The sequence below is a fragment of the Thalassophryne amazonica genome, chromosome 10 (genome assembly GCF_902500255.1).
Source record: "Thalassophryne amazonica chromosome 10, fThaAma1.1, whole genome shotgun sequence".
Lineage (NCBI taxonomy): Eukaryota > Metazoa > Chordata > Actinopteri > Batrachoidiformes > Batrachoididae > Thalassophryne > Thalassophryne amazonica.
The window spans coordinates 19,416,773-19,560,951 of NC_047112.1; the positions used below are offsets into that span (position 1 = coordinate 19,416,773).

The following is a 144,179-nucleotide window of genomic DNA, read 5'->3' on the forward strand; positions in this document are numbered from 1 at the left end:
GGGATGGATTATCTCAGCAAAGGAGAAGTGCTCACTGTCACAGATTTAGACTGGTTTGTGAACAATATTTGAGGGAAATGGTGATATTGTGTATGTGGAAAAAGTTTTAGATCTTTGAGTTCATCTCATACAAAATGGGAGCAAAACCAAAAGTGTTGCGTTTATATTTTTGTTGAGTGTTAAGTTTTTAACCACCCGTTATAATTACCATTTTTGAGGGAGTCCAATTCTTAATTAACAAAGTCAGAGCCTACTGTTCCTCCTATAGTTCGAACCATTGTTTTAATGCTTACTAATCCAGAAATCGTGGCACTTTTGCTGCAGGCTGATTCTTGTTCAAAAAGTTTTTTTAAACTGAAAATAAATGAATTCAATAAATTGTTCCAACTCTCTTGAAAAACAAGACACCTTTGATTTCGCATGTTTAATTATACCACTGGAAGGCCTGTTACTCAAACTACTAGCCAACACTGAGTGCTTCATCAAGTAGCAAGAAAATATTTGGCCAAATGTGTGTAAAATAATATACTTTATTTATGACTATACACTTCTCAGAATACAATTTTCTGTTTGACACGTTTCAGGTGGCATTTTCTCTCCAAAGGACAGAAAGGGCAAAACAAGAAACGTATGTTGTTTTTAATGACAAACAGGAAATAAAATAGAATGAGGGGGGAAATGAACTTGGATGCTGTATGTGTACTCAGATCCAGACACATTTCTTCATATTGACTGTTGAAATTGATTAACGTGCACATCTGAGATCAAAAGAAAAAAAAAAAAACATGAAAACTGATTTCGAGCTAAAACCACGTGTTATGATTTTGCACTTTGCTCTTTAAACCATCGACGTGTTCCTTGATCAAAAGCAAACTAAAAAGGTTTGCATCACTGAAGCACCTGGTGGTTTTTGTGTTTCCTGTAAACAGATGGTTGGACAAAAACCCTGCTGAAAGTCTCACAGCATGGTGTGACATGCAGAGGGGTGGGGTTTGGCACAAGCACCAAATAAATAAAGAAATATTTAATTTGAACATTTGAAAACATAAAACAGAATTAACTAGCTGGGCACTCAGCACCGTGCAGACCGACGCGAGGTCATCAAACCCAAGACATTTGTTCCACTCCTTCGGTTTCCATCAGACTTGCTGTGTGCATGTACTGTAAACTGACCCCAGAATTGGACTTAAAGGGTTTGTTTTTGCAACAGTCAAGGTCACTGGAGACAAAATTATGATTTTCACTCCAAGTCAAGTCTGGATATATACACTGGTGCCACACTTCGCCGCATCCTTGGCACAGCGGGCGTCCCCATGGGCTTCTCCAGCTAATGTCCATGAAATGACCAAAATTTACATTTTTCTTTTTGATTTGCACCAAACTTGGCCCATGTACATAGGTGGGTTCTTCAATTGCCCAGCAAGGTCAAATTTACCAAGAGTTAATTACTGTGGTCAAGGCTATGCCTTTCTGTTGGTTTTCTCCTCCCAGGTCCTCTGATTTCTACCAAACTACCCTAAAACTGGTATTAAGGAATGTATTTTGGCAGAAATTTTATAATTAAGCTGATGTGGACTTAATGTGGCACACACTTAGGTGGATTCCAACTGCAGGTCAATCATTTAGGTGAAGGTCAAGGTCAATGGGGTCAAATGACAAACTGGCATCACCTTTACTGCCTTCATGCCCACTGGTACTATTACCAAGCTCTAATAATAATCTGACTGCTGTGAAATCTATTAAAAATGGAAGAGATTTATGTATCGCTTTAATGATGATGAAAGAGAACTGATTTTTAAAATCTGTACTGGGGGAAAAGGTCATATGACCGATTGTGGGAACAGAAAACCTTCGCGAAAAGACGCACAACATATAAACTGTTGGTAGAGTTGTGCTGCTGTGTTGATTCTACAAAACAAATCAAAAAACATGAATGTGAACGCTCCCCCTTTTCGTCCTTTGGAGAAACACTGGAACGATGCAGCCATCCATCTTGGGGGGGACATTTACATAAATACCAAACAGAACAAACAGCCAGTTTAAGTAAGTAAAGCTTTTTGACCATGCAACGTTCAGTACCATAAAAAAAAAAAAAACACACAGCTGAGTCCACCACACAAAACAATGTCAACTACACACACACACACACACACACACACACACAATACATATATATCGTCACGTTTTCTGCACGACTTTATATTTTACAGCCAACGTTAGACCATTAGTCCAGCACATTACCATACGTACAGGTAGCATGAAAAGAAGGACGTGACTATCGCTACAACACTATGAGGTCAACACAAGTATTTAAATACACCATCAAAATGTAAGCTGCAAAAATAATATACTCCGAATACATTATTATGTACAAATAGGTTAAATACTGATCATTTGGAATCCCTGGATTGCGGAAAACGTTCTCTTGTCGATTTAGGCAGCCCCACCCCCCCCCACCCCTCGTTAAGGCGTTCCACTGCAAATTGTGCTTCACATTTTGGCTCTGTCTAATTCCCGGACAAATGCTTTACCAGAGGGTGTACAGCTGGGAGGTGCAGGCAGGTGACAGGTGGGTTTTAAGCCCCTGGTGCCACATGAAACAAATTTTTGTCACCTGCTTTAGGATCAGATGCATCTCTATTGTTCACCTTTCTGTGCGCACAGATAAGCATGTAATTAGGCTGTAACCACACATCCAGTTCAGGCAGGTGTTTCACAAGGTGGAAGATCGCCGAGCTGTTCAACTCAGATCCACCCGTGGTTCTCGGTAACAGGATCTTTCGGTGGGCTCGGTGACTCCCGTTAGTTCAGCACAGCGCCATGCTGTTGTGGCGTTCAAGGCGTTGACGATCTGCACCACTACACACCTCCTAAGTGCATTATTGTTGTACAACATTTAGTGTTTCATACCTCAGTAAAGAAAAGCTCTCTGCTGCCTTAAAGAGGAAACGCCCACCCTCAGACAGAACGCACACTCGCTCCCCGTGTTCATGTTCTGTGTAGGACCCAGAAACTGGTTCTTGCAACAACGCAGTTCAATAAGGATCTGCTGCCAGACCACAATGTGGTTCTGCCATTTCAAGACCTACAGCTTTATGACATCACAAAGACCTTAGTAATGTGAAGTGGCAGTGACATACACAAACACTGACACCCCCATTTTTTGGTTGGTGGAGGAAACGCAACACTATACAAATCATTTTTTTTTTAAATCTCTTATTTCAGAAGTTCAAGAACCAGCTTTTTGTCATGACAAAGCTCATAGACAGGCAACACGTTCCAAGCGCACGCAAAGTTTTTAAAAAGATTTTTTTTGTTGTTTTGGTCTTGGCACAGGGCCGAGGTGCGGGTCATGAAGGTGCTGCAGTTTGTTCGTGAAACTGCCACTGAAAATGTCTGATTTGAAATTTTGTAGTAAACTTTAAAATGACCCACAAATATTTCTGATTATTTTTAAAACAATCACAAGCAATAAGACAAAGTAGCACAATTTAGATCACCACCTTTTTGATCATTTTTCACTTTAAACAAATCACATTTTCTCTGATGAGCAAATAGATATTAAGACATGTTTCAAAGCTACCTGAAGGTGCAACATATATAAAATTTAATTAAATATGAATGAGCCGCCGACTGAAAACATCCAGTTTATTTCATTTTTTTTATGCAACTCCACTGGTGGCACAAAATAAGTCACCAGGTCTGATGGCAGCAGTGAGACAAAGATGCCCGCCGCTAAAGTTAATTTAGAAATGGAAAAATTAAAAAATGAATAAAAATGCTGCCGACAATGACCTAACTGTAGATATCTGTAGGTAAAACTGGAAATCTTTTGTTGTAGAAAGCAGCCTGTTACTCCAGCAGGAGCAGGAAGAAAATAAGGAGAAACTTTGATCCATGCCGGCTGGCTCACGTCATGTGACCGCTGAGGGAGGAGTTGTGTTGATGCTGTGAATTACCACATTCACCACCTCACAGAACCACTTTGGGTCTCAACCGGCATCTTACGAGGAACATCTAAGCAGCATCTTGATCTCCTGAATGTAGCCATTTATCTGCTGCATCCAAGGTGTCCTGTGGACGTCGAACTGTGGAACAACCTGTCAAATCAATGTGTGTCTCCTGCACAAAGCACCCGACAAAACTTTAATCGCTGGGTCTTGATCTCCTTGTGATGTCTGTTTGACTTGAAATTTTTGCTGCTTTTGAAGCATACCGCCGTCTTTATAGTATCTCTTTGATGAGCGAGTGGTAATTTTACACATGACATAGCATCTTTGTTCTGCACGATCAGCACCACAACATGAAGGTCCCAGGCCCGGTTTCAGAAAACGGTCTAATCTTGTTTAGTTGACTAAACGTTTGCTTTATGAAACCGGGTCCTGGTGCTTCCTGTCTTGATTGTGTGGTTCCTCTGACCTGGATGACCTGATGTTAACTAGCGATCTGTGTTGATGACTAGATGTCTTTGATACTAGGTCTCTTTGGAGGATCCTTGGGTATTGCTGGAATGAGTTTGTGTGAAAATGAAGGGCTATTACAGGCTACTTCACTTGCGCCATAAGGAAACATCAGCTACGACATGACGAACATGTTTGTCTCTGAATGATTCATCACACAGGAGCCTCAGTGTTTAAAACAGCAGTAGCTGGAGAAGGTCAAAGGGATGATCACGTTTCACCTGGCTGTAGCACAGATGGTTCCTTTCTAGAGATGAGGATGGACTGGTTGTGTGTTTGGGTGGATGCTATCTAGGACCCGAACCAGTTCTGTGGTGAGGTGGATGCGGGAATGTGTGGCACCAGTGTATGCTCCCAGACTTGACCTGACCTGGCTTTGCTCATACCTGCTAAAAACAACACATAATGAAGCTTATTTTGATACCAACACCAGCTTTGGATCATGAGTTTTGTGCCATCAGACACGTTTTGCCGTCTGTGAGCTGACGCAGGGTTAAGATCGTAGGAGGAGACGCGTTATGTTTCAGGGTTGACTTTCCTCTTGCAGTACCACCTTCACACAAGTAAGGCACCTCTTAAACCCCGGAGGGGTCAATGGGTTCTTCTAATAAGAAGAGAAACAACAACAACAACAACATGGAATCGAACCAAAATAAACGCACGTACAGTAAGGCAGTTGATTAAAAATAAACTTTGAGGAATGTCTGCGGGTAAGTTTCAAAATAACACAAACTCCAGAAGTGCCCTGTTACGTTTCTTCTCATCACATCCTTTACAGGTTTTTTTGTTTGTTTTTTTAACAACAGTACCGTGCACCGTACTGCTGCAGTGATGTCACAGGATCTCTGTGGAAACACCGCGGCTGTATCCTGAAGCATTCTGCGCTGGCGAGCTTCGATAGCATTCAGTATCCGACGTTGAGCTTGTTCTTGTTGAGCTCCCTCTCCAGGTTTCCGATCAGCGTGTCGATGCTCTCCTGGAGGTCCTTCAGGTTGACCCGGTTACTGAGCACGGGGCTGATGTCCTGGATCTTTACAAAGGCCTGATACGTGTGCTCCTTGGGGAGACGCGGTGGCAGAATGTGCTCACACACCCGCTGCTGCTCCTCCTCCTCCTCAAATGGCTGACTGTTCCCCGAACTGTCGCTCTCCTCATGCCGTTCCTCCCGCTCTTGCTCCTCATCCTCCTCGTCCTCCACCTCCTCTCTCTCAGGTTGTTCCTGCTCTGCCGCATCAGATGAACGGCTTGTGACCACCCGCCTGTTTGCTTTCTCTGTATCTTCAATCTTCTCCGTCTCCTCCTCCTCGTCCTCAGAGGGCACATCGTCGTAGTCGGCTTCCTCTTTCGTGGGCGGCGGCAGCAGCAGCATATCAGAAAGGAAGTAGCTCTCACCACAAACGCTCCAGTCGCCAGCGTAGCGGTTGCTCGGGCTGTCAAGGCGTCCAGCTTTTGACCGTAAAACGCCTGCAATCTCTGAATCAGTTAAGTTCAGCACCTGGGGGCGCTCTTTTCTCCTTCGTAGAGGAGGTGCTGATAGCGGGTCAGATGAGCCCAGGGGGAGGTGGGAGGAGGTGTGGCTGTGTTTGTCAACAACTACAGAGATAAAAACCACAAAAATATGCACAAAGATAATCAGATTCTGTCGGTCACTTACTTTAATTAGTTCATGCTTTAATTAAAGCTGCACATGTGCGGGACCACGGCTTGTTGGGTGGCCAGTTACTTTCTGCACCGCCTTATACCTTCCCTAATTATTAGACAGGTACTGGTTCCAGCTTGGGCTCAAACCAGCATCCTTCTGCACAGAAGACGCGCTGCTTTAACCACTGAGCCTTTACAACCCCTTCAATCCGTTCAAGCACAAACAAGCACTCTAAGCTACATTTTAAACAATCTAGTTTTGAAATCATTGACATAAAAAAATGTCAAATTTTATTTTCCTTTATATAGCGTCAAATCACAACAGAGTTACCTCAAGGCGCTTCACACAGGTAAGGTCTAACCTTACTAACCCCCAGAGCAACAGTGGTAAGGAAAAACTCCCTCTGAGGAAGAAACCTCAAGCAGACCAGACAAAGGGGTGACCCTCTGCACAGAACAATTCACGGACGAATATACAAGAATTGCTGTTGGTGCACAGGACAGGAGGATCGCCAGCACAAATACAACTCCCATCTCTGAATGGAGCTGCACCTTAGAGAGAAAAAACAATCAGGCATCAGAAAGACAAAAAATACTGTATCATTTGCCAACATTAAACAACAAGAAAAACAGAGAAATACTATGGTGATCGCCGGCCGCTAGCCCTAAACTTCACTAAAAGACCCAGAATTTAGGTCAAGTTGAGGCCGCAGCCCGCTCCAATTAGTTATAACATGAATTAAAAGAGTAAAAAGCGTAAAACAAAACTATACCAGTATGCTAGCCATATAAAAGGGAAAATAAGTGCATCTTAAGTCTGGACTTGAAAGTCTCCACAGAATCTGACTGTTTTATTGACGCAGGGAGATCATTCCACAGAACAGGGGCACGATAAGAGAAAGCTCTGTGACCCGCAGACTTCTTATTCACCCTAGGGACACAAAGTAGTCCTGCACCCTGAGAACGTAAAGCCCGGGCCGGTACGCAAGGTCGCAACTGAGCGTATTGATCTGTCTTGATGAGTATTGATATGAGTAACTTACAAGAAACGTGTGTCAACAATCACCTAACTTACCTACATCTTATGTCCCGCATATGTGGGACGTACCAGTCATACACTGGCATGCATCGAAAATATTCTTCATGCCATATTACGACGTATATCAGAGCGGTTCAACATGCTCTTAACTTACACAAAACGTACCCATAACATATTGGACATACGCTAGTGTATGCCAGCATTTTTAATACCGTCAGTGTACGTTGGCTAAATCGTTAAGGTGTGGCAGGCGTGTAAACAAGACCAGAGCAGCAAATCCAGCATGGGGTTTATCAACATGAAAAAACTCAAAGTTTTATAAAGCTACTGTGCTACACTGCCTGAATGTAAATAAATCCATGAACCTCTGAAGGCAGAAGTGAGTCTTTCCTGGGACAGTGCAAAACCACATGTGCAGATGGAATCACAGTGTCTTTAACCAAGACATCACACATTACAAAACTTGAGTCAAGCTACACTAAAAAATTAACTGGATCTCACTGCAGTGTCAAAACATCCAGTCATGTAATTTGAACAGGTTTGTCTCTCTGCTGGCGAGAAATCTTAAAAAAAAAAAAAAAAAATTGTAGGTCAAATCAATGCTTGTTTGCAGAAAGAAAAATGTTACTGGATATTCTTTAACATGGATTAGCATGTGTCAAGATAGCTGTAAAATATTCCAACTGTGAAGACGACACACAATAAATCCGTCAGTGCTAAAGTCAAACTGCTACGCTCTGTGCGTTCCTCTTTTGTTGTGGTTTTCTTTTTAACCACATGCTCTCTCAACCAGGCTTAAAAATTAAACTTGGCTGTCCGGCAGTTACCCGACGCTGGCGCTATGTACGTTTACAAAACAATAACAGAAACGTGTTAACAGACCCAGAAGTCATTTATGTGGAGAAAAATGTAGACAACAATAAACAAGGCATCCAGATGATTGCAGTGCAGGTCTATATGCTGACGAGGACCACCGGTGCCAGCTCCTATCCCCACATTCTACAGCATGAAGCAATTCAATTCAATTTCAATTCAATCAGCTTATAAAGCATCAAATCACAACAAAAGCCATCTCAAGGGGCCTCACACAGGACAGTTCAATATAAAATTTTAAATAAGTATAATAAATAAATAAAATAAAAATTCAAATACATAATTAAAAACAGAAGTAAAAGAATAAAACAGATAAAAAAATAAAAACTATTCATAAGAAAGAGAATAAATACCGGTTTTAAGTCTTGACTCTGCAACAATATGATTTCTGTTCCGAAAATTTTAAATTTGCAGTCAGCTGTATCAAGTTAGCCCAAAATATCACAGAGTGCTGCACTGGAAGTTCTTAGATTAGACAGAACTTTATTGAACCGTTGAGAAGACTCCCTCAGGGAAACTGAAGTTCCAGCAGCATTGTACAGCAGCACACAGGGTAAGAAGCACACAGAGTATGAAAAGTAGATGTAAAAAACAATTTGCAAAATGTAAATAAATACCAGAAATACTGCTCGCTACTGGTTAACTGGCTACTATTGTTCCTCTCCTTCCCGTCCCCTGTCTTCCTGTTGAGTGAGGAGTTGTACTGCCTGATCAGTTTGTCCAGCCTGGATGTGTCCTTCTCAGTGCAGCAGAAGTTGCACTTTCTTGCAGGGACACTCCTGTTTGTCTTTGCAGAATATCTATGTGCCACTGCAAAAAATGGACAAAAAAATTCTAAACAGATGCATGTGGACATTACATGCCTTGCAACTATTCCGAGGCTGAAGACTCATCCAGTTAATCACCTAAAACAAACTGAAATAATTCTCCTTTGAGATGCACCACGTTATTTTATTTCAGACACGATTCACTGATGGTGCGATTAAAGGTATTTTCAGCTTTGTTACACAAAGTGGAAATGTGAGGCACAGAACAGACGAGCAAATTCTGCAACTTTTTAACTTTACTGGGACAAAAGGCAAAATGCACTTTTTGTACATTTCTGTGTGCAGGTTTGAAAACACTCTTGCTGAACACCAGCAAAATAGAAAATGCTAAATCATTATCCAGTACATCAATAAAGCTGAAGTTAAATGCCAACAAAATCCTGAGTACAGAATCTGCTTTTGCTGTTGGTGACCTCCAGCAAAGTCACGTACTGCCACCAGCTATGTTCATTTAACCGCTCCTGCATGCCACTTGGTTTACGTGGAGGGCATGTTCAACAGCTTTTCATGCACACATGCTGGACGCTCACACGTCCCCGTGTCAAACTTGTGCCCTCACCAGAACACTGCCACCTGTCCTGCATGGACACATGTGGCCTGAGTGAGAGTGTAACAGAGCTCTCTGTGTCAGGAGAGGCCTGAAAATATCTCATGATGACTGTGATATGTTCAGGTAAAGAGCACTAAGGTTAAGACTGGAGTGTTTTTAATTACATCCTGAGCTCTGTGCTGTGGAAGTGGGTAGAATCTAAATGTCACAGAGTGTAAACAAAGGACTGAAGGGCTTTGTAGATGTTCAAAGTTGCCACAAGATCAAGTCACAGCCACCTCTGGAGCTGAATCATTTCTCAAGCACCTCTCACACCTGGTTGAGTTATGTGCCGTTTCATACCGTAACAGAATTTAGCACACTTTGGCCGATTTCCCCGAGCAGCTCTTTGCCTGGTAGCATTTGGTGCCAAGTCCTTCTGATCAGGCACACCACTCAGCAGAAGTCAGGATTTTTTTTTTTTTTTTTTTTTTTTTTTTTTTTTAAATGGAGCTCACTGGATTCCCGGCTGCCCTGCCCATGGTTGGTCGGGGCAGCCCGAGGCAACTCTGTGCAACTCCGGGTGAACTTGGTGCACACTCTGTACTCGGCTCCTGGCATCTCCAGTTAACTCTTTCCATGCATGGTGAGAAATATGAATGGCAAGTTTCAGCAAACCTGCACCAGACTGTCTGGAGTTGAGGGTAAGGTAAGGTGGCAGAGATGCCAGCCAAGCTCCTGAACACTTTCATCATGCTCAAGACACACATTTAATCAGTTTAACCGATCTCTCCTGACTTGTATTGAAACACACCAAGCAGCATGCCTACCTCCCACTGGGACATATACAAATTGTGCTGAGGCGCTACTCAGGAAAACTCCAAAAATCAACAGATTACATCTCTCTCAAGCTGCACATAGGTGGAATGACTTTTATAGTTTCATGGATATTAAACATGCTACCATGAACAAGGTGAAAAAGTTGCAAACAAGGCTATACATGACCTGACTATACTTGTAAGTCAGGTTTTTTTTTTTTTTTACACTTATCTAGTTGATGGTTTTTTTTTTTTTTTACACTTATCTAGTTGATCCTACAACTTATCATCAGCATTATCATCTACAGCCACAGGATGGTACTATCGATGGACGTGACAAGCTGTTCCTGTATACTGATCTGAATGAGGTACTTTCTGATTTGCATTCTGGGGCAGAAGGTGGTGGTAGGGCACCATTAAGCTTGATGTCAACCACCATAGAACAAGAAGTAGAAGAAGATCGGAATTAGGTGAAACTTCTGATTCTTTGAGAATGAGCAAAATTAATAAATCATGCTCTCAAACTGGAAAACCGATGCTTTTGAATAAAGGGAGGGCATAACGTTCATACTACTGAGCACTCTACTTGTTTGCACTTCATGGGACAGACAGAAGCACAATAAGGAGGATGGCTAGGCTAAGGTAAGGTTAACTTAATGTTTTAAAAATGTATAATCAATTAAAAAGTTAATTTAGTGAGGTAAATGCACACATGACATTTGACTCTGCTATTCGGTGGTGACACAAAGCAGTTTACTCTCGAGTTCTTTGTGCTTCCTACAACAGCATTAATCAGCTGGTTAGTTTTTGCATGCTACTGCATTCTTTGTGTTATAAATAATCCACTGATTACATGAAGCACTAGTGCCACATTTCAGAAGTACGACTGAGACTGATGCGACATACAGGGTTTTTTTTCCTCTTCATGAAAATTTTAGGACAGATTTGACTGCTCCAGTGCAACATATTGTCCAGAAAAGATGATAGTTAAATTTACATTTTTGAGACCTGATGGAAGAAAGCACTGTTGTCGTGAGCAGTCTTCCAGAGTTTTCTGCAATTCCATTTGCACTCTACAAAGCTACCTGCAATTATGTGATTTAAAAATGCTGACTTGCTGATTTTCTGCAATGAAGCAATGACGGTGCTCGACCTCAGCGGTTTACACAGAACTGGTGCAGCGTGGGAGGCAGATGATGCCATTCAATTTGGAGGGCAGACCAGACAGAGTCAGATCTTCTTCAGGCATCTTCAGTCTTGCTTGCCTCTACTGGTGGTTGGCTCTCACTGCGGTATTGTATCACTTCCTGTTCCGGAGCACAGCGGTGTTTTTCTGTATCTGTTAGCTGTTTAATCTGCGCAGTTAGATTGATCTAGTTATCTAGATTACGATTTGTTTCCCATTGTAATCTTTACGTGCCTTAACTAAAGCACTCATTCTGCTGAATCACCTCTAAATTATTTACACATTATTCACTTTGCGTGTTTTTAGGAATCCGCTAGCTTAGCGTAGCTACTAGCTCTTAGCCGATTTAGCATGGCGGCTTCTCCTGTCTCTCCCGCACTTTTCTGCTCTGGGTGTGAAATGTTTAGTTATTCCTCGGCCTCCTTTAGCAGTAATGGTACTTGTAATAAGTGTAGCTTATTCGTAGCTTTGGAGGCCAGGCTGGGCGAATTGGAGACTCGGCTCCGCACCGTGGAAAATTCTACAGCTAGCCAGGCCCCTGTAGTCGGTGCGGACCAAGGTAGCTTAGCCGCCGTTAGTTCCCCTCTGGCAGATCCCGAGCAGCCGGGAAAGCAGGCTGACTGGGTGACTGTGAGGAGGAAGCGTAGCCCTAAACAGAAGCCCCGTGTACACCGCCAACCCGTTCACATTTCTAACCGTTTTTCCCCACTCGACGACACACCCGCCGAGGATCAAACTCTGGTTATTGGCGACTCTGTTTTGAGAAATGTGAAGTTAGCGACACCAGCAACCATAGTCAATTGTCTTCCGGGGGCCAGAGCAGGCGACATTGAAGGAAATTTGAAACTGCTGGTTAAGGCTAAGCGTAAATTTGGTAAGATTGTAATTCACGTCGGCAGTAATGACACCCGGTTACGCCAATCGGAGGTCACTAAAATTAACATTAAATCGGTGTGTAACTTTGCAAAAACAATGTCGGACTCTGTAGTTTTCTCTGGGCCCCTCCCCAATCAGACCGGGAGTGACATGTTTAGCCGCATGTTCTCCTTGAATTGCTGGCTGTCTGAGTGGTGTCCAAAAAATGAGGTGGGCTTCATAGATAATTGGCAAAGCTTCTGGGGAAAACCTGGTCTTGTTAGGAGAGACGGCATCCATCCCACTTTGGATGGAGCAGCTCTCATTTCTAGAAATCTGGCTAATTTTCTTAAATCCTCCAAACCGTGACTATCCAGGGTTGGGACCAGGAAGCAGAGTTGTAGTCTTACACACCTCTCTGCAGCTTCTCTCCCCCTGCCATCCCCTCATTACCCCATCCCCGTAGAGACGGTGCCTGCTCCCAGACTACCAATAACCAGCAAAAATCTATTTAAGCATAAAAATTCAAAAAGAAAAAATAATATAGCACCTTCTACTGCACCACAGACTAAAACAGTTAAATGTGGTCTATTAAACATTAGGTCTCTCTCTTCTAAGTCCCTGTTGGTAAATGATATAATAATTGATCAACATATTGATTTATTCTGCCTAACAGAAACCTGGTTACAGCAGGATGAATATGTTAGTTTAAATGAGTCAACACCCCCGAGTCACACTAACTGTCAGAATGCTCGTAGCACGGGCCGGGGCGGTGGATTAGCAGCAATCTTCCATTCCAGCTTATTAATTAATCAAAAACCCAGACAGAGCTTTAATTCATTTGAAAGCTTGTCTCTTAGTCTTGTCCATCCAAATTGGAAGTCCCAAAAAACAGTTTTATTTGTTATTATCTATCGTCCACCTGGTCGTTACTGTGAGTTTCTCTGTGAATTTTCAGACCTTTTGTCTGACTTAGTGCTTAGCTCAGATAAGATAATTATAGTGGGCGATTTTAACATCCACACAGATGCTGAGAATGACAGCCTCAACACTGCATTTAATCTATTATTAGACTCTATTGGCTTTGCTCAAAAAGTAAATGAGTCCACCCACCACTTTAATCATATCTTAGATCTTGTTCTGACTTATGGTATGGAAATAGAAGACTTAACAGTATTCCCTGAAAACTCCCTTCTGTCTGATCATTTTTTAATAACATTTACATTTACTCTGATGGACTACCCAGCAGTAGGGAATAAGTTTCATTACACTAGAAGTCTTTCAGAAAGCGCTGTAACTAGGTTTAAGGATATGATTCCTTCTTTATGTTCTCTAATGCCATATAACAACACAGTGCAGAGTAGCTACCTAAACTCTGTAAGGGAGATAGAGTATCTCGTCAATAGTTTTACATCCTCATTGAAGACAACTTTGGATGCTGTAGCTCCTCTGAAAAAGAGAGCTTTAAATCAGAAGTGTCTGACTCCATGGTATAACTCTCAAACTCGTAGCTTAAAGCAGATAACCCGTAAGTTGGAGAGGAAATGGCGTCTCACTAATTTAGAAGATCTTCACTTAGCCTGGAAAAAGAGTCTGTTGCTCTATAAAAAAGCCCTCCGTAAAGCTAGGACATCTTTCTACTCATCACTAATTGAAGAAAATAAGAACAACCCCAGGTTTCTTTTCAGCACTGTAGCCAGGCTGACAAAGAGTCAGAGCTCTATTGAGCTGAGTATTCCATTATCTTTAACTAGTAATGAGTTCATGACTTTCTTTGCTAACAAAATTTTAACTATTAGAGAAAAAATTACTCATAACCATCCCAAAGACGTATCGTTATCTTTGGCTGCTTTCAGTGATGCCGGTATTTGGTTAGACTCTTTCTCTCCGATTGTTCTGTCTGAGTTATTTTCATTAGTTACTTCATCCAAACCATCAACATGTTTATTAGACCCCATTCCTACCAGGCTGCTCAAGGAAGCCCTACCATTATTTAATGCTTCGATCTTAAATATGATCAATCTATCTTTGTTAGTTGGCTATGTACCACAGGCTTTTAAGGTGGCAGTAATTAAACCATTACTTAAAAAGCCATCACTTGACCCAGCTATCTTAGCTAATTATAGGCCAATCTCCAACCTTCCTTTTCTCTCAAAAATTCTTGAAAGGGTAGTTGTAAAACAGCTAACTGATCATCTGCAGAGGAATGGTCTATTTGAAGAGTTTCAGTCAGGTTTTAGAATTCATCATAGTACAGAAACAGCATTAGTGAAGGTTACAAATGATCTTCTTATGGCCTCGGACAGTGGACTCATCTCTGTGCTTGTTCTGTTAGACCTCAGTGCTGCTTTTGATACTGTTGACCATAAAATTTTATTACAGAGATTAGAGCATGCCATAGGTATTAAAGGCACTGCGCTGCGGTGGTTTGAATCATATTTGTCTAATAGATTACAATTTGTTCATGTAAATGGGGAATCTTCTTCACAGACTAAAGTTAATTATGGAGTTCCACAAGGTTCTGTGCTAGGACCAATTTTATTCACTTTATATATGCTTCCCTTAGGCAGTATTATTAGACGGTATTGCTTAAATTTTCATTGTTACGCAGATGATACCCAGCTTTATCTATCCATGAAGCCAGAGGACACACACCAATTAGCTAAACTGCAGGATTGTCTTACAGACATAAAGACATGGATGACCTCTAATTTCCTGCTTTTAAACTCAGATAAAACTGAAGTTATTGTTCTTGGCCCCACAAATCTTAGAAACATGGTGTCTAACCAGATCCTTACTCTGGATGGCATTACCCTGACCTCTAGTAATACTGTGAGAAATCTTGGAGTCATTTTTGATCAGGATATGTCATTCAAAGCGCATATTAAACAAATATGTAGGACTGCTTTTTTGCATTTACGCAATATCTCTAAAATCAGAAAGGTCTTGTCTCAGAGTGATGCTGAAAAACTAATTCATGCATTTATTTCCTCTAGGCTGGACTATTGTAATTCATTATTATCAGGTTGTCCTAAAAGTTCCCTAAAAAGCCTTCAGTTAATTCAAAATGCTGCAGCTAGAGTGCTGACGGGGACTAGAAGGAGAGAGCATATCTCACCCATATTGGCCTCTCTTCATTGGCTTCCTGTTAATTCTAGAATAGAATTTAAAATTCTTCTTCTTACTTATAAGGTTTTGAATAATCAGGTCCCATCTTATCTTAGGGACCTCATAGTACCATATCACCCCAATAGAGCGCTTCGCTCTCAGACTGCAGGCTTACTTGTAGTTCCTAGGGTTTGTAAGAGTAGAATGGGAGGCAGAGCCTTCAGCTTTCAGGCTCCTCTCCTGTGGAACCAGCTCCCAATTCAGATCAGGGAGACAGACACCCTCTCTACTTTTAAGATTAGGCTTAAAACTTTCCTTTTTGCTAAAGCTTATAGTTAGGGCTGGATCAGGTGACCCTGAACCATCCCTTAGTTATGCTGCTATAGACGTAGACTGCTGGGGGGTTCCCATGATGCACTGTTTCTTTCTCTTTTTGCTCTGTATGCACCACTCTGCATTTAATCATTAGTGATCGATCTCTGCTCCCCTCCACAGCATGTCTTTTTCCTGGTTCTCTCCCTCAGCCCCAACCAGTCCCAGCAGAAGACTGCCCCTCCCTGAGCCTGGTTCTGCTGGAGGTTTCTTCCTGTTAAAAGGGAGTTTTTCCTTCCCACTGTAGCCAAGTGCTTGCTCACAGGGGGTCGTTTTGACCGTTGGGGTTTTACATCATTATTGTATGGCCTTGCCTTACAATATAAAGCGCCTTGGGGCAACTGTTTGTTGTGATTTGGCGCTATATAAAAAAAAAATTGATTGATTGATTGATTGATCAATCAGCCTGATGTGGTTAAAGCAGCTGTAAATGCTGCATGCACACCATAAAAAACACATCCAGGTTTTTAAAAATGCTCATGACCTGCCGGAAAAAAAAACAAAAAAAAAAAACGCTCTTTTTAAACTGAGGAAATAACAGTGGGTTGCCAACTACTACAGTATTGACCTTGTACAACTACATTATTGAGCTTGCGCTGGTTTTCACACTGTGCTGAAATATACACAGACAAAGACGAGTGAAAACTAAAATTAAACGCTTCAGTTTTTCATACTGTATGCAGCCCTTCAAGCAAAAAAGAAAAATAACTAAATAAATCCCTGCTGAGTTCTTTCATACTGCAGTAGCAGCTGGTGGAGAGCAGTTGTGGATGGAGACAGATGACCAGTGCTGAGCGCGAGGCTGCTGCTGGGCGGCTGTCCTCTGTGAGCAATTTATCTTAAGGCGGGCCACGCTTCAAACGTTGGGTTTACACTGCGGTTTACTAGCCTGGCCCTGATTGGCTCGGCTCTCTGCTGCCTGTCCTGATGAAACATTTCATGTCATGTATTTGTGGGCCAGATGGTGGCTGATGTCTGTCTTCTCTACTTGTGGCGCTGGTTGATAACCACAAGGATCAAAACAGATCTTTGTAGTGCTGAGACTTATTTGGGAAGAGTTTGAGTCTGGTAAACTCGGAGATACTGTATTCATTTTTTTTTTTTTTAAAGCCAGAACACGTGACAGAAGCACATTTAACATAAAACATTTGCTAAAATACACACAGACTCACCTGGCCAGAGCTGCAGCAGGTAGTGCAGGACTTCGATGTGCTTTTTGAAGTGCAGCGCGCTGGCCAGCTCCTCAGAGTCGATGAAGACCCGGTTGGTGTGGCAAGAGGCGTCCTGGCGCTGACTGAGCAGCACTGGGCCGAAACACACCGCCAGGTTCTGACACGTCATCTTGTTGACGTCTTGGTAGGATGCAACCAACTTTAAGTGGTCAAGGAGCTTCCATAGTGTCATCTGATACATGAACAAACAAGAAAAACTTAATTTAAAATTTAAATCAGTGAGATATCAACAACTGAACTACAACTGCAAAAACCACCTTTTTGAAATTGAGATTCAGATTCAGAAAACTTTATTGATCCCAGAGGGCAATTCATTTACAGCATTCCAGAGCAGTTCTCGCATACACACAACATACTACCATCCATTTCAATTACAAGTGGAACTCTGGTGGAACAATAAAAATTATACGACATTTAAAAAACCCAGTCCCCTTAGAGTTCATCAATTTAATAGCAGAAGGCACAAAGGAATTTGAGAAATGATTAGTTTTCTGAGCTGGAACATAAAAACGACGCCCTGAAGGCATCAAGATGAATTCTGGAGTCAAAGGATGGAGCGGCTGAGCCAGGAGACACTTTGCTTTACTCAGCACCTGTTGCTCCCACAGCGACTGCAAGTCTCTCAATTTAACGCCTGTGATTTTAGAACAGGTTTTGACAATGCCCTGCAGTTTGTTTTTGTCCTTCACAGACAGGGACTGAAACCAGCAGATAAAAGAAAACGTCAGTAAACTTTCAAAAAAAGAACAATAAAAATTGGATAAAATAGTTTTACTGACATTAAAATAATAATAATAATAATAACAATAATACATTTTATTTGTAATGCACTTTACATTCCATGGAATCTCAAAGTGCTACAGAGCAGAGACTAAAAACAAACAATGTACAGGGTCAAAAACAATAAAATATATTCATAAAACATAACCACACAATAATATCAAACATTTTAAACATTTTAACATGTTTAACATTTTAAAAGGCCCTTTTAAATAAAAATGTCTTGAGGCCTTTTTTAAATGCCCCCACACTCTGTGGGGCCCTCAGGGTCTCTGGAAGGGCATTCCAGAGCTGTGGGGCCACTACCTGGAAGGCCCTGTCTCCCATGGTGGAGAGCTTGGATCTGGGCTGGTGCAAGCGGTAGGTGGACGTGATGGAGCGGAGGGTTCTCGGGGCGGTGTGTGGCGTGAGGAGTTCACTAAGGTAGGCAGGGGCAGTTCCATGTATGCATTGGTGTGTAAGGAGACAGAGTTTGTACTGAATTCTTTGTTGAATGGGCAGCCAATGAAGGGATCTGAGGACTGGAGTGATGTGGTCATATTTGCGCCTCCTCGTCAGGACCCGGGCAGCACAGTTCTGAATGTGCTGCAGCTTTTGTAGACTTTTGCCGGGGATCCCGATGAGGAGGGCGTTGCAGTAGTCCAATCTGGAGGAGACAAAGGCATGGATCAACTTCTCTGCATCGGATTGGGAGAGGGAGGGGCGGAGTTTTGCGATATTTTTAAGGTGGAGGAAAGAGACCTTGCAGAGGTGACGGATGTGAGAGTCGAATGTGAGATGTGAATCAAATCTGACACCAAGGTTTGTAACGGATGAGGACAGGGAAATGTTATGGACAAAGATTGAGATACTGTTTAAGTTTGAGAAGGGCTGGGTTTGGTGAGGGGTACCAATAAGGATGGCTTCTGTTTTGCTACTGTTCAGTTGAAGAAAGTTGTCAGCCATCCATGCCCTTATCTCCTCCAGGCAACAGTGAAGTGCAGATGGCAGAACTGTGGTGGGAGTGGGGTCCATTTTTATACACAGCTGTGTGTCGTCTGCGTAACAATGAAAAGAAACATTGTGTTTATTGATTATCTGACCGAGTGGGAGCATGTAGATAGTGAAAAGGGTCGGCCCAAGGACCGACCCTTGAGGCACTCCGCAGCTAACTGTATGAGGTGATGATTTGGACTGTCCTAGGGTCACAAACTCTGTCCTGCCCGTGAGGTATGACATGAACCAGTTGAGTGTGGTCCCAGTAAGTCCAACTATAGACTGGAGGTGATGAAGTAGGATGGTGTGGTCCACGGTGTCAAAAGCAGATAATAAATCCAGTAGTAAGAGGAGTGATGGTGAGCCCTGGTCCGCAGTCATAAGTAAGTCGTTCATGACGCGGACCAGGGCTGTCTCTGTACTGTGAGCTGATCGAAAACTGGACTGAAATTTTTCATACACGTTATGGATGTGAAGATGACTGTGGAGTTGGGCTGCTACAACTTTTTCCAGGACTTTGGAAAGAAACGACAGGTTTGAAATGGGTCTGTAGTGGGCCAGGATTTTGGGGTCGAGTGAGGGCTTTTGCAGATGGGGGCAAATGACAGCAGTTTTGAGAGCTGGAGGAACCTGACCGGCATGTAATGACTGGTTAATTATTGCTGTGATTAATGGACTGATGGCTGTAATGTGAGATTTTAATAATGCTGTGGGGAGAGGATCCAGCAAACAGGTGGATGGCCTCATGCTTTTTATGATCCTCTCCACCTCTGTCTGAGTGACGCCTGAAAAGACAGAAAAACTGTTGAGTGGAGTTGAGAGAGTGATGTCAGAGGGAGATGGGGCTGTAACAGGGAGGGCTGACTGGATTGATGCCACTTTATTTGTGAAGAATTCCATAAACCTATTGCACTGATCTGTACTGCTGTCGGCATGTGCATGTATGGGAGATTTGAGCAGAGAATTTATTGCTGAAAATAGCTGCTTGGAGTTTCCAGTGCTGTTTGAGATTTTTAGTGAGAAATATTGGGACCTGGCTATGGCGAGTGATCTGGTGTCTGATTTTTGATGATCGCGGTAGGCCTGTTTGAATACTTGTATGCCACTGGAGGTGTATTTCCGCTCCAGGGCACGGCCAGTGGTTTTCATTCTGCGGAGCTCAGTAGTGTACCAGGGGGCTGACTTGGAAAATGTAACTGTTCTTGTTTTGATTGGTGCATGAGACTCAAGGATACTGTAGAGGCTAGAATTGTAATAGTCAACAGATCCATTAACTGATGTGAACTGTGTGACTAGTGAGATGTCTTGTCTATCCTGGTTAAAAAGGTTGCTGTCTATTGCTTTTATGTTTCTAAAATGGATTTGGCATTTTGTTTTATTGTATGGGCCTGCAGTTCCATGGAGATGCACTTATGGTCTGACATGCCTAAGTCATTTACTTGCAGGTTGGTAATGGAAGCACTGTCTGTAATAACCAGATCCAAGGTGTAACCTTTAGTGTGAGTGGGTACTGTGACGTGTTGTGTGAGATGCAAACAATCCAGGAGTTCAAGGAATTCTGCAGCAGGGCGGTTTGTGGGGGGGTCTATGTGCAAATTGAAGTCTCCCAGTATAAGTGTGTTATAGGTTATTGCACAGTGATGTAAGAAAATCCTGCAATTCATTAATGAATCCAGGGTGTGGTTTTGGAAGGCGATAAATGAGAAGTATTGATATTGTTTCTGTATGTGGTTTGCATTTGAAATGAAGACATTCGAATGTTGTCAGCTCTGGCAGTGGGAGGGGAGTTACAGTTAGATCCTTGTGGTAGATGACAGCAAGACCTCCACCCCGGCCGGTGGTCCGAGCCCTCTCCAGGTAGGTGTATCCTGGAGGACAGGCTTCATTTAAAGCCAAATACAACCCTGGTTTGTGCCAAGTTTCTGTAAGGCACATAATATCAACTTTTTTGTCCAGTATATGATCAAAGATTAGACTGCTTTTATTTGTTAGAGATTGGGTGTTGAAGAGTTCTATATTTATTTTGGAGATTGACTTGGATTTTGGAAAAGTGCGGAGAAGGCGGAAATCCACCCCGCGTTTTCCAGACCTCCAGTGTTGTGGTTTATTGATCCTTGTGTTGGTCGTGCTCTGATGACGCAGCCGGTGACGTGTTGAGTGAGCGCCGCGGAGATGCAGCCGGTGGAGACGAGCTGGTGGACTAATCTCCGAATTTGTGGAATATGGGCGATCTGCGTGCGTGTGGGGGTTGATGGTGGTGCAGTCTGCATTCCCCATCGCTGCCTGGAGCCGCCAGGGGATGATGTGTCGGCCCGGGATGTAGCTGCAGCGAAGCTAGCGTGCGTGGTCTGTCCCAGATAGACACGCCGCTCCTGGGCTTCGATGGCTCCATCCCGCTGATTGCCTCACACGTCCGGGACGCCGTGAGCACCTCAGCGCTCGCAGGGAGGACACAAGGATGGAGGTGAGTTTGATGCAGTGGGGTGTAGGATGAACAAAGTGAGAATACCTGTAAGTTACGGATGTTGCTCCTGTTAGCGGTGGTGTTGACATGATGGCTCTCCTCTGCTGGGCAGCTCAGCGGGCCTGGACACTTGAAGTTGCTTGAGTTGACCCAGAAGCTGGCAATACCATCAACCATTTTGTGCAGAACCGTCGGATCCTGCTCAAGGTCATGGTATTTCTCCTTATCCAACATATAGTCAATAATTTCTTGCCCCACCTGCAGGCGTCGACCGACGTCCTTCTGCAGGACCTGAGCTAGACAGTTCTCCATATTGGCCTCCATTGCACTGGCCTCAGGGAAATCCTGAAAGAGTTCAGCTTCCTCAGAAGGTAAGTTCTTTGCTGCCCTTTTTTTAACAATGCTATCAGTGTTCAGGTCAAACTTCAATTTATCATCAATCTCAGTGCCCAGGTACTTGTAGCTACTGACAATCTCTACATTTTCCCTGCTAATGACACTAACACTGTGAGGTGAAGCACGAAAGATTTTTGAAATTAAAAATATCTCCCTAAAGAGAATATACCTAAAATGTTCTATTTGGTAAAAATAAATAAATAAAATAAAATAAATAAATATATGACAGATGGGATATTCTATATGGGATACAGTCCTTGGGCTTTAATGAGACACAGGGGCTACAATACATAGGATACGATACACAGGAAATGACAGACAATACACGGGCTACAGTGCAAGATATAGAATACAATAGACAGGATACGATAGGACAGAGTATGATGCATGGGGAACAACATGATACACAGGCTGTGACACAATACCTGGGCTACAATCAGATACATGGGCTATGACACACAAGATATGATGTGGTACACAGAAAACTATGGGCTACAATATGACACATAGGAGACAATAGACAGGACACAATACATGGGCTACATTGCAATACATGGCTGATGATCCAATATATAGGATATGAGAGGGTAGAACATGACGCACAGGATACATGGACTATGACATGATACGTAGGCTACAAAAAGATACAGTAAACAAGATATGATACATGGGCTACATCATACAGGATATGATGCGATACACAGGAACCTGTAGACGGAACACGATACACTGGCTATGATACACTGTCTACGATATGATAACTAGAGGAACAGAAAGACAAATTCTTCTTTCTCTCAGTCATTTTTCCACATTTATACGTGGTGCGCAACGTGGCCCTAAATTAAATAGTTTGGATGTTCAGGTTTTGCTCAAATGTTTCTTCAACACTCAGCAGCAAATAAGGATCAAATCCATGAGCCCTTCTGTTAATGTATGACCTTCTCTGTGTCAAGACAGTCAGCATTTACTGTGGAAGTTTTTTTTTTTTGCCTCCAACAATGGCCACACCTTCTCTGGTGCTTCACCCCTGCCTGTGGTGCTGACGCCTGCGCGGACTTCTCATCTTCTTTATATTATTATTGACTGATTTCCTGTTTTCTGTTTCTTCAACTTTGTAAAACCTTGTAATTGTTAGAATGATCCAAGTAGTGGGTCACCCCTTTGAGTCTGGTCTGCTTGAGGTTTCTTCCTCAATATCATCAGAAGGAGTTTTTCCTTACCACTGCCGCCTGTGTGTTTGCTCTAGGGGTTGATAAGGTTAGACCTTACTTGTGTGAAATGCACTGAGGCAGCTGCAGCTTTTGTTGTGATTTGGCGCTACATAAACTAAATCTATTAAATAAAATTTGTTACACCACCAAATACTCTGAAATATTCACACCAGATCCCAATAAAACATATTTTGGATATTAGATGTTAAATCACTAGTGTCATAAATATGATGATACAGACTGAGTCTGGACATTTTGATCATCCAACATATTTCCATCATTTGCCATACACCAAAAATGATGCATATGCGGAAGTGTGATGTCATAAAAGCAACTTGTTGAGCTCTGTGTTGCTAATAACTCCTGTGGCCTTCTACAAAAACCATTGCTGTGAAAATCAGCTGTGAGCAGGAGCGTCTGTCTTACCCGCTCTACATCCGGCAGGTTGTCAAGCAGGCTGATGGCGTGCTCTGAATCAGCCTGATCGTTCTCACAACCCCCTGCTCCAATCCTCAACGGCCTTGCAGCCATGGAGTCCAACACGGCCTCATACAGCTGCTTCGTGATCAGAGGGTACGGCAGCTCACGCAGGTAGTCCTTCAGTACCCCTATAGGAGAAAATAAAACAATAAGAATTAAAAACGTAAGAGGCAGTAACAAGATCCAGAGTTATTTCTTCTCAAAACAGAACAGAGAATTTCATTTCATTGATCAAAAGTAGTGTGAGGTGCCTGATTGTAGTGACACGACAGCAGAAATGGGTGGGGGTGGGTTGGTTTCTGTAAAGATGCTTTCACACCTGTGACTTCAGCCTCCAGTCGTTCAGACAAAAGCTTCAAGAAAACCCAAAAGCCTCGCTGTCTGTCTCCACTAAGCCTGCTGAAATATCACTGAAGTGCCTTTTCATCAACGGCAAATGGGGTGAAAAAAAAACTGAATAAATACTGGAATAAAAAAAGCTTTTGGCAGCGTGACAGGTCTTTGTGGTGAGCGTCTGCTGCCTTTGCTCTGTGCATTAGAGTGGATTTGTTTTCAGAGAAGTCTGCAGGCGCAGCAATCAGAAGTACTGGGGTTGCTCAAAAGGTAACAAAAACATTAATGTTTGGCTTCAAAGAACAACATCGTTATAATGGAAATAAAGCATTAGAAATAATGCACAGCCCACGTGCAAATTAAATGCTGAAAGGCTTAAAGGCAAACCTGACGTCGGCAAAGTTACAATATTGCTGAACTCTCTGCCGTAAGCGGTTCTGCTGTTCGTACAGTACTTACAGAATAATGATGTTTGCTCTGCGGTTTCAAACATCACACTTTATATCAGCCTGAAGTGTCATTTCAAGGCAGACAAGGACATTTCCTGTTCTTACTTTTGATACGTTAGGATCAGAAATCTTGTTTTCTAGGTCGGCAATGGCAATCAGTGTCTCCCAAAACCCAAAATAAAGTCCTTAAATGTCTTGTTTTGCCCACAACCTAATGATGTCAGCTTATTGTCCAACAGAAGTTCAGAAATGACTAAAGAAACCAGAAAATATTCACATTTAAGGAGATGAAATCAGAGAATTCCAATTTTTTCTTAAGTATTCAAAATGTTTAATCGAGGATGAGACAAGGAGATGTAACTGACTTAATAGTCAATCATTTATTCATCAATTATTTGTTGCAGCTATATTTTTTCCTCTGCATCAGTTTGCTGAACTACAGTGCATCCAGAAAGTATTCACAGCGCTTCACATTTTCCAAATTTTATGTTACAGCCTTATTCCAAAATGGATAAAATTAATTTTCCCTCAAAATTCTACATACAATACCACATAATGACAATGTGAAAAAAGTGTGCGATTTTAAGCAAATTTATTAAAAACAAAAAAACTAAGAAATGACATATACAAAAGTATTTTATGTACACGTGACATATGACTATGTTGTGTCTTCAGCATTCACCATGAAGCTCAAAACCAAGCTCAGGTGCATCCTGTTCCCACTGACCATCCTGGAGATGTTTCTACAACTTAACTGGAGTCCACCTGTGGCAAATTCAGTTGATTGGAAATGATTTGGAAAGACACACACCTGTCTACATATAAGGTCCTGCAGTACAGCCAATGCAGGTCAGAGCACAAACCAAGCATGAATTTCCTGTAGACCTCCGAGACAGGATTGTCTCAAGGCACAAATCTGGGGAAGGGTACAGAAGCGATTCTGCTGCTTTGAAGGTCCCAATGAACACAGTAGCCTCCATCATCCATACATGGAAGAAGTTTGGATTCACCACAACTCTTTCTTGAGCTGGCTGCCCATCTAAACTGAGTGATTGGGGGAGAAGGGTCTTAGGGAGGTGACCAAGAACCTGACTCTGTCAGAGCTCCAGCATTCCTCTGTAGACAGAGGAAAACCTCCCAGAAGGACAGCCATCTCTGCAGCAACCCACCAATCAGGCCTGTATGGTAGAGTGGCCAGACAGAAGCCACTCCTTAGTAAAACACACATGACAGTCCACCTGGAGTTTGCCAAAAGGCACCTGAAGGACTCTCAGACCATGAGAAACAAAATTATCTGGTCTGATGAGACAAAGATTGAACTCTTTGGCGTGAAACGCAGATGTCATGTTTGGAGGAAACCAGGCACCATCCCTACAGTGAAGCATGGTGGTGGCAGCATCATGCTGTGGAGATGTTTTTCAGTGGCAGGAACTGGGAGACTCGTCAGGATTGAAGGAAAGATGAATGCAGCAATATACAGAGACATCCTGGATGAAAACCTGCTCCAGAGCGTTCTTGACCTCAGACTGGGGCAACTGTTCGTCTTTCAGCAGGACAATAACCCTAAGCACACAGCAAAGATATCAAAGGAGTGGCTTCAGGACAACTCTGTGAATGTCCTTGAGTGGCCCAGCCAGAGCCCAGACCTGAATCTGACTGAACATCTCTGGAGAGATCTGAAAATGTCTGTGCACCGACACTCCCCGTCTTACCTGACGGAGATTGAGAGGTGTTGCAAAGAGGAATGGACAAAACTGCCCCAAGATAGGTGCACCAAGCTTGTGGCATCATATTCAAGAAGACTTGAGGCTGTAATTGCTGCCAAATGTACATCAACAAAGTATTCAGCAAAGGAGGTGAATAGTTATGTACATGTGATTTTTTAGTTTTTTATTTTTCATAAATTTGCAAAAAACAAAAAAACAAAAAAAAAAAAAAAACACTTTTTCATGTTGTCATTATGGGGTGTTGCGAAAAGAATTTTGAAAGAAAAAAATTAATTTACTCATTCTTGGAAAAAGGCTGCAAGATAAGAAAATGTAGAAAAAGTGAAGCGCTGTGAATACTTTCTAGACGTGCTGTATTATACAACTTTGTGAAAAAAAAGTGTCTGAATAAAAGCCATTACATTTCTTATAGAGGATCCAAGTCAAAATCAGGGTTTAAGAAATTTTAGAAATCACTTAAGAACACTGAAGATGTGTGGCAGTTCATGCTACCACACCACTTCCTGGATTTGCTCCACGTCACAATAAAAGCATTTCAAGGTGATGCAGATGAAACAACAATGCCTTTACTCTGAAATGATTACTGCTGGTGAGGCTATGAGAAATGAGCTAAACTGTGATAGACAATACGGGGCACCGCAATCTGATATCTGACCCTAAGCTTCACCCAAATGATTGACCTCTGGATGACCTTACCAGGGCAATTCTGGAATCCACTTAAGTGTTTACCACATTTTAGCCAAATCTGGTTCTAATTCAAATATCTCAAGCTTTGCCAAAATTATTGCTTTATCAATATCTTCAATACCTTGCAAAAATAAGTTAAGTTGAAAACAAGAAAAATCAGTCAACGTGGACTCAGTACAATATTTATGCCAATTCTATAAAATGTGCAAAAATATAGAAACTATATACATGGTCCTTTAAAAACACAACCCCCCCCCCCCCCCCCCCCCCCCCCCCCCCCCCCCAAAAAAAAAACTAATGCTATAAACTGACATTCCTTTTTCCAGCATCCTTCAGGAAGTGTGTATCTGATCCCTGGCTGGATTCACTTCTGCCCAGAGGAGGTATTTCCTCTTTGCTTCTTGCCTGCTATTTACAGCAAACTATAATAAGACGGCTTATAAATCCAAAGACGTCCCCTTAGAGAACACAGGGTACAACTTCACACGTTCACTTTTTAATCCCGATAAGTCCTCACTCTGCTCTTTAAGAGAGCTGAAGACTTTAAAGTTTCAGGTTCTTCCTAATTGGCATTGTGGGTCCATCACACATTCATCTACGAAGAAATGAACGGACAAACACAAGTTTGAAAATTAACCCAAAATGTCAGTGCCATTGGGTGTTGAAGTGCCCGGCTTTCCTAGACTTTCTCTGTAACATCTTGGCAGGCGTAAGAGTCTATCGATGTCGGATTGCAAGGCGAAAGCAGGAAATATATTTAGAAAGAAAACTCTTGTATAAAGTTGTACATATAATCAGATTTGCCCAAAGTCTTTCCTTTAAAGGGCCATAAATGAATCTGGAAGTAAGGCCACAGGCTAGAAATAAATACTGATGTTGTGTGAATTACACAGCAAATAAATGTATTTTATTCTTTTATTTTTTTAAAAATGTAACATTTTAAGTGTTATATAAAATTCCAAAATAACAAAACACTACTCGTTACTCTGATAAATGGTGATTTATGAATTTACAGAGTGCTTATCAACTGCAATGATGGGTCAAAATAAAGGGAGCGTGAGACAAATGTGGATCTCGAGCTCCAAATTGGGAACCTCTGCTTAAACTCCATCATAAACAAATATTTAAAACACAAACACATTGAAACTATGTGAATGGTTACTATGTGAGAATATTAACTCTACCAAGGTGGTTATGGTTTTTTCACCCAAGTTTTTTTTCCCATAAATACAAGAATATTTTTTATTTTTATTTTAAGTTGGTGATAACTACCTGTTTTAAGAAAGTGGACTTAAGGTTTAAAATGTAAACTGAAGAATCTTTCTGTTTAGTTGCCTCCATTTGGGGCGCTTCATGTTTTAATTTCACTTTTTTATGCATTTCCTAATTTATTTGTTTAATTACTGTGTTTTCAAGACTTGGCATCTCTTACTGTTTTTAACTTTACAAGAAGAGTGCACTCAAAAAGGAACTTTTCCCCTGACGTGAGAAAAGTTCAACTCCCTCATGAAAGCTTATTGCTGAAAAGTGTGTGTTTAAAGGTTTTAAAAGACTGAGCTATTACAATAAAGGCTTTTTAATTATTTAATAGCATGTGTCCTGGAGCTTCTTTTGGATTTGATGTCTAAATGCTTCCCATCCAAAGAGCACCTCAAACAAACTGATTCCAAACATTTTAGGACTTTGTATTTATTGTTTCAAAGCACCCTACAAGCAAATAAATAATTATTTATTTGTCCAGATGTGAAGATAAGGCAGTAACTCAAAAACTACTACATGCATCTTCTGAGTAATGGAGAAGAATAAAAAGTAATCCAGAACTTCTGCTATGTGCTACAAGTTTGCTTGTAGCACATACGTAGGGTCTTAGATGCAAAACTGTTGGACTTTTGAGACATTTAGTATAAAAACCTGAAGCATATTTAACTCTAAAAGATAGAGAACAGCCCATTTTGCACAAACCGACTCCTTTAATGCTGAAAAGTACAAACCGATTTTACATCTTACAACGTAACTAAACTCTCCATGTGCATAGCTGGATGTTAATCTGATGCTTTGATGCTTAATTTTGGGAAGGCACGTGTAATCTCCTATCAGGTATAGTATCATTTGCAAAGCTTTTGATGAAAATTGCTGATTTAAATGCCAGCAGAGTTTTGTTTAGTTTTTGAATTGCTGATCCTTAAAGGCATCTGTTATCGTTCATCAGATTTGGTATCAATCTGGCATGAGTGGAATGTGACAAGGACATGAAAACAAAAAACAAAACAAAACAAAAAAAACTCCCCACAAGACATTTTCTGTCCTGAACATGTCCGCAGTCACAGTGATTTCCTACATAGATTAAACACAGGTGCTCTGTGAACGTCCTCGGGCGCTCAGCTGTCACAGTGCTCGCTGATGTAATAACGACCTGCTTGTTTCGACACCTGGAAGCAAAACAAGACACGACTTTTCATCCTTATCTCTGCAGAGTAAAGTGTTTATCAGCAAGTGAGCAAATAAAATGCTCGAATGTACCACTTGACACTCCACCCCCCCCCCCCCCCCCCCCCCCCCAAAAAGCCTAAATGAAACTTAAGTGCGGAGAACCGTCTGACCTCTACTGCGGTGCCAGACACATCACCCAGACACAGCAGAAGTATCTTATCAAAAAAAGACAACCTAAATGCACCTCACCACATAGTACATGAGTGAACAGTCAAAGGCTTTATATACGTGGGTGTGTGTGTGTGTATGTACGTACGTGTGCTTGTGCACATGCATGGATTTCTTTGCAGTGAGGAGAATGCTGCATTGAGGTCAATTATTAGCCCGCCGTGAGTCAGTGCCCGTGTTTACTTTGTGTCTTATCCTCTGTTCTCTCTCTCACACACTTACACGCACACCTCTCTCACGGGGTATGGGAGGGAACTGGTGCACCTTCTCTCATTTTTCACAGCCAATCTGGTAACAGGAAGCCATGTCTGCTCGTTTACTCTGTTGTGTCTTCTTCTCGTGCAAATCCTCACTTCTCCAACTCCAAGTGCAGCCTTACACAGAACTGCGAGCAACAACGTGGAAATACATGGCACTGAAAAGTGCTTTGTAAATTCCGCTTTCACATCACTTGCGATAACACTGTTACAATTTATTTGTGTCACAAATGTTTTTGTCAAGACAGTTTACAAATATGTTTGTCCACAGCAATAACCTGCCCTAAGATGCTGGGTTATAATATGAATGGTATTATATTGTATATTGAACCTTGAACCCTGTATTGTGCTGAACCGTGAGCTTTATCTTGACTCTCATGCTAGTTTACAATAAAGGTACATCAGCTGACATTCATACTATTATAATATGTTATAATGCATTCATTTTCACTGATGCATTCATAAGAATAAACTAACAGTAATGACCTCATGTTAGCTATTAACTAAGTGAATTAAGCATGAACTAAAGTGTTTAGAAATCATTTATTCCAGGTGTCCATGTTAGTAACTGTATTAAAATATATTTTTATGCTTTATATAATAAGCATGTACATAATGTAGTATGTCCCAAATAATACACTAAACACACTATACACAGATAATTTGACAATTATATAAAATTTCAAATTTCCTGCCTTCCTGTTGAAGCAGCAAGGTGCATGAAAGCACAGACACCAGACCTCAGACTGATAAAAAAAAAAAAAAAAAGGCGTTGTTCGGCCTGGGAATACACTTCATAGGTATGTTGTGGCCGAGTACTCAAATAAGAGAGATGGCCGGCAGAATGACACTCTCCAAACGACCTAAAATGAACGCACACGACAGCTACAAATTGTATCTATATTTGGAGAGCGCATCTTTCTGATGGTTGCTTCAGGGGAGGACCCACGCTTTTCTATGAAATGGGAATAAGCCTGACCTGAAAACGTGTGTTAAAGCCAGTTTACAGGGACTCACTAGCGCCCCCCCCATGGTCCCTGGAAGCAGGTCGAAAACAGACTACTCCCTTTTTTTTGTGGAAACTGCTCCCTGAAAGCATAGGAAGGAGGTCCTATCAAACACACCATCCATCAAATACTTGAGGCACTGTGAAATATGTTTTTGACGCTTTCACCGTGGCGGCACTGTTGATGATCTGTGTGAATAAAAGAGCCTTGTTGCGTATTTAATGAGTGTTAAATTGCTTTTATAACGTGAACCACGGCTGTGCAGAGAAGCAGCAGCCATGAATGTTTGGTCCACGACCACCATAACAACGTGTGCGCACTTATTTGGTGACTCTGGTTTAATTTATCAGATACCAATCAATCAGAAAATGCCATGATTGGGCTGATTCTGATCAGAATGGGACACTGCTATAAATATAACCCAATAAATAATCCAATAGAACTTCCCAGAAGCCACAGAGACAACCTCAGATTGTTTGTGTTTAAATTAACCACACAAACAAAGTTATTCGATATGCTTGCCTCACAACAAGTAGGCCCTGCGTTCAAGCCCACCTGTTCCCTAGATCTGGAGTTGCGTAAAGAATGGCATCTGACATTAAATCTATACCAGATCTGCTGTGGCGAGCGCGAATGAATGTGAGCAGTTGAAAAACAGAAAAAGAGCAAATTCTCATGAAGCAGGTTACAGTCTCAAGATTCAACTGAATAAATCCACAAAGGACAAATTTCAAACACCAAAACACTTGGCAGATTTACAGCAAACAGTGACGTAAAAAACGAGCGAGGAAAAACAAAAACCCTGATTTACAGTTGTTGCAGAGAGTAATTTTACTGATAAAAGCAGCATGTGTGTTTTCTGAATATTTCAATATTCCAAATATACCACCAAACACTACAAGTCACACAATGCAATGGGGCATGGCTCTACCGTTGACCTCTTGTTCAAACAAAGTGAAAGGTCACTCCACTTGTCAGTGCTGCAGTCAACGCCTGGACTGAAGAACAAATGCGTGTTTGTTCTCTGTTCTGCCCCCTCCCGGCTGTTTTGCACTCCCCCACCACACTCTGTGTGTGTGTATGTGTGTGTGTGTGTATGTGTGTGTGTGTGTGTGTGTGTGTGTGGGGGGGGGGGGGGGGGGGTGCTCGTATCCGGTGGCCCGTTAAAGCTCCACACTGTGGTTTATTAAATTTTTCCACTTCTCCAACACCTAAAACGAGCTAAATGCGGCCCCACTGCAGTCTACTGCACTGGTTTCTTGCTGCGTGCAAGTTGATCAGAAACACGCCTGCAGCGAGTTATTGATTCCTGCAGCACAATTTAAGAAATGTTCAGACACCCACACAGGCCTCTGTGTGAGGCGGCTGCCTGCTTCCATACCCGGCCCAGAGTTCAGCTAATCCCCCATGCGTGAGCCAAATACCATCTGTGTTTGTTCAGCAACAAAGGGAGCACTTGTTAATGACTTTCTATGTCTTCACAGGAGTACTGCAGAGGCTTGGGAGGCGCGAAGACATGCATGTATTTTATATTATAATTATAATAATAATAATTTTAATACCCACATCCATTGTGAGAATCACCTCCTAGTCTACAAAAACATGCATTAAACAAACACCCAGTCACAATTAGCCTGTTAGCCTTAGCTTTGACCATTTCTTGGACACACTCCACTTTCCCCCCCATTCATTGGTTGGCCAGGGGTTACCTGCAGGCACATTAGCTGCAAGTGAAAGAGGCAAAGCAATGACTTGCCATTAATTTTCAATCAGAGTGGGCGTTTCACAGCAACAAGAGACGTTGCTATGCCGCCAGCTAGGTGGAGCCAAATCAGAGGAGAAGCCGATTTTATGCAAATACTAAACGACTGCCAATCAGAGTAAAACGGCAGCGTAACATCAACGGGTTGCGCAAACAAAATAAGTCAAGATGGCGGAAAATGCTATGCAACTGCTGTATTATATATTTTGTAAAAGTTAACGAGAAATAAACACTTGTAAATCTAAAAATGTTGCTTTTTTTAAATCAGGTAAATCCAAAGTGATTTACAAGACATGTTCTGGAGATGTTAGCATACTAACTAGCTACACAGGAACGTCACTGTGAAAGATGTTGTAATGAAACAAATCATGTAAACTTGCTAGCCACACTCTGGAAATACAGATCTAGTGAACGCCAGCTGCTTGTCACCCTCACTTGTAGCTAATGTGACTGTAGTGTTAGGCCAAGAACTCTGCGTCCAGAGTCGCCCCATTTAAGCTTCAAACTGCTCTTCAGAAACCGTATGGGTGACATCACAGTGGGTTTGTCCACGATACATACACAATCTGTGTGACATGATCAGCTGATGTGACGGTCTGACTGCACTCAGTAGGTGATTTTTAAACCTATGCTGCAATAGTTTCACAGAAGGCAACCAAAACACATCAGATCTGGTATTTAGTTGCATCTAGACTCATGATTATCACCACTCAAATGGATAAGTGGAAATTTCAAAGCTGAAGCATATTATGATTTTACCAAAATAAACACATAAAAATGTTTTGCTGACACCGTAAACTGTCTAAAGACCTGAAACTCGAGCTCAACTTCACCTGGATCTTACAGAGTCACTCAGGATGGGAATCACAAACTGGTTCCAGTTGAGTACCGGTGTCGCCGACCGAACGGTCCCCCCCAAAAAATCGGTCTGCCCTGCCTTAACTGCGCATGCGTCATCAGCCGTAGTTCACCGATTATCACCTCGTTTCTGCTTAAAACTGCACTCCAGTCATCATCTGTCTCAGTGACGGATATCTGAAGCTGCTGTACAACAATCATTTCCACATAAATTCAGCATTATTTCATCATAAAAGATGGAGGAAGCCATCAGAGTGCCACAGCTATACAAGCTGCTAGCTGTTGCATTCACTGCGTGTCCATCATTTAAGCATCGTTTCTGCTTAAAACTGAAAGATTTAAGAGGTTTTACTTTGTCATCTGATGGTTAATAATCGCATTAATCCATTTGATTGCTTTGGGTGAAGAGACACTTTCTCAGACGGGATGTTGATGCAGTGGAAGCAGGGTGGACCAATTTTTAGGGGGGACTATTCAGTCTGTGTCACTGGTAACAAATTTTTAATCCATCAGACCTCATCAATTCCACCTGTCCAGGGTTGCAACAGCTTAAGTAAAGATAGAATTATTGTCTTTTTTAAATGCCTGATGGAATTAAAGTCCAACATTGCAATAACCATCCATCCATCTTCTATATCCGCTTACTCCAATTAAGGGTCATGGGGGGGGGCTAGCTGGAACCTATCCCAGCAGTCATTACAAAACCAAAAATGAGAAATATATACATAAATAGAATTAGATACAATGAAAAATTATTTAGGGCAGCACGGTGGCTTAGTGGTTGGCACTGTTGCCTTACAGCAAGAAGGTCATGGGATTTGTAGAAGAATTTTTAGGTCCATATTTGAACTGTGATGAACTATCAAGTGTCCTGATCCGAACTGTATGTCCTCTGGTTGAACTAGCAGGTGTTCAACCCAAAAAAAGGGCTCTATTAGTCATTTAGTCTGTCAGGGGCTTTCCAAGGCCTTTTAGGTGCTTTCCCGCAGGCCGCGTGCAGGGGCCTCAGGCCAGCTGCACCTGTGGCTGAGGCCACGTGCGGAGGGGGCCTCAGGCCAGCTGCACCTGTGGCTGAAGGTCTTTTAAAAAAATCAGTTGTAAATCCTTCATGTTTTAATGGGAGCGTTTGTCACATTGAAATAATGGCCTAACACCTGCTTAGGGTTCACTAGAGGACGCTTCCAATAGAAAACCATGTCTTGGGAATGAAATAAATAAAAAAGTCGAAGGAGGAGCGATGCCCGCGGGTCTCCAATAAATAGACGAGCGCGGTTGTCATATTCAGTCTCTCTAGAGGACTCAGTTTGTCTAAGCTTTGTGTCGAAGGCTTAAATAAACTTAAAAACTCTGTGCATTTTATCTTGCTTAAGGCTGAATTATTCTAAAGTGTTGTGTCCTTTTTCTAGCATATCACTTGCAATTAGTTTGTGTTATCTAAAAGACGACATCCTGAGAAGACCAAAAAGACGAGCCGCGACAGAACTTGGCGAGCCAGCTTCAGGAGGGTCCAGGGGCATTCCAGCAGCCTGGGGCAGTCCAGCTCATCCCTCCAGACTGTAAATAACAGTGATCACGACTAAAAGGTAAGCAGAAACCTTTTATAATTTCTGCACGATCTGGAGGAGTGAGTCGGGATTTCCGCCCAAGTTGACAGGTGATATTTTTAATTGCCTCTTACCCAAAAAAACCTGGACTAAGAAAATTGATAAGAGACTAAAAAAGATAAGATTGAAAATTATCAGGCCTTGTAGATAAAATGCTCAGAAGGTGTGTGTGTTCCCGGGAAAAAGAATGTCTGTGTGAGTGAAAGGTCAGGAATGTTCATGAACTCTGGTGCGGAAAGAGTGCGTGGAGAACTAACCTGGATGCTTGGGGAATAATTGGTGTTGAAATTCGTTACTAACGTGCCGGCTGATAGCATGCGCTGTAGGGGTTAATTTAGGGGAGTATACTGACAAATAGATACAAGGTAATACAAGGTTATTTAAAGAATTTAACAGAGACTGAAGTGAAATAAGTGAGAAAAAAGAGTTTAACAGAGAATACGTGCAGAGGAGGCACAAGATAAAAGTGCAAAGTGGCACAGCTGACAGTAAGTAAAAGAGCTCAATAAAGGACGTCATTTTTTAAGAAAAGAGAAAAACTATAAAAAAAAAATAAATGAAGAGTTAGTGCAGAATACATGACAATTAATGAAGCAGAAAATAGTGCAGTAAGGCACCAGATACACGCTTGTGGGGCGTGGGAGAAGAATAAGTAATTAAGTACACAGTAATATGAGTTTTTTATAAGAAAAGAAAAAGAGAATATTTTCAGTGCAAAGGCACATTAAGCTCACGAGGAGCTCAGTAAGTGAAGAAAAAAAGGTAGAAGAAAGTGCAGAAAGGCACAGGATACGCACGCGAGGCGCGGTAAGGCGTAGAAATAAATGAAATATTGTATGCTCAGAAAGGAGCTTGTGAAAATAATATAGTAAGCACAGGATACGCACGCGAGGCGCGGTAAGGCGTAGAAATAAATGAAATATTGTATGCTCAGAAAGGAGCTTGTGAAAATAATATAGTAAGCACAGGATACGCACGCGAGGCGCGGTAAGGCGTAGAAGTAAATGAAATATTGTATGCTCAGAAAGGAGCTGGTGAAAAATAATATATTAAGCACAGGATACGCACGCGAGGCGCGGTAAGGCGTAGAAGTAAATGAAATATTGTACGCTCAAAGAGGGCTTGAAAAAAGTAATATATGAAGTTGCTGACAGCGCCGGAGAAGCTGTCTAATGTGAAGAAGAGATACATGCTTAAACAGAACACATTGGTGTTAAGTGAATAAAAAGGTTGTTTAAAGCCGCGGAGTGAAAAGTGGCAGAAGTCTAGATAGAGATATATAGAAAGTTGTTTTTAATAATTTTTGTGTATAAAGCTGTTGAAAATTGTGTGTGGGAGAGTGGAGAGTAAGCGGGGAGGTGCAAGCAAAGCTGTGAGGGCTTGCAAGCTGGCTGACATACAAGATTAATGTGAAAGAGTACGAGGGGGAGGTATTTAGACCCAACAGGAGGACTTGGGAGGTGCATGACAGGCAGAGAGGAAAGTGTGAAACAGAGACAGTGAAGAAAAAGACAGGAGAAGAGTGCTATGTAAATACAGAGAAGGTAGATATTATTTCAAAGAGAGAAAACTAATAAACAAATATAGCAGAAAAAGACTAGAAGCAGAAAGTTAAAAAAATTAGAAGGAAAATAGAAAGTCGGGAGCAAAGACATTAGGAAGTGTTAGGGTTGTAAGAGGATTAAATAAATAAAATTGGTTATAAATCAAAAGAGATAAAGCTTAGATTATAGTGAAAAAGCTGACAGACTGATCAATGCTTGGGACAGTCATTGATGGGAGACTTAAGTGATGATGAAATAATACTCCCAGAACATTACTTGACTGACGGAGACATCGAAACCCAGGGAATCAGGACACATTTTTGGCTGGAAAGGACCTATTTTGACAGGGTAGGAGCAGAACATTGGCAGGACGAACAAGAGATCAATCAGAAATTATGGCAGATTACTAAGGTAATCAATCTGAAGCAAAAGAAAGAACAATTCCCTCTAATTAATTGGGAGCTGCTGATAAGACGTCTGTGGCATCAGGGTTTAACCCCGTGGCTGGAGCTGCTTTGTGCTGACCCTAATAAAGAACTTAGCATACCATTAAATCATTTAGTAACACTACCAACCGATCCAGGTGAAGAACTGTTTCCTAGGTTGACTCTGACTGTGGTCCCAAGGAAGGTTCGGTGGGAAACAGGTAAATTTTCATATTTAGTTAAAGAAAAAGAAGACGGGCATAGCAGTTGGAAATTTAATCCTTTTAAGGGTTTAAAATACAAAACAGGTGTTACAGCCAGCAAGTTATTGGTCTGGATCAGGACAGCCCCTGAGGGACTACCAGAACACCATAGAAACACCTCACATAGCGTTTGTCAGGGTTACATGGGTAACTCTCAAGGTCAAGGTCGGGAAAGTACCCCGCTAGACTTAGTACTAAGAAAATATCCAGGAAAACGCACTAAGGCCAACCAATGTATGAGAAAGTGGCACAAAAGGTCACATGGGGGCAGGCAATGGCCTTTGGTGGGATCATTTGATCCGGTGATGTGTGAAGCAGTTGCGGTAGAAATACAGAAAAAAGAAATTAAAGATCAGCAGAAGAACGTAAAAAACAACAAAAAACGCACTGAAGAAAAAGAAGTTTTGGCCTTGTTCAAGCAGGAAGCACAGAGGCTACAGCAGAAAAGAGAAAAAATGACAGAGGAAAGATCCAAAGAGACTAAAGCCAGTGCACCGAGCTGGGAAGCAGAGCCACCCCCATATAAACGTCATGATATGGGGAAGACAGCTGGACAATTTGTATTAGGAACTCGTGAAGAGGACCAAGGCATGGATGTGGAGGGCAAATTCACACTGACACTAAAAGCTCGAGAGCCACAAGGAGACAGGTCCTCAGTCTGTCAAATGGATCATACAAGGTCTCCAAGTCCGAAAGTAAGTGGTCGCACACCACGACCAGCAGGGGGGGCCACAAATAACAGTGACACGGAGGCAGACGAGGATAAAGAGAGAGACCTGAAGGCTCCGCCTGCACATCGAGGTCCACTGAAAACCGTCCCCTCCCACCATAAGTCAGCCGACTGGACCTTTACAGGCTATAGAGGCTCCGAAGAGTGGCACAAGAGCTTCTGTGACACACTGGATCTGGCCAGAAGAGATAATGAAGAACTAGCTGAGCAGCTTCGGCTAGCGAAGGAAAGAATACAAAGACATAGGGACGCCAAGGAAAGAAGAATATTACAACAATCGACGCCCAATCAAGGGAATCACATTATAGAGCCACCCACCCGAAAAATTTCTGGTGAGATCATCATTGAGACTGCAAAAGAGGCCCGACTCAGGCAAAGACAACAATGTGTAGCCAAAGACATAGCGGCTTTAGAACAGAATATAACCGACTGGATGGACTGCCTGGAACCAGTCAGTCGCACTCGATCTGGAAGACAGTATGGAGTCCCCACAGAAGAAGAGGAGGACGAAGACCTAATATGCCCATTGGTGGTTAGAAATGGTCATCATGTGTATACCCCATGGAGCTGGACAGACATGGTGGGGCTGGCCAACAGACTGCCAGACATCACCCAAGGAGCTGGGAGATGGATAACTGCCTTAGAAGAAGGCACTGCAGGGGTAACCTTGTCTTTAGGTGACATAAAAGCCTTGCTAATGCATGTCATGGGAAAACATGACACTGAAGAATTAGCAGGAAAGGTTGGACTAACACAAATGATGGGCACTAATCAACATGATGAAGTCCCCTTTAATCGCTATAGAAACTCCATGTGGGAAGGACTGAGAAGAAAGTACCCTGAGGTCTTGGATCCCTCTAAATTGGATGATGAGGAGTGGACACCTGAAGAGTGCCCAAAGAAGTTCCTGCACCGATTCCAGAAGAGATGGGCGGAGGAAACAGGAAATGCATGGAACCATTCTCCAGCAACTGAAATCATGTTTAAAATAACTGTAAAAAAAGCTCTACCAGATGAGGTTCAGAAAGCCCTAGATGGAGTCGTGGGACTATCAAAAATGAATTGGGCTTTATACTCTGAGCATATTTGTCACCATCTTGAAATCTACAAGAAAGAAAAACAAAAAGAAGAAGATGCAGCAAAATCCCTGACGAAAAAATTGGTGCAGATGCAGTTGGGAGAGCTAACCAAAGTCAAGAAAGAAAAAACAAAGACCCAGGCACCAATGATGACCCCTGTTCCTTCTGAGTCGGCAAGCCTAGGCCCTACGGCAAACACTGCTGCCACCATAGCCACACAGAGCCCCCAAGGAGCAGCAGGAAGCACTCCTACAGGAGAAGTCTCAGCACCAGTGGAGCATCACTATCACTACCATAGCACTGGCACACCCGGAAATGGACCCACCTACAGTCATGGGTGGAGAGGAGAGTCACGGAACTTTCAAGGTCAAAGAGGAGGGTGGCGAAGAGGATCTCGCCAACCTTCATTTGGAAGCAGATTCCAAAACTCAGCTCCCAGGAACAGTCAAGCGGGACCGCCTATGGGACCAACACCCCCAATAGGGGATCAACCCTCTAATGAGTGTTGGAGCTGTGGACAACCTGGACATCGAATGAGAAATTGTCCGGCCCGACCTTGGGTTGGACCCTCTGCCTATTGGCAATAGGGAGGCCTAGAGAAGACAGAGGGGGAAACGGTGGCATTGGCTATTTCGATGATACCTAAGGAAGAGCCAACCGTCACTGTTAATATACAAAACAGAGATTTCCCTTTCATGGTGGATACAGGGGCAACATACTCTTGCATAGGGAAAATGGGCGCTCATCTCCCCCTCTCTGGGTCTGTAATTAAGACCATCGGCTTCTCTGGGAAGACTCAAATAATACCGTTTACACGCCCACTTCCTGTAACGATTGTAGGAAAAACAATTGAAGCACCCCTGTTATACTCACAAAATACACCTGTGAATTTGCTGGGAAGAGACATTTTATGTAAGCTACAAACCCAGATAGTGTGTACCCATCAAGGACTGCAAATACACTTTCCTGACGAAGCACTCGCCAACATTATGGTGCTTATGGACATGGAAAACAAGGGCCGACCTGTGCAACCCATGGTATACTGGCTGAAGTTACAACCAGAAAATTCAAATCTCCAACTGGAATGGGAAAAATGGAAGCCCTGGGCAGAACAACACTATGAAGCAGTATGTACACCTAGTTTACCTTTACATGTCACCCTGATGTTCGACACCAAACAAGAACAAACTGACTATGCATGCTGCTGGGATGCATTGATGAATCAACGGCTGTTTCACATAACCACCACAGAAATTTATTTAGGCCCCCAAGGGGCCGCAGCTTCTGTCAAGCTAACTTCAGCTGAACAACAATGGTATCAAGTGCCGAATGCCACACCTCATGTGACCCTTTTAGTCTCTGAAAAGTACGAATCCCATGACCTAGGTCCAATGGTAAAGACAGCCTCAGAAGTTGAAGAATGGCAAAACATGGAAAGTCCACAAGTACATCTGTCAAAAGACCAGCAGTTTGTACGAATTAATTTAAAAGTAAATGATGAGGCTATAGCTCAAAAAGTGGAGCTCAATCCTAGACCAGAGGGACAGATGGTGTTATCGGCCCAACAAGAGAAATTGTTAGAGCAAATACCACCAGTGGTGTGGTCCAAAAGCAAAACGGATGTAGGACTAGTAAAAACAGCCTTACCAGTAAAAATAAAAGTAAAACCGGGGGCAAAACTGCCTCACCAAAGGCAGTATCCATTAAAACCTCAGGCTATTGAAGGCATAAAACCAGTAATTAAGGGACTAATGGCAGCTGGAGTTCTAATAAAAACTGCAAGCCCATGCAATACTCCTATCTATCCTATCCCTAAAAACAATACCAAAGAGTATCGGCTGGTACATGATTTGCGTCCTATCAATGCAATAATAGAAATGGATGCACCTATAGTACCTGATCCGCATACTATACTATCAAGCATCCCTGCTGGAGCAAAATGGTACACAGTAATTGATCTGTGTTCAGCCTATTTCAGTGTGCCTGTGCACCCAGACTCACAACATTTGTTTGCATTCACATTTCTGGGACAACAGCTAACGTATACACGGCTACCTCAGGGACTGAACCTGTCCCCAGCCATCTTTAACAAAGTCCTGGCTGAAGATTTACAACACCTTGATATACCCAGTACATTGGTGCAATATATGGATGATCTCCTTATTGCATCAGAGACTCAAGAACAGTGTGAAAAAGATTAATTAATTGTATTGCATGCATTGGCAGATGGAGGTCATAAAGTAAGTAAGGACAAATTGCAGTTCTGCAAACAACAAGTAGAATACTTGGGAAGACAGTTGTGTGGGACCACGTGATGTATAGCCCCAAGCCAAGTGGAGGCTATAATCAAGGCTCCCAAACCCCAAACAGTGGGACAGATGCTTTCATTCCTTGGGATGGCAGGGTACAGTCGGCCGTGGATTTGTGATTATGCTATAAAAACTGCACCTTTGCGTGCCATGATTAGAGCAGTGGGGCAAACAAGCAATGCAGCTCTCCTCGTCTGAACAGATCAGGCAACGGGAGCTTTTGAGGCCCTAAAAACAGACATGCAATCTGCTCCCGCGTTAGGTAACCCAGATTATGGGAAACCTTTCCATTTGTATGTTACTGAAAAAGCTGGTTATGCTTGTGCTGTACTAATGCAGGAAACAAATGAAGGAAAACAACCATTGGCCTATTATAGTACAAAGCTTGACAACATTGAAACAGGATTGCCACCATGCTATCAGGGTCTAGCAGCAGCTGCCTTTGCATTTCAAAAAGCATCATCCATAATCATGGGACATGCAGTAACGTTGTACACGTCGCATCAGTTACATGCCCTGCTAACCAGTCAACGTTTTGTCTTAACACAAGCTAGACGCACTGGATATGAAGTTGTGTTGTCCGCTCCAGAAATAACAATACAACGTTGTCACACGGTGAATCCCGCCACCAAATTGACCACACCGTTAGATGGTACTCCACATAACTGTGTGGCAGAGACAGAGAAATTTTTGAGAGCCAGAGAACATTTGTATAATCACGCCATAGATGCAGATCTAACCCTGTTCGTGGATGGCTCATGCTTTCGGGATGCCGCGGGATTGCATGCGGGTATGGGGATTGTTAAACTAAACACGGATGGCGAAACCTTTGAATTACTGGAGTCCCAAGGAATTGATCAGCCTTGTTCAGCCCAACTGGCAGAAATCAAAGCCTTAACTATGGCTTGCCAGATAGCTAAAGATCAACGTGTTAATATCTACACAGACTCAGCCTACGCTTATGGCGTATGTCATGTACATGCAAACATTTGGAAACAAAGGGGATTCCTGAGAGCAGATGGCACCCCTGTCACTCATGGAGAAGCGATTTCCCAACTGTTACAAGCTCTCCAATTACCGTCTGAGGTAGCCATCATTAAATGTGCAGGTCATCAAAAGAATAATAACATCATAGCTCAAGGTAACAATCTAGCAGATGACGCAGCGCGCAAAGGAGCACAAGGAGAAAATATGTTTCCCCTGCTAACCATCCAAGATTGTGCCCCACTGGTTTCACTTGACGCACTGATAGTGGCTCAAAGTAGGGCCAGTGGAGAAGAAAAACGAATGTGGGTTAAACGAGGCGCTATTGAGACACGCAGTCAGGGGCCAGCGGACAAGCTGTGGCGCAGTAGTCATGGACATTTTGTGTTACCCACCAATTTATTACGACATGCAATCATTTGGGCCCACGGACCTGATCATTGTTCGCGAGTCCAAATTATGAACAAACTAAAAGCTGTCTGGTGGTCACCATATATGGCAGCAACAGTGGACCGTTTGTTGAATGAGTGTGAGGTATGTGCACAGTACAATGTCCGGAAATCATTCACAGCCCCTTTAGCCCACATTCCGGTCCCTGATGGGCCATTCAGACATCTTATGATGGATTTCATAGACATGGGAGCTGAAAATCGAGTTAAACAAATGAGATATGTTTTGGTAGTGATATGCAGATTCAGCCGATGGATTGAGGCAGTAGCCTCTGCAAATCAAGACCATAAAACGGTAGCCAAATTCTTGTGCCGAGATGTCTTTCCAAGATTTGGCATTCCAGATACTATCTCATCTGACAACGGTAGGGCTTTTGTAGCCAAGGTTACACAAGAAACATTCAAACAATTGGGTATCAAACAGAAGTTTGGGTGTGTTTATCACCCCCAATCAAATGGGGCGGTGGAACGGGCTAATGGCATTTTAAAGAACAAACTAGCAAAAATCATAGCAGACAGCAATGGCAAACTAACCTGGCTGGATGCGTTGCCGCTTGCTTTATTGTCAATGCGCTCACAAACTAACCGACTAACCCATTTGACACCATTTGAAGCTCTTACAGGTCGGCCGATGCCTATTCCATACCTGAGAGGACCCTACGAAGGACCATCGCTGGAGCAGCTACAAGACGAATGGCATAATTATCTGAGACAGTTAACCCAAATACACAAAACTATCTTTTTGCAGGTCAAAGGTGCTACAGAAGACAGAGAAGCAGAGATTCCACTCGAAAATCAGAGCATCCAGCCTGGTGATCTGGTTTACGTCAAGGTGTTCAAAAAGAAGTGGGACAGGCCCCGCCGAGAAGGTCCTTTCAAAGTTATTCTTGCCTCACGTACAGCAGTCAAAGTAGACGGTAAGGACACTTGGTTTCATTTAAACCACTGCTGTAGGGTTGGTGGCCCAGCGCCCCTGCGGCCTCGGCAAGCTCGTCTTGGCAGAGCCGCCGGGCCAAGGGGGGAAGCAGGAGAAGCCAGAGACCCTACAGCAGCACCGAGGGACGGCCACGCCTCCCTGCAGCCAGAAGAAGCACCGAGGGAAGGCCACGCCTCCCTGCAGCCAGAAGAAGCACCGAGGGAAGGCCACGCCTCCCTGCAGCCAGGCGAACACTGGCCAAGGCGCTCACAGAGACTGATTGAACAAAGACGACGCACAACTTCAGAGAGTAGTGGATCCCTGCCAGATAGAGCAGCGACAGACTCAGATGCAGACTCAGAAACAACTGGAGACGCAGGCCAACAGACAGACAGAAATACAGACCGACAGATAGACAGGCCACAGGAGACATCAGACTCGGACAGCAACTCAGTAGATTTACCGACAGAAGAACCGCAGGAAGTACAACCCAGACAAAGCACAGATACACCACACATCCCTAGTGACAGCTCATCTAGTGACGGCTCACTTAGTAGCACATCTAGTAGCACATCTCAACAGTCATCAGAGCAATGATTAAGGAATTATTCAAGGGATTGACAATACTACTGGTGGTCAGTATGGGAGAAAATAGACATCCAAAACATACAACGGACTGTGCCGTGGCCATGGCCGCAATAGCAGCTAAACAAGGCATTCTAAACACAGGAAAAACATATAATTTGGTATACATTAAATCAAAAGCCTACAAGAACATAGGAATACAGGGAAAGCTGGGGGATTACATATTAGGCGAAGCCATTAGCATCAAATGTGAAGAGGAGGGAACACTCCACATAGAGGTAATTTGTGATAAAAGAGGATGCAGGGAAACCAAGCAAGACGTAACTGTTACAGTACATGAAGCCACAAAATGGGTAAAAATCAAACCAAGGAAAAAGAGGACAATGAAACAGCGAGAAATGAAACTGACGATTCTGGATACATTGTAGGGAATGGAATGAATATTGGCCCACTATTTTCACTGTTTGGGACTCTAAGGAGAGGGTGGATATCATGGAAAGACTGGTTATACCAGATAGGTGTAATCTTGGCACTAACAGGGGTGGCGGTCTTGCTGGTAATATGTTGTGGTATTCCCTTGATAAAATTTCTGGTCAATAAATTGATTTCATCCACAGTAGGACAGCTCCCACTGCTAGCCATCCGAGCCCTAGAAGAAAGCACAAACGAAACAGACAGAGAACCAGAATATATGGAAATGGATGAAATACCAATTATCCTCCCCGACAGCCCCCAGCTCCCTAATATTGTGGCGTACACCCCAGATAGGGAGGACTGGGACGGACCGTGCTTGGTGATATTGTAGACGAGGAAGAAGACATGCACGCACATTTACATTCACACACATGCACCCACAAAAATGAGGGATAGGATAGACAATATCTGAAAGAATGACATGGAGCTGTAATAATGAACGTATATGTATATTACTAGGACACAGGAGTATGGCTGAGAGACCAGACTCCCCTGATCAGGGACCTATGCCTGATCTGCCTCTATCAAGTCTGATTGGACTCTCAGAACTGTTTGGAGAAGAGGATATGCAGGAGGGATGGTCGAGACATGATTGGTCGCCACAGCCGCCTTCCATCCAGCAGCTAAACCAGTTGGCAACAGAAGGATCTTCATCGTTCCAGCACCTGGCGATGACGGCTTCACAGAATCTGCCTGCAGCAAGAGTCGGCCCGAGGACTCCACCATCACCTGAAGGACCCTTTGGACTCAGGAACACACCCCTTCCGCAGATGCCATGGAGACAGTCACATGTGCCAGTGGCAACGATACCCTCCAGGGGAGGCAGCCAAGGTCGGCCATATGCAGCAACCGCCCGAGTGCATCCTAGACCCAATTCACTGCTAGGACCTGTCCCCAGCTTTCCACCCCCAAGGCAGGAGAGATATTCTGATCAGCCCAGTACCTCTGGAGGAGGATCAGCAGGGGTAGACCTTAGCCGAACTCACCCACCAGGACAGAGGGGAGCTTTGTACAGGCTGCTAAATGCCCAGAGTGTCCCACCCACTTGCCTGTGCGACATCAACAATACTCCCCCCACACACGAAATGCCTTCCCCCTTGTACTTCCTGTCCCCTGGACTGCACAACCTTAATCTGGTCATGGTCACCCCACAGGACATGGCAATCTTGGTTCGAGAGCTTCGTCTTCCACAAGAGTCTGTTCCAAAAACCTTGGAGCAGCTCCTGCCCCTCACAAATCACATTCCCCATGAGCTATTTGAGGAAATCATGCCACAACTAAGTCAGACAGCTGCATACCTGTTCAGGATACACCGTGACAATGCCAACATCTCTTGTGCTCAGGAGGGCCTCCATACTCAACTGTGTGGTCTTCAGTCTAGTATGGACATGCTAGCCTGCATGATGGAGCATATGGAAAGGGAACAGCTAGGGCTGGCCACCACCACCCTGAATGTGGGCAAGAATTCTCTGGGGGCCCTGTACAACCTGGCCAAGCAGCACAAGGAGCTGGAAAGATCCATCAGAGAACTGCACGACTGTCTGAAAGCCAGAATTCCTGATCCTCCCCCCACTACCCCTGAAAGGCCAACCTCCCCATGTTCCCCAACTTCTCCCAAAACTTCAGATGCTGAGTAAATGCTGAGGAGCGCGGACTGACGTAATGGCACTGAACACGGACTATGATCTTGGTTCTTGAGTTTGAATTGCGGACTGGTTTCAGAAATCTGAGTGTAAATAAAACAAAGAAGGATATATGTTAGTAATGAAGGTTGGGTAAATGTCTGTCCTTACCATCATCTGCGTAACACAGATAAAGCTAAATGCATACACATAGATATCACATTGCAAAGTTATAAAAAGGGGACCCTTACACGGCGTGTTTGTAGATTTAGTAGTAAAGATGCACCATAGGGACCCTTTTTTTTCTTAAATTATAGCATGCCTCAAGAGACATGCATTGCCTAAATTTGGTGTCTGGCCAAAACGGGCATTAGAAAACAAGCTGAAAAAGAAGAAAAACAAAGTGGAGAATGTTGAGAAATGGCCTATAATGAAAACCATTATACGATTGACTAAGGCAAATTACTTAAGGACGGACATGAAGGGAAACCATTTATTGTGTTTATCATTTAACTAGACATAGCTGCGCTAACCTTAGAATAGTTACTTGATTGGTTGACTAAATAGTGGTAACGTAGGGGTTATTTGATGCATTTAAATAATAAATGTGTGACGCTTTAACAAAATAATATGTAGAACCAAGTATAATGGGTTGGAGCCTCTGGTTGAGTGAGTCAATAGATGCCAGAAGATGATTGGTTGCACTGATGTCAATGTGAAGCCTTTACTTTGCCATGATTAAGAGGTTGATGTAACTTGTTTTATGTGGCCATTTTAAGTGCCTTGAATTACACCAAAACTCAATGTTTGAATGTCACCTTGTGTTGATATAATCCAGCTAATTGCTCACCTTGTGCCTTAGTATGTAGGTTCACCTGCACTGCAATATATTTACCGTGTGAAGTATCACTGATATTCATATCCGCACCAGAGTTATCAGTAAGTCGAGTGCTGTGTTTTTCTTTTTTATTGCGTTGCACAAATGAGGATGTCTTGTCAGTAAACAACCCAAGAGTATAGTTGATGTAATGGGACTCTTTCGAGTCCCAGAGGAGGGACTGTAGAAGAATTTTTAGGTCCATATTTGAACTGTGATGAACTATCAAGTGTCCTGATCCGAACTGTATGTCCTCTGGTTGAACTAGCAGGTGTTCAACCCAAAAAAAGGGCTCTATTAGTCATTTAGTCTGTCAGGGGCTTTCCAAGGCCTTTTAGGTGCTTTCCCGCAGGCCGTGTGCAGGGGCCTCAGGCCAGCTGCACCTGTGGCTGAGGCCACGTGCGGAGGGGGCCTCAGGCCAGCTGCACCTGTGGCTGAAGGTCTTTTAAAAAAATCAGTTGTAAATCCTTCATGTTTTAATGGGAGCGTTTGTCACATTGAAATAATGGCCTAACACCTGCTTAGGGTTCACTAGAGGACGCTTCCAATAGAAAACCATGTCTTGGGAATGAAATAAATAAAAAAGTCGAAGGAGGAGCGATGCCCGCGGGTCTCCAATAAATAGACGAGCGCGGTTGTCATATTCAGTCTCTCTAGAGGACTCAGTTTGTCTAAGCTTTGTGTCGAAGGCTTAAATAAACTTAAAAACTCTGTGCATTTTATCTTGCTTAAGGCTGAATTATTCTAAAGTGTTGTGTCCTTTTTCTAGCATATCACTTGCAATTAGTTTGTGTTATCTAAAAGACGACATCCTGAGAAGACCAAAAAGACGAGCCACGACAGATTGATTCCTGCCTGTGGCCTTTCTGTGTGGCATTTGTGTGTTCTCCACATGTCCGCGTGGGTTCCCTCTGGGTGCTCCAGCTTCCTCCCACATCCAAAGAATTGCAGGTTTGGAAACTTTAAATCGTCCGTAGGCGTGTGTGCGGGTGTGAATGTGTTTGTTTGTCTATATGTGGCACTGCGACAGGCTGGCATCCTGTCCAGGGTGTACCCTGCCACACGCCCTGTGACTGCTGGGATGGGCTCCAGGCCCCTGAAGCTTAATTGGAGTAAGCAGTTGAAGATGAGTCATTGAGTATTAATTGAGAACATTAGATTTACTGTAACATAAAACATGGTTTCTGGTTTAAGCCATGCTGCAAAATCTTCTCAGAAAAGCAAATTTTCATGAAATTTACACAACCGTTATGTATAGCTAGTTGAAAGGTTTTCTGCTCTGAGTGTTCCTGCAACAAACAAAAGAGATTTCTTGGTTCTGCTGTCTTACTGTAACAGCGTTACAAGATATTTTCACTGAATTACAAAAAAAGTAGTAGTAGAAATTGCCATTAATTTTAATTATAAACACAATAAAATCTTCCTGCCCAGGTGTTGGAATTTTGAAAGACTGATTTAAGACATTTTAATACCAATTAAGTACTTATTTTTAGATTAACAAATTCAACATCTTGTAAGATTTCTTAAGGATCTGTTATAACACTGTTATAAATGTTTTTCTATAGTTGGTGTTGCAAAAACTCGTGCGTCAAGTCATCAGGTCTGATGTCATGATGCCAAACTCTACATCAGTAACAAGGAAAACGGTGGCACCTGTGTAGATCTACAGTTCCTCACACAGAAAATTGATCAGGAATCAATAAAGGAATCGGTGAAAAGTTAGAGTAATAAAGCGGACGGAGCTGTGCTCAGTTCCTTGCAGAGGGTCATCAGGAGTGAAACAGACAAGAAACCAGCTGGTGTGCCTCCAGATCGCCCACTGCGTCCCAGCTGCTCGCCTTCTTCAGTGGGAGGAGACAGAACAGATTAAGAGAGGAGTAATTACTGAACACTGATGATAATAATGTTTGTTCCGAGTTCTCGCTGACAACACGTCTTTGGCTCCTTTAACTGAGCTGTGACTCGCGATTTGAAACAATGCAGGGCCGCGCACCCAGCATGTTTTGCAAGCTTTGGATTGAACTCTGACCCCTGGATAATCCCTTTCACTACCTCCGCTTTTAAATTAGATGTGTGATACGCCGGCACTCGTAGCTCATCCGCTTGATGCTTGCTTATTAGCCTCTTTGCCTCTGCACCGACTCCACACTGCAAAATGTCAGTTTTAAACCAACAGTTGAAACAAAAAAATTCAAGTGGTGTTCAGTCAGAGCGGTGCAGGTTTTTCCAAATGCACAGGAAGTTTAAAGAGTAAATGACCTCCAGCTCCAGTTCAGACTTTTTTTTTAATTTGGTTTGCAGACATCCAGGTAAGCAGAATCTAAATGGAGCAACTGGACTTCTTGTTGGTCTTCTCTGCGTTTCCCCACTGGAAGTCCAATTATTGCAGAGTAAGCCTTTAGATATTTTAAAAAATGTTTTACACTGTAAACATTGCATCTGTGCCCTCCCCCCCGTTTCCATCCACACACTCCGGCCCATTGACAACAACAACTCGCTTGGCAGAGCAAATTTAGACAGCGAACAAAAACCAACAACCCACACTGGTGCTGGCCTTTTCTTTCCAACCCGCTCAACTGTTAACTGTGTTTTTTTGCCCTCCAATGCAAATGCATGTGCATCTAAGCAGGCATGATAGATAAACGCCCATATGGGGCCTCCTCCCAAAACCAACAGCAGCTCCTACAACGTTCAGTGTGTTTGTGTTCTTCCTCTTTGTGGGAGACCAAAAACAAGCCCCTCACTTCTGTCACTTTCTTTAAAATTTATACACTTCATGCTGTCATAATGACAAAGTTGTTTTTGCAAATATGTGCTGTTAAACTAGGGATGGGTGTCAAGAACTTGTATTAATCTGGAACCAGTTTTTGATTGCTCAGAACCAAAAGGTCATCTTGACAAATGGTGCTGCTATCAATACTTTCTGAACCCTTTCTACTCACTAGGGATGTCCCAATCAGGCTTTACTTATTTATTTATTGTACATCTGATCCTGATCATTTAATACTGAGCATGTGTTGGAGAGTTTCAATCAGATACTCATATTTTCCTAGATACTGCATTGACACAGAGCACATTAAGTCAATGGTGTGTACATGCTTGACAGTTAACAGCTCTGACATGCATTAAGGAAAAAACACACCTTGAATCCAAGCTACTCCTTGATGTTTTATTTACTTTAGTTTTTAAAATTTAAGTAAACTGATTTTTTTTATGACTCTTCAGATCCACTCAGTGCAGAACTGTAGTAGTAAAACAGGGAATGCAAACCAAATTAGTGACTCAAGTTGAACTTTACAGATACCTATCAATAAAAACATGTCTTGATTTAACTAGATTGATTTCAACCACGTCAATCAGCTCTGAACATACTCATCATATACCAGTTTGGTATCACCTGGGTGCGATTCCTGGACACACTCCATTTGCATTATTTCAGTCCCCTTAGCTGTAAAAGGGTACTGGCCTTGGCTGGGGAAGTAAGAGTCTAACGGGGAGTCGTCAGCTCTCAACCACATCATGCTACGGAATTCAGGGATAAACAGTGCCTATCTAGGACTTATTTCTTCTTTTCGGCTGGACACCCAGCATCTTCAACTGCTTCGCACTCAGTGTGAGGCAGCACGGTGAAGGCTCAACAAAACTTGGCATCCAATTTTTATGGCGTGCATGGAAAGAATCACCTTGAGATATTCAAAGTTGAGAACAGAGTGTACACCAGCTTCACCTAGAGTTACATAGAGTGGCAGCAGTTCTACCTCCAGCTGCCCCGAGTCAAACATGTAGAGGATCAAGATGGCTGCGAGACCACAGAACTCTCGAAAAAAGTGTCTCTCTTGCAAAGAGGTGTCGAGAAGACAGCTGCATGGGAACACCAGTTGTGTTATGGAGAGTTGTAGTGCAGCCCGTTATGGCATGAAACCGAAAAACAAGGTCTGATAGCAGATTAAAACTTATTGAAAAGGCCAAGTCGTATCAACCTCCTAACAATACCCATCCCAATTAAAAACCACAGCATTTGTTGCACTTCACCTAGAAGAGAGAGTGTAGAGCATGTTTCGACCACAAACCAGATGAACAAAGAATGACCTGAACGTACCTGATGTCTCATTAGTGCGTGCGGGCCCTTTTCCCCAGACACCATCCCAAACTGCATTGGTAACTGCTGGAATGCTTTTTGCCATGAACAGCAGGTTGAAGACTGAATTATGCTTCTATGGTAACCCCTCGCACACATGCCCGGCACACACTTTACAAACTGCAACAACGGCAAAGTGTTTTCTCTTTGAACGTTCCATCAACCACATCACTTGAGTTGTCCACATTCCTCTTCAGTATTCACCCACCTTCTTGTTCATTTATGTTTACAAATTCATATAAAGCCATTTTTTTTGTTACATAACCCAAAAGCACAAGAACACTGCAATAAATTTTGCAACTAGCACAACATACGTAACTCTCCATCAGCCCGCTTATCAGACGAAAACAGATAAAAAACTGAAGACAGAAGGAAGATCCTTTCTCAAGGACGGGTAGAAATGTAATAATTGCCACAAGTACAAAGACAGAAAGACAACAAAGTACTTGTTCTAACTGCCTGTTTTCACCTACAGTTTATCTGGGATTATGCAAACAAGAAATACGGTAAGCATTTTCTTGAATTAAGTTTCTAAAGTCATACACACCTAACTGTATTTTGGTCAATCTATCAAGAAGATGCACTAAGGAAATGTCTCCTGAATGCACAAGACTATACACAATAGATAACTAACTAGCAACAATGGTTGACATACAGTATCCAAACATCAGACCACATAAAAGTACATATCAGCTTTTACTAGACTTGTACTCACTGTCATACACGAAACTCAAACGTATGTGATCATTAACTGATCATTTATGCTTCTAGATCTGGGTGGCTACACTTTGCTGATGAAGGATTTGGCCATTTGTCACTGAAAAGTTAAAGTGCCATTAGTGTTTTTCAAGTTGAAGATTGGAATTTTTCCACTGAAGCCCAATAAGTCAAGATACCCAATGGCTCAGAGGTAGACATGTTCTATTAGCTTGAACAGGCAGAAGACTCAGTCCCATTTTTCATTTTGCAAAGGAAAAGGTCTGGGAGCACATGTTGGTGCTGAAGATGCCACAGAGCCACCTTTACTCCTGGATGGCAACCACACAGGCAGACCGCTGGTCCATCTCCAAAGATAAAAATTAGCCAACTATCTCCTACAACCAGGTGCCTTGGATGCTGGTTTCCATAACATCAACGTTGCTAGGGACCATAATACCGAGGCACTTGTGTGCTGGAGTATGCCCAGAGAACCATGCTGTGTGACCAAAATGCCATTGATGATGTTCTCTCACAATTCAAGTGATCCGGTTTATCTCTGTTGTGTGGGCCGGCAGAAGAGGATGTACTGCTGGCCCACCACCAAAGGGCGCCCTGCCTGAAGTGCGGGCTTCAGGCACGAGAGGGCGCTGCCGCCACGGACACAGCCGGGAGTGACAGCTGTCACTCATTAATTCCTGACAGCTGTCACACATTCTTCATCATCGCACTCCATAAAGACCAGACGTCATCTCCACCTCATCGCCGAGATATCATACTTCATTGGAGGTAATATCCTCAGCCGTTTGTGTCTTTTGCAATATATCTGTATATTGTGAGTGTTTGCAGGAGTACCGGTTCCTTTTTCTGTGGAGGCTGAGTGAGTGCAGGACGGCACTCTTTTCCCCTGAGGAATCACTGCGGTACTCTGCAACATATTGAGTGAGAGGTGGAGGTGGCATTCCCACCGCTGTTGTTACTGGGTGTACACACACCCACACATGACTGTCTTTGTTCTTCGCCAGCAGTACCAGATCCGACAGTCGGGGACGGTGATCACCTGGGAATTCGGGACTTGGCGGCTCCAGTATTCACCAGGTTCTGTGGGGGCGGAAATCGTGTGGTTCCGGCTCTTCTCAGGACAGACGTCTTCTATCCTCGAGCCTGCCCACACGTCACCTTTGTAATTTGACTGTAATTATATTCTGAGATTGTCTGTATGTTCGTTGTGCACGTTTCACAACATTAAATTGTTACCTTTTGGCTCATCTATTGACCGTTCATTTGCGCCCCCTGTTGTGGGTCCGTGTCACTACACTTTCACAACATATCTCCATAAGTAACTGTTCGACATAAAGTAATTTCAACAGTACCCAAGAATTCTGAGGCAAGCGCTGAAGATATCTCATCACCACCAGAGACTTTGAATTTCATTCTTGTTCAAAGATATTGGCATTGCCAAACACCTATATCCAGTGACCTCATGACTCTGTGAGCTCTTCTTCAGGTACTTCTCGATCTCAAAGACCAATGACTCAGAGACACTAATGTCGCTGTAGATTTAAATGAACGTATCAACACAAGTTTAACACTTTCACTGCATGCAGAAACACTTCTGATGGCTGAGTCCATGAAGTCATTTAAACTCTGGATATTAGTCCTGATCCAGGATCCATTGGGATCCATTGATTCCACAATGATCACAGCACCGTCCCTACAACTCTCCCAAACACCGAGTCCATGCAATCATTGAACACTGTAGAAGCCAGAACACATCTCTGACAAACAGTTTTCACAAAATAAAGCCCGCTAATAAATACTTATGACGAGTGTGACTTTAGTTTGAGTTCTTTGAATTCTTCCCAGTTTACCTGTGATGACGTTGATGTCAGGATAGGTATTTTCGCACAGCTCCACAGTGTGGCTGTCTCTCTCAAACGCTTCTCGTAGCTCCTTCTTCACAGCTGCAGAACCACACAGACGGTACAGACCCACCACCTGGAAATACAAAAATAATACACACAAGAACGTCAAATAAATACAAACGACTAAAGAGCCAAACAGTTGCTAGCGAGAAAGACATTTTTACAACCACAATGATTAAGTTCTACATCTATAATGAAAGGCGAAACTCTCTCCATGATACACGGTCTCAAAACATCTGTTGAAGTTCTACAACTTGCTTAAAGGGGAACTGTGGTATTTTTCAACCTGGGCTTTATTTTTAGATCTTTCACTGTCATCTGTGCAGCATTATTTTGCAAATATGTGCTAACTTGACTACATAATATAACTGTACAGGCTAGGCAAAAAACACAGTGTAAACTACTTCTTTTCGCCAGTGAACAGGTGAAAATGACATTAGAAGTATGTAGTAGCATGGAAATTATCACTGTGGAGGTAAAAGTGGATGAGGGACTCGTTCTGTCAGATCAAGCCCATCTGCAATCGACTTATAATGACTAAGTAGAGATTGGTGCCACTGGACAATGGCAAGGCTCAGGTAAGCAGCTAACTTGGTAATCTGTCATATCAAAAAGTTGCTTTACATTTACTGAAGTAAACATGCACAATCAATTAATTGATTGATCATTACAGTTCTAATTTCTGGCAATGTTGTTAAAGCAACATGTCCTGTCCACGCGGAGTTCCAGACTCTCTTCTGCTCCAGGCTATGGAATCAGTGGTGGCACCAAAGAGCTTCAAGGCCTGTTTAGGACTTACTTCTGTATATACCAGGAGGTGACAACATTATTATTATAATGGGTTCTGATTCACACATGAATATTTTTGAAAAGGGGACTTCCTTGGAGAAGGTATCCACCGAGTGTTATTTTTAGTATTTGAAACTTTAAAACTAAGTTTACACAGCATCGTTTTGCACCAGTGCGTGTCGGTTTAACAAATGAGACCTTTGTTGTACCAAATTACTCCCCAACCTGTGATAAAGATGTCTTTATGACTCAGTGGATGAACACTGGGTTCTCCTAAATACTGAACTGACAGCAGGAAATGGAAGCAGTATGTAATAAAACTGTTCTGGGTTTTCTCACCTATTCTCACAGTCCAACTTGAAAGACCTCTTAATTTCTTTTGGATGTGGACATTTAATACATTAAACTCTGCACCGACTGTCCTCATTATGTCTGGATGACGCCTGGCCACAGACATACCATAATTTCTCCTACATGCGTCTGTCTGGTATGTGGCACTGCAGCCCAACTCGTGTGGTTGCCCTGGTAACATTTTAAGTCACTGGGCTGTGAATGTCGGGTTCGGTTCCACACATGCATCACTACAAAAGTGTCTCTGGTCTCACCAGACGAATTGTTTGTGAACTCTCCATGTCGAGCTGAACAGAGTTTTCAAAAACCACACACGAGAGGCAGCATGGAGGACAGATTAGGTGGAGATTTGGCTTTGTGTGAGAGTAAACAGAAGTCAGTGGATACAATGAACAACAAGTCCATTCAGAAAAAGACCAAAAAAAAAAAAAAAGTCTTTTTGGCGAGGACCGCCCGTGGGCATGAAACAAATGCTGTCAAAGAGGGTTTTTAGTTCTGCCCTGCTGCTGGGCAGCACAACACGTGGCACAGGCTGAGACCTATATGCAGAGTCAGGCAAAAACAAAGAGCACAAAACAAGAATGTGAATGCACAGAGAGCGTAGACCTGGCAATCTGTCTGAAATACGGCCAAAAAAAAGCAAAAGCAAAATGGTCATCCAAGGTCACAGAAACATCTTGTTTGCATCGTCTTCTATGCGAGTCAAATTAATCAAGTCATTGTTGCAGCTCCAAACTGAAATGAAATGGAGCATTTTGAAAAAGAAATCCCACCTTACTCAACCATGTGTACTGCTGAGAACAAATACTCATAAATCACATTAAAGCTCCAGATGTCTCAGTGTGCATTATCCCTTTGACACCATTTATTTCTATGTGAACTTTTTTGTTAGCTTGTATATTCACAATCCTTGAACATTTTGTCCGGAGAAAGCTTAACGACACCAAGTTGTCCTTTGTTAACAATAATATTCTGTGGACGTCTTGCTGTCAGGCTGAATTTTTGGGTGTGTGTCGATCTTGGGGTCGTCTTTATAAACTCAGTTTCTGATTCTTGCTTTAACTCCACATACCTGAAGCACGGCCACATACCTGATCTTATAAACGGAGATCATTAAGTTAGTTTTGTGCAGCCAATATGAATTTTAGTTGTTTTTTTGTTTTTTTTAAGTATCATGTACTGAAAAAACATACCACTCGTCTCCCACATCATACTCTGGGCTATTTCCAGTCTAAATGTGTCATTTTAGGTACTGAGGGCTCACACTCATAACTACATTCTCAGACACAGACATTATCTGACATCTTTTCAAAACACCCACAATCATCCAGAGTCTTAAAAGCTTGCAGAGGCCCTGAGGACATACAATTCTCTGAAAAGGAGTGTCCATCAAAGAAGCCACATAATGATTTGTAAAGGCACACTGGCGCACCTCTGGCCATGCATGTTTCACCCAAGGAACCTGCAAATTCCACTGGGATCTAATGTCGACCCCATCATAACCTCTGTCCGCCTGAAACCCTGGGGGGGGGGGCATCTTATACAGATACCCTGCTCAAAGTCTGCTTTACTCCATGTCTCTGTAATGACATGACAGGAGGTAGCACAATGGGGAGAAAGTGATGAGGAGAAACATTATGAGGGCGAAGAGACAGACAAGCTGAGAAAGATAAAAACAAGAAGCAGACAAGGAGAAACAGAAATAAGTGGCAGATCATAAAACACTGCAACAAGGCTGACACAGGATTGACAATGTGCATAACCTAAAGGCTGGAACATGGTTGGCCCTGACGCAAATGTGGCTGCTTCAAAACAGATAATCAGAATGCTTTGGCATTCATGATTGATGCAATGCTGTACTGTGACTGTGGGCAATAACTGCAATGCCAGAATGTTAGTTTGTGTCACAGGACCGTGGAACCAACTTGGGTCTTAGATGGAAACCACTCAGTTATGATAAAGACCAGCTCCGTTGGGCACCACAGTGTCACCTATTGTTAGACATGTGCAAAGGAGGTACACAGGGTATATAGAGAAAAGGATGTTGAGGATGGAGCCACCAGGCAGGAGGAGAAGAGGGAGACCAACTATTATTATCGAATAGAAAACTATTAGTTGGGCGTTTTGTTTTGCACTTGAATACTATGGAGGTCCCTTTGAAAACACGCAAAGAGGAAAAACAGAAGAATCAAGAAGTCCACCTTTAATTAATTTAAAAGTAAGAATTTGCTGAAAACTGATTTTTCTGATATGCAACCAGGACACATTCCTCCATCCCAGACTGATCACTAGAAACAGTGGCTGCACCGTTTTCCTGCCATGTCTCACTTCTAATTACAAGGAAAGCAGCTGCCTGACTGCCTTCGGACTGAGGTGGACTGTTGAAACAGCGCAAGAAATGTGACTGAGGGGTAAAATAGGAGATACAGAGATTGAACAGATCACTCCCCTCCTCCATCGTCACCATGTCAGGCTTTCTAAAACCAACATCTGTCCACTCAGTATGACAGATACCCCACTGGAGAACTCTGTGACACTGCTTCACTCCGTACTGCATAAGCAGGTCAAAGAGTATTATTATTATTGGCTGCAGGGCAAGTGAGTACTCATCTTACGGCACACTGAGCTAAGAGGCTCTTCTGAATGCAGAATTATTTCACTGCGCTCACAAGAAAGCATGATATAAATGCATTCTGCCAGTCTGCGCCCACTCATTTCACATAATGGTATCAGAACGTCTTTCATTTACTCTTAAAGAGGCCATACTGTGCAAAACATGCAGCTACCTTCTATGGTTACATGTACTTGGGGATAAACATTCAAAATGTTGACAGAATTACATGACAGTGCATGTGCAAATTTTCTTCCTCAAAGCAAAATTTAGAACTCAAACGTACATTTTAGACTGCTGTTACATATGTAACAGAGGTCCAAATCTGGATTCCTGTTTTCCTGTTTTTGGATTCATGCCCACATGGTATGAAAACGTTTTATTTTAGGATGTTTTAACTTAGTGTCTATGGGGTAGTTTTGGCTACAAACATTAGTATCTATGTTTAAAACACCCAGTTATCTATATTAGCTGGCTGAGGCATTAAACAATGTCACACCCTTAACATTTGTGTGATAAAGCATACACTCTGTGTTTATTTTATTATGTTGTGCCTTCTAGTAACATAACGGACCATAGTTGATCCCTGATCAGTACAGATTGCCCCCATATACAGTCGTGTTCAGAATAATAGTAGTGCTATGTGACTAAAAAGATTAATCCAGGTTTTGAGTATATTTCTTATTGTTACATGGGAAACAAGGTACCAGTAGATTCAGTAGATTCTCACAAATCCAACAAGACCAAGCATTCATGATATGCACACTCTTAAGGCTATGAAATTGGGCTATTAGTAAAAAAGAAAAAAAAAAGTAGAAAAGGGGGTGTTCACAATAACAGTAGCATCTGCTGTTGACACTACAAACTCAAACCTATTATGTTCAAACTGCTTTTTTAGCAATCCTGTGAATCACTAAACTAGTATTTAGTTGTATAACCACAGTTTTTCATGATTTTTTCACATCTGCGAGGCATTAATTTTGCTGGTTTGGAACCAAGATTTTGCTCATTTACTAGTGTGCTTGGGGTCATTGTCTTGTTGAAACACCCATTTCAAGGGCATGTCCTCTTCAGCATAAGGCAAAATGACCTCTTCAAGTATTCTGACATATCCAAACTGATCCATGATACCTGGTATGCGATATATAGGCCCAACACCATAGTAGGAGAAACATGCCCATATCATGATGCTTGCACCACCATGCTTCACTGTCTTCACTGTGAACTGTGGCTTGAATTCAGAGTTTGGGGGTCGTCTCACAAACTGTCTGAGGCTCTTGGACCCAAAAAGAACAATTTTACTCTCATCAGTCCACAAAATATTCCTCCATTTCTCTTTAGGCCAGTTGATGTGTTCTTTGGCAAACTGTAACCTCTTCTGCACGTCTTTTATTTAACAGGGACTTTGCGGGGGATTCTTGCAAATAAATTAGCTTCACACAGGCATCTTCTAACTGTCACAGCACTTACAGGTAACTCCAGACTGTCTTTGATCATCCTGGAGCTGATCAATGGGTGAGCCTTTGCCATTCTGGTTATTCTTCTATCCATTTTGATGGGTGGTTTCTGTTTTCTTCCATGCATCTCTGTTTTTTTTTGTCCATTTTAAAGCATTGGAGATCACTGTAGATGAACAGCCTATAATTTTCTGCACCTGCATCTAAGTTTTCCCCTCTCCAATCAACTTTTTAATCAAACTACGCTGTTCTTCTGAACAATGTCTTGAACGTCCCATTTTCCTCAGGCTTTCAAAGAAAAAAGCATGTTCAACAGGTGCCAGCTTCATCCTTAAATAGGGGACACCTGATTCACACCTGTTTGTTCCACAAAACTGACGAACTCACTGACTGAATGCCACACTACTATTATTGTGAACACCCCCTTTTCTACTTTTTTTTAACTAATAGCCCAATTTCATAGCCTTAAGAGTGTGCATATCATGAATGCTTGGTCTTGTTGGATTTGTGAGAATCTACTGAATCTACTGGTACCTTGTTCCCCATGTAACAATAAGAAATATACTCAAAACCTGGATTAATCTTTTTAGTCACATAGCACTACTATTATTCTGAACACTACTGTAGCTCCAGAAAAAAAAAGAGACTTTTCCCAAGTGGTTGACTCGGAACAGCTTGGCTGAAGCTGCAAGGGGCAATCAGATGAGTTGTGGCAAGCAGTCTGTGGCACTTCAACACCTAGTGAAAGGTTGTTCCATTCTTTTTTTAAAGATTATTTAAACATTGGGGACCTTGTTTTCCCATTCAGAACCATGGGCAAAAAAAATGTGTTTTCATTGTTCATTAAAAATGGAAAGCAAAGTTACATTTGTTTCCCTTCTTATTTACAGATCCAAAATATTATCTGATATGTAAATAAAAAGAACATGATCCAACTACAAGTAGAATGATGGGTTTCTGATCCCATGCACCCCTTGTCCTATTAAAATGTCCCCCAGTGATTGTACAAGGTGTATTTTTTGAGTTACTGATAAGTTTCTGTCAACTTGAACCAATATGGTCATTGTCCTCTGTCTCGTCATTCACAAAACTGACGCTCATTGAACCTTTCATGATTTTCCTGACCCTTCTCTGTGAACTCTAGACAGCATTCTGAGTAAAATCCCAAAAGATCCACATTTTCAGAGACACTTGACCCAGCCTGTCTGGAGCTAACAATCATTGCACGGTCAAAGTCAGATGACATTTCTTCTGCATTCCGATGTTTTGTCTGAACAACACCTGAACCTTTTGGACATGTTTGCATGCCATATAACGAAGAGGCCTGTCAGTATTTAGGCTCTCATAACCAGCATGAATACACTGTATAAACACTGTCAAATAAAAACCACAATTCCAATACAGACCTGGCAATAATTCAAAGTGTAATCGTACAGGCAGGAAATTCTAAATTATGTTCATTTCAACAGTATTCAAAGATTGCATAAACTCCTCCCACGTCCAACAAACAACAGGATCCTTGATTGAGAGAAAATTCACTTATCAGTCATGTGATATGTATGGCGGATGAATTCCAACAAAATCAATGTTTTGTTTTTGAGTAACTGATCAAAATGTTAAAATGATCAAAGTCTATATATAGGATCCTGATCAATACCAACATATAATCAGTTTCCAAATACCAAATTTCAAGAACAAATTATTTTTTCTAATCCTACGAGTAACCAACCTAACAAAAAGAAATGAAGAAAAATAATTGCATTATCACAATTTACTTACATTCCTATTGCCGAGTGTCTCTTTTTAACACCAATCACTAATTAGGATCAATCACTTCCATTTAGTTATTTCTGCGTTAAAATTATGTTTAAGCCTTCATTGTTAATTAAACAATTCTTAAATGCGTAAAAATGTTTGATTCATGTTGTTTTTTTCTTCCAGGTTTTAATGTTCAAAAAGCAGATTTTAAAATGAAATAGTCTTGAATCACAATATAATTATTAAAGGGAGAGATATTGCACAAGATTGCTTTGTATCTATCATTTACATTTCTATGTGTTTGATGTTTAATGTGAAACAGCTCTAACGTTCCATGCAACAAAAACCTCCCAAATGGTCAGATTTTACCTCAGATTATTAAAATTTACACCCTAACCCGAGAGTGAAAATTCTGAAACTGAGGATTCTGAGGGTGAAACTGAGGATTAATAAAAATGTATTAAAATATCATTTGTAGTGCAGCAATGAGTCATGCTCAATGTGTTAATAAAGTGTCATCTTTACAAATTTCATAGTTTATTTTTATACATTAAAATATTTGTCAGTGAAGGTTTTTGTGTTTCAGTGCTCCTCACATTTTTACACTCAATGTGGCTCACAATTTGAATTTTTTTTCCAACAAAATTGTAAATGTGGTTATTTTAGATGAAGTATTTAATTATTTAAGTAGTCAATTATGTATTTATAGTTTTTTTAAAAAGATAGAAAGTGATAATGGTGAATTTGTCACGCCAGCAAGTGGGTAGGACTGTTAAGAACCAACATTAATAACGGCAAAATAAATTAAGAAAACCCAACAACATTGGGTTCTTACAAAATATAGTCAAATATAAAGGGCATAAACGTCAACCAACATTTGATAAATTTATAGTAATAAATATGCTTACAGTAATCTGTCCGGCCCCACACAGCTAAACATGTTTAATGTTGACATACCTGGCAACCTCTCTTCTCGATCTCTGTGATGCACTTGCTGATAAGCAGTGGTACCATGAGTCCCGTGTTCTCCCTGTCCACCACCCGCCACACATCTACGCCAAACACCTGCAGCTCCCGGTCTCCATCGGAACCCCCATCCAGAGAATTCTGCCACTGTTCCATTAGGTTCAGCTTGACATAGATGAGTCCCCGTGGCTCCAGTTTGACAGCCAACTGGTGGGAACGTGTGACTCGGAAAAGCGCAGGCAGAACCACTGTGCCATGGCAACAGACGCGATTGCGCCTTGGTGTGGGTTCCCAGCTAAACACCACCAACTTCAGGTGCTGAGCATTCTCCAGCTCAATGTTGAAGGTGTGGTCCATATCTAAGAAGGTGGTTCTGCAGGTGAGGAGAGCAGTTCGTGCCTTGTTAACAGAGTCCACTTGGATTGCACAGTAGACATCGCGCGAGTCAATGCGGGGTGGTTTGAGGTCCTCAGCACCATAAAAGTGGAGACTCATCAGTCCAGAGATATACTGGCTGCACTTGGGCTGGTCCATGAAGCTATAATGCCGAAATGCATCGATGTCCAGCTCAGTACTGTTGAGTTTTGGGCTTCCTCCTCCTCCTCCCATCCTCTCAACACACCCTCCAGACCACATCTCCTTGCTTTTTACTCCTTTTCCTTCTGCTGAGCCATGTTTCCCAGATTTGGCCACCAGTTCTGGGGAGTCTCCATCACTAAGGTAGCCACCTTTACTGGCAGACTTTGAGCTGCCATTAGTCTTCTTCTTGCTGAAGCTGTGCTGTGTGGACACACTGCTGTCCAAGTGGTAGCGTGAGATCACATTACGACTAGCCTGTCCACCTCCAGGTGCAGAAAGCCGAGGAGGACCTGTGGGATGGGGAGCAGTCTCTGCACTGTTAGGGTTGTTTCTAGGAGAGTTTGCTCTGGACTCCAACTGACTGCTTCCATTGGTATTATTGCTGGTACTTGGATTCCCCTTGACGCTGAGTTTGCGGCTAAGTTCCGGGAGCTTCTTCATCTTCATGGAGATTTTCCTAACAGTGCGTGGGGACTTGATCTTATCTGGGAAGGACCAGTTGATAGAGCTGCTCTTCTTGGCAGGGTTGGGACTGGAGGGAGGGGTGAATCCAACTGCATTGGGTAACTCGGGTCCATCTACAGTGAAAAGAATAGTGACACAGAAAGAAAATTATTCAAAGGGTAAGTTGACTTCTGGTTATGGGTGATTTCACTGCAACCACTGACAGGGCAGGTTATGTGTACTGGGTCAGTTGCTGTGGTTCTGGTAACCATGGTGGACTGTAGCTTAGCACTCCTTAACTTTGCAAAAAGTCAAGGTGCATTCTATCTGATGCCTCCAACTACATCATAAATTCCATATTTGTGATCCTGGGCTACAATTGGACCTTTGGGACAAAGAAGTAGTCAATTCCTGGGTGTTAATTTGGACCTCGTTCCTCATTGATAAAAGTCTGTATTGACCCAAAAGTCTTATATTTTTGTACAATAGAATGTACAATTAATTATGGTACCACAAATATTTTTGAGATGCACTCACCCCCACCAATGACATTTGCTCCAGATGCCTTGGTTTTTGTTTTGTTTGTTTTTAAAAATTTTGTCTTCTACCCTGAACGGCAACGAGATACCGGTTCTACAGGTATGCTGTTAAATACAGCCAGGTGCCACCCCAGTTCACCCGAATTATGCTGATTAGCCATGCAAAACTGAAATCTAAAATGAATTAAATCAATTTCTGAATTATTTGGGAATTTTATATGCTGTGTAGAGAATCCTTTGACCCAGTGAAAAGGTGACATGTAATCTAATATATGGGTGATTCTTTAACTACGGGCACTATTGGCCTTGTAAATGTAACTTCCACCACACCATTGCCTTACAATATAAAGCGCCTTCGGGCAACTGTTTGTTGTGATTTGGCGCTATATACATGTGCTCTGATGTCACTGTTTATCTCCATAGAAACTACCCAAACAATCTTTCATACAAACTGTTTAGGGACATTACAGTGTTGTGGTGGAAATTATGGCAATAGTGTGGGACAACTACATTTTGTTTAAAAAAAAATCACAACAGTTGTATGACATTGAATACCCCAATTATGTTTTGATTATTTTACTGATATTTTATTCAGAGATATTTTAAAACATTAGAAAAAATGTCTGGGTGTGGGACAAGCACAAAACGGCAATATTTGCATATAATGATGCTGAAAAAAGGTGAAAAAGTCATCATAGACTACTAGAACAAATTTCTTAACACACTTTCATTGTAAAGATAACTATAAAAGTGTGAAATTTCCCCTTTTTTCTGTTTTTCATACAATATGATCAAAGGACATAATAAGTGCCCGTAGTCTAAGAATCACCCATATAAAGCTGACCGTGTGTGCGTGCATGTTCACTATGTACAGCCACAGTCATTAAGCAATCCACACCAAACTTGCTATGGTGACTGGGGGCACCAAAGGGGAGGTCACTGGGGCTCTTAAGTTGAAAGCACACATGTGCGAACACACACAGTCAGCCCTAAATATTAAATCACAACCTGCTCACTGGAGCCCTTATTTTTGCAGTTCACATGGTTCTCAGGTCAGGTACCAAGCATCACACTTTTCTTACTACACAGTAGCGGCTGGCTAGGGTGCACTTTAATTACAATCCAAACGGGCCAGCGTGCGCCATGTCCCAGTTAAAGCACGCATTTTTTCCATTAAAATGTACCTGCTGTGTACAGCATGCCAGAGCATTGCAATATGACATGCTATCACCTTTTATAATCATTCACCTGAGTCTCATGAATGTCACAAATTGCTCTATGAAAATTAATGATGACAACATACACACAATGCAATGAAACTTACATCTCAACTAAAGTGACATGAACTATACAATAACATGGATAAAATTCTTCTCTATTACCCGTGCATAGAATGGGTAACTCAGCTAGTAGTGAATAAAATTTAAATAAATGAACCTTGTAACTATTATTTTTTTGTAAAACTTGATAAAAATTTGAACTGATTGAACACATACATTGTTTAATAATATGAACTGAATGCAGTTGAGAAAACAGAGTTTAATCAAGATGTATGAAAACCCAGAGAGTGCCTGAATTGAAAGACAAATGTGCTAAAATGTAGCATGTACAGTAGTGTTCAGAATAATAGTAGTGCTATGTGACTAAAAAGATTAATCTAGGTTTTGAGTATATTTCTTATTGTTACATGGGAAACAAGGTACCAGTAGCTTCTCACAAATCCAACAAGACCAAGCATTCATGATATGCACACTCTTAAGGCTATGAAATTGGGCTATTAGTAAAAATAAAAAGTAGAAAAGGGAATGTTCACAATAAAAGTAGCATCTGCTGTTGACGCTACAAACTCAAAACTATTATGTTCAAACTGCTTTTTTTTTAGCAATCCTGTGAATCACTAAACTAGTATTTAGTTGTATAACCACAGTTTTTCATGATTTCTTCACATCTGCGAGGCATTAATTTTGTTGGTTTGGAACCAAGATTTTGCTCATTTACTAGTGTGCTTGGGGTCATTGTCTTGTTGAAACACCCATTTCAAGGGCATGTCCTCTTCAGCATAAGGCAACATGACCTCTTCAAGTATTTTGACATATCCAAACTGATCCATAATACCTGGTATGTGATATATAGGCCCAACACCATAGTAGGAGAAACATGCCCATATCATGATGCTTGCACCACCATGCTTCACTGTCTTCACTGTGAACTGTGGCTTGAATTCAGAGTTTGGGGGTCATCTCACAAACTGTCTGCGGCCCTTGGACCCAAAAAGAACAATTTTACTCTCATCAGTCCACAAAATATTCCTCCATTTCTCTTTAGGCCAGTTGATGTGTTCTTTGGCAAATTGTAACCTCTTCTGCACATGTCTTTTATTTAACAGAGGGACTTTGAGGGGGTTCTTGCAAATAAATTAGCTTCACACAGGCATCTTCTAACTGTCACAGCACTTACAGGTAACTCCAGACTGTCTTTGATCATCCTGGAGCTGATCAATGGGTGAGCCTTGGCCATTCTGGTTATTCTTCTATCCATTTTGATGGTTGTTTTCCATTTTCTTCCACATGTCTCTGTTTTTTTTATCATGAATGCTTGGTCTTGTTGGATTTGTGATGTTGTGTGTTGGGGAGTGTGGCTGGATATTTTGGTGTTCTTTTCTTTTCTTTGCTCTCCAGGTGGCATGAGAACTGATTTGTCTGTGGAGAAGGTGCTGGCTGAAGAATCCTTCACCCTTATCAACATCATGTGTAGCACCTGTGAATGGTGCTCACATGCAACCTTAAAGACTTTCAGCTGAAGCAGATAATTGGATGGCGTTCTGCATTTAAGTCATGTGTGATTCAAGCAGAACTGCCGGGAACTCGACCTTGTGATGTTCGTTTGTGAGACGCTGAGGACCGCGCCTGGGTTTGACACATCGAGCCCGTGAAGCAAGGAAGGGTGAGGGACACATGCTGTCAGCACACATCAAAGGTGATTAAGTGTTTGACTAATTGTTGATAGTAACTTGGTATTTTGTTACGTAGTATACTTGAATTGTGATGAGGATTGTGCAGCTCGCTTCTCACTGCTGTGGCATGCGGACAAGTGGTCTTCCACCTGTTGTGAGAAGCTGCTTATTTGCATAAAGCTTAAAATACAGACCTGTATGTGTTGCTGATAGTGTGTGTCTTTTGAAGGATATTAGTTGTAACTGCTAACTTACCTCACCTCTTCTATGCTTCGCAGAGAGTCGGTTTGTCGTGTCCACCTGGGGGGTGTTTGGCGGTGGTAGTGGGTCCAGGAGCGCCGGGCTTCGATCCTTTTGGGCGCTGGAGAGCGTGCCAGCCTTCACTCCACCGGAAGGACGCTATTTCTGTTTTTACACTTTTTTATGCACCAGTGGGTGAAATAAATATATTGTTTTTGGAACCGCTTTTCTGGTTGTTTGTAGCGCTGGGTTCCGTCTGACGCAGGTCCGCTCCTCAACCCGCGTCGACACATAACATGTGAGAATCTACTGAATCTACTGGTACCTTGTTTCCCATGTGACAATAAGAAATATACTCAAAACCTGGATTAATCTTTTTAGTCACATAGCACTATTATTCTGAACACTACTGTATATATATATAAAAACACATGTTCCCAACACTTAATCTTCACATGAAAATATTTTACTTAAGAGTCTAAGTGGGCTTCGGTTATTAACACAACAGAGAATCTGAGCTGTAATGTCAATAGCTTTGACTCTACCCAAAATTGTGGGGCAAATTCCATCTATGGACACCACAACACAAGGGCTCAACTGGAATTACGCAGTCATTATGGGTGTTGAAAAACATCCACATGGTGTAGGCCTTATAGACTGTTCTAACTGGATTTCTACAGCATACAATTTCAGGGATGAAATGTCTTCGTTGGCGCGGAAACGACTGTTTAGTCTATCAATTCAATCAATTTTTTTTTTATATAGCGCCAAATCACAACAAACAGTTGCCCCAAGGCGCTTTATATTGTAAGGCAAGGCCATACAATAATGATGTAAAACCCCAACGGTCAAAACGACCCCCTGTGAGCAAGCACTTGGCTACAGTGGGAAGGAAAAACTCCCTTTTAACAGGAAGAAACCTCCAGCAGAACCAGGCTCAGGGAGGGGCAGTCTTCTGCTGGGACTGGTTGGGGCTGAGGGAGAGAACCAGGAAAAAGACATGCTGTGGAGGGGAGCAGAGATCGATCACTAATGATTAAATGCAGAGTGGTGCATACAGAGCAAAAAGAGAAAGAAACAGTGCATCATGGGAACCCCCCAGCAGTCTACGTCTATAGCAGCATAACTAAGGGATGGTTCAGGGTCACCTGATCCAGCCCTAACTATAAGCTTTAGCAAAAAGGAAAGTTTTAAGCCTAATCTTAAAAGTAGAGAGGGTGTCTGTCTCCCTGATCTGAATTGGGAGCTGGTTCCACAGGAGAGGAGCCTGAAAGCTGAAGGCTCTGCCTCCCATTCTACTCTTACAAACCCTAGGAACTACAAGTAAGCCTGCAGTCTGAGAGCGAAGCGCTCTATTGGGGTGATATGGTACTATGAGGTCCCTAAGATAAGATGGGACCTGATTATTCAAAACCTTATAAGTAAGAAGAAGAATTTTAAATTCTATTCTAGAATTAACAGGAAGCCAATGAAGAGAGGCCAATATGGGTGAGATATGCTCTCTCCTTCTAGTCCCCGTCAGCACTCTAGCTGCAGCATTTTGAATTAACTGAAGGCTTTTTAGGGAACTTTTAGGACAACCTGATAATAATGAATTACAATAGTCCAGCCTAGAGGAAATAAATGCATGAATTAGTTTTTCAGCATCACTCTGAGACAAGACCTTTCTGATTTTAGAGATATTGCGTAAATGCAAAAAAGCAGTCCTACATATTTGTTTAATATGCGCTTTGAATGACATATCCTGATCAAAAATGACTCCAAGATTTCTCACAGTATTACTAGAGGTCAGGGTAATGCCATCCAGAGTAAGGATCTGGTTAGACACCATGTTTCTAAGATTTGTGGGGCCAAGAACAATAACTTCAGTTTTATCTGAGTTTAAAAGCAGGAAATTAGAGGTCATCCATGTCTTTATGTCTGTAAGACAATCCTGCAGTTTAGCTAATTGGTGTGTGTCCTCTGGCTTCATGGATAGATAAAGCTGGGTATCATCTGCGTAACAATGAAAATTTAAGCAATACCGTCTAATAATACTGCCTAAGGGAAGCATATATAAAGTGAATAAAATTGGTCCTAGCACAGAACCTTGTGGAACTCCATAATTAACTTTAGTCTGTGAAGAAGATTCCCCATTTACATGAACAAATTGTAATCTATTAGACAAATATGATTCAAACCACCGCAGCGCAGTGCCTTTAATACCTATGGCATGCTCTAATCTCTGTAATAAAATTTTATGGTCAACAGTATCAAAAGCAGCACTGAGGTCTAACAGAACAAGCACAGAGATGAGTCCACTGTCCGAGGCCATAAGAAGATCATTTGTAACCTTCACTAATGCTGTTTCTGTACTATGATGAATTCTAAAACCTGACTGAAACTCTTCAAATAGACCTACAACACTAAACACTAAAACATGGCTTTCACTCTCAGTGTTATCCATGTTGCTTTTAAACAGGTCTTTCGAGCCAACGAGAGCTTTTCCTCGACTGGCTTTTAAAACTAATTTTAGTGCTAAACAGTAATTTTTATTTTTATTTTCTTTTAATCCATAAACTATGTCCACCAACTGAGTTGTGTGGTCAGACATTTACTTCATGGATGGTAAATGTTCAAACAAATAATTGAGAGGCCAATACTGAGATGCCAATCATGTCTAGGTTGACTGCATGTACATTTCTGACCACAGCTGTGTGTGCTCTAATTCTGACAATACATCAGATTAAAATGTCAGTGATGTCACAGGTACCATATATACAATCATAAATGTTATCGACCATCTTATTAATTTGAATACATTGCTGCCTCGTGTTAATGCAACTTTAGACAAATTTTAAAAATAAAGTATAAATAAATCTATTTGTTGTGGTGAGTTAAGACAAAATCCACAGTTGTTCAGTTGAACTCTTAAACAGAAAAACATTTTTCTACATGCAGTTCTTGTGTATTAACATTTCCTGGCTAACCTACTTTTAAAATTAGAATTTAGAGGAATTAATTTACTGCAAGGGCTCATGGAAATGTTTTGCAATACAGCTTGATTCAATAACATTTTAACTATTGCAGATCATTACCCTGAGTTACAATATTGTCTGGCTTAATCAAGAACCAATCTAAATATTAATTTGGACCCCAGGAGAAGAATGTAGGTCTTGTACTTTAAAAATAGCAACAAGTACAGATGTGATCAGTAAAATTCATTCAAGTAACACAAACACTTTTCAGAGTTGTTCCCTTCAAAAGAATATGCATTATAATCCAACATGTAAACAGCAAGGTTGTAGTTGATGGAAGACGGCATCATTCTGACTCATAACACAGTGTATTTTTGGGAAGTTTTAAAATAGGTCTCATCTATAATATTAAATATTTTTAATTAATCCTTTGCCTATGTAAAATCTTAATGCTAGAGCATAAAATAATTACAGCTGCCAAATGAATGTAATGGAAGAAAAAAATACATGATCTCTTTGTGAATTACGGTGGAGTAAAACCAAATAGTTCAGTGCATAAATTTGGGATTCCCTGGACAATTTTGTATTTAAAAATCATTTTCCCCATTACATCCAATTAAAAAAAAAATCTTTGCACAAAAAATAAGATACCTTAAAATGATCTTGAAGTGTAAAACAAATTCCCAAAACATGACCTAAAAAAATAATACTGGACTGTAGCTATCTCCAAAAGATAGCTACATTCCATTAGTGTTGTTATTGTTGGCATATTGTTGTTGTTGACTTTTTTGTTGTTGTGGTTGTTTTCATTTCGATCATGATGCAGACATTTATTATTCATCTGAGATTTAACAGCCTTAAAACTTTTAGAAAGCAGGTCACATTTCTTGGATTTTGGTTTGATGTCACACCACATAAAATGTGCATTTTACCCAATTTTACCTAAACATTTACCTAACATTCCTAATAATTTATGACTGATGATGTGGTTGTGATGTTTTGCCTTGATTTTGGACTTATCAATTCATTTATGAACTTTTTTTTAAACACATCCTTCTCTATGTATAAACCTCTGAAACAAAAGGTTGATTCTGTAAGTGAGAGAGAGATAAACACAGAGAGAGATACAGAAAGAATGGTGGTGAGAGACACGGAGGTTAGTGACACTGCCAACATCACCAGCTCTATTTCAAGAGGGGACCTGCTGTGCTATTCTGGGGCGAGGGGCTCAGAGTGGAATAGGGAGGCAGACGAGGTGCAACGGGGTGGACAGAAGGGTAAGCTGGAGGGCAGGAGCAGGGCAGGGTGTAGCCAGCAGATGGGGGACAAAGGCACCCCTTGTCCAGGGACTCAGAGGCCAGGATGGTTGACTAGAACGCTGGCAAGCCAGCTGGCAAATGTACAAATGAACACTGCTGTTCTCTCACATTCCTCACCAAACCATGTTTGGCCTCGATTTCCCCCCAGGCTGAGGAGACTTCCTTGTCACAGCTTCCTCTCCATAATAGACACAGAGGAGCTCTAAAAAAGGTGAAAATTGGTGGAGGGCACTGAAGATAGAAAGTAACCAAGGAATACTGATGGTGCTGCTTTGTACAAGAGGGCTATGAAGAGGATGGAGAGTGGAAAAGCAGTTGTTCCAGAAGACATTCCAGTGGAGACATGGAAATGTCTAAGAGAGATGGCCGTGGAGTATGAAACCTGAATGTTTAATAAAATCTTGGTAAGTGAGAGGATGCCTGAGGAGTGGAGACAAAATGTGCTGGTTCCTATTTTTAAGAACAAGGGTGATGTGCACAGCTGCAGTAACTACCAAGGCATAAAGTTGATCAGCCACGGTATGAAGTTATGGGAAAGAGCAGTAGAAGCTAGCCTTAGAAAACAGGTGAAGATCTGTGAGCAGAAATATGGTTGCATGCCAAGAAACAGCACTACAGATGCAATGTTTGCTTTGAGAGTACTGATGGAGAAGTATAGAGAAGGCCAGAAGGAGTTACATTGTGCGTTTGTGGATTTAGAGAAAGCTTATGACAGGGTGCCAAGACAAAACATTGTATGGGAAAGTCTGGAGTGGCAGAGAAGTATGTGAGTATATGAGGGAACTGCAGGACATGTACAAGCATAGTGTGACAGCAGTGAGATGCAGAGGCAAGAGTATTAACCGCTTGGACAAAAAATAAATAAATACATTTTTTAAATTAAGATTTGGCATCAAAATGTAGTCATTTCTATACCAGGACAGTTACCATTTGTATAACGTTGCTGACAAACCAATCAACCAATCACAAAACAAGGAAAAATCAAACTACTGTTACTACTACACTATAGCAATACAATATAACAATATCTCCTCTTTACCAGATGTGATAATAACCCGACTTTATCAAATTCTACACTAATCACATATAACAAGTCATACTGAAACATTGGTTTCTCGGAATGCAAAAGACTAAGAATCACACCCTACTATTTGAGTTAGGCTCAAAACTTCTACATCACCCCTCATATATTTATATAAGAAGTTGTTACAGTTCTGTTGTGATTAGGTTTTCATTAGTACCTGTGTTTTTCTTGGTTATAACACAAACTGCCATCTGATCCATGCATTAAATTATTACTTTTAAAGAATAACATTTTTCTTTTAAACAGAATGTAAACTGAAGTAAAAATATTTTTCAGCATTACAAATTTGCAAATAACTGGTGATGTTACTCAGTGATATAAATACTTTGATTTGCTTCGAAACGTAAGATACATCGTGGTGATCTGAAGTGTCTGAGGATTTGTGTGCTGTAAAAGAGCCATCAATTATCTCTTGTTTTGTGTCTGGTGATTTATGTGGAGCACGTAATGGCCTCATAATGAGGACATAACCTGGATTAATTTCAGTATTAAAAATAACATGCATATTATTGTACTATATGTTTCATCATAGAATAAATTTCATAGACACCTTAAGTTAATAAAATAACAGTAAATGGAGTTAGAGTCTGGAATGTACCTGGTCATATGAATGTTTAAATATGCTCTCATATCATGGTATTTGTCCCAACAACATCATGCTATGTAAGAGGCGATCTTAAATTATGATAAAGTGGACCTGTTTAATTCAAAATCTGTGTGGTCAGAGCAGAAAATGCAGATATGGTTATTATATTGGTAACTCTGCAATGTTTATCTGATCAGGATACTTCATGAAATTTTGAACCAATATCCTTAAATGACTATATTTTACATTGGACATAAGTTGATCAACATAGGATCAAAGCCCATTTGATTGCAGCTGACCTGATTAAACATGCACCAAATCACTTGCCAGGGGTTGATGTGCACTCCCAGCTGTTTATAGAGGCTTTTCTCTATTAACCTAAAATCCTCATTTCTACAATTTATGCTGGGAATAGATTATGGCCGCAAAAAACGGTCACGACATTCAAATAAAGCACTGTAAGTGTGGTGGAAAAATCAACACAGGCTCTCGTCTTATGTGCAACTGTTCTTTGAGCTCAAAATCAAAACAAAATTTATCAGCCCCTTGTGAAAGTACTTCTGAGTATTTGGTAACCACCATCAAGTAGAACAATGTCCACTAACCTTTAAAGGAGGATCGGTATCTAACAAAAGTAATGACTGCTGTGGGGACACACACACACACACACACACTAGAGCAACGTGACACCTCATACGGTGAGGTTCAGGGGGAACATTTCGACACCCTACCCTCAGGGGTCATGTCCTGGGGTCAAAGGTCAGCATTCCAAGGTGTGACACCTGAGCTGGATAACTGTGCCCACCCCCAACACCATCGACACAAACCTACAGACATACACTCAGACTACTATAACACAGAAAGAATGCACGCACGTCGCCACTGTGACCCCAGGGCGTGCCTTGGGGTCACGGAGAAGCATGTCGTACCCTGTCTTTGACACCTCTAAACAACACCCGGGAATTTACGATGAGTGCGGTTAACAAAGCTGGCACCAGGCAGGTGCAGAAGAACAGTGTGTCCATGTGGGGCAACGTGGCCTCATCACACAGATAAAACATGGAGGGACGTCATGCCTCAGAGTTGTGGAATGTCCCTGAATGTGTTGCATGGAATCTTTACACTGTTTACTTTGCTTTTTTCAGCCATGCTGGTCATATTAGTATGCAGGGGCAGTCTGAGGCTTTCACGCACCCCTTCACTCATTCAGCTGGTTCTTTAAAATGCTTGAGGGAAGAAATGATGACGTTTAAAAGTGGTTTTAAACTATATAATCTGTGATCAAGTAGGTCAGCTTGCAAATGAGGCAACTCCAGGACTTTATTATGCCTGCTGGGTTAAATGACAGAACCTTGACGACATGGATGAATGTCACAATTGGAAGATTCCTGTATTGGACGTAAAAACAGAATGCCTTGTACCAAATAATCCAAGATACTGGTTAGCGTCCAACTCTCAACCATACAGTAAGACAGGAAGCATCTGGACCTTAAATACTTGGACCTCCATTCTCCAGCAAAGTTATGTGCATCACCAAACACCTCTGCGCAGTGACCTCATCGCGGCATAAGGTCTTCCCAATGATGAAGGCAAAAGAAACGGCAACATGAATGTCATTGTGCCTCATCTCTGGAAGCTACACGGTTATATGCAAACCTGCCTGCAACTGAGAAAGTGAGCAGTCAAAGAACATTCTTAATCTCAGTAATCCTGCTTCATTCAGGTGTAAGTGACTCCTGCAAATTATCTTGTGATCACTTCAGTGTCTGTATGTGTCTGCTATGCACAGACCAGACACACATGCTTGTGTTAAAAATAGGCCACAAAAGGGCCAGAGCGTGCAAATAAAGAGCAATGTAACTAAAGGGCTGAATGGCATGGTTTCTTTTTCAATCTGTAACTGAGGCCCAGTTCTAGACTGCTTCCTCCTCTTCAGATCCAAGTCATTCAGCACTGGACGGCTTTTCAGAGGTTGCAAAAACTTAGCTATTTCATTACAATGGTTAGAAACTAAAATCCATGCTAATATATACAGGCTTTCTTGCTCTGATCCCCGCCAAAGTAGCCGTCAGCTGACCTACAGGCTCTCCGACTCTGCAGTAACTATATCAACCAGACTACCATATTTTACGGGGTATAAGTCATCATGTTTTGTTTGCATAGTAGAGAAGTTTGAATCTTCGACTGGACTGGGTTGCTTGACGTGAGGACGTTTCGCTTCAAATCACAGAAGCTTCCTCAGCTAAAATTCTTGCTCTGGTAGTCTGACTTCTGTCTTGACTCTTGTAGAGAAGAATAAACCAGAAGCCAACAAAAGCTGGAGTTTTTAACCTAACCAGACCCCTCCTACCAAGAGGCCGACTGCTGTAGGCTAGTGACTAAACAATAGCTCTAATTAGCACCTATTGTGCTCTAGTTAGCACTCTCCTAATGATGGGATGGAAGCCTCCCCTGATGGCTCCCTTGACGACTCTCCTGATGACGTGAATGACTCATTACCATAAAATTTTATTACAGAGATTAGAGCATGCCATAGGTATTAAAGGCACTGCGCTGCGGTGGTTTGAATCATATTTGTCTAATAGATTACAATTTGTTCATGTAAATGGGGAATCTTCTTCACAAGGTTCTGTGCTAGGACCAATTTTATTCACTTTATACATGCTTCCCTTAGGCAGTATTATTAGACGGTATTGCTTAAATTTTCATTGTTACACAGATGATACCCAGCTTTATCTATCCATGAAGCCAGAGGACACACACCAATTAGCTAAACTGCAGGATTGTCTTACAGACATAAAGACATGGATGACCTCTAATTTCCTGCTTTTAAACTCAGATAAAACTGAAGTTATTGTACTTGGCCCCACAAATCTTAGAAACATGGTGTCTAACCAGATCCTTACTCTGGATGGCATTACCCTGACCTCTAGTAATACTGTGAGAAATCTTGGAGTCATTTTTGATCAGGATATGTCATTCAAAGCGCATATTAAACAAATATGTAGGACTGCTTTTTTGCATTTACGCAATATCTCTAAAATCAGAAAGGTCTTGTCTCAGAGTGATGCTGAAAAACTAATTCATGCATTTATTTCCTCTAGGCTGGACTATTGTAATTCATTATTATCAGGTTGTCCTAAAAGTTCCCTAAAAAGCCTTCAGTTAATTCAAAATGCTGCAGCTAGAGTACTGACAGGGACTAGAAGGAGAGAGCATATCTCACCCATATTGGCCTCTCTTCATTGGCTTCCTGTTAATTCTAGAATAGAATTTAAAATTCTTCTTCTTACTTATAAGGTTTTGAATAATCAGGTCCCATCTTATCTTAGGGACCTCGTAGTACCATATCACCCCAATAGAGCGCTTCGCTCTCAGACTGCAGGCTTACTTGTAGTTCCTAGGGTTTGTAAGAGTAGAATGGGAGGCAGAGCCTTCAGCTTTCAGGCTCCTCTCCTGTGGAACCAGCTCCCAATTCAGATCAGGGAGACAGACACCCTCTCTACTTTTAAGATTAGGCTTAAAACTTTCCTTTTTGCTAAAGCTTATAGTTAGGGCTGGATCAGGTGACCCTGAACCATCCCTTAGTTATGCTGCTATAGACGTAGACTGCTGGGGGGTTCCCATGATGCACTGAGTGTTTCTTTCTCTTTTTGCTCTGTATGCACCACTCTGCATTTAATCATTAGTGATCGATCTCTGCTCCCTTCCACAGCATGTCTTTTTCCTGGTTCTCTCCCTCAGCCCCAACCAGTCCCAGCAGAAGACTGCCCCTCCCTGAGCCTGGTTCTGCTGGAGGTTTCTTCCTGTTAAAAGGGAGTTTTTCCTTCCCACTGTAGCCAAGTGCTTGCTCACAGGGGGTCGTTTTGACCGTTGGGGTTTTACATAATTATTGTATGGCCTTGCCTTACAATATAAAGCGCCTTGGGGCAACTGTTTGTTGTGATTTGGCGCTATATAAAAAAATTGATTGATTGATTGATTGATTACCATGAACAAAAGACTGAAACTGCTTTGACCTGAGTACCCCATTGTAAACAGGGGACAAAGCGTGTCTGAGACCCGCCCCCCGGTTAAGGCTGGGTTTCAACTGTTTTACAAAGAATGCTTCCTTGACACCTCTCTCAAACCATTTCTTCTCTCTGGCTAAGATTTTAACTTCCTTGTCCTCAAACGTATGGTTAGTGTCTTTCAGGTGGAGATGAACTGCAGACTGAGGTCCACTGGCAACCTCTCTGCTGTGCTGGTATAGCCTCTTGTTTAAAGGTTGCTTAGTGTTCATTACAGTTTTCCTGACATCTGATATAATACACTACATTGCTCTGTTTGTAACTAGGGATCCTGTCCTTAGGGTGAACTAATTTCTGTCTCAAGGTGTTAACCGGTTTAAAGTAAACTGGGATTTTGTGCTGTCTGAAGATCCTCTGTAGTTTTTCCCCTACTCCTGCTAAATAAGGGAGAGACACTCCTCTTCTTCTTGTCTCCATCTCCTGTCTATCTGGTCTCTTTGTTTTATGGGACTTCTGCACTTTGTCCAGGGACCATTGTGGGTACCCACATACTGTGAGGGCTTTTCGTACAAGTTGTTGTTCTTTAGCCCTTCCCTCTGCAGTTGTCCTAAGGACAGCATCCCTAGTTACAAACAGAGCAATGTAGTGTATTATATCAGAGCGAAACGTCCTCACGTCAAGCAACCCAGTCCAGTCGAAGATTCATACTTCTCTACTATGGAAACCACCTGGACAACTGAGAGCCTACACAGAAACATGTTTTGTTTGTTTATTTTTTAATAGTTTGGGAGCTCCTGCGACTTATATACAGAAGAATCATGTGTTCAGCATTCATAATAGCAATAACAACTCTTTATATGACCTTACCCAGGACTCAAAGCACTAAACACCATAATGTCCAACAATAAAATAATAACACCAATAACAAAAGTACAGTCCAGCAATGCACAGAAAACCCAAAATAAAGAACTGATTAAAAAAAAACATTTTTTTTATTGTAGTGTTTTCAACACTGACAGCCAGAATATGTCTGCATTTGAAATATTCTTTTGTCAAAACGGCATCAAATAACATATTGCACATTTATTTGTCCATCTTGTTTATTTTTGCACTTGAACAGTCTTTATGTTACACACCACAGGTTGAGAGTTAAATCCATTGTTCACTTTTCCATGATGTTGTGAGCCAGCAATGTGTGTCCAAACTACATAAAATAACATCCAATATGCTGTCCAACACAGGTTTACTCCATCTTGCTTATTTTTAGACTTTAAAAGTCTCAATGTTAAGTAACAGCACAGGCTGTGGTGTGCACATGTGCTACACAGACTTCCTATCTGCTGTTAAACAGGCTCCCTGGAAAACACAGTGTTAAAAAGAGTTCCACATCCAGAGAAAAGGTGCAACTTATCCTGGAATGACCACACACAGCTTTGGGCACATTTCTCTGTGCATTCCACCGACAGAACACATAATAATTCACCAGTTTGCTAAACTATCATGGATGGAAAAATAATTGTCTAACATAGGAGATTGCTTCTGGTTTGTTTGTTTGTTTGTTGTAACAGCCAGTGCATGAGTGTGTTCATGCGGTGTGCGTCCTGTGCGCCCAGCCATGATGTCCCACAAAGACTACAATGTGTGCATCTGTGTGTGGTTCAGCTGTTGCCCATGGAGACATTTATTCTTAGAGAAACAAGCATGAAGTTAAATATAACCAATATATGCAATAAATCATTATTATTATAATTCTATGTGGCCTCTGTTCTCTGGAACAGTGTCCTGTCAAGTTAACACCAAGGTTTTAAACATGCTATCTATCAGCCAGTCCTTAATTTCCTTTTGACCTTGACAAATCGTGTTGTGTATGCAAATCTCACTTATTTGCGCATTCCCACCTATAATTTTGAAAACTTAGGTGGTCAAACCTCAAATCCCATATTTATGAAGGCAAACGTGCTAAACAGGTGATATATTCCATTTTTCACATTTGACAGATGCTATCCTCCTTGCACACAGTTATTAATACAGCATGTAGGTTTATTTGCAAGTTTTTACACACGCAGTACTTTAGTAAATCAGGCTCTACGTCAAAGGTTCTTAGAGAACATAGTGATTTGATTTGAAGTGTCAGACATGTAGAGAAAATGTGACATTGGCTTTTAAAAAAATCTAATTCATAACCAATACCATATTTCTAATTAGTTCCATAAAATTAGCCTTTTTAGCCCATATTATCATAGGGATAGAAATTTGATCTCTGCCCTCTAACCTTCATTGTTGGTAAAACCTCAACAAACATCAAAGTACTTCTTCCCCTCCATGGGGACAATGTATCTGCCAAGTTTGATTAAAATTCAATGAGGCACTCTTAAGATATCTTGCTAAAATACATACATACAAACCAAGCTGCATAGAGACCAGGGTGATTCCAAGAGTGCACACGTCCAGTGGTATGTCAAAGAAATCAGGCAGAAATGTAGAACAGAAGAAGCCATAGATGAAATCTGCTCTAGAATGTGCTGCTGCTCCCATAATTCTCCTCCACCGAGTTACTGATGTCTGACAAACCAAACACCTCAGTCATCATCCTAGATTAGATTCTAAGTTTGAACTCAGAGGCTTGAACTCTCAAGTAACTTCAGCAGCCTCGGCCAATTCCCAAACACAGCAGCCAATGTGACCAAAACAACTTCCAGAAATAGATGCAATCACATTCTAAGCGCCAGCCAAGACAGATTCCACAAACAGGCGCTAAACGAAGTAAGGGATTGGGAATACGTGGTGCCCCCCCACCAGACCCTCAAGTCCATCAATCATTATTCTCTATACAAATGGAGCATTCAGATGAACAAAAAGACAGTTAATGGGCAGCACACGAGGAGTCTGGAGTGTATCCGGTGACTGAAAAAGGACCAGCCATCCGAACAGAGCTAAACTATAGTCATAGCAAGGCCTCTGCATCTGCTTCATTAATTCAGCAGACGCTCTTATCTGCAGTCAATAAATGAAAGCCCTGTCAAATGTTTTTAGTCCTCCAAACAAAAACGACAGCACAGACCCACATTCATGAAGTTGGAATAGTTGAAAAAAGAAGACACAGGAAACATGAACAAAAATAGCACGTATATATTGTTTTTTGGACAAGGAAGATGGTGTTTTGTCAAATATGGGACAAAATGTTCTACAGGGAGAAACACAGGGGTACTTTTACAAAAACATGATTATGACACACATAAGTTGGTGTTCTAAACCCACACTGAATAAACCGTGTGTACTGAGGGTGACATTGAGCCTTTGACATTATAATAAAAATGTATCTCAAAAGGCAAAACATTCTCACATTAATGGGGTTGATGTGTTTGGCAGACAGTAAGAATGGATCCCACCAACCGTCTGGTTAACAACCTGCTCCAGTTGCTTCATATAATATGTCAACATGGAAAATAAACAACACACAATCCCAAATCAGATACATTCCTAGTAATGTTGCTAGTGGGGATTCCACTTTGGCTGACCTGAGAAGTCCAAAGTTCAAATTCCACAAGGAGCCATAAAGATATCCGATCAGTAACGATAATGTACAGTAATACTATAATGCTTTTATAGCTGTGAGAAGGCATCAATATTTTTATTAGGAGTAATGACCAAATTAAAAAATTAATAAAAATATGAGGAATTACACTGACCACTTATGAGGCTGTCTGAGTTCCAGAGAACATCCACGCAATCAGATAATGACTTAAGATCCAGAAGCGAGGTTAATTTCTCTATCTTCCCAGGAACAAAGGCAGCTGGTACGAATGCACATCAAACCAGAGGGAGATGTTTTGAGGTGAGCCATCATGGCTCTGTTCACATTTTTACAGCAAGCAATCAGAGCACAAGTTAACCAAAATAATCACAGACTGCACTCCCACTTAACAGTCTTATTATCTGTTATAGATGAGGCACACATCTCCACATGGTACTGGGTTCGCCAATGATTTAAAGGCTTTAATGATATGATGACTTGTCTTTTTCAAATGTGAATCATTTTCATCTCATTGTTAAGGTGCCCTGACACTTGCACGACTTTGATCCGTGCACCTGCACACACGTCGTTGTGACAATCCCACCCACTGTGTTCCCAGCTAGATGCAGCACTTTCTTCCACCGGCTAAAATGCGCTCTGTGCTGGACGCTGCGTATATAAAATAATTTCATAGCGGATTAATCATTTTCTCTGCAAGATGGCTGCTGAAAACGGCTCTGATCACTTCCCGAATCTCAGAGGACAGCTCCAGCCCAAGCTGTGTGTGTGTGTGTGTGTGTGTGTGTGCGCACTGAACGAGCTGGAGAAAGCCTTTGGAGCTATCTAAAAAGGTAATTATTTGTCATGTTTACATTGTCATGGTTTGGTAAAACAGTTGCATGTTCTTTCCTTCTTGTGTGGAGCTGTAAAAGTATGTTTATGATAGATGGAACATCTTGTTATAACTTGTTCAGACAAGCTGCGCACTGATGCGGTGCGCTGACGCAACCACTTGCTCTGTTCACTTCTTTACTCAACTTGACCAGCTGCACGTAGTGTTGGCAGGCAGATCACGCCACGTTGCACAACATTCAAAATTCTCTTTGCGCAGTTGCATGCGTCTGCGCCCCTCTCACGTTCACTCACACCCATTAAAGACGTGTTTACTCTCCAGCACGACACACTGCGTGCATCAAAGTCATGCAGGTGTCAGGGTACCTTAATGAGATGAAAACAATTCACATTTGAAAAAGACAAGTCTTTATGTCATAAAAGCCTTTAAATTATCGGTGAACCCATTACAAAAGTCACTACTGCCATGCGCGCACACACACACACACACACACACACACACACACACACACACACACACACACACACACACACACACACACACACACACACACACAGCCTTAAAACCGTTTAAACAAGCAGAAATAACCTAGTGTTAATTAGACTATTGGATTATAATTAGACATTTCCAGAGCTGATGCACTGAGACTCACTGGGACTGGTTTAATTCCGGTACTACAAGAAAGCTCTCTCAGGACGGAGCATTTCCTCAGGTGTTTGCCAGAAGTTTGAACCGCAACAGTCTTCTTCAAGCAGTTAATCAATCAAACCCATGTCCTCTCCAAGACCAAGATTTTCCACGAAAAGCTGCATTAACAGTGGGATACCCAATATGTTCTGGCTATAGTTAAATAATTGTGGAAAAGGTGCAGTCTTCACAATGTTAATTTGCAGGATAGGGACAGAATCTTGACAACAAATCTGTGCACATCCATGATTGAAACTACTGCCTTCCAGTGAGAAAAAGTTACTTTGGAGCTGCTTAGCCCATTTAACAGATTAGCAGTTACAGCAATGAATAAATAATATTTGACTATTTGACTCTTTTACTTCTTACAGAAGTATTTTTCCTTTTCTTTTTTATTGTTTTTTATGCACCAAGAACACCAGATCAAATTCCTTGTATGTGACAGCTTACTTGGCAATAAATTTGATTCTGATAAATCACTGTAAATGCTAAACCTTCAGTATTAGACTTCAGTGGCGTTTCCAAACTCTTCACTTTGTGCTCATACAAGAAGAAATGGCTGTTGCGTGTCACAGAAAAGTGTTGTCAAAGGTTGTAATTATAGGCTCACCTCAACTGGTTCCAACTACCACATTCCCACATCAGAGAGAACAAAAGGTTGGAAGTTACAAAAAAGCAGACTCGGCTAATTAAGAGATGGTGAACTTCGATGTAGGCCAAAGTTATCAACAATGTTCAGGTGTACAAGTAAATCAGAGGAAGTTCAGGATTTTACAACCTAGGCTCTATTGTATTGACGGGGGGGTCATCCATTTTCTTTTGGACAAAAAAACAAAACAAACAAAAAAAGATCGACGTAAACACCATCATGAGCTAAACAGCTACATAACGTAATTGCACAGGGCAAGCTAAAAACATTCATTAACCGCTTCTTGTCACCACTGAACATGCAAAAATGTCATTAGAAGTGTTGGGTAGCATTGAAAGGATCCCTACGGAGGTTTACCTCACTAAATGTAAAGAAACTTTTTAAAAGGACTGATTATACAGTTTAGCCAGTTATACAAGTCTAGCCATCCTCCCCCAGCACAACTCTCCACTAACACCCCGTCATACCTTGATGATTTAGGCAGCGTACGCTGACGTAATAAAAAAGATGGCATATGCTGGCATACGTCCAATACATTATGGGTAAGTTTTCTATAAGTTAAGACCACATTGAAGCACACTCGCCATATACGTCGTAATACGGTGATTTCATCAAAACATTTTGGGGCATGCACAATATTTTTGAAGTATGCCAGCGTATGACTCATACGTCCCACATACGTGGCTCATAAATTGTAGGTAAGTTAGGCAATTCATTGTTGACACGTTTCTTGTAAGTTACTCATAAGTTGAAATACATCCATTGATGCTGTCCATTGAGTGGCTGAATAACTGAAAGCTGCAGTCATGCGAACAGTTCATACTGTTTCAGATATTCAGAACCATTCACACACGCAGTAAATATAAAGTCTTAATCTTACCTGTTTGTTTCAGTCTGATTCATCATCACAGCCTGACAAAATGGAGCCATCGCCTCCTGCGTGCGCTTATTTTTATTAAACAATATGAGCGCAGGAATGACAATCTAACCCTTCCATACATGAGGCAACAGGTAGATGATTCAGATGATTATATAAGAGCTGTTCTGGAAGGCACACTTCACGTTGTGGATCAGCTGCAGCTGGCTGAAATAACCGTACATGGGGAGTCAATGCGTGGCGTTCACACGCACTGATCATTTTACTGCTCTGATATATTCATTCATCTTTATACTTATATTTATTCCCCCTTTTGACAGTTTTCTGTTATAAATCTATATATGGCTTAGTAACGTAATACAGTGAAAGAGCAGCCACCACGCCAAACCAGCGTTTTTTTTTATTGGAGCAAGACAAAGCGTGCAGCATGTAGTCAGTCTGATGAGGAGACAATCCTCTTTTGTTCTGGATGTGGAACCAGACGTGCGCACAGATCGCCAAAGTGGTTCCTACAGTTTCTCCAGGACTCAGGCGCTATGAGCTCCATCCCAGCGCCGTGTCCTGGAACATAGAGATGCAGACACACGCTGCTCTAGCAGTGGCTCCAGGCGCTTTTCATTTAAAATGTAGAGATCAATGTTGGATTCGGTTTCGTTTTGTTCCTCTTTCATCCCTTTTGCGCTCTTGATTCACAGGTTATTAGGTGATAAAGCTCATTCTTCCACGTTTTCTCAACGATTTGTGACTTTTTTACTTTTTTCCCTTCATTCAGAAATCATCGTATGTTGTGTGACCGGCCCATAAGGACACAGGTAGCATGAGCGGGATTTGAATCCAGGTGTACAGACTGACAGGCCAACTCCTTATCCACTAAGCTACCTGCTCTATATTAAGTGAAAGCATTCACCATGAATGTAGCAGCTCATAGCCTGGACAAACGATAAGGTCAACCCTAATAAATCTAGTGAAATTTAATCAACTTAGGGCTTAAAAAGGAACCTCTATAACCACCCATTTTCAAAGTTGAGAGCCCTTGTGTGACATCCGCATCAACATCTTCTCTTCCGAATCTGGAATTCAGGCTCCGTCTTACTCCGTGCTAATGTCTGTCTGGCTTTAACTAATGAGGGATGCTCACATTGAGTGAGACAATAAGACAGTCGTGGCTTCTTTCTACTTCTCCCAAACAGAACATAGCAAGGGGAAAAAAGCAGTAAGCTGTAAGTGCCAAAGGTTTCACAAAGAATTTTGTAAGTTGAACTAGCTAACATATAATTTTGGTCAGCCTTCTGTTCCATTTCATCTCAAGCTGCATGTAGAAACACTTGCACATACATGTGTGAGTACACAAAAGATGGAGAATGGTAACAAAAAAGTGAAAGGCAAGTGAAGGAGATTTGCATTGAGTGTTTACTGTTGTTGTCTCACCTGTGGCTCTGCTGGAATAAGGCCCTCCCTCCTCTTGGGGTTTACATGTGATCATCTGTCTGTGAAGATGTAGCGTCTCTGTGGCATTCCCTTGACTTCCATCACTAAAAATGCTTCCAACCATAAGGTTTTCCCCAAGACCCTCTGGCCTCAAGGTGCTAGAACTGTCTATAATTCTACAAGCTTGACCAACAATCACTCTCCTACTGGGCCTTCTTTGGGGAGCTTGGACTTCAGCTCTAGACGGCAGGAGCAACCGAACAGAAGGTCGACGAGACACGTCTGGTTCATCATCCTCAGGGATTGGGTTGTACCAGATCTCTCCTTCATCATCTGCATCATTCTCTTCAGCTGGATCCAAACTGCAAGGCTGTGGAGACACTCTGACATGACCAATGCTTATCTAAATCAAGAAGAAACACAGAAACCAGTTTCCTGTTAATTTTACACAAAATCCATGAAGAAAAAAAAGCATCATGATACATCAAGTGCAACATCTACAACAGCAACTTGAGTTGAGACTGAAAAACTAGTTGTAGTTAAGAACCGGTTCTAAATTTCTCAGTCCATCGGACTCTTATGCTTCAGACCTTATCAATTCCTCTTATCAATGTCAGCATGCTTTCCTGACAGTTCTACACTGCAACATCTCATGCCATGACATCAAATGTGACATGATGATGTCAAACGCTGTGTCGAGCAATACATCAAACAGTTGCATTGATGCTGAAGACCTGCGTGGACCTGCGTTTTTCCACACACACACACACACACAAAAAGAGGAATCGATAGGGGAATCAGTAAAGGATCGGCCCAATAAGCAGAATCGATAATGGCTTTGACATCTATAAAATCTTAACTGTCCTGATAAGAAGAATTTGGACACCTGAGGAAGCTGCAGCCAAACTGGCCGTGGTAGAACTTCCCCAGAGGGTTTCACGTGATCTGAGGTGGGCGTGGGGGGCGTGGCAAGCTGATGGGAGTTCTGACTGCTCTCCTCTTCACTTGAGAATACTCCCTGCATCTCATCCTTGATGCAGTTGGTTTTAGTGAGGGAACTCTGCTGTAGCCAGTTGCGTTTCTTGGAGACAGTGATGGTGTTGAGTGGTGGTCGCCATGATGGTGGTTCGTTGATTCTGTCCGCCTCACGGCTATTAGTGCAGGAGCTTTGGGCATTCTCAATGAAAGCTGGAGGGATTGACGGAAAAAAAAAATTAAGTATCATCATTACAGCTGCAAGACAGGAGACATGAAGAAATTTGTTGAACATAAAAATGAAACTAATCATCTTCGTTATCATGACGACTAAATTAATGATTGAACTGAAATGAATTATTTGATCTAATCTTTTAATCACAGATTACTCCCACTGTTCATGTTCTGTCAAGTCAATAGAACATCTGTATCAAGAATCCACAGGTGTGTGAAATCAATGAATAATGCAATTATTTTTTGTAGGATTCTTCACTTCCATTCCTCTCATTGATGTCTATCTAGAAAGTCACGCCACATCAATGCCTCAAGAGGATCAGTTGGTGCTACATTTCATAACTACTGGATAGTTATTTTATGGCCAAATAAATCTTTTTTTATGACAATACCTCAGGGCTTTGGAGCACTGCCCGATACATTTCAAAAGTGTCAGAATACAGGGGCAATTGGAAAGACACTGCAGAGTGATGCAAGGATCAAATGTGCACCATTTCCATCCCAGCAAAGGAAATCTGTGGGAAGGCTGATAATAAATACAGCCAATGTCAATTTGTGACAATGGTTGTGAAAATAGGCAAGGTAACGTGAGCCCTAAATGTCCCAAAGAAAGCCATTCTGCCATAGACATTTTAATCAAAGTTTAAAAAATAAAAAATTAATTCCTTCTTGGTGTATTCCTATGCTGACAAATTTGTGGTCCAGTGCTTGCTTTAAGTGTACTTTGAATATTAAGGGCACTTGGGGACATATAACCCTATCCCTGAATAACCCTTTAGCTTCTGGACAACACCTGTACTGCATTGGCCAAAATGCCAATCAATTTATCAGAACTCTATAAATAAGCCCCTTCAAAACCCAAAGATTGGAAGTCACCAAATTTTAAGAAATCTCATTGTGATCATCTCTACTTGTTCCGGTACCAATCTACTGTCAAAACCATTTTTGAAAATTTAGACAGTTTAAATCTGTATAAGATCTTATAAATTATCAATCTGTAAAATTTATGTCTGATACCCTTCTTTAAGCATCTACAAGGACAAAGAACCTAATGTACATAGCTTGGTGGTGGGAAGAAACTGAAGTATTTGGCTTAAACCCATAGAGACACAAGGACAACCACTGTAGCCAGTTCACTGTAGCCACTGAAAACCAGTTCAACAACAGCTGGTTGAAAACCTGCTGGGAGTAGGTAAGTATACAGGCCGATATCTACTGATGCTAGTTGAGCTGCAAAATTCTGGGAATTTTCAAAGTTGGAAACTTTCTATGGGAATATAGGGGAATTGATGGGAATACCTGTAAATTTTGCAGGATAGCCAATAATGAGGAACTATATATATATATATATATATATATATATATATATATATATATATATATATATATATATATATATATATATATATATATATATATATATATATATATATATATATATAAATAAATATAAGGGTGATTCTTAGACTACAGCACTTATTATGTCCTTTGATTATATTGTATGAAAAACAAAAAAAAAGGGGAAATTTCACAATTTTATAGTTATCTTTACAATGAAAGTGTGTTAAGAAATTTGTTCTAGTAGTCTATGATGACTTTTTCACACCTTTTTTCAGCATCATTATATGCAAATATGTTTTGTGCTTGTCCCACACCCAGACTTTTGATCTTCAATGATAAAAATGAATGGTAAAAAAACGTTTTTCCTAATGTTTTAAAATATCTCTGAATAAAATATCAGTAAAATAATCAAAACATAATTGGGGTATTCAATGTCATACAACTGTTGTGATTTTTTTTTAAACAAAATGTAGTTGTCCCACACTACTGCTGTAATTTCCACCACAACACTGTAATGTCCCTTTAAAGAATTTGTATGAAAGATTGTTTGGGTAGTTTCTATGGAGATAAACAGTGACATCAGAGCACATGCATATAGCGCCAAATCACAACAAACAGTTGCCCCAAGGCGCTTTATATTGTAAGGCAATGGTGTGGTGGAAATTACATTTACAAGGCCAATAGTGCCCGTAGTTAAAGAATCACCTATATATATATATATATATATATATATATATATATATATATATACACACACACACACACACACACACACACACACACACACACACACACACGAGGTCTGTGAGAAAAGTATCCGAAATTGGTGCGCATGCGTAAGTTTTTTCACGCCTGTGGGTTGCGTCATTCGCCTGTCAGCAGGCTTTGTGTGAGCACTGGTCCACCCCTCTCGTCGTTTTTTTATTGCGAATAAATGTTGAATGATTTGGAGCTTTGCTGCATCAATTTTTTTCCAGAAACTGTGAGAGACCTCCAGGTGGACACCGTTCAGAAAATTAATATGGCTTTCAGGGACCATTTTGTGGGGATTACACAGATTAAGGAGTGATCCAGACGGTTTAAAGACCGCCCACAACTGCTGAGAGCGCGCCGCGCTCCGAGCACTGATCGACAGGCTCCAACCCTGCTGGAACAACCAGATCATTTCCAACATGAAGGCTTTGTTGATCCAGGACGTCATCTGACTTTCACAAAAAGGCAGAAGGCGTGGACATCAGCACTTTTTCGGCACATTCCACTGTTACAGGAGTTTTTTTCATGGAAAGAAAAGCGAAGGGACGCGCCACGGAGCCGTTCATTACGCGGCACAAAACCACCTCCGTGTTGGTCTCACAGGACGGCTTACAAGTGGATTTCAGACGGCTGTCGGTTGCTTTGCAGTCGTGTGATTATCCGAGAAATTGAGCATGAGCTGGACATGCCCCAACATGTCCTGTGAGGCTTCATCACGGCGTTGCTTTGCGCCATGCGGCTCCACCGCGACGTGCGGAACTCCTCCACACGTCTGTCTCAATGTGCCGAAAAAGTGCTGATGTCCACGTCTTTTCACAATTCCTGTGCTAGTCAGACGACATACCGGATCAAGACAGCGTCCAGTTTAGAAATGAACGGCACATTCCACTGTTACAGGAGTTTTTGTCATGGAAAGAGGAGTGGAGTTCCGCGCGTTAAAATAAATAAATGAATAAATAAATAAATAAGGTCAAAATTTCCAGAATTCCCAATCTTATCTTCCCATGGAAAAAAGTAAGTCCCTTCGGGTGCCCCACTGTTTGCACTCGGGTTCGCCACAGCAAATCCAAGGTGGATCTGCATGTTGAATTAGCACTGGTTTTACGCCGGATGCCTTTCCTGATGCAACTCCACATTACGTGGAGAAATGTGGCAGGGGTGGGATTTGAACCCGGAACCTTCTCCACTGAAACCAAGCGCATTAACCACTTGGCCACCATGGAAAGTTTCTGGAAATTTTCTACGTCTTTGCAACCTTAGATATGCCGGTGAGGACTGGTGTCCATCACAGATTACTTCCACAGTCATGGCTGGTGTCTATTTACTGCTGGGTGAACTGGGACAATGCAGATGAAGTGTCTTGTTCAAGGACACAGACAGGTAGTATGAAAGGTGAATCGAACTCAGGTCTATGTAGGGTATTTCAGCTCCTATCTCACTTATCTATACCTACTCTACTGAGAGTAATTTAAAATAATTCTAAAGTGTTGGTAAGTTCATCCTGTAGAACAGTTTAAAAAGAGCAAAGACAATTCCTTATTTTGGTAGATTAAAACCATTTTAAAAAACAACAACACTGGTATTGAGGTATTTAATTAATACTACAGTACTAGAAAATAAGCAGTTACCAAGTTCAAACCAGTTTACACCACATACGGAGATGCAAATTACCATTTATAACAAACGAAAGGGAACAAGAGCAAATCAGCATTTTTAAGAATGTGCAGAAATTGAAAATTTAGTCAACTGGCCATACAGTGTATGAATTTATTTTTTGTCAACCACCTCATCGTTCTAGCTTTAACAGTCTTTTTTCATTCCCTGCCAAACTGTGGCATGATGAGAATGCAGTGTGAAAAACAAGTTCTGTGCATGCATGCGTTTGTGTGTGAGGTGCTGAGAGTAGGGTCTTGTTGTAACATGTACAGCAGCGCCGTGTAAAAGACTGTTTTGATCCTCGGCTCCTAGACGAGCCCCCTTTACATGCTTTAATGACAAGCATCTCCTTTCCACTGGAAAAAATACATTTTTAAACAAGCCACCAAATTACAGGCTCAGGAATACAGCAAAACTTCCCTAAACTATCATCATAAGAACTGGATATTCGCACTCACTGGACAAAAGCAAAAGTCCCAATGCATTTGTATGGTTTTCCATGTAATAAACACCGTATATAACGGATTTTGTACACAGAATTTTCGCTCACATCAGACAAAACCTTCCATCTGATCGCAATGCATTTCCACTAAAAACCCCTCACATGTACTGGATAGAGCAGTCTGGAGCTGCCTAGTAACAGAGGTACGAAATGAAGATCAACACTGACACTTGCCGAGTTGAGGAAAGTGGGTACCGTATTTCCCTGATTAAAAGACAGGGGGGAATTCATTTTTTTTCAAACTGTGCTCAGACACAGGACCTAAACGAGGCCGGGTGTAATTTATTAACAAAATGCTGCTTGCTGCCTGCATTCTAATTTGGTGTAAAATTTCACACATATACCTGAGTGTGATGAACCAAACACTTTAGATCAGGGACCTCTGCGGGGCTCTCCTGAGCCTGATGCGCACCTGCTAAATGACAGACACTGCAAAAGGCTGTCATTTGTCACTTTTATGGTTTCACTCCTTTCTCCTTTCTCTATTTTCAAAGTTTTTCCAGTGTGCACTCTGATTACGTTTCGATCATGGGTCAAATACGTTTGGCAAAAAAATCTGCAAATATGACCAATTTTACAACACAAAGTCAGAAAAAGATGCTCATATGACTCACAATTCACGGAGAAAAATTACATGTATACCGTTGGTTTGGAGGTTGATTGTATAAAGAAGTGGAGCACGTTGAGGGACAAATTAATCCAGAAAAAGCCACTGTTCCTGCTGCAATTTGCATAAAGACACGATGGAGAACTTTAAAATGCTCATGCGCACGTCAATATCATTGCATGACCACAGAGCTGAAGAAGCATAAATCAGGCTTTAGGATTCTAAGGTACCACTTCGCAGCGAACTTAAAAAAAAGAGTGACTTGACCAAATGTTATGTTTTTAATGCACATAATGCCCAGCGCTTATTTAAGGCAGGTATTTTTATTTTTTGAGAAGAAGTTTTGACCTAGTCATTAAATGAGGCAGGTCCCAATTCAAAGTCAAACGTTTAATCAAGGAAATGCGTATTATGCATTGTCCATCTTATACATATAACGGATTTTGTCTGTTTTATACATATAACGGATTTCGATTATAACGGACAAAATTCACTGCTCCACCTGAAACCATTATATGCGAGTTTTACTGTATTCAAATTCATGTACGTGTGACTGCACCTATAAAGAGATTTACTCCAGCCCAATCCCAAAAAGAGCAGCAGTACAGTATAAACAAAAACCAATGAAATCACAAGGTTTCACCTGGCATAACCTCTGCTCACTAGGGTGAAACCAAGGTACTGTTTTGCTTGGTTGCTTTTACTGACAAAATTGGCCTGAAAGCAGCACAAAAGCCAAGATTACTTTCCCTGAAAGCCAAGGAACCACTGTGAACTGCAAGCTCGACTTTCCTGTGATCTACAAGGAAAATCTATTAAAGCTTCCAGAAAGCAATTGTTGACTCACAATAATTGCTGCCATCTCCAGTAACCCCACATCCAATAAAGCGCACCTCCAGAGTTCAAAACAAGTTGTGAACCTTAAGGAGTATTTGTCTGTTTGGCAGGAAACTCTGACGTTGGGTACTTCCCCCCGTGACAGTTCAGAATTATAATGAACATGACATAAAATGATTACAGGGAAACCATTCATCTGTGCTGCAGCCTATTATAAACATAACAGACTACAGGCTGTTGCTCAGGAAAAAGGTGTTGATGGTGATATAAAACAACTTACAATTGTCACTCACAGCAGTCATTAATTTTATTCCAAAAAGCACAGTACACTTCCAGTAACTAACACCTTTAATGTTCCACGTCACTCAAAAATGTGGCTGTGTGCCAGATGTTAAATGGACTGCATTTATACAGCGCTTTTCCATCTGCATCAGAAGCTCAAAGTGCTTCACAATAATGCCTCGGATTCACCCCGATGTCAGGGTGCTGCCATACAAGGTGCTCACTACACACCGGGAGCAACTAGGGGAGTAAGGACCTTGCCCAAGGGCCCTTAGTGATTTTCTGGTCAGGCTGGGATTTCAACAGAGGATCCTCTGGCCTCAAGCCCAGCGCTTAACCACTAGACCATCACCTCCTGCAAATGTTTTATTTTAACTATAAATGTTGACATTTCTCCATTGTTTATTGTGTTTTTGTCACTACAGTAAGGGTTTTTCCTTTCTTTCTTTCAGCAGTGGCTACAGAGGACTACAGTGGCTACAGTGGCTTACAGTGTTCCAGCTAGCCTGATTCTGGAGGGTGCCGTGCCCTGTCCTCCCATACCCTACCCAAATTCGGCCAATCTTACACCTCTCCACCAAATGGTTTCAGCAACTGTCCTTCTGCCATTCCTTAATGATTCAAAACTTTTAGAAATGGATTCTTAAAATAACATTCTCTACGTTTTATTTGAGGTTTTCCTCGCTGCCGTAAATGCAGATGTCGTGCAACCTTCTCAGCTTCCTTACAACAGTCAACAATGTATTAGGAAGTTAGCTCAGCTCATTAGTATTGATGTGAGGGGGCGCTCAGTGAACCACTCAATTTATTACACCCATTGACATTTTATATGAACTAGTACGAGGTCTATTAGAAAAGAAACCAACCTTTTTATTTTTCAAAAACTATATGGATTTGAATCACGTGTGATTACGTCAGACAAGCTTGAACCCTCGTGCGCATGCGTGAGCTTTTTCACGCCTGTTGGTTGCGTCATTCGCCTGTGGGCAGGCTTTGAGTGAGCACTGGTCCACCCCCCTCGCTGGAATTCCTTTGTCTGACTTCTTCCTGAGAGACTGGCGCTTTGCTTGATCAAAATTTTTTCTGAAACTGTAAGGCACATCCAAGTGGACACCATTCGAGAAATTCAGACGGTTTTCGGTGAAAATTTTAACGGCTGATGAGAGATTATGGAGTGTTACTGTCGCTTTAAGGACTGCCCATGGAGCCGGACGGTGCGCCGCGCCCCGAGCCGCCGTCGTCAGCCTGTTTCGAGCTGAAAACTTCCAAATTTAAGCCTCTGTTGACCCATGACGTCATGAGAGAGCAGAGAAGTTTCAGAAGAGCTCGGGATCAGCAGTTTATCCGGACAGTCCACTGTTAAAGGAGATTTTGTAATGAAAGGCGTGCGGACGGATTCGCGCATCGGCACCCAGCCGCTCATCGCGCGGCGCCACAGCAAAACACCTCCGTTGGAAGCATTACAGGACAAGTTTGAACATGCCCAGCTGTTAAACAATTTCTCGGATACTCACTCGACTGAAAGTCATCAAAAACCACCTGATCGTACAAATGGTTATCAACACGGAGGTGTTTTGCTGTGGCGCCGCGCCATGAGCGGCTGGGTGATGACGCGCGAATCCGTCCGCACGTCTTTCATTACAAAATCTCCTTTAACAGTGGACTGTCCGGATAAACTGCTGATCCCGAGCTCTTCTGAAACTTCTCTGCTCTCTCATGACGTCATGGGTCAACAGAGGCTTAAATTCTGAAGTTTTCAGCTTGAAACAGGCTGACGACGGCGCGCCATCCGGCTCCGTGGGCAGTCCTTAAAGCGACAGTAACACTCCATAATCTCTCATCAGCCATTAAAATTTTCACCGAAAACCGTCTGAATTTCTCGAATGGTGTCCACTTGGATGTGTCTCACAGTTTCTGAAAAAATTTTGATCAAGCAAAGCGCCAGTCTCTCAGGAAGAAGTCAGACAAAGGAATTCCGATGAGGGGGGTGGACCAGTGCTCACTCAAAGCCTGCCCACAGGCGAATGACGCAACCGACAGGTGTGAAAAAACTCACGCATGCGCACGAGGGTTCAAGCTTGTCTGACGTAATCGCACGTGATTCAAATCCATATAGTTTTTGAAAAAAATAAAAAGGTTGGTTTCTTTTCTAATAGACCTCGTATAAGACTTCCTAGATGGGAGTGCTGAGGACCCCAGTTACTGGAGAAGGCCAAGGAGAAGCCCATACTTCACCTGGCTGCAGAAAACAGATGGTCATTTTAGAAATGTGGGAATGGACCGGTTGTCTGCCTGGGTGGGTGCCATCCAGGAACTAAGGCGGTTCTGTAGTGTTGTGGATGTGGCAAAGCGCAGCACAAGCACATGGTAAAAGACTTCAGTTGTCTTTAGTAGATACTTCATTTTGTACTAGGCTGTTAATTTATCATAATGCTTTTACTTTTTTTAAGATTAACAGATTATGCATTTGTGGCTGCCTATGTTTCTCAATTTCGCATGTAAAAGTGCCTTTATTTCTTGCCAGCACCCTACCCTTTTTGAAAGCTTGCTGGAACACTGCCTGAGAGTCAAAAACAGAATCCAGTAGCATTGTCCATTGATGAACAATTTATTGCAGTACTACTTCATGAGAGGTTTCGTAATAATAATAATAAACTCTAACAAAATTTTTGAATGTTGCCAATAAAGAAAATATCTCGAGTGTCATATCCACAAAAAGTCACTGAAATGATATGGCACTACTGGGTTAGGAGCAGTAGTAGTACTGAAATACACAATCAATACTACTTGATTCTGGCATAGGTTCTCAATGTCAGATCATCACACATTCAGTACTACCAGTGGGCATGCGTGAAAATGTCTCAGCAGTTTGAAATAACGATAACACTGCAGCAGGATCTGCCGCCACCTCTTGTTCTGGTGACGCGAGACTGAAGCGATGACTTGTCAGCATGCCATCATCTTTAAGGGGTCTTTCATAACTGGAAGAGGAAGCGTGCTCCGACACGATCAGCATTCCAGACCACAGCTCCAGATTTACAGCCTTCCCTCTGTCTCCTTCCACTGTCACACTCATTCACTACAGCACAACTTCCCAAAGTAAGCATGAGCCATCGATTTAAATGAACAACAAAGACCTTTATTTTAACTGGTGTTCCATTAACAATAATCACACCATCCCAACATTCTCCAGCTCCTTTCAGCCTGCCAGGATAACGGTCTTTAGTTTCTTTTGAGAAGGAAAAAGCTGCTTAAAGCTTTGTTTAGACTGCCAGTTCAAATCAGATTTATTGCATGTCTGATTCAAATCTGATCTCACTGATTGCCTGTCCACATCATAGACAGCAAATGACCCCATCCGATGACCGTGTCTGTGTTGCACTCCTCTTCTGCCCACAAATCCACACTGGTTGCTATAGTAATGAAATTCGAACACTGCAACTATAGAACTCTGCCTAACGGGATATGGATTATAATCAAAGCCAGAATGTTTAGAAAATTTCTATTTTTAAGTTTATATACAGTTGTATGCAAATGTTTGGGCACCCCTGATCATTTTCATGATTTTCCTTTATAAATCATTGGCTGTTTGGATCAGAAATTTCAATTAAATATATCTTATAGCAGATGAACACACTGATATTTGAGAAGTGAAATGAAGTTTCTAGTATTTACAGAAAGGGTGCAATAATTATTTAAACAAAATTAGGCAGGTGCATAAATTTGGGCACCCTTGTCATTTTATTGATTTGAATAAATGTAGCACTAGTTATTGGAACACAAAATTGGTTTAGTAAGTTCACTGACCCTTGACCTCCTTAAACAGGTGAATCCAATCATGGGAAAGGGTATTTAAGGTGGCCATTTTCAAATGTTTCCACTCTTTGCATCTCTTCTAATGAGAGGCAACATGGAAGCCTCTAAACAACTCTCAAATGACCTGAAAACAGACTGTTCAACATCATGATTTAGGGGAAGGATACAAAAAGCTATCTCAGAGATTTCAGCTGTCGGTTTCCACTGTGAAGAACATAGTGAGGAAATGGAAGACCACAGGCACAGTACTAGTTAAGGCCCGAAGTGGCAGGCCAAGAAAAATCTCAGATAAGCTGAAGCGAAGGATAGTGAGAACAGTCATCATACACCCACAAACCTGCTCCAAAGACCTACAAAGTGATCTTGCTGCAGATAGTGTCTCTGTGCATCGTTCAACTATACAGCGCACTTTGCACAAGGAGATGCTGGATGAGACAGTAATGCAGAGGAAGCCTTTTCTGCGTACATGCCACAAACACAGTCGCTTGAGGTATGCTAAAGCACATTTGGACAAGCCTGCTTCATTGTGAAATAAGGTGCTGTGGACTGATGAAACTAAAATTGAGTTATTTGGACATAACAAGGGGTGGTATGCATGGCTGAAAAAGAACACAGCCTTCCAAGAATAATGCTTGCTACCTACAGTAAAATGTGGAGGTGGTTCCATCATGCTGTGGGGCTGTGTGGCCAGTGCAGGTACTGGGAATCTTTTTAAAGTTGAGGGTCACATGGATCAATATCTGCAGATTCTTAAGAACAATATTCATAAATCAGTGACAAAGTTGAAGTTGCGCTGGGGCTGGATCTTTCAACTGGACAACAAACCTAAATACTGCTCAAAATCTATTAAGGCATTCATGCAGAGGAACAAGTACAACATTCTGGAATGGCCATCTCAGTCCCCAGAACTGAATATTATTGAAAATCTGTGGTGTGATTTTAAGCAGGCTGTCCATGCTCGGAAACCAACAAACCTGAGATGTTTTGTAAAGAAGAATGATCCAAAATACCTTCAACCAGAATCCAGACTCTCACTGGAAGCTATAGGAAGCGTTGAGAGGCTGGTATTTCTGCAAAAGGAGGATCTACTAAATACTGATGGATTTTTTTTTTCTGTTGGGGTGCCTAAATTTATGCATCTGCCTAATTTTATTTAAAGAATTAATGCACACTTTATGTAAATCCTACAAACTTCATTTCACTTCTCAAATATCACTGTGTTTGTTTGCTATATAATATATTTATTCCTGATCCAAACAACCAATGATTTATAAAGGAAAATCATCAGTACCCGTCCTTCGAACAGTGAAGAAAGAGTGTACTAATCGTGAGTCACTGACCCTGGAAAGTGTGCAGTAAGATACCGAGACAAAGTATTAGCCTCCAAAGCATGTTGAAGTAGCAGCTATAACAGACACACTGAGCCATTATTTAAGAAGGTTAAACAATCTTTTTTTTTTTTTTTTTAAGTCCTAATAATTATGAAATAACTGGCTCTGTAGTGTAATGAAAATGGATGTAAGTTTTAATTTTTTTTCTGATTATGTCATGAAGTTGCCAATAAAATGTATTTATCTATCACAACACCAGGTGGCAGTAAAAGACATTTGCAGCAGTAACAGCACCACCTAGTCTAGTATATACTGAAGTACGAGGGTAGGCTGAAAAGTTCTAAGGCTGACTATGATGCAGTTGTCGAATTGAACAAATTCAGGGTTATTTTTCTACATAGTCTTCCTGTAACTCCACAAACTTCTTCCAGCAGTGCTTGAGTGCTTCGATTCCCTTGGCATAGAAGCGTTCATCTTGAGAGTCAAAATAGTCCTCAACGGCAGCCATCACCTCATCACTGCTCCGATAGTGCTTCCCAGCCAAGTTTTTTTTCAGGTTTGGGAACAAATGAAAGTCCAAGGGTGCCAAGTCAGGGGAGTATGGTGGGTGATCTACCAGTTCGAATCCACACTCGTGGATAGTGGCCATGGCCACTGTTGACTTGTGAGCTGGGGCATTGTCTTGATGGAACAGCACCCCTTTCGTCAGCTTTCCTGGTCGCTTCTTTTTGATAGCCTCACGTAACTGTCTCAGTAGGTTAGAATAGTACTGTCCATTTATGGTTTGTCCCTTTTCAAGATAGTCCATGAACACAATGCCCTTGGCATCCCAGAAAACTGAAACCATGACCTTCCCCGCAGACGAAACGACCATGGCCTTCTTTGGAGGTGGTGACCTTGGGTGTTTCCACTGCATTGATTGTTTTTTTGTCTCTGGTTCAAAGTGGTGAACCCAACACTCATCCTGGGTAAGAAAACGTTCCATGTAATTGGCTGGATCCTCTTCAAATTGCGCCAAGTTTGCCTTCGACATGACTAGCCTGGTGCATTTCTGATCAGGAGTCAGAAGACATGGCACCCACCGAGCTGACACCTTTGACATTCCAAGTTCTTCATGCAGAATGTGTTAAATTCTCTCACGGGATATTCCCACAGCATCTGCTAGCTGATTAATCATCGATCGTCTGTCGTCCATCACCATTTCATGAACAAGGTCAATGTTTTTCTGGGTTGTGGCTGTTGCAGGCCGCCCAGACCTTGGGTCGTCTTCAAGGCTCTCTCTGCCCCTCTTAAATTCAGCTGCCCACTTCTGCACTGTAGATATGGAGGGAGCTTCATCCCCTAATGTAGCAACCATATCCGCATGAATGTCCTTGGGCTTTAACCCCTTCTTATGCAGGTACTTAATCACACCGCGATGCCAAATTTTGTTCATTTTTGCCGTTTCCCTCTACCACGGATTTTTAAACTTGGCTATGAACCACAAACTACCTCACAACCTGGAAGAAAATAACACAGTTAGTCATCAGAAGAGTTGAACTTAATGCATGCCAAGTTTTACTGAAATGGCATTTCTCCTTCTTGGTGAGCCTTAGAATTTTTCAGCCTACCCTTGTATGATGGGAATGACAGATTATATGCACGAAATTCAAGGCAAGACTGGAAAGAAAGTATAATAAAAAAACATGCTGACATTTGTTTGCAATAATTAAGAAGCAATGCTTTGGAAGCTGGACGGATTCATACTCGCTAGGCGAAAATGCCATCTGGCGGAAATTGGTGGTATATCACAGATCGGCGGGTCTAATTAACCGCAAAATGTAGCAATTAAGGGGATTTTGAAAGAGACATGATATGCGTCTAACTACAGAGGATATGGGAAGATCGAGAGAGTAGAGATGATGTGTGAGGTGAGCAGATCCAGAAAACATTGAGGACAAAAAAAATGGGACCTCCACGCTTAGTATATAGCCATAGAGAACACTACAAACAATGTGCTGTCAGGTGACAGTCTGATCAGCCTAGTGCGTCATTAGAACCAACATCTGTGTGTGGAATAAAGACATGACAGACTGAGTAACAGCAGAAACACTGCTATGTAAATACACAAATACTCATGATTTCTGTGCATGTGACGACATGATGTACAGCATTTTCGGTTGTGAGCCATTACAGATGTGGAATCCCATCTTAAAATACTTTTTTGAAAGTTTGGGCTTTTGTGTGTGTGTGTGTGTGTGTGTGTGTGTGTTAGGACAGCACTTTTTTTAAACTGTCACCCAATTGTAAGCAGGGGAGACAGACCCACCAGCTCTGAGGGAGTTGTACATGCTATAAAAAGTTACAGACATGACAAAATGAGAAACCTAAGTGTGTGTGTGTGTGTGTGTGTGTGTGTGTGTATTCAGATAAAACAGATTTGCAAAAATATGATTTGAATCGCAATTTCAACTACGAATAAGGCTTGAAACTAATCTGGAAAAAAATTTAATGCAACTTGACTGTTCAGACTTACAGCATGCAATCAGATTCAAATCAAATATGTGTATAAACTGGATTTTTACTGGCAGTCTGAACAAGGACTTTGTCAGTCTGGTCAAATTTTTATTTTATTTTTATTTTAAAACATTTAGTGTGACAGAATCAAGTCACAGAATTCTTGTGTGTGCTCTTGTAAAACTACATTTCGCAAGGGTGGTTATATAACGTCAACACATATTGTAGTGTGAAGTAGAGGCATAACAGAGATACCAACTAAAGCAGCAGTTTTTCAACCAGATACACTGTCTACTACAAAAACAGACAGCTAAATACATACATAAATAGCTCAGTAGCTATTGAGATAGAGATACAGAGAAAGAGAGATGTAGGAATATAGAGCTATATAAATATCATGATATAGAGCTAGAAATATGAATATAGATATTAAGGCTGAAACAATTAGTCGAGTAACTCAAATAATTCAATTACAAAAAATGTTTGAGGCAAATTCTGTGCCTCAAAGCTGCGTTTAACATTGTAGTACATATGCGAGGCCTGTGTGTGGCGTTGTAACAACCCCAGAACAAAAAAAGAAGACTAGAGCATGCCCATAAACCGTGTAAAGGCTAATCCGAAAGCTACCGCTTTCCAACGCAAAACACAGAGTAAAATAAAGCCTTTTAAGAGAAAGAGGGTCCATGCTGATCATCTGAAATAGACTGACTGCGCATTTAAAGCGAAGCAGTGTGTCTGTCTATTTAAAAAAAAAAAACACACAGTCTGCTCAACGTAGGGAGTGACTCGCCCGGCGGCTGCTGTCTCTCTCTCTCTACCCGGTGTGAGGGGCTCTCAGCACTCCGCTCACACCAGGCGAGTCACAGCTCCATCCCCGGCCACACTGACAAACAGTTTCTGAAAGCTCCTCTCAGCAAAAGTCCACTCTTTCTTCTGTGTTTTGCTCAGACTTGCATCGAGTGTTTCGCTTTTTAATTTGTTTCGCTTTTTTGGGCAACATACAACGCTTCACAAACACTGTAACTTAAAATAATAATAATAATAAAACTGATTGCAAGGCTTGCATGTTCAACCTCCAGCTGAAATGCATCTGGCGAATTGCAGAGAAAGAGGGATTAAAAAAATTTAACGCAGGGACCCAGTCCACCAACCTTAAAAAAACAAAAAAAACTTAAAAATGGTAAAATTTTACAACTTGGGGGAAAAAAAAATAAAACAGAAACCACATCGCATCGCCATTTCAGCAAAATGCCAACACTGGCGCAGCGACATTGTGCCATTGCTTAGGGAGAGCCCTGGACTACTGATGTTGTTTAAAAACGTAAAAGTACTTTTTATCCGATTAATCGATTAATCGCCAGAATAATCAATACTCGATTACTAATATAATCGATAGCTGCAGCCGTAGTAGATATAGAAATAGACATAAACATAGACAGAGACATAAACATAGACAGACAGATTGATAGACAGTCAGATTGTAGAGATGGAGATACAGCGAGACACAGTACAGCGGTAGAGATAGTGATAGATGAGGACACACATTTTATTGATAATTTTAAGCACAACTTCTTGTACATTTTTAATATTAATAATTTTTACATTAATGGGATTTTAAAACAAGTTATTTGTTGTATTATCAGTTATTTGGTATGTGGAACTGATAACCTTTGGCAGTACCTGCCAAATAAAAACAAGGCCAAGAAAAATCCAACATCACATCTGTGAACATTTCTTAACACAATCTGTATCAGTGATGTAAAGATGATGTGTTCACAGCATGGGGGGGGGATAAATAACTCGCACCCCTGAGCTGAAGGCAACAGATGGCCACAGCGCATAAATGAAGAGAGTGTGACTGCGTGAGAAAACAAGCAAAAAAAAAGTGTGAATAAGAGCAGGGGTGCAAAAATCGGAAGGAGCTCTGCAGGTTTGACAAAAGTAAGCTTTATTCTGTGGGTGTGCTGACATGAATCTGCACCACATCAACCAGACAGCAAACACCAGCTCCAATTAAATTCATGATATAACCCCCCCCCCCACGTTATTCGCCTTGCAAACATAAAGACAAAAGCCTGGATCCACTTTCCCATAGGCTTTTCTATTTTTCTTGAATTCCTTTTCTGCATAAGAAGCTCCTCTTTAGATAAGTGGGAAACACACCGGCTAGCTTTCTCCTCCATACAAACACTTTGTTGTGTACACAGTTTCGAGCTTCCCCGTTTAGAGGGAACCTTCTGCTGTGTGCCATACATTCCTGCTGACACTCATTCATATGTTAATCAGGATTCGCCGTGTAGATTTTTCTTTCTGCAGCAGAACAGAGTAGAGATCTTCCAGGGTTGCATCACATGTCAACACTTGCTGAAGCGTCCTGGCAGGCCGATCCACTCGTGTCAATACCGCCGCCTCCTCAATAACGTGGACTTAAAAGCACAAATTAAGACTGCAGCTCCCATTACTGCTGTTGCTGCAAAAAAAAGAAACGTTCCTGTTCTTGGATCATCTCTGTGAAACAAAACACTGTTTTCAACTGTACAAGGAACAAGTACTAACAAGAATTAGGCCACGTGGGACTAAATAGTTTGTATTTATGCTGAATTCTGGAGAAACTGTTGTGGGTGAAACAAACTTGCTTGGGACATTCCTGCTTCTGGATAAACAGGATCTTTACACAACATTCTACTTCATGTTTACCACTCGGCCAATGAAGCTGATTCTGATTCAAGTGGTTATTGTAGATGCTGATAGTACCTGCCCAGACTCCGAGCAGGTATGATCATGTGACACTAAACCATTCTGGTATGAGCCACTTTGTCTCAATTGTCTCTCCCCTCACCTGATCCCTCTTTAGGACTGCCATCCTCCATAAATCTGTCTAAGTGCAGACACACCAGCAAAAATACAAAATTAATCCTCCTACCGCAGGGGTGGCTAAGTTCGGTACTTGACAGCCACATTCCTGACACTCTTAGTTGTCTCCCTGCTCCAACACACCTGAATCCAATGAAAGGCTCATTAAAGGTCTGCTAACGAGTCTTTCATTGGATTCAGGTGTGTTGGAGCAGGGAGACAAGAGTGTCAGGAATGTGGCTCTCGAGGACCGAACTTGGCCACCCCTGTCCTACTGGGTGTGTTTCCAAGTTTAATTTTTCATTTTTAAATCTTCAGAGCTCAGTAACAAGGCTTTCAGCATCAACCAGGTACCAAACATACTCAAAATGTTAAGCAATGGTACTAAAAACAGAGTTACACTGAAGTAGTTTGCCTAAGAATTCTCTCTGTTGTACAGTACCACAAGGGGATTATTATCTTCGTTCACAAATACATTTAATACAGTCTGTCTGATTTAACAATATCATATTTGTAAAGACTGGAAGTAATTTATATATATGCATGTTATACACTCGATGCTAAAACTTCCTTCATGACTCAACTCTGTGTAACATCTAATAACAATGACCGCAAAAGCCAACACATGTATGCAACACCCACTTACACAATACCTGCAAATGCTGCACGGATCAATCACCAGTGACTAAGACGCTGTGCTTTGAAGACTGCATTTTGATCAAAGAGATCACTTACAAACACATCAGATCAAAGCCGGCACTGTATACTTCTGGGACCTGAAAAGTCTGCAGCTATTTTACAATGGCTGGCAGCTTGTCTAAAGATGACCCTACAGAATTACTAGAAATCCACCCACAGGATGAGACACCGGCAGATCTGTACAAGATGACTGGATAAACAAAATTCTACATCTGCATCTGTCAAAAATAGACTTGGCTTGTACTTTGAGTGAAGCAGAGCATAGATTTGCTTTTGAAATGTTTCTGAAATACACTGCAACACTGCTGGTGAACCAGCAAACACTGAAAACAGTCGTGGTAGTCAGTTAAGTCAATGGATCGCTTACGAAATGGACCACAGACCAGATTTCAGTCAAACTTGTGTTGAAGCTAATCTCTGAACTTGGATAGAGGCATCAACTACATATGAGCACAGCACACCAGCACGAGCACGCTACTGCAGTAAAGCAAACACAGGGTTAGACATTAGCACTAAATATTTTTTAGACTGTGTAAGCCTCCAAAGTACATATTTCAAAGAGCAAAGAAATCAAGTGCTTAAGTATGTTTTATAATACGATAAAAATGGACATGCATGAAAATACACATAATTTGAAAAATGGAGTGATGAATACCATTTACTCGTATCATATCCAACTGACATTTATGGCTTGAAGAAACCACATTGTTACTTCAGTCTGATGTAAAAAAAAAAAATGGCGGAAAGGCACAACAGGACTGATACATACCAGCACCCAGCAGTATACAGTGGGGTAAAAAAAATATTTAGTCAATCCCTGATTGTGCAAGTTCCCCTACTTAGAAAGATGAGAGAGGTCTGTAATTTTCATGATAGGTACACTTCAAATATGAGAAACAAAATGAGAAAAAAAATCCAGAAAATCACATTGTAGTATTTTTAAAGAATTTATTTGTAAATTATGGTGGAAAATAAATATTTAGTCAATAACAAAAGTTCAACTCAATACTTTGTAACATAATGTTTGTTGGCATAAGTCTTCACCAGGTTTGCACACACTGTAGCTGATATTTTGGCCCATTCCTCCATGCAGATCTCCTCTAGAGCAGTGATGTTTTGGGGCTGTCGCTGGGCAACATGGACTTTCAACTCCCTCCACAAATTTTCTATGGGGTTGAGGTCTGGAGAATGGCTAGGCCACTCCAGGACCTTGAAATGCTTTTTTACGGAGCCACTCCTTGTGTGTTTGGGATCATTGTCATGCTGGAAGACCCAGCCACGTTGCATCTTCAATGCTCTCACTGAAGGAAGGATGTTTTGTCTTAAAATCTCATGATACATGGCCATGTTCATTCTTTACTTAACACAGATCAGTCGTCCTGTCCCCTTTGCAGAAAAACAGCTCCAAAGCATGATGTTTCCACCCCCATGCTTCACAGTTGATATGGTGTTCTTGAGATGCAACTCAGCATTCTTCTTCCTCCGAACACGACGAGTTGAGTTTTTACTAAAAAGTTCTATTTTGGTCTCATCTAACCACATGATATTCTCCCAATCCTCTTCTGGATCATCAATATGCTCTCTAGCAAACTTCAGACAGGCCTGGACATGTACTGGCTTAAGCAGGGGGACACGCCTGGCACTGCAGGATTTGAGTCCCTCTCTGCGCAGTGTGTAGCCTTTGTTACTTTGGTCCCAGCTCTCTGCAGGTCATTCATCAGGTCCCTACGTGTAGTTCTGGGATTTTTGCTCACCGTTTTCATGATCATTCTGATCCCACAGGATAACATCCTGCGTGGAGCCCCAGATCGAGGGAGATTATCAATGGTCTTGTATGTCTTCCGTTTTCTTACAATTGCTCTTACTTTTGATTTATTCACACCAACCTCCTTGACTACTGTAGATTCACTCTTCCCACCCTGGTGCACATCTACAATTTTCTTCCTGGTGTCCTTCAACAGCTCTTTGGTCTTGACCATGGTTGAGTTTGGAGTCTGACTGTTTGAGGCTGTGGACAGGTGCTTTTTATACAGATAATGAGTTCCAACAAATGCCATTAATACAGGTAACAGGTGGAGGACAGAAGAGCTTCTTAAAGAAGTAGTTACAGGTCTGTGAGAGCCAGACATCTTGCTTGTTTGTGGGTGACCAAATACTTATTTCCACCATAATTTAAAAATAAATTCTTTAAAAATCCTACAATGTGATTTCCTGGATTTTTTTTTTTCTCATTTTGTCTCTCATAGTTGAGGTGTACCTGTGATGCAAATTACAGACCTCTCTCATCTTTCTAAGTAGGAGAACTTGCACAATCAGGGACTGACTAAATACTTTTTGGCCCCACTGTAAATGTACAATTAAATATAGATATGTCTTTTATGCTCTGTTTCACCATGTATGACTTCATTGACCAAACCACTCAAATATCTAATCACCTCTAGATATCAATCAAGTAATATTCCCACCAAGTTTTATGGAAATCTGTCTAGGTGTTTTTGAGTAATCTTGGCCTCAGTGAAAGTAAAACCCTGCTGTCACTGTGTAGCCGATGTGCAGGGTAAACATGCCACATGCCTTAGCGAAAAATATCACCTACATTGCAGCTTTTATGCTGGTAAAAGAACAAGAGCATGGCACATTGTAGACAAAAAAAGTTGAATCAACAATAAAAGTTGGTTAGGTATTGTGAAATATGAATTGTAAACGGTATTCAGCATCCAATTATTTCCATTTTCATCACCTCCATATTTACCATTTAATCTGCACAACTTTCAGATACAGTTATGGCTTGCAATGATGTTTCTACCAGCACACTTGCTCTGTGCAAGTACTCCATCCTCTGTCATACAAGTGGACACTTCTTTTTTTTCCGGACATACGTGGCACTTAGAATTTTAAAAGTGTAAAATACACTTAAACATAAAACATGTTTTAGCACTATTTTGTTTGACAGAAGGCCAACATCAATTTAAGTCAAGCTACATCCACCCATTTTCTACACCTGCTTACTTCAAAGACGAGCCATGGTGGGGAGTGCTAGAGCCTATCTCAGCAGACACAGTGCGTGAGGTATGGTACACCCTGGACAAGATGCCAGTATGCCACAGGGCTACAAACAGACAGACAAACACTCACACTCGCGCTCACTCCTACGGTCGATTAAGAGTTTCCAATTCATCTCATCTGCATGTCTTTGAATGTGGGAGGAAGCCGGAGGCAACCAGATAACTCTAACTTCACAAAATATTACAGGACACAACAGCAAATGCTGTATATTTATAGAAGGACTGAAGCACTAAATGTTCCAGCAATAATAATAATAATAAAGAATTTTTACAGGCAGTAAATGACAAGCCAGGGCAGGAATAAATTAACTCCATATTAATTACGCCAAATGCCTTCAGCGTGAAATAAATCATCCTACAAATTTGTGGAATGGTTCAATTTACAAGTAATACCCTGAGGAAAGAACAGGCTTATTTTTAGAAGGCACAAATAACTGCATATATTAAAGTGACAAAACTTCATGATTCATTATTACGCATCTGCAAATCCTAGTCCATGCACCAATGGCGTTGCTTGGGTGTAAATGCATGCTGTTTAAAAATGCATAGCTACGGGGCACTTCCTATTTTTGGGTGCAGTTCTCCACACAGTTATGAATGCATGAAGACCTGACTTTAAAATCAAAATCTTGAGATTTTCAAATTACAAGAAGTACTGTCATGACAAGCTTTAAAAAATATAAAAATAATAATAATAAATGGTAAATGGACTGCATTTATATAGCACTTTTCCACCTGCATCAGACGCTCAAAGTGCTTTACACACTAATGCCTCACATTCACCCCGATGTCAGGGTGCTGCCATGCAAGGTGCTCACTACACACCGGGAGCGACTAGGGGATTAAAGACCTTGCCCAAGGGCCCTTAGTGATTTTCCGGCCAGGCTAGGATTTCAACCGAGCATCCTCTGGTCTCAAGCCCAACGGTTAACCACTAGACCATCACCTCCCCTGTAAAAACCCTGTAAGTGGCGACACTCTGGATGCCCACGGTTTAACGAGGTGTTCCTGTTCAGCCAAAGAAGGTTTCAGTAAGAAGAAGTGCCACTCTGGTCTCACATTTTTCTGAGAGAACATATTTGCTATTTTAAAAGACAAACAGCTTATCTCCATAAGTAATCAACAGATCACCTTCATAACTCACAGGGTGTAAATGAAGGAAAGCTTCTGAATAATCTGCACAGACTGCAGCCTCATCTGTCGAGCCTTTCAGGGAACTTAAAAGTATAATCGAGGAGTTCTGAAACATCTCGAGCAGGCCGTCCCGTCGGCGTGTAAATGCTAACGTGAGCTCATGCAGGAGAAGTACAACGCTGTCAACACAATTGGGGCTCATCAGGAAACTGTACTGTCGGACACAACTTACCAACTTGAGCTAAAGTAGTCTATCCAAAATTCATAGAAAATGTTCTCCTTCCGTTCTTGATGGATTTTGATTCTGATGGTTTTGTTTGACTCATCTAAACACTGTTCACAAGTCTTCCTTGCAGAATTGTGAAATTCTGGGGAAAATATACACTTTTTGTCATCAAAACAGTGAAATTCACTCAACATGTTTCTTCTGTCCCTTGAGTTCTTGGCAAGATCCTTGTTCTGATAGTTCTGATTGATTTATCTAAGCACTACTCACAAAGCTACCCTCAAAATTTTGAGACTGTTGATGGTGAAAACGCTTAAATTCATCTAAAATAGGACCTGTGCCTGAATGGTTGCTCAGGTAGAGGAGGAAAAAAGAAAAAAAAAATCACCATCATAAAGACAGGATTCAAGAAAATTTATAGATGGCCATAACAGATTCTGGAAGAGAGCTTCAACTACAAGTAGAAATATTTACCATATTTTCCAGAGTATGAGTCACACTGGAATATAAGTCGCACCTATTTTCTGTATTATCAGCTCATTAATTTGGGATTTTTGTGCCTTATTTGTATTTATTCTCTTATTACTAAAGGATTATTAACAGAGTGAGAGGTCTGTACAGGGAAATATCAGACCGAGGTGTTGACAGTACAGACAGAGCATCAGCGATGTCCACGCTAAAAACATCGAGGTCTGATATCCCCGTACAGACCAAGCAAGCGAGGTTATTAATTAGTTTATTATATGGCTGATATATACATAAACACGCAAACTTACAGTATCACCCAAATATGCTGCTGACGGTGTTGGGCTTGTTTGCTTTCTTCACCTCCATGAAGAACTTGCTAACAGATGGTCGTTAGCTGATGAGCTTTCAATCTGTGTGTTTTTTCCGATGCTGTTGAGACATTTATGGAGTACATTCATGTCCGACTTGGTTTTGCTAATCATGTTTTTAGCTTCCTGGTTTGTAATGAAAATACGCATTGCGGACTGATTGTCATGGTAACCGGCCCGGATATGGGAAAACATCCAACCAGTAATCAGCCAATTAGTGCGTGCGGAGCGTTGCAGCTATATAATAATGGAGTTTATTTTGTTTAGTGCTTTATTTTGTTTAGTCCTATAAATAGTTGCTGAAATTAGCATGAATAACAAACTCCTGATTTTTAGCTAAGTCATACGTGAGTATAAATCGTAGGGCGTCCCACACTAGTAAAAAACTGTGACTTACACTCCGGAAAATAGGGTACAGAAGTGTATAAATTACTATCCCCAAACACAGTTGGCACACTGCTGCAAACATTCCACTTGGTGTGCCATTTAATTCAAAAGTGAATTTACACAGCTGTGGAAATGCTAACATTGCTCTTTGAAAATTTACAGTTATTGGTAAAGAATACTATTACCTCCGCTAAGTTGGGTGGAGGTTATGTTTTTGCCCCTGTTTGTTTGTTTGTGAACAGCCTGGAATCCACAATTTTTCATATATCATTATGAAATTTTTACAGAGCATTCATATCTTGATAGGCAAGAGCTAATTCAATTTTCAAGGTCATAGGTCAAAGATCAAAGTCAGGAAAAATCTCTATCCATTATCACTGAACAAATTTTCAAAAATTTTTAACTGTCAAAAAAGATCAATGAGTGTGGTGCTCTAGTTTAGAGCATGCGATTTTCTTCAACTACATAATGCGGGGAAATAGTTTGAAAAATAAAAATATTGAACACAATACTAAAGTACCCTCGGTCGTATGAGCATAAAAACAGGAAATGCAACATATTGTTTCACTTGGCCAACTCATACAGTAGCACCAATATTCTGCCCTGGTGGACAAACCCCAACATAAAAAGTGACCTTTTAATCCTGAAAGTAGGCCAAGGTCAGCTTCCTTCAATGTCTTGCAAGTTCATGATCCTGAGATTACACCCTGTAAATGTAACGTTGGATGTAATGAATGAAAGTGCGTAGAGGTTATTCATCAGCCCTCTGGTGTCTTTCATTTTATGTTATGGCCCTTTCTGCAGGTAAAAAGATGCACATATGACCCAAAAATGATCCCCACCTATATCTATGGAAATTCTGCAGACCCACTCACTCACTTAATTGCTCCATTAATGACAGCAGGAAATACGCATAGTTTGACAAATCTATTTTTGGATTTATACATACTTAAAAAATTAGATCCACAAAACTAAAATGTTGTTTCAAGCTGGGTCTGACATTTTGCTGATGATTTTACATTATAACTATTCGTTTTGTTTTAAACCAGTGTTTGTGAAGCGCTGTGAGGAGAGCCACAGGGGCGCTAGGCCCAAAGCTGACCTTAATAAACACTTAATCGCCCTTCATTTTGTTCAGTCACGGTGAGAAATCAAGTGACACAACACAAACAAGTTAAACAACAGGAATGGCATCCTAAACATTCAATGCAGCGTTGTTTCAGAATGCACGTTACCATGGAGCTGTCCAGAGCAAATGAGGAAGGAGGAAGGCAGCATGACAGCATCCCCCCCACCCCACCCACCACTACACACACACACGCACCAAAACTACTGCAGAGACCCATTTAATGGCTTCTTCCCTGCTTTAGATTCCTCTGGCCTGACCTGTGGAAAAGTCCAGTGGAGAGGCACAGGGGAAAAAACCAAGCAAACTGGGGAAAATGAGAATCCATGAAAACTAATATCAAGACCATCATGTGGAAGGAGATGTGAATCCTGCACCCGGGTGAGCCCACAGCGACGGTGCCTCTGAACGTTACAAATGAAGGCCTTCCACTCGCCAGGCTCAGAAATCACGGTCTATTTCTAGCAGCCAACAAGAGGGTGCCGCAAACATGGCAGGTCATCGGTTCACACTGGAAACGACTTTCAAAACAACACACACACACACACACACTCCCTGGAAACCACAGACACTCCAATGTGCAAAAAAAAAAAACAAACAAACAAAAAAAACAGCAGCATCATAAAAGATACAGCAATACGTATTTTTAAGTATCATACAAAGAGAGCCCGTTTCCACATCCTGTTATATAAAAACACCGATGAAATGTGCTCCACACAGATGGGTTCCAAAAGCCTGTGATTATACTGGCTAAGTTCCTCGCTTGCAGTCGTCTGAGGTCAGAGTGGATGAAAAGTGCTTTTCATAGAGAAAACCTGACTGTATACCCAAATTATCTGTATTTTAGTACACTGTATGCTCAGTGTGGCTTCAAGTAACAATTTAATCACAGCTGCAGTCATTTTTTTTAAATGTGTCAATCGGCCAATTCATCATTTAATCAATCGAAAAATGTCACAAGTAGTAATGAGGAGCATCTAATAGTTCATGTTACCAATCAATCACAAATATATAGCTGATCAATGTGAATGTTGTATCATGTCTCTAACCCCATTGGTTGCAGAGATACAGCTGAAAATGTGTGGTTTTTTTGCAAGTTTTTGTTGACTTTCACCTTTGTCTGATCCTCTCCAAAATTTAATCGTCTCAGGATATTCACCCAAGTAATAGTCACACCACATTTGGTGAAAATCTGTCAAGCAGATTTTAAGTTATCTTCTACACACACACACACACACACACACACACACACACACACACACACACACACACACACACACACACACACACAAGCGCGATTAGAATACTGTTTTATCAGTTTGTTGGTGGGGAAGGTAAAAATTATGGCCACCATATTTCCTCGCAATAAAACATGTCTTTAAATTGCTTGTTTTGTTCAAAGAGTCCAGATTCTTCAGTTGCTTTTAAACAATCAATTTAAAATGGCTTATCTCAACTTTAGCCAGTTTAAAAGCACTTTAACCAAACTGCCATGTGCAAACAGGTGTTAAAGTATTTCAAAACAGCCAATACCTACTTTAAAATTGGTTTAAAAGACTTTTAACCCACTTTGATCTTGATTAACAATTATTTAACCCCCTTAAAATTTTTAAAAACTGGATTATCTCAAATTTGCTGGATAAAACTGCATTGTAACACTGTTCAAAACCTATTTTAATGCAATAAAGACGACTGCTGGGAGTAATGTTGATGTATGATGCTAAGAATCCTCATCAGTCCGACTTTCCGCAATTTAGAGTCTTAGGCCTGACTGACACATTTCCAGCTTTGCTTTGAGGACAGAACCTCATGTGTCCATATAGCCGCCATTTTTTTTTCATGTTTGGGAACCACCAAGGATCACATGACTGAAAATGTCATTACGAAAAGCAAAATAAACACAAATGACCCTGTCGTATGATTGTCCACACCGATGTGACAAGTATGTAATTTGTCCAACTGCCACTAAACACGGTTCATTTGGTTTTGCATTTGCACTTTTTTATGTTGAGAAATCTGCTAAGATGCTACTGTGGACGGTTGGTTCATGATACAGATGTTTTCATGACTAACACATCAGGCACAAAACTAGTAAAACAATCTGTCAAAAAAACAAAACAAAACACACAAAACCACACCACCAACACCATGACCATCAACCCCTGCAGCGAGCAGAGGAGAGAGTTAGTTGTTACTAAACTACACTGTGATTGATCCAACATCTCAATGTGCTATTAATTTGGTGTTAAAATGCACCTAAATTAGTGAGAAGGACAGAACCCGCCACCGGTTAGAAGATCTTGGAGGAAAGCAAAGAGCTCAGAGGCAACTCGTCCCTTTGCTTTGCATCCAGAAGAGAAGGAGTGCAAGGTTGACCACCACCAGACGGGGTTTACTATGAGTGGAGAAGGATGACAATAATCAGACGGGAGGAAGGAGGGTGAGAGTTCCCCAATTTAATGGATCCACTGGAGTTGAAGCCACCCAGTTTGGCTTTCCTACCTGGATGCTGTGCTGAAGGCTGCCCTGGTAACTTGATAGCAGGCTTCCCAACATGATTTGGACTTGGTGACTTGGTCTTGTTAGATTTAACCGCTCGAACCCCTTGGCTGGATGTCTGAGCTCCTGGATTACACCCCCCAAGATTACCCTGAAGATAGAACTGCTCCTGGATTTGGCCTCCACCACGGGGCAGTGGCGACAAAGACCCCTCAATGCGCTGCTTCATCTCTGAAGACAATAAACGGCCCTTGTGCATCCACTCTTGCATCTTGTTGACAGTGACACCATGGCCCTTGTTAACTGAGGTGGCCTCCAGCGTTTGAACCATGACCAGCTCCTGCTTGCTGCTGAGACAGTGCCTTCCCGGTTGGTCAGTACTGCCGTCTGAGGAACCAGTGAGGCTGTTGACCGAGTCGCTGCTCTCATTGAGCGGTTGGTCATCATCACCCCTGATGTCTGGAAGCAGCTCATCACTGCTGGTGGCATCATAAAACACCTGAGGTTCTAACACAGCACCTCCTTCAACCTCATTACCTCCTTCTACTTCCTTTGCACTTTTACCTGTGCAGCCTTCTGGATGTCGTGCTCCAGGTCCAGAAGGTGCATCTGCATACCTGATTGCTCCATCGCTGTTGGACCGCTGTAGTGAGGGTCTCGTCTCTGACATGTACAGGTTTCTCATACTTTTACTCTTCCACCTGCCTTCGAAGCTGGAATCAATGTTCCCACTGATGGAAAGCAATAGGGAGTCAGTGTCGGATACCTGCTGGTTGCTGTGGTCTCCCCCTGAGGACCAAGAGTCACTGTCCATATTTCTAGCTGAGTACAAGCTCTCCTGAGACCGACTACTGCAGGAGGAGGTAGCCTGCAGCTCGGTTAAACCACCGCTAATCTGTTGGACGTCCATGTTGATATCATTCATGGCATTAATAAGAAGGCAATAAGCCTCTTTCAGCTGGTTCCTAAGCCTGTCTGTCTCCTGGGCACTAATAGTGCCTTCAACCGGTGTCTTTTCCTGCTCAGCTTGGGGCAGCTCCTCTGCCTCTACTCTATCACTTTTTGCCCTGATGGCTTCATAAAAAGGCAGAATTTCATTATCATAGTAGTCATCGTCCTCACTCTCTAAGTGGTATCTAAGCGATCCATCTCTGCTGCACATGGATGCAATGTTGAAGTCACATATTTCAAGCTTGGTGGGGAAAAAGGTCGGGCTCTGCAGACCCCTCATGTCCCCGCTACACTCTGGCGAGCTGCCATAACTCTCAATATTTCTGATTAAAATGTTCTCCTCGGAGTTGCTGGGGACGCAGTTGGCGTTGCATTCATTTGCAGCTGCCATGTCCTTAAGGTGTCCTCTGTCAAGGGTCTCGAGCCCATCTTGGAGAGGGTGCATTATTGTCTCATCAGCAGGAACCAGACCCTCTGCCTGCTTCGTACCACTCTGCGATTCTACCCGTGCACAGAACAACACGTGACTCGAATTGTCCCCAAACCCGATCGAATCCCCGCTGCACTGCCGCTGGACAGAGACAAAGTGTTTTCTATGTCCAACTGGGACTTGAGCGGATAACCTGACTCTGTCACCGGATATGAGCCCCTGGTGGCTCTTATCGCCCCCCCCAAAGTGCGCTTCCCTTTGAAGTGGGAGCCCCCGGCTGACCTGGGCCCCGCCCCCGCTGTCCGCGCGACTCCGCTCGCGAGGACCGCGGTCCTCCCGGACTAAAACCCCCGCAGTGTGGAACACCGCACCGCCCGCACAGTTCTCGTACGTGCTCATTCTCTCGGCGAGCAGCACTACCGGAACCGGACGAGCCTCGGACTGTCGCTGCATTTGCAAAACTTTTTCTTTACCTTCTCGGCTCACGTTCGCCGCCGAAGCAGAGCCGCGTCCGCCGACCGTCGCTCTTTTCTTGGATTTCTTCCCGCGGAGTTTCGCTAGTAAAGTCCTCCGCAGAGGATCAGCCATTCCTTTCCTGCCCTCCCCCCGCCACAGCGCGCGCGCGCCTCCCGGTGTCTCTCAGCGCGCGTGCTCCAGAAGGAAAACAGCGCGTGGCTTGTTGTCCTCGCGGGGCGCCTTCAAAGCTCGCCGGCCGCACGAGCTCCTCTCCATTCTCCGCTGTCACCTCCGCTCTGCCGCCGCTCACTCCTGCTTAGCTTTGCTCAACTGCAGCACCGCTTTTTTCTCCTCCTCCTTCTCCTCCTCCAATGTCTCTCTCTCCTCAGTACACGCGCACTTTACCTCCCTCCCACTTTCCCTTCGCCTCGCGCAGCTTGAATAAGGGAGGCCGGGGTCGTTTGTTACACAACACTGATCACGTTTTGCCTTTTGGTTGTTTTATTTGATTTATTTACTATTTATTTATTTATTTATTTTGAAGCTCACAATGGCAATAGGAGTTTCCGCTTTGTTGTGTTATCCTCTGTAATTATCCATGTATTTTATGTACATTTACTGTGGTTGTCAAACAAATAATAATAAAAATGTAGCATTGGATGGATGGATGATGGATGAGCTTTATTTTTATATTTATTTTACTTTTTTATTTATATAAACATTGTATGATTTTCATAATTTGCAGGTCAAAAAAAAATCTAATTTGAAATATCTGTCTCCATAGTTAACAACAAGCCAGCACAGAACAGTGTGCCTACTGATACTGCCTACTGCCTACTTAGAAATTCCACGTTCACATAATCTTGTATGTTAAAAATACACACACATGCAGAGGAAAACAATAACTGTGTTAATTGTGCAGAAAATGTATCTGTTGCATCACCAATTATAAAAGTTGCACTATGTGCAGTTTTAGTTGTTATGGGGTAACTTGGTGGCTTCCCTCATTCATGTCCATGCTTCACAGTGACTTATGAACCCAACTGCATGTTTCATTTAAAAGAATATGATGACTTAAAGTCACGTAATTGTGCTTTCATAAGGCCACCAGCTTGCTGTTGTTCTGGCCTCTCATTGAAATTCATCACATATTTGTCCCCAAAATGTGAATGAAACAGAGTTTGTGAGCAGTGAGCCAAGACTTCAGGGGGAGCTGTGAAAACATTTCAGCCAACAACAGAGAAAACAGCTCCCATGCAGCCAGCAAAAAGCTACACGAGTCACATGACTTACAAACACAGCAGCTTTAGTTTGTCAGGAGGAATTCATCTTCCTCTGAGGTTAATCTTCATTATGATACTGGAGCGATATCTCTCTCTCTCTCTCTCTCTCTCTCTCTCTCTCTCTTTCTTTAAATGATAACACCCTGAAAGCACGGTTGACGTATCACTGACGCTTATTGAACTGACACTTTTATCTAAAGTGTATCTTGACTAATCCTTTGTGATTTGACCTTGCACGTGACCCCTGCCGCTGCTCGCAGAGCGATCCTCTGGGTTTTAAGAGCGGGCGAGACAGCCGGCAAAGGAATGAAGCATACTTGACTTGAACCTTAAGCCGTTTGTTTGCTGTTGCCTCTGCCTGGAATGCGCATGAGAAAGAGCTGCTGAAAAGCTGCAGCGCGTGCACAAGTGCACGTGCACTCTCTTCTCGACTCTCTCTTCATGATCCACTGAGGATAATCTGTTACACCCTGTCTGATATATATACCTTTAGATTTCTACAGTACAACATGGACCCTGTATCACGATGACTGACAGGATGCATTGACGGGCCCGACCTCCCCCACTCCCCCTCCCACACGCTCCCACCATCAGCACCCTCACTAAAGCATGATAAGCATCTGTTATTGCTCTGCAGGAGCCACGAGGGCCCTGACGCCTCAGCCTGCCTCCCCGACTCACGGACTAGACAGGACCCTGTCTGAGCAGTTATTTACAGGTCACAGCCTGCAGGCTGCAGTGTGTGTGTGTGTGTGTGTGTGTGTGTGTGTGTGTGTGTGTGTGTGTGTGTGTGTGCGAGAGAGGGAAAATATACATAAGAAAGTACATTTTGGACTGTAAGCATTGCAGCTGCTCAGCACACTACAATGCACAAATAATATACATATGTTCATCTCTTTGGGAGTGACGAGGGTGGATAGGATTAGGAACGAACATATTAGAGGGACAACACAGGTGGGACGGTTTGGAGACAAAGTCCGAGAGGTGAGATTGAGATGGTTTGGACATGTGCAAAGGAGGGACCCAGGGTATATATGGAGAAGGATGCTGAAGATGGAGCCACCAGGCAGGAGGAGAAGAGGGAGGACAAAGAGGAGGTTTATGGATGTGCTGAGGGAGGACATGCAGGTGGTTGGTGTGACAGAGGAGGATGAGATGGAAACGGTTAATCTGCTGTGGCGACCCCTAACGGGAGCAGCCGAAACAAGAAGGAGAAGATGTAAATTTTACTCTGAAAATGCGTTGCATTCCTCAAAATGTGATCTTAACTTATGGTACTTTGTGAGATTATGAATAAATGTGGTGATAAGCTGTTGGGATGTAGCTCCTGCTGCTGTTTGTAATTAAGCAGCACTTTCAAAGAGGGAATCATGCATAGTGCAGTTTGCCAGAAGGCACATGGGAAACCCAAGCTGAGATCTGATCTATTTTCCTGTTTTACCCTATGGTCACAGCAACAGAGGCAAAGCCATGACCTCCATTCATTTTCAATCAGAGTGGGTCGCTATGCCTACTTTGATCTATAAGAACAAATTAAATGAAGTTAACCACAAAACATGAAATATCTTGGGTTCATACTGTCTGCAATGAAATACTCGTATAAGTTCAAATAAAAGAAAAGGTAACTTTTCTTTTAATTTGTATTTTTCATATCATCCCACCTTGTTCTGATTTGGGGGTCAAAAAGTGCAAAAGAGATCCAAGGAGGCAAGGGTCCACAATCACAGAATACACAAAACAAAACCATATCAACAGTGTGAATGAAGAAAACTGATATGCACGAGGAGCTGGTCAGTGGAATCAATGGGCTTTTTGTCTTTTCTTCTTTTTGTGTTCATCATCGTCACTTGTGGCCTTTGTGAGGGCTGCAGCTGAACATCTGTTGAGATGGCCCACTTTCAGATGGCCGAGGAATGTCGGAGCAAGGAAAGTGAGAAAGGAGAAAACAGAGACAATGCAGTTACGTGTATGTGAGCTCATGTTTGCATGTGTGGGACACTGAGCTGAGCAGCTGCTCATGTTGTCCTCCTGATGTCTCACACACACACAAACAGCCGGTTTATGGGCTTTCCCCTTTTCTCATTGCACACCGCAGCAAAATTTATGTTCCTGGACACAAGCCTTTCTCATGGTATAAATCAGATTGGATGATCCCTGTCAGAGCAGCGTTGCTAAGGGCCTGCAGCTTTACGTTCCAGCCAATTTCATATTGTTCACCATTCACTCATAATTTACTGCCAGGGCATTTATATGTACGCCAGTGTCAAAGTTATGGAAATGTAAGTTAGCTTTTAAACAACATATGTGATGGAAGCTGCTCTGATGTCCTTTGAAGTCGAGGATTTTGTGATTTTTAATACATCTGGATCACAAATCATTGTTCCTCTTGCAGATGTGGACAAAACCTCTTCAGTGAGAAATTCTGTGCCGTGTTAACTTCTTCCAAAAGAGCGTATAAAATATGGTATGAAGTAATGAATAATAAATATTAAAGCTGCAGTATGTAGGATATGGTGTCATCTAGTGGCGAAGTTGTAGATTGCATCATGCAATCACCGTTGAGGACATTGTTTTCCTTCACATTTTCCCTTTATTTGTTGACGTGGATTCACGCTCCCTTGGTTTCTCTTGTGATGAGCAAAATATGTACAAAAATGAGTTTTCAGTCTTGCTAGGCTGCACTAGCATCGGTGAGCAACCGCTAGTTCCGCTTCGATTTTTTCGGTCTTCCAGCTGCACTGCAAAATGCAAAATGTGGATTTGGGCTACTGTATCAACATGGTGGTCCAACATGGGGGGGGAGCAGCTCCCATTTAGATATGAAGGACTCACTCTAAGCTTCTGAAAACACATCGGTTCATTGTTGCAGCTAATTATACATTAAAATACATTAATGTATGTTATAAACATTATAGGGCCTCACAGCAAGAAGGTCATGGGATCAGTTCCCACCTGTGGCCTTTCTGTGTGGCGTTTGCATGTTCTCCCCGTGTTTGTGTGGGTTCCCTCCAGGTGCTCCGGCTTCCTCCCACATCCAAAGACATGCAGGTTAGGTGGACTGGAATCTTTAAATTGTCCGTGTGAATGTGTTTCTTTGTCTATATGTGGCTCTGAGACAGACTGCCGTCCTGTCCAGGGTGTACCCCACCCCACTGCTGGGATAGGCTCCAGCCCCCTGTGACCCATAATTGGAATAAGCGGTTGAAGGTGAGTGAGTGAGTGAGTGAGTGATGAACATGATATTTCATTTCTGCAAATATACACCCTTAAATCATACACACTGTAGCTTTAAACAGATGGCTGTGTGATTGGGCAATACACCTGCAACCACATGGTTTGCCAATATACTGTATAATAAAAGCCGTTGGCAGTAGACTGATTGGAGTAAGCATAATGCATTTGGTATTTTATTTGGTGCAAGCAAACACTTTAGCTTATTTTTTAAACCAAGATAAGGACTTATCACGAGATACAGACCTGACGAAGATTACTGGGATTATTACCTGTTAGGGTTGTAGACTGAAATGTCAATGAGTAAATAAAGAATATAAAGACAAACAGCAAGAACTACTATTAAATGAGATATATTAACACATAGTAACCCCAACGGTTATTTAACACTACAATATGTAGGATTTTAGGGGTGTTTATTATCAGAAATGGAATATAGCATTCATAACCATCTGTTCTTTATTGTTTTATTCCATACAACGAATTGATGTGTTTTCATGAGGTTAGAATGAGCCCTTAATATCTAAGGGTGTGGCTTCCTCCATGGAGGCCACCATGTTGGATTCCCATGTTGACACAGTAGCCCAAAAGGAACATACTTATGCTGGTCCTAACGTCTTTATAGTATCTGATGTAAGTAGACTGCATTTATAGAGCACTTTTCCATCTATATCAGAAGCTCAAAACGCTTTGCAATGATGCCTCACATTCACTCATTCACACAGACATCAGGGTGCTGCCACATAACCTGCCCCTACACACTGGGAGCAACTTGGGGATTAAGGACCTTGCCCAAGGATCCATAGTGATTGTCCTCTGGTCCGAAGCCCACTGCTTAACCACTAGACCATCACCTCCCTGTTATTTGATGGTGTACATTACAACTCCAAACTGATTTTAAAGTTCAGTTTACAAAAATAAAACATACTAGCATGTTTCCCATGGGGATCCATGGGCTCTAGATTGGGTCATATTTATAAAATAGGTAGCTGACATTTTTCAAGGATGATAATAAACTATGCAAAGTTTTTATAATGAGTTGGAATGGTGTGTGAGTTCAGAATGTTTTTAGAACTTTAGACCTCAAATATTTTTTTGAAGAACTCAACCCTTTTATTTTCTGTTATTTACATACTTTTTAAATGGTAATTTACTGTCTCAATGTATTTCTAAATTATTTAGGTTCTTGCTATCATATACTCACACAGTTATTGTTATTATTAGTATTATCATTAGTATTATTATTTTTATTTTATTATTACTTCTATTTTGTCATTTGATTTTTAAATGGACCACAATGGAAATAAGTGTTTTCACTTTCTTATGTCATCCATGTATTTTTTAACGTATTTACAATTATATTATTATGCATTTACATTGAACTTAGTAAATAAAAGCACACACTCACACTTTTAATATATAGATGATTTACTGCCCCCTGGTGGAATGGCGTGTGAGTCCAGAATATAAATATTAATGTTCATTGTTCAGTGCTGTTAGCTAATATATGTAGCTTCTCCAAAAATACAACCTCAATTCCAATGAAGTTGGGACGTTGTGTAAAATGTAAATAAAAACAAAATACTATGATTTGCAAATCATCTTCAACCTATATTCAATTGACTATGCACTGTCCTCTATTATATCTTACTGCAAAATACAGTTCTGTTTTTGGAAAGTTTGCCCTGCAGTATGGCAAAATTGTATAAAATGAGACTGATTCAATCAGGAGACAGACTCTGCTATAAGCACAACCACTGATACAACGGAGCCACGCGAGCTAGTACTTGATAAACCAGGACAGTTTAAGTTCACTGTGATTAATATTTGCTAAAACAAATAACCACTGTGGGTTACACTTTGCCGAAACTCACTTTACAGACACAAAAAGCACAAGTTAGTCACTAATATAAGTGAACTCGGGGCATGATAAAAGTCATCCTGTTTGGGTTGTAATAGCTGAGTTTGTCTTTTCAAAAATCAGATTTTGTATTTGACATGTTTTTCCTGTCTGACTAAATCTTGATAACCTGGGACATGTTACTGTTGCAAAGTCAGAGAAATCTTGTTTATTGTTCCCATGTTAAAGGTAATCCTTTACTGTTCAGTTCATCCCAGCTTCCAAATGTTCATGCCTCCTTGTAGTACCTTCATGTCCTCATGGAAGGCTACATGCCTCTGTAGTTTAATCAAACCGGTGGTTCAGGGAGGTTCAAGAAGGGGTGGTTCCAGGCATTTTTGTGTCTTCTTTGATATTTGGTAGAGGTGGGCGGATCGATCCTAATATCGATAATATCGATACCAAGGCTGGTATTGATATTGAATGATCCTTGTGTGAAAAAGATCGATACTCAAGCTTTTTTTTCTCTCCCGCACGCACTGACTGTTGCGCACGCAGACTCATCAAAGTCTACTCTGTCTGTACACAGTAAAATCACGAGTGTAAAACTAACACTGACAGTGTTAAATTAACACTGCTAGTGTACATATGGTTCTACTCTGGTCAAAGTGGGACCATATGTTCACTGGCAGTGTTAGTTTAACACTGGTGATTTTACTGTGTAAGAGCAGTGGTGTGCTGTGTCACACAACACGGAGCAAAGCACCCTTGTATTGTGGTCTGTCAGCCCTCTACCTCAGGAGATTTTGTTTTAAGTTGTGTTGAGTGATATTTTTTTAAACAAAAGTGTAGATTGTGATAATAAAGTATTTTGTTGTCATGTACAATGTTTGGCGAAATTTTCTCCTAGGTCTTTTGGATCCTTTGGATCTATGAAGCTTAAATATGAAAAAGTATTGGTATCAATATCGGCGATACTGGACCTGTATTTACTTGGTATCGGATCAATACCAGAATTCCCAGTATCGCCCACCTCTAATATTTGGTTTTCTGTCCTCCCCCTCCCCCATATAATATTCTATATTAATATGATAGACAACAAACATGAGCGACTACAGAGGTTTTTAAGACTAAATATACACTCACTGGCCACTTTATTCGGTACACCTGACCTCGCTAGTACTGGGTTGGACCCCCTTTTGCCTTCAGAATGTCCTTAATTCTTCATGCAGTAGATTCAACAAGGTGTTGGAAGCAGTCCTCAGAGATGTTGGTCCACATTGACATAACATCATGCAGTTGCCCATTCACCCAGTCTGCCCATTTGCTGACTTCTGACATCACCAAGGCATTTTCATTCACGACTGCTGTTCACTGGATATCTTCTGTTTTTCAGACCATTCTCTGTAAACCCTAAAGATGGTTGTGTGTGAAAATCCCAGTAGCTCAGCAGTTTCTGAAATACTCAGACCAGCCCGTCTGGCACCAACAACCATGCCACATTCAAAGTCACTTAAATCCTCTTTCCTCCCGATTCTGGTGCTCAGTTTGAACTTCAGCAAGTCGTCTTCACCCGTCTAGATGCCTAAATGCATTGAGTTGCTGTCATGTGTCTGGCTGATTAGCTATTTGTGTTAACAAGCAATTGAATGGGTGCATCTAATTAAGTGGCTGATAAGTGTATTGTGGCAGACATTCAAAATGTAACAGACACTGTGGACATAATTCACCATACGAAGTGTGTTTTCTGTTTGGTATGTGGTAACTCCCAGATGTGTGAAATACATACCAAAGTGTTGCCACTGGGGGTCAGAGTGTGTCCTCTGTTCTGCAGGTGTTAAGATGCCGAGGCGTGCATATTGATGTTTCCTGTCTCGGCCCCTGCATGGGCAATTGGCAATGTGTATTCCTGCGGTGCATATGACAAGCTGTCTTGGCCCCGTCATGCTTTTTCCTGTCAGGTCTCCTGTGAGGTTAATGGGTGGGGCTGAGCTGTTATAAAAGGTCTGTTAATTGTGTGCTCCTTCTTTCAGCTATCACAATTTCCACAGTATATTTTATATATATATATATATATATATATTTTTTTTTTTTTTTTTTTTTTTTTTTTTACAAGCAGCATTGCCTTGGTGGTCACCATACCTAGGTTTTGGAAATTACAATAATGAACAAATAAACAAACAAACTAAATACTATCACTTAAAAACTACACATTTGTTCAGGGGTGACCATGTTCTTTCTTTCAAAGGGTTATAAATTAATGCGTATGGAGTGTCATGCAGAGAGTTCAAACTTGTGGGACATCCTGGATGAACACCCCTTTCAATGCCCCCCCGACACACACACACACACACACACACACACACACACACACACACACACACACACACACACACACACACACACACACACACACACACACACACACACACACACACACACACACACACACACACACACACAAGCAATGCATATTAGCAAACAACATAGCAAGAGGTTAACACACTCATATCACTTGTACTAGTTAACATTAGCACCTCTCATTACATACATAATATCCAGGGGTGGGTATCTCTAAATTTAGACAAAGAGGCAGATGTTCTTATCTAATGTGGGTAGCCATTTGAGACAATTTTGATTGAGAGGGCTGCAATTCAGTTATGGAATAATTATCGAAGCATCTTGATGTTTTTTTTTCCCCCTTCTATACAGGATTTCTCTTCCTTCACTGTAGGACAACTTGATACTTTTTTAAGAAAAATATTTGTAATGATCCACAATTAATTTATTTCCATTCTTTAACAGCTCAGCCTTATTTGCACCTGTGTGGCTCTCAGTCACTGATTCTAAATTCTAATTCGGGGGGGGGGGGGGGGGGGGGGGCTGTTTCTCCGTCCCTTCCTCCATCCCACCTACTAAATCTGCTTGTATCACATACCTGACTCCACTTTGGACAATAACCATTTCAGCCACAAGAAAGGTAAAATGTTTATCTGCACCTCATTGCGATGCACAAGTTCGCCAAATGTAACCCCAGGGGCCCACAAAGAACCAACAATAAAAGTTTCTCTTATGGTGTGCCTCCTCCGGCATTTTGCACCCTAGGCACCAGCCTATACCGCCTACGCCATGGGCCGCCCCTGTGCTTGAGGCATGGCGTAGTTTTGGTTGAAGTAATAGTAACGTAATCAATGTAAGCCAATGAAACAATAACTGAGATGACTAAAATACAGCCCGTGCCTGTGTGCACGTACCCTTGCGCAACCTGCTGTACCCACTTATTTGTTATTGGCCAAAGAACAGGACAAGAGTCAAGATAACACAATTCACACAAATACTAACACTGTCTGGGTGGCTGATCACTGCTGGCTAATGAGGTCTCGTCTGACAGCCTGTGCTTCAGTGTCGTTATTAACAGAAAACCTTATGTTCACTGTAAGAAGGGATCAGACTTCATGTGTGCATCTTCTTGATCGCTGCAGCGGATGTCCATTTTTCTAAGTGGTCTCTGAGATCAGGTATAAGAAAACTTGAAATGTGTACAGTATCTGCAAAAATTTGAACAACACAATTACTATGACAGTAACCCAGTAAATTCATTTATTATGAGTGTCAAAGATTCAAAACAATGAAAAAAATACAAGAAATATAGAATATAGAAACAATTACTTTATTACAGAATGACTTTGATATCTTTTCGAGTGACTTTCATGTATTATGCAACAGTATAATATTTTTGTGTAAAAACTATTCAGTTTTATTGAGTTGTTGCCATGTGATTGGCCGATTAGCTATTTGTGTTAACGAGCAATTGAATGGGTGTATCGAATTAAGTGGCCGAGTGTACAAGTGTACTGTGGCAGACATTCAACACATAATGGACATTGTGGACATAATTCACCATACGAAGTGTGTTTTCTGTTTGGTATGTGGTAATGCCCAGATGTGTGACACAATGATTCATTTAAATCTTTGACTGTTTCTGTGCATGAAGGCCTGCAGATATGGCAAATAACATAAAATGTGTGCCAAAATTATGAATTTTGAAATGAAACTTTGCAAATTTTAAAACAGCAAAAAAAAAAAAAAAAAAAAAAAAAAAAAGATCATATTGTACATCTTTTCCACAATTCAGTTCAAGTTAGCGCTTCAAAAACAGGTGATTACACACACTGAGGCGACACAGCTTAAATCCAACAGCAATTCCCGGACTCTTTGACATGACTGTTGCTTTAAATGCAAAGGAGCTGTTGCTGGCCACACCCCCTCTTCCTTCACCACAAGTGTGTGGGTGTGTCCCACAGAGTGCAGACAAGCTGAGTAGGTGTGTCACACAGCAAGCAGAAGTTCAGATATGGTCATGTGTGACGTATGTCACAAACGTTTAAAACAACCTGCTTCAAATCTAAATGTTGCTTACAGCAGGGTAGTTTCTGTCTGCACAGATACAGAAATGTGGCGCTTAGAGGATGTTTACCATGAAACACAAACTATAACTTACTGTAAAAGATAGATTAAAATACTTTTGAACAATACAAGCTCTTTAATATTCTTCTCCAGTCCATAGCTGTCTGTCTTCATAATGATTCCCCAATTCTGCTCTTTTCTGAAGATCTGGAGAAACAGATGCTCAAACATTCAAAGAAGGGGAACTGTTTGAACTTATTTAGTGGTAATCAGTGACATAAACCACAATGCTCTTGCAAATTGTAATATTATGTTACTTTTTGATCACTTGGAAAATTCCACTCTGTGCTCAAGAGAGAAAAACAGAGACAAACATTTGACGTCATAGAGCTCAGTGTGAGACATGCACGGTTTCTTTTTCTTTCTTCCAGAAAAACAGCAAATAGCATGTAAATAAAAATATGCAGTTTTGCCATCGTAATATACTTCAAACCTTAATAAAAAGCAGCAATATGTCTGTTTCTAGGTTAATCTGTGTTCTGTTTAAAGCTACAGTGTGTAGGATTTAGAGGCCTTCATGAGTAGAAACAGAATATAGCATTCAGAACAACCTGCTCATTAAATTACCTGCAACAACAAACTGTCTTTTCATGATCTTAGAATGAGCCCTTCACATGTGCAACATGTTGATGCAGCAGCCCAAAAGAGAACTACAGTACATATACTGTATTCCGTTGTACTTCCGTTGTGTGAAAATAGCTACAACTTGGGAAACAACAACGAAATGGTTATAAAAGTCATAATTTCAAATCGGAAGTCCAGCAAGATCCGTGTTGACCGAGTTTGTTGGTCTGACATCACAACAATACAACAATATGGTGCTGCCACAGCAGTAAACAGAATGGTCTTTTCATTATTTTTGACCTGTGTGTAGTGTTTGATGACAGGTTTATGCAACAAAATATAACAGACAGATACTGACTGGAATTGTGAACCGTGGTGTTTCTCGCAGTACATGACTGGTCACAAACTCGTGACAATCGCCTTCTCATGATGGCGGACGAAAATATCACAGAAAGGAGCTCGATGGCCCTAGCCATACAAAATTACTTCCATCCCTGGTTTTCTGAGAAGATAAACTAAAATGCATTTAGCAAATACGAAAATACAACTTGAAATTAACAACTTCGATGGAATGCAACATTATTCCATCTTTCACAATGTGCCGTGTCAGTCATTGCTCACTAATACACAGTCTACTGGTAGCTAGCGCATACTAACAAGTTTAAGAATGATCATTTTTGTACACTGCAGGATCATTCATATTACATATCACAAGAAGGGAAGTGAGCACAAATTTCAGTTACCAAAGAAGCAAAAACATAAAAGGAAGCTACATCGTGACAGGTGAAGGCATAATTTAATCTGCAACTCACCACTAGGTGTTACAAAATCCTACACACTGTAGCTTTAACATCTGTTTCACAGGTTGCAGGTGTGGAAAGCAATAATTTGGCTCAAGGAAGCACCAAAGGGTGCCTGAAATGGAATGTGTTGAGCCAGAACATCCAGAGCTCGAGAGGACACCTCATGCAACAAGTCATATATTCTAATTTTACGAGTAGAAACCCATGATTAGGTTTAAGTCTTATATTAAAAAAAAAAAGTTACAGAAAAAGACTGAATAATTTCATGTTAAACAAATCTGTGACTCATGATACTGTGGACAAGCACCCCAGATTTACAGATAAATACTGTTTGTATTTTGATCATAGTATATAGAAGCATGTACCTGGCAACACACAGGCATGTACCAAATTTGGCTGAGCTGGGTCCCATAGGAGATAAGTGGGCATTTTTGAATACACTGAAAACTTTTCCTATTGGGCAAAGGTGTATTATTCTGACCCCAATAACTTATAGAGCTTCATCCTGTCCGTGACCTAATTTAGGCATGTACCTGGCAAAACCCAGGCAAATCCGTACCAAATTTGGCTGAGCTGGGTCTTGTAGGGGAAAAAGTGTGTATTTTTGCATAAATTGAAAACTTTCCCTATCGGGTAAAGGTGTACCATTTCAACCCCAATAACTTTCAGAGTTCTATCCTGTTCGTGACCTAATTTAGGCATGTACTTGGCAACACCGAGGTGAACCCATGTACCAAATTTTGCTCTGTCGGGTCCCGTAGGGGAAAAAAGTGGGTATTTTTGGATAGATTGAAAACTTTCCCTATTGAGCCAAGGTGCATTGTTTTTTATTCCAGTAACTTTCAGGGTTCCGGCCCCTTCGCGACCTAATTCAGGCACCCAGTCAAACCCATGTAACAAATTTGGCTGAGCTGGGTCGTGTAGGGAAAAAGTCTGTATTTTTGGATAGATTGAAAACTTTTCCTATTGGGCAAAGGTGTACTATTGTAACCCCAATAACTTTCAGAGTTCCACCCTGTTTGTGATCTAATTTAGGCATGTACCTGGCAACACCCAGGTGAACCCATGTACCAAATTTGTCTATGTTGGGTCCCGTAGGGAAAAATGTGGGTATTTTTGGATAGACTGAAAATTTTCCCTATTGAGCCAAGGGGCACTGTTTTTTATCCCAGTAACTTTCAGGGTTCCGGTCCCTTCGCAACCTAATTCAGGCACCCAGCCGAACCCACGTACCAAATTTGGCTAAGCTGGGTCGTGTAGGGAAAAGTGTATATTTTTCTGACCCAAAAACTTTCAGGGTTCCAGCCCAGTTGGGACGATAATGAAGTATGCACTGTCCCCCAGCCGAACCTGCATGCAAATTAAGCTTCAAGTGGTTTGGCCCAGCAACCAGAGAGGTAGTCTGGAGACCTCCACATGGCACAGAGACACACACCAGCAATAATTATAAGACATTAGAAAGAGAAGTAACTTGTGTCTTGGATGTAGCTCCCCAGCAGCACCAAAATGAAATTTTTGCTGCTGTGTGAAAGTGCTTTGAGTCAGAGGGGAGCAGCTGCGGGGACTCGGATAAGTAATGCTTGGTGACCCTCGAGAGGGTTCGACTTTCCAGTCAATGTGTCAAACTGATTAATGTGGTTGAAGCACTTCAGAGCTCTGGCTGCACAGGAAAACCACTTGCATTTCAGTTAATAATTCACAGCTCCATGAATCACAAGTGACTGAAAACCTGCTTAATATCACACGTGAGAACAGAGAGCGTATTTCACTGTGGCAGACCCTGATCCTAGAGAACTTTTAATACTACCCTTGAATGTGTGCATGATGTGAGACAGGTCTCAGGAAATGATGGGAGAACGGTTTACAGTTTAAAAAAAAAAAAATCCACATCTGGATCCTAATCAACACCAAAATAGTCAGGTTCATAAATATTTGGACAGTGATAGGGGGGGAGTTGTCCTTTTTTGTTTGCCCTCTGTGCACCACCATAATGGAGCTGAAATGAAACAAGATGTGCTTTGTGGATCAGACTTTCAGCTTTAATCCAAGACATTTAACAAAAATATAGCATGAAGCATGTAATAATTTAGGACATTTTATGCCTGCAGACTTATTTAAACCTCCGGTCACAAATTTTGTGTATCTGTTAAGTCCCACTGAAGGATAAATCCAACTTTTAAAGTTTAGGGGGTCAAAGAGCAAGGTCAAAATCTTTGCAAATATGGGTTAAAAAATTATAAGGCTTGTAACTTATGAATCAGAGGAAGCAGACCCACTGTTACTACTAGACGTAGGAGGGAAGGTGATGGTCTAGTGGTTAAGGTGTTGGGCTTGAGTCCAGAAGATCATGGGTTCAAATCCCCACCTGACTGGAAAATCACTAAGGGCCCTTGGGCAAGGCTTTTAATCCCCTATTGCTCCCGGTGTGTAGTGAATACCTTGTATGGCAGCACCCTGACATCAGGGTGAATGTGAGGCATAATTGTAAAGCGCTTTGAGCATCTGATACAGATGGAAAAGCGCTATATAAGGGTGATTCTTAGAATCTTACTTATGTCCTTTGATCATATTGTATGAAAAATAGAAAAAAGGGGAAATTTCACACTTTTATAGTTATCATTAGAATGAAAAGTGTGTTAAGAAATTTGTTCTAGTAGTCTATGATGACTTTTTCACCTTTTGTCAGTATCATTATATGCAAATATTGCCATTTTGTGCTTGTCCCACACCCAAACTTTTGATTTTCAATGATAATGTTTTAAAATATCTCTGAATAAAATATCAGTAAAATAATCAAAACATAATTGGGGTATTCAATGTCATACAAGGGTGATTCTTAGACTACAGGCACTTATGTCCTTTGATCATACTGTATGAAAAACAGAAAAAAGGGGAAATTTCACACTTTTATAGTTATCATTACAATGAAAGTGTGTTAAGAAATTTGTTCTAGTAGTCTATGATGACTTTTTCACCTTTTGTCAGCATCATTATATGCAAATTGTTGTGTGTTGGGGGGGGTTTGGCTGGACAAGGTTGGGTTGTTTTGTGTTTATTTTCCTTCCCAGGTGATTTGGGGCTGTTCTCTGAGGAAAATGTGCTGCAGAAGAGTCTCTCTCCTCTGTTACGATGATTGGCTGCACCTGTTGCATTCTCCTGCGGCTCTCTATCAGGACAATCCACGACACCTGTGATGTTCACGTGCAGATCTGAGGACTTCCAGCTGGTACCAATGTAGTGATGAAGAACTACATTTAAACCAGCAGTGAGTTGGATAAGATTGCCGGAGAATACGACCTTGTGACGACCATGTGGGGACGCTGAGGGCTGTTTCAGAGTCTGACATCGCACCTGTGAAGGAGGACGAGGGTGAAAGGCAAACGTTGTCAGCACACGACAGAGGTGAATATTCTGAAAAGTTTATCCGTGAATGTAAATTGGCGTTTATACGCAGCTATAAGTAATTATTGGTGGAAATTGTTTGGCGTGCTCCTCACGGCAGTGGCGTGCGGATTAGTGATCCTCCACTAGCTGTGAGCAGCAGCCTCTTTGAACTAAGTTTGAAACCAGACCTAAACGTGTAGCTGATAAGTTTGCCTCTAAACAATATTTCATAGTAATAAGTGTTGAATAATCTCATCTCTGTTCCTCCTTCGCAGAGTACAGTCTAGGAAAGTCACCTGGGGGGTTGGCGGAACTCCTGAGTCCTGAACGTTCAGACTCCGACTGTTGAGACGCTGAGTGAGCGCGCCGCCTTTTCACCTCACCAGAACTTAAATTATTTAGTAGTTCATGTATAGCACAAAGGGAAAAAAATAATTTTTTTCTTTTTGGAACTGCTTCTGATTATTTCATGCTGGGTTCAGTCAGATACTGGACCGCTCCTCAATCCGCGTCTTATCCATAACAAATATTGCCATTTTGTGCTTGTCCCACACCCAGACTTTTGATCTTCAATGATAAAAATGAATGGTAAAGAAACGTTTTTTTCTAATGTTATAAAATATCAGTAAAATAATCAAAACATAATTGGGGTATTCAATGTCATATAACTGTTGTGATTTTTTTTTTAAACAAAATGTAGTTGTCCCACAGTATTGCCGTAATTTCCACCACAACACTGTAATGTCCCTTTAAACAGTTTGTATGAAAGATTGTTTGGGTAGTTTCTGTGGAGATAAACAGTGACATCAGAGCACATGTATATAGCACCAAATCACAACAAACAGTTGCCCCAAGGCGCTTTATATTGTAAGGCAATGGTGTGGTGGAAATTACATTTACAAGGCCAATAGTGCCCATAGTTAAAGAATCACCCATAAATGCAGTCCATTTAGACATGAACAGGAAATCATCAATGGCCTTATACCACGTCACCTGGAGTGACCTTGATGATCACTTTCAAGGTCACTGAAACTTTGATCAGTTATGGTGGCTAAACAGTGCCAGACACACCCATAATAGGACATACGAATAGGAGGTCATATGTAGATTTTCAAAATATTCCATTTCATTTAGATTGGAAGAACTCACTCAAGGTATTATAATATGAAATTATGTTGTTTCTCAGTGGGGGTGAACATTTGATTAGATTTTCCAATTATTCCATATTTCACTGCATAAACAAAAGCTGAAAATAAAAATGATGCAGACTCCAGATGTGGCTCCAACTACTACGGTGACTATCAGTCACATTACTTTTGTGTCCTCTCTGAGGACGGTGCAAACATTTTCCTGTGTGCTGTGAAACATTAGACCGAGATGTTCCCTCCTTGAAAAAAGCAGATAAGGTCAGTCATGTGCGTCGTCCGGTTTTCTGCTGGTAACACGAACTCTATTAATCACAAAGGCTCCAGGCCAAGAATGCCGCGGATCTCATATCAGAAACAAAGCCACACTGGAATTAAAGGTTTCCCAACTCATACAGATAAAAAAAAAAAAAGCTATTGCAAGTTTTCCTGGAAATCTCCAGGTTTGATGACTGTAAATGTGAGCACAGTGACAGATGTGCCCTCGCCTTGTGAGGAAGGACGAAATATTTGTTCGTAAACATGGCTGATAAAAATCAGACTACTGCTGTGACGCATTTCAGACAAGGCCAGGCACATACCTGAAAGCTGGAATTTTATCACAAGCACATTTACCACTATTTCATGTCAACCCTTGATGACAGATAGCTGAGGAATTACTCTGATCGCCAACCTCCTGCAAAGGGGAAACTTTTTCTTTCTCCAGCTGAAAAACCATTATGTTTGAGAAAATATCTACAGAACGAGAACAAATTTTTTAAACTTAGAATATATTGTAGAGCTACCATTCTCACAATCACTTAAAAATCATTTTAACACTTTTCATTTGACAGTGTTTGTTATAAACAGATTTCAGCAGATCCATATGGATTTAGCAGATCTTATGTTGGCATTTATCTATTTCATCAAATGTTAGATTTTAGTGATTTCTTGCTTTCTATCATAGTAATAACTGAATATTATTTTTTAGGTTTTAGAGTTTTCATTGGCCAAGACATGTTGCTTGGACAAATAATCAGCTTTTGCAGTCCAAATGTAATAAGAGAAAAGAGGGTTCATAAAACATGACAAGATTCCAAAAATATTTTGCCATTTAAAAATTCTTGGTTTAGTTCATTATAGATGTAAAGTAGAAAAACCAAACAAAACCTTAAATATTAATTTCTTACGTAGTGCAGTATCTCAAGAAAACCAAGTTAGAAGTTAAATCGTCTCGAATGATAAACACATACATCCAGGTCAGCATGTAACTGGACATTTACACAGCAGAAGTGCAGCAAACTCGCCCAAGAAATTAGTTTAATATGGTTTAAAGGCGACATCTAGTGGCCAAAAGCAGGAAGAACAAAACCGGAGGGGTTTTTTTCCCCCCACGATATTTACTTATTTACAGACTCATGTGCAACTGTATTTGCACGGTTTGTTTTTTAATGTTGATTACATATTATCTGTATATCAAACTACAAATCCAAAAAGAGTTAATTACCACTGGTATAAGTTAATGCTGAAACCCGGGTCACTTTGGTAATTTTAAACATTTTTTATGATCATGTATCTCTTGACCTTTGCAAAAAAAAAAAAGCTGGAAAGCAAACACAAGCAATCCAGAAGGTTTAACTATTTTGAGTTCCACCATATTGTCTAAAGCATTTGGAAGTGATGGAAAGGTGGCAGCAAATCCAGGAACAATTTAAAAACACTTGACCTGGTAATTGTCGGGCAGGTAGCTCAGTGGCACGACGAACTGGCCTGAACTTCAGTTCAATTTCCGGTCATGCCACCCAATCTGTGTCCTTGGACAAAACACTTAGATCCACATGGTCTCAGCCCAGCCAGCTGTAAATGGACGCTGACTTTGGTTGGGGAAGTAACCTGCAATGGCCTGGAATTCCGTTCAGGAAGAATCACAGACTCTAATCTACTTCACACTACAGATTCAGGAATAAGCCCCAGTACCGATGGTCCTCTGTGCCGATGGAGGACTTGGAATGATCTGCACCCTGTCACTGTAGGGGTGCTGGTGAATGAAGACGGATAAGGGGAGGTATGGATACACCTGCTGGTGCTGCAGGACACCGGATCCACTACACTACACAACCACCCTCGATCCATTTGACCACCACCCACTAAGACCACCAGTCAATCCCCACCTGCTGAAAGTAGCCATCTGTTTCACTTTCAGGTGATATGTGGGCGTGTCCTTGGCATTTCCAGGTGCTGGGGTTCCAAACACTGAGGCACCTGTGTGCTGAATCTTGCTGAGGGAAGACAGAAATTTGGGATCCTTGGAGCATCTCCGAAGCTCCTCTGATATCACCTGCCCAGAGTGTCGCACCTGATGCAGCCTCACACTGCAGGTGGTACAACTCTTCTGAATGTCCCTCAGTAACTCCTCACTTGACACAAAGTCATCAACAAGACCTAGTAGCAAAGACATCCAACTGTTAGTTTAGGTTACTGGTTATAGTTTCAACACTTTGACCACACGGATACTCTGCTGACAGCGGAGTTCCAGAAGTCAGTGATGGCTTGGATCTTCATCTTGATCAAAACACAGACATTCAAATTCACCACTCAGCTTCTCAAACGCTGCAGTCAGGGTATCTGTTGATTCCCCAAAGGTCATCTCCCACAAACTCAAAGTCAGTGAATCTTTGCTCTTTGACAAACGCACCCAAGTTACTTGGCAGCACAATACAATACCTAGTTCATGCAAGTCTTGAACAGAGCAGGAGCCAGAACCAATTGGGAACATCCAAAATCACCAGAAAGATGTCAGACTTCTCTGTACTCCACCTACAGTGCCTGGGTACAGGCCAATCTACGGTGTCCACAAACTTACTGGGGATCCTGCAAATTCTGTGAAAACAAACATCAGTTGCAAAGAAACCCATGTGATATTCATGCTCATCTTCAATGCGTACTTGCAGAGTTATGATGGGTCAATGGCCGACATGTGTGAAACCAAACTACTCTGGTCACTGAACACCTAGTAGCTGGCATGAGTGTGACCCTTGGAAGTACCCTCCAGAGTCGTGTCATAACCCTGTAGCTGTTACAAGTCAGGTGATCACCTTTTCCTGTCCCCAGAAGGACAAGTTCTTTTCTTCCAGTCTGTTGGGTGCAGCCAGGCTGACATGGCTTCAACTGTTTCATCTCCTTTGCAATTTTCACTGACATTCAGTGGTTCACCGCTGACTGGATGATAACTCACAGTAACCCTGGCACCGGACAACATACAATCTATATAAACAAGAGACAACATGGACTGCAAAAACTAAACTCTCTTAACTTTGGAACACAATACTGGTAAACAAAAAAAAAAAAGAAAAAAGAAAAAATAATCTTGCATGGACTTTGAGAACTGATTTAGGGTAATTTTGGGGTGCTGAATCTGAGCTCAGATTTCCTCTATCACGTCACGTTTTTTTTTTTTTGCAATCTGCATGTTCCATATTGATGGATTACTCAAAACTTGCTCATTCACTCATGGGTTTGACTCCACAAATCCTACACAAAAGCAGCTTCAAAGGCATAGGTTTTAAACCAGGTTCGCAAAATGTGAACAAAGAGCCGTAATATCGTTTATGGTGCCGAAGAGGTGTGTAAGACTGCAGCTTTTACTTCAATGCTTGATACAAGAAATATGTTTTCATATCTCAAAAACATGATGTGATTGGCAAAAACTAACACTGGATTCAGATTCAGCTCCCCCAAATTACCTAAAATTAACTGAAAAAATCCACACAAGAAAAATTGCGTTGACCAGTGTAATTAACACAAATTTTCCAGAAACAAATTAGTTAAATGTATTTCTGCTGGACAGGCATAATGTACAACCAATGTCTGAAGACATAAAAAGACTTGAATCACAACATTTTAAAACCTTTTGCAGCAATGTACAGCTAAAATGTTTGCAGGACATTTAACCATTGTGCCAATGTCTCTGAATGTTCTCAGATAGAAGATTTAAAAAAAAAAAACTTCTGAAGATGTACACGGATACCTTTACACAGGCAATTGAGTCTTACTCAATCTGCTGCCTGAGGATCCGTTTCTCCTCTTCTACAAAATTTTTATCTGAGGTAGCTTGTCCCAAGTCCCTCTTCCGCTTCTCCTTCTGTTGGAAGGTTTCCACTCGACGTTTCTTGGCAGAGAGGGCTGGCTTCTCGGGTTCTTCGTCTGATAAGCCATCATGGTGATGGGAGTTTGGATTGAGGGATACAGCACAGAGAACAAATGTCAGAACTATGAAGTGACATATTTGACACATCTGCATCATGTAGTATTACTTCAATAAAGTTTTTTAATTCCCCTACCATCATTCAAACACATTTACATGGTTCCACAGAAGCACAGGTGTGACAATCACAAACCAATGCCTTAGTTTTCGATCTGGGATCTTCTTATTGTCCATCTGGAATTGCACCAGGAAGGGCATCCGACATAAAACCTGAACCAAATCAAGATGTGGCTCCATACCAGATGAGACCTCCATCAAATGAAAACAGCTAAAAACAGTGAGCAAACTTCCAGTAATGCGTGTAGAGGGGCAGGGATAAAAAACAAACAACAAAAAAAAGGGGTGACAACAGCAGCTAATTCTCATGGTTGGAATGAAATCACAGTAGAGTAGCCAGCCATTGTGGATTCAATGATCACAAACAACAGCTATTTAGAATGGACAACAGCGATTTTAGGTGTAGTTTCTAATATGTGTGAAACGCTTGCTTGTTTTTGAGCACTTTCTAAACAGTGGTAGCAGTTTTCAGTAGGCCCTGATAGTTTGGGTTCTCGGCTAATTCTCATGGAAACTGACAAAAGCACCTGGATAACCAACTCAAAATAAAAATACTGCACCCCTACAGATGAATAAACTATTTATACAAATGACAATGGAATAAGTTAACTTCTGTGATTTTGCCAGAAAAAAAGGCAGCTCTTCTTTCCTCAAACAGATGTGGAACTGACCTGAATCAGAAGGTTGCTCCTCTGTGGGAAGAAACTTGGCTTTCCCAGTATGAGCTTGTGGAGCATCATCCCCATTGTCTTCATACACATTGGACCACTTTATAGCCATGTCCATGCCTGGAGGAGGTCCCTTCTTCTTCTCTGGTTCAGCAGTGTAGCTTTCAGGAGGGGGAACAGCATTGGTCTTCCATGGCTTAAACTCTCTCACAGGCTGAAAGTAGCATATAAAAAAATAAAAAAATAATGATGACAACAACAACAACAGCTTGCAATGCTGAGGCACGTTCGAAACAACTAAAATTTCTCAGGGCTTTTCATGATGCCGAAAAAGCTGTGAAATGTTTAATTGCAGGACTTGTTGGTCAGAAAGTAACATCAAGCACTTCTTATCAAGCCTGTTCCACAACCAGAGCATGCAGCTCTCTGACAAAGCTGGACATCCAGTATATCACATTGGGTTTGATTCCAAGTCAGACTATCCATCTGCGTCCTAAAAATGACTTTTTAAGCAACATCAAAGCTACAACTTCCACTTTTAATCCTGCTAAATACAATGTGTAAAACACAAACTATTGCATCTTTCAGTAAATTGCTCTCAGATTCTTAAATGATTGTTTCATTTCTGCTGCTGCTGATGACAGAAGATCTGCTTTCACAAGGGTTTTTCTACCGTCAACAACTGTAGGAGCTTTTAGGTGTGTGTTACAAGAGAAAAGGAAGCCTAGGCCTAATCATTAAGGGGAAGAATGCATCAACCACTGCAGAAAGGTTTTAACCACAGAGCACTACAGAAGAACAGCTTCACATTCAGACAACAATCGTGGCGAGAGCCTACACAGAAACATTGTGGCGAAAAGGGGTAAATTACCCTGTAACGCAACACGGTGTGATGTCATCTCTAAAATTCTGTCAATCTATGACTCTCTCTTTGTGCTTTCTCTCTCTTTTTGTGAGGTGGGGCTGCAAAACTGCCTCAGCAGGGATATTCATGTCTCTGGGACTTTGGCATTTGAGATCAAACATGCCTGGGCAAAGTTTATGGCTTATAGGTTGCTAGACATGGGTATGTGGTAATGCCAATATCTCTACAGTACAAAAAAGTCCAAATCCTTGGGGTCTTACTGTATGGCTGCGAGAGCTGAACGCTAAACAATGACCTCAGGAAACAATAAGACATCTTTGCTACTAGGCTTCATTTGGAGAACCCCGGTACTGCCAGAATGACTTTGCATCAAATGAATGCATACTTGGGGAAACTCAGATGAGAAGTACCGCTTGCATTCTGAGGGACTACTGGGGACAACACTTAGGCACATTTCTCTTGGCATGACCAAACATGAAGACTTAGTAAGTCCCTTCAGCTGCTCCCTTGTTTGCACTCAGGGTCGCCACAGCAAATCCAAGGTGGATCTGCATGTTGATATTGGCACAGGTTTTACGCTGGATGCCCTTCCTGACAACTCCACATTACATGGAGAAATGTGGCAGGGGTGGGATTTGAACCCGGAACCTTCTGCACTGAAACCAAGCGCATTAACCACTTGGCCACCACCCCTGCTAGACTTGCCAGTGTTTAATACCCCAGTGGCTGGAGGCCAAGGGGATGCCTATGTTTCACCAGGCTGCAATACATCAGTGATTATTTTTGATGCTGGGTCCTGGTTTGATTTCCACCTGCCTCACCAGCTTGTTTTATGGATTTTGAATTTTTTATCTGACCGAGAGCAGAGGGTCTCTGTAAATGGCTGCCTCTCAGACTGTCTACAGGCTCACCACAAGGGTGTGTTCTTTTGCCCCTTCTTTTTATTATGTATACAGGCAGCTGCAGGAGTTCTCAGGACGGCAGCTATCTGGTTAAATTTTCTGATGACAATGTACTGTTGTCTCTTCTTCATGGGACAGAATCAGACCGTGGAACTGCTTTATCAGATTTTATTTGTTGGTGTGATAACTTTTTGGATTTAAATGTGTCCAAAACTAAATAAATGATCATTGACTTCAGATGTAACAGGGATGTGGCCAAGGAGTGTATTATACACAATGAAAAAGTGGAACTTGTCACATCATATAAGTATTTGGCAACTATTTTTGATGACAAGCTGAAGTTTGATGTAAACACGGACGCTATTGTGAAGCGATGACAGCAGAGAATTTATCTTCTCCGTAAATTGAATTATTTTTCTGTCAGGCCTGCCATCCTTTGTAATTTTTATCAGGCTTTTATTGAGAGCCCTTTGTGTTTTTCATTTATCTGCTGGTTTCACAGCCTCTCAGTGAAAGACTGAAACAGCCTGAACAACATTGTTAAAATCTGTTCAACGATTATTGGAGAGAAACAAAGAGATTTAAACTCTTTCTGCAATCAACAGATCCTCCAGAAGGCTGAAAGTATTCTGTCTTTGTTAGGCTACGTTCTTTTAGGGGAGTTTTCTCTGCTTCCTTCAGGACGCTGTTATGCCTCACAAGTTTGCAGAACCAACCGTTTTTTAAAGTTGTTTATCCCTTCGGCGATTCGAGTTTTAAATGCTCCGTAGGTCTGCCATGTTTTTATTTATTTATTCTGGCTACCCATTTTAACTTCTTAAGTCTGTTTTTATTAGTTTTATTGTTGTTATATGTTATGTTATTGTCTTTTTCTTAATGGACTGCTCTAATTTAATTGCTCCTGTGGGATTAATAAAGTAGCTTGATTGATTGCCATCCAGGACTGTATTGTGATGGCTGTTGTGATGACCTGACCTATGTAACTGTACTATCCTGTGAGCTTGCAAAATAAGATACCTTTATTGTCACTCAATGAAATGTTCACAGAGCAAACCTGTCGATACCCAGTAAATATTGAAAGCCCAATGCAAGAACCCAAATAAATGGTAATTGGACTGCATTTACAGTGAGGAAAATAAGTATTTGAACACCCTGCGATTTTGCAAGTTCTCCCACGTAGAAATCATGGAGGGGTCTGAAATTTTCATCTTAGGTGCATGTCCACTGTGAGAGACATAATCAAATACTTATTTTCCTCACTGTATATAGCGCTTTTCCATCTGTATGAGACACTCAAAGCGCTTTACAACAATGCCTCACATTCACCACGAAGTCAGGGTGCTGCCACATAAGGTGCTTACTACACACCGGGAGCAACTAGGGGATTAAGGACCTTGCCCAAAGGCCTTTAGTGATTTTCCAGTCAGGCTGGGATTTGAACCAAGGATCCTCTGGTTTCACGCCCCACGCTTGCCACAAGACCATCACCCCCCCAAATATTAAAAACACTAGTAAGTCCCTTCAGCTGCTCCCTTGTTTTCACTCGGGGTCACCACAGCAGATCCAAGGTGGACCTGCATGATGATGATGATAATTTGGCACAAGTTTTATGCCGGATGCCCTTCCTCATGCAACTCCACATTACATGGAGAAATGTGGCAGGGCACGAACTAGAGGTGGGCGATACCGGGAATTTTGGTTTTGATCCGATACCAAGTAAATACAGGCCCAGTATTGCCGATATCGATACCGATACTTTTTCATATTTAAGCTTCATAGATCAAAAGGATCCAAAAGACCTAGGATAGAATTTTACCAAACATTGTATGTGACAACAAAATACTTTATTATCACAATCAACATTTTTGTTTAAAAAAAAAAATAACACTCAACACAACTCCTGAAGTAGAGGGCTGACAAACCACAATAGAGTGTTTTCATGGACGTATCGGTCACGTCATTTTGTGTCCCGCGGCCATTCTGGATTACGACGCAGTGACCGCTGTGATACGCTACGTGCATTTGGCGAACAATTGCAGAAGCTTCAACGTCGGTGTGAAGAAGCCTCACGGAACCGTGGCGCTGAGAGAGATCCGCCACTACCAGAAATCCACTGCTCCCAGAATTTTATTTTTATTTTATTCGGCAATTAAATTATATAAGAATACATAAAAATACTGCCGAGGATAACACAAGAACACTTCCAATACGGATGCTTATTTACATTGTGGCCCTCGAGCACCGAGCTGCTGATCCGCAAGCTGCCCTTCTAACGCCTGGTGAGAGAAATCGCTCAGGACTTCAAGACCGACCTCCGCTTTCAGAGCTCCGCTGTGATGCTCTGCAGGAGGCCGGCGAGGCTGACCTGGTCGGCAGCTTCCTAGTTCAAAATATCGCAGTGTGACACTGTCGGCCAGTTCGTTACATCAACACTAAATTCACTATCTGGTATAAGATACGGATCCACTGAACCAACTGCTACACATCTATCACGATAAATTGCTTTATCTCGAGGATTTAAAGCATTGTAAAAACCGTAAATTCTCTCCATTTTTATATCACGCGCCAGCTTCCTTGTAATCCAGAATGGAGACGGCACCTGTCCTGTGGCAGAGGGGCCTTGATTTGATTTTTACCTCTTCTGGAGCTTTGACGGTCAGACTGTCCCAGTCTATCTGCTTGTTGAGAGGGTTGTAGAGGAAAGCGGGCCTGGACACGGAGCTGAACAGCTCGTCGGGTCTGGGTAGCGGAGCTCCGCCGGCGCTCCGTTTGGCGGCATGCGGCTCGGACTGGACGCCGTCTCGCGGAGCTTCTGTCCCGGCTTTCTGACTCTTCTTCTTTCGGCTCTCTTTCTCCTCGTCTGAGTCACTGCTGTCGCTCAAATCGTCGAAGCTGGAGAAGAAACCTAAAGAGTTCGGCTTCTTTTCGTCAGCCATGATGCTGGAGTTGTTTTGGTTTTCTAATTTTTAAATATGATCACGAGGTGAATAAACAAATACAAAACTGCGTAAATGCGCCATTTTGAATCGGACTCCTTATCTTCTTCTTCCCTTTATTCTCGACAATTTCTAATCCAGTTAGTGCATTACCGCCACCATTTGAACAAGAGTGGGAACAGCAGAGGACGTTTTTTTTCATACAACCCACAGGAAGCTTCTTCAAAGCGTGTTCCAAAGCATGAACTATAAAACAGGGACACAGGTGGCTTTGAACCATGACTTTCTTATTGCACCATATTCAAATACCACCATATATAATTATTTGAACTTATTAAAGCCTCGGTCCAACCGAATAATAAGCCATGAATAATGAGCCACACATGGGTGTTTCTCTCTCTCTCTCTCTCTCTCCTCTCTCTCTCTCTCCTCTCTCTCTCTCTCTCTCTCTCTCTCTCTCTCTCTCTCTCTCTGCAACCCCAATTCCAATGAAGTTGAGACATTATGTAAAATGTAAATAAAAACAGAATAAAATGATTTACAAATCCTCTTCAACCTATATTCAATTGAATACACCACAAAGACAAGATATTTAATGTTCAAACTGATATACTTTATTGTTTTTGAACAAATATTTTTTTTATATTTTTTAAATGGATGTCTGCAACATGTTTTAATAAAAGCTGGGACAGTATGTTTACCACTGTGTTACATCACCTTTCCTTCTAACAACACTCAATAAGCATTTGGGAACTGAGGACACTAATTGTTGAAGCTTTGTAGGTGGAATTCTTTCCCATTCTTGCTTGATGTACGATTTCAGTTGTTCAACAGTCCGAGGTCTCCGTTGTTGTATTTTGTGCTTCATAATGCGCCTCACATTTTCAATGGGCGACAGGTCTGGACTGCAGGCAGGTCAGTCTAGTACCCGCACTCTTTTACTATGAAGCCATGCTGTTGCAACATGTGCAGAATGTGGCTTGGCATTGTCTTGCTGAAATAAGCAGTGTTGTATAAAGTACCCGAAAATCACACTTAAGTAAAAGTACAGATACCCACTAAAAAAATGACTTTGGTAGAAGTTCAAGTCACCGATTGAAATGCTACTCAAGTAAAAGTCTTAAAGTATCTAGTATTTATTGTACTTAAGTATGACAAGTAATGTAAAACTAAATGTACTCAGGTATTGAAAGTAAAAGTACAAGTAAATGTTAATAATCAAAAACGGACTGATTTTTTTTATATTACAAAGTTGATCTAGGCTTGTAAATGACTGGTACTATTAGTCAAAAATACTGAAACTTGTGCACAACACACAAAAACACTTCAGAAACAAGGTTTCAAAACCTAAACGAGAGTAGGCTACTCACTAGGTGTTCATAGGAAACAGTTATTTATTTGTATATGTATTTATTTATTTTCATTGTTACATGGTTTTATCTTTTCTGTTGTGTTTTGTTTCATTAGGTTCTTTTTGTCTCTTTCTCTAAAATTGTATTGTAACATTATTAGTCTATTATTATTGACTATTATTGTCTATTATGTAGACTATTCCCACACAGCAAATGATCCGGGCCGGATGTAGTCCATCATGCAGTACCAATCTTGAAAACGGATCCAGTCCAGACAATTTTTGCACCCTGGCCCAGATCCGGCACGGCTCCACTTTACAGTTTTGGAACAGATCCAGACCGTATCTTTCCCAGATCCGCCCCAAATATGGGTTGTAAATGGTCAGTCTTTTGCGGATCCGGTTCAGATCTGGTCCAGATCCATTTGCTGTCTGGGTTATTGTTATTGCTATTAATATATGAATAAAAAAATTAAAAAATTACAATTTAACTCTTTTACGACAATGAACGCTGAGCCATTAATAATACAGAAAATAAATCAACACAAACGTGCTGATGTGAACAGCTTAATGCTAACTTTAACATTGAAAACACCATAGACATGCTAACGCGTTAGCATCAGTCCCATTTTTAAGTTATAAAGTACATCTATCAACTGTTTCAGAAGACCATTAACAGGTCGGTCTAACATAAAAATATTAAATATTACTCACAGACATATGCTCTTCAGGGTTTTAGCGGGGAAAAATTAGGATAAAGCGAAATAAACAATGAATCCACGAATCGTACGTCGAAGCACTGCTTCGATCTGCGAATCACTGCTTCGATTGGTTCAAGGTTCAAAGCAAAGCTGCGCTGCAGAAAAGTTATCAATATAGAGAAATGATCATTTTCCTGACAAACACCCCCTAAGTGCACAACTGCAAAAAAGCCTATCGGACATGCCTCATGACAAATCAGCCTGACTTTGTTGCAGTCACTAGTAATCAGTGGTGTCTCTGGGTGAAAACACGACTTTTTTCCGTGTGTGTGTGTGTGTGTTTGTAACGAGTAACGGCATGGCGCATAGAAAATGTATCGGAGTAGGAGTATGCAATTAAGGTCGGAAATGTAGTGAAGTAAAAGTGAAAGTATGCTGAATTTAAAAACTCAAGTAAAGTACAAAGTCTCCCAAAACGTACTTAAGTACAGCAGTGAAGTATTTTTACTTTGTTACTATACAACACTGGAAATAAGCAGGGACGTCTGTGAAAAAGATGCTTGGATGGCAGCATGTGTTGCTCTAAAACCTGGATGTACCTTTCATCACTAATGGTGCCATCACAGATGTGTAAGTTGCCCATGCCATGGGCACTAACACACCCCCATACCATCACAGATGCTGGCTTTTGAACTTTGCACTGGTAACAATCTGGGATGGTCTTTTTCCTCTTTTGTCCGGAGGACACCACGTCCATGATTTCCAAAAACAATTTGAAATATGGACTCATCAGACCACAGCACACTTTTCCACTTTGCGTCTGTCCATTGCAAATGAGCTCAGGCCCAGAGAAGGCGGCGGCGTTTCTGGATGTTGTTGATGTATGGCTTTCACTTTGCATTGTAGAGTTTTAACTTGCACTTGTAGATGTAGCGACAAACTGTGTTAACTGACAGTGGTGTGCTTGTGAACGACTGAGCCTTGTTTCCAATTAACCTGTTCACCTGTGGAATGTTCCAAACAGGTGTTCTTTGAGCATTCATCAACTTTCCCAGTCTTTTGTTGTCCCTGTCCCAGCTTTATTGAAATGTGTTGCAAGCATCCATTTCAAAATAAGCAAATATTTGCACATAAACAAAAAAGTTTATCAGTTTGAACATTAACTATCTTGTCTTTGTGGTGTATTCAGTTGAATATAGGTTGGATAGGATTTGCAAATCATTGTATTCTGTTTTTGTTTACATTTCACACAACGTCCCAACTTCATTGGAATTGGGGTTGTATATATCTCTGTCCACAGGCCTCTCTCTGTCTCTATCTCTCTCCCACCTTTTTTTGTCCAATCAGGAGACAGCACAGCCGGCAGTAAACCAATCACCAGTTCCTTTCCACCTGACTCAAAGTAAGTACTGGATGGTCTGGTGGCATAGCCGGACCACCGACTCAGCTAAGATGTTGCCAGTAAAACTCAGTTTGCGGCCGTAAAATCCAGCATTAACGTCCTCAAATAATCAGACATAACAGGGTTATTCCCTAATAAGCCACGACCAATATACTTGTTAGTATATTGTATGCCATGTAAGTATACTGAAATTTTATATGGCAACGATACTGAGATTTTATATGCCAAGTATACTGACATTTGTTTGGTATATTTGTCAGTATAAACAAAATATACTTTAAGTACAATCTGTTAAGTAAGTACATAAGTCAACTGAAAGTATACTTGCTTGTTTTTAGTTTAAAAGAGGTATACTGCTAGCAAACTTGTATATGCTTCCTTTTGGTATGGGTGTTTAGTGCTACTTGCTTCCAAAACAGAAGGTTCTTAGTTCACGACAACCTGTGCCCATTCTCCACACACATCTAGCTACCAGGAAGGTAGTCAAGAGGATACAGGGTTTACTAGTTTTATGGGTTGGGTATAAATCACCACCTGTATATCGCTGACATGACCTCCATTTTTTTCATCCTCTGATAAGCCACTAGGCC

At 41.5% G+C, this 144,179-nt stretch overlaps 2 protein-coding genes across 3 annotated transcripts; both read right to left on the minus strand.

Moving 5' to 3' along the window:
• Positions 1 to 871: 871 nt before the first annotated feature.
• Positions 872 to 114,077, minus strand: syde2 (synapse defective 1, Rho GTPase, homolog 2 (C. elegans)). 2 transcript variants are annotated; one of them, XM_034179512.1, is made up of 9 exons: positions 111,914 to 114,077; positions 85,142 to 85,443; positions 84,256 to 84,658; positions 61,528 to 62,693; positions 53,551 to 53,677; positions 23,193 to 23,374; positions 16,881 to 17,112; positions 2,164 to 6,053; positions 872 to 2,103 (listed from the first exon to the last, which is right to left on the minus strand). In XM_034179512.1, exons 1-8 carry the CDS (start codon positions 113,877 to 113,879, stop codon positions 5,365 to 5,367), a joined length of 5,067 nt encoding a protein of 1,688 aa, XP_034035403.1. In that variant the 5' UTR covers positions 113,880 to 114,077; the 3' UTR covers positions 872 to 2,103; positions 2,164 to 5,364. The 2 variants fall into 2 exon arrangements, with proteins under 2 accessions (XP_034035403.1, XP_034035404.1); XM_034179513.1 differs by lacking the exon at positions 872 to 2,103 and having other exon boundaries at positions 2,575 to 6,053; positions 113,765 to 114,075.
• A 20,411-nt stretch (positions 114,078 to 134,488) lies between these two features.
• c10h1orf52 (chromosome 10 C1orf52 homolog) lies at positions 134,489 to 140,135 on the minus strand. The gene is made up of 3 exons (XM_034179515.1): positions 139,836 to 140,135; positions 135,436 to 135,646; positions 134,489 to 134,646 (listed from the first exon to the last, which is right to left on the minus strand). The coding sequence occupies exons 1-3, from the start codon at positions 140,133 to 140,135 to the stop codon at positions 134,492 to 134,494; spliced, it is 666 nt and encodes a 221-aa protein (XP_034035406.1). The 3' UTR covers positions 134,489 to 134,491.
• Between the last annotated feature and the right edge of the window lie 4,044 nt (positions 140,136 to 144,179).

What these genes read in the sequence shown, in the direction of transcription:
- syde2 (XM_034179512.1), bottom strand. Translation starts at nt 113,879, where the DNA reads ATGGCTGATCCTCTGCGGAGGACTTTACTAGCGAAACTCCGCGGGAAG. An exon ending in GCCTTCAGCACAGCATCCAG is followed by an intron (nt 85,444 to 111,913) that starts GTAGGAAAGCCA and finishes CAATCCCTCCAG; the next exon opens with CTTTCATTGAGAATGCCCAA. An exon ending in CCTGCTGCAGCTCTGGCCAG is followed by an intron (nt 6,054 to 16,880) that starts GTGAGTCTGTGT and finishes TTATCTCTGTAG; the next exon opens with TTGTTGACAAACACAGCCAC.
- c10h1orf52 (XM_034179515.1), bottom strand. Translation starts at nt 140,135, where the DNA reads ATGGCTGACGAAAAGAAGCCGAACTCTTTAGGTTTCTTCTCCAGCTTC. An exon ending in CCGTCAAAGCTCCAGAAGAG is followed by an intron (nt 135,647 to 139,835) that starts GTAAAAATCAAA and finishes TGCTACTTTCAG; the next exon opens with CCTGTGAGAGAGTTTAAGCC. An exon ending in GGAGCAACCTTCTGATTCAG is followed by an intron (nt 134,647 to 135,435) that starts GTCAGTTCCACA and finishes ATGGCTTATCAG; the next exon opens with ACGAAGAACCCGAGAAGCCA.